Source organism: Macrotis lagotis, chromosome 1 (genome assembly GCF_037893015.1).
Source record: "Macrotis lagotis isolate mMagLag1 chromosome 1, bilby.v1.9.chrom.fasta, whole genome shotgun sequence".
Lineage (NCBI taxonomy): Eukaryota > Metazoa > Chordata > Mammalia > Peramelemorphia > Peramelidae > Macrotis > Macrotis lagotis.
Genome location: NC_133658.1, coordinates 834,993,031 through 835,137,209, shown reverse-complemented (window position 1 = coordinate 835,137,209; position 144,179 = coordinate 834,993,031). Strand labels below are relative to the sequence as shown.

Genomic DNA, 144,179 nt, shown 5'->3' with positions numbered 1-144,179 from the left:
TTTTGAGGTATGTCAAGAGACTGGGAGGATGGTATTTTAACATAGAATGAGGAAGGTTCTAGGGGGAAAGATAATGAATTCTTGTTTTGAACACATTGAGTTAAGATAGTGTGGGAGAGAACCTAGCCTGGCCTCCTCTAGAAGGAAGAATGGAGTGAGTCTGGAATGAAGTCTGGAATTCCAGGAAGAAGGTAGAACCATTGCAAAGTCACAGAGGGAGGGGAGATATAGTGGAGGATCATGGTGAGGAGGAGTGAGGTCAGTTTGACTGACCTGTGAAGGAAAGCAATATGATCAGCCTGGAATGGGAAATTGGGACCAGGTTTTGAAAGGTGTCAAAAGATGGAAGCATTGGCATTGGATCCTATAAGTATCAGGAGCCATTGAAGGTTCTTGAGCAGGAATGTCATAGTCAGACCCATTTTTCAGGAAAAACACTTTGGCAGTCAAGAGGAAGAAGGATTAGAGGGACAGACACTTGAAATATGGTGACCAGTGAGAGGCTATGGCAGATATTCCAGCTGAGAGATGATGAGGGTGAGAGTGGGGCCTACCTGAATGGGGGCAGAGGTAGGAAGTGAGAAATGTTGTGGAGGCAGAAACTTCTAGCATTGACAACTGCCTATGTATATGGGATGAGAGACAAGGGAGGAGGTGAAAATTACACTGAGTTTGTGACCTCAATGGATGAGAAGAATGTTGGGTCTTTAACAGTAGGTGGATGTTTGGAAGAAGAGTGGATTTGGAGGGAAAGACAGGAGTTTTTTTAGGTGCAATCAATGAGATTTCCAATGTCTAAGAGACCTGGGTGAGGATCCAATGATGGGAGCCTCTGATCCTAGGCAGAATGATTGGTATAATAATGCCAGCTATTATAATACTCCTTTAGATTTATCAAGATGACAATGATTACAACTTCTCATATCAGAGGTAAAAGAGACAACTAGGTTGTATAGCATATGGAGCTCTGTATCTGGAGTGAAGTCAGACCTGAGTTTTCATATCACCTCAGATATCTACTAGCTTTGTGAACCTGGGCATTCCATTTATTCTCTGCCTGTCTCAGTTTCCCTAACTGTGAAAAGGTAATAATAATAGTAATAATAATAATAATAATGATAATAATAATAGTATCTGCATTCCAGGTGGTTGTTAGGCTCTAAGGTGCTAATATTGATAAAATCCAGAGCAGAGGGCCTAGGACACAGTAGGCATTTCAGAAATGTATATTTCCTTCTTATTGCTATGTTATATAAGTATGATAGTATTTTAATCCTTATTTTACAGACAGACAATTTAATACTCAGATAGATTTGATGGTGGAAGTGTAAAAATATTTGAGCAAAGGGCACAAAGGGAAGAAAATCCCATTAATTGAGGCTCCTCCCCCTTTCCAGAACTTGATTCAGATCTCCCATCACTTTCTCAGTTCATCCTTTGGTTCAGAGGAACACAAGTTGACCTGCCAATCAACAGGATGTTATCTAGAGCTTCAGGTGTGGTGGAGACATGCCAGGGTGCTGGTCATGTAGACATCTAAAAGCAATAGAGAGGAGTCAAAATGATGGAGTAAAGGAAGGTATTCACCTGAACCTTTTCCAATAATAACCAGGGGAAATCCAGAGGTCACCAGAGAGATCTTTGCATCCATCTAGTTGACTAGACACCTCAACTAGTTAGTGAGCTGAACTTCTCCTCAAAGAGACTTCCCCTGGCTCTCTGGCCCACCTTCTATCTCAGCTGCTCAGTCAATAGAGAATAAGGACCAGACAAACACTAGTCCAGGAGCCTGGGCTCCCTCTACACTTGTAAGTTGCCTATGGGCAGTGGGAAAGTAGAGGCTAATGCCATGACTTCCTTTACGTTTTCTCCCTTTACAATCATACAAAGTAGTCAAGAGGGAGAATATCAAGTCTACAAGGGGATCACAGGAAGAAAAGTGATTTCCTCAGAAGATGGCCCACAGCAGAGCAGCAGCTGATCCAGAAGTCAGGTTTCATCTCCTGGATCCCCACAACAGACAAACAACTACTCTTGATCCTTGGTGTACATTGTCCTCTGATTTTCTTCTGTTTTATCCCTAGAATGACCATTCTCAGTGATTGGTCCTGTTCAGCCCTTTCAGGCCAAGCAAGGGGAAGATGCTATACTCTCCTGTGAACTCTTACTCAAGGTGGATGCTCAGAACATGACTGTCAAGTGGTTCAGAAACCAGACCCTTGTGCACAGGTACCCCAATGGGGAGAAGCTGGAGGAATTCCAGGGAGATGAGTTCCAGGGGAAGATGGAGCTGCTGAAACATGATCTGACTGAGGGGGAAGGTGACCTTGAGGATCCAGCAGGTCCAGGTCTCTAACTCTGGTCCATATATTTGCCATGTCCAGTCAGCTGACTATTATGATGAAGCTTACATTGAACTGCAAGTATCAGGTAGGTCCTAAGTAATTTATGGGTTTCTTTTGAATCTTAGATTGTTAGAACTGGAAGAGATTTTAAAGAGTATTGAGCTAAACCCCATCATTCAACAAATGAGGAAAATGGGACACAGAGAGGGGAGAGACTTTGCACAAGATCATTCACTTTGGAGATGTCTGGGCTGGGAATCAGACTTGACTCCTCACTTCTGCTCTGGCCTTTTTCTTCTCCTTGACACATCCCTTGGATCCTGCATGTGTAAAATCATAGACTTTAAGAAAGAACAAACTCACTTTGGAATGGAAACTTTGATTCATGACTTCAATTCTCTTCTTTCCCTTTGATCCTTCAGACTTGATGTCTCCCACTAAAAGATGATGGATGCTCCTCTCTACCCTGGAGCCCAGAATCGGGATGATTTAATTGTCTCTTTCAGATTCTCCAAGCCTCACCTGGCCCTCAAAAGCCAAACACTGAGTGGGGTTCCTCTTGATTATCATCTGTGTGACACTGGCCTGCCCTCATCAGAGAGGGTGCTATGCTTTATGAGCAAGGAAAAATTGAAGCAGCTCAAAGGAAATGTGGGATGTATAAGTTGCATTCCAGGTGCTCACTTGGTCTATTTGTGCCTGACCTCTGGAAGAGCATTCTGAGATTATATTGGTCTGATGAGGCACAGTTGGACACAGTGTAACTTGTCTCTAACATTGTGATATCATTTTGGCCTTCAATAATGCAGGACAAGAATCAGTGGATGGAGACATCCTGAGGGAAGGTACAGTTGAGGTCTTGAGCACAGATGAAAAATCAAGGCTTGAGATGGAGATCTGAGAATCATGTACCTTGAAGTTGTAATTAAAGTAATGAGCAATAAATTAATATAAAGTACAGTTGTTGATAGAAAAGAGGATCAAAGGCAATATTCACCAACTTCCATCTTATCTTAATATGGTGGGGATAAAGACCCAAGAAAAGAGACTTTGAAGGAACTTTCGGAGGGCAATCTGTTAAATCAAGGGAAGAGAGTAGAGAGACAATAACTGAGAAGTGGTTGGAGGGTGATCAATAATGTGGGATACTCCTGTGAGATCAAGGACAATGAGGACTCAGAGAAGTCCACAGGATCCATTTGTTAATGGCTGATGATGACTTTAGAGAGAGCATTTCAACTGAATGGTGTGTGTGTGTGTGAGAAAGCCAGACTGAAGTGCATAGAAAAGAAGGTGTGATGAGGCACTGGAGACATTTTGGGGACATGCACATTTTTACTCCTCTTTTAACAGTGATGAGATAATTATTGGAGATGGATAAAATAGAGAAGTCCTTTGAGCTTGAAACCATTAACCATGCTTTTAGGACAATGGGAAGGAGCCACTGGAGAAGGAGACACTGAAGAAGTATGAGATGGGGATGACGATGGAGCAGGATTTCTAGGGAAAGCAGGAGGAAAGGAAACAGGATCAAGGGCACAGGGAACATTAAAGCTCATCCTTAATGAGCAAGGAGACCCCTTCTGTGGCCAGAGGACGACAAGATTGTTAACTATAAAGCAGAGCTTTGAGGATGAAGAAAGAGAATGGAGAGGCTTCCCTGTCAAGTTCACATTGGGCTGTCTCACTAGGACTCCTTTCCTCAAAGAAACCCAGACTACAAGGGGAGGTCAGAGACCACCTAGGACAATGAGAACCTGAAAGGAAACCCTTGAAGTGTCTAAAACGTCTGTGACATATGGTCATCCAACCAGAGAGAGTGTCTCAATGGAGACATGAGAACCAAATCCAGAATGGACTTAAGGAGAGGAACATCCTATGTAATCAGGAGCCTGGGATCTGGCCCTGTCTTTGTCATTTAGCTCAGTGTACCCCCTTAGATGAGATTCTTTCCCTCTCTTCTCTCTCTGACCTTCTTTGGTTTTTGGATTAAATGCAATCTAAGGGGCGGCTAGGTGGCGTAATGGATAGAGCACTGGCCTTGGAGTCAGGAGTACCTGAGTTCAAATCCGGCCTCAGGCACTTAATAATTATGTAGCCGTGTGGCCTTGGGCAAGCCACTTAACCCCATTGCCTTGAAAAAACTAAAAAAAAAAAAATGCAATCTAAGGTCCCATGATCCTCTGAAAGGCTTTGAATCTATAAGGACACAACTGTGAGGTCATGGGAAGAGACCTAAATTGGGAGACAGAGGATCCAGGCTTTAGTCTTGGTTGTGTGACTTATAAACTGAAGAATGGAAGATTCCTCTCTTCTGTATTCCTCTCCTTAAACTAAGGCAGTTGGGCTAGATTCTCTGTAAGCTCTCTTCCAATTCTTACATTTTATTTTCTGAAGTACTGGTAAAGTTTGGTTTTGGGGGATATTGAGAGTCTAGGGGAGAGGGGAGAAGGCAGTAGCACTGGCACTCAAGCTACCTAGCTTTTCTAGAATTTCCTGATTCCTGAGGACCTCTAAGCTCTTATCTCTAACCTGGGTCAGAGGCATCAGGGACTGGGGTTTCCCCTTTTATGATTTCAATAGTAATGGGATTTGGGAATCTATTTTCAGATACTCTCTCCATATTTCAGTAGATACTTACTATTGTTGGTGGATTTTCAGTGTTCTTCACTAGTTTAGTCTTGTGGATTCTACATAGAGCCTGTCTACACAGAGTCAGAGGTAAGAGAAGGGCCTTAGGTCTTTAGCCCTTCTATTTCTCCCTAGACCATTTGATTATTACATGAGAAGGGTCTGAGGATCCCCTGATTACTGGGCTCCTTTGGATCTGAACATTTGGTCTGGCTCTGAGCTTAGGGACCTGAGCTTTACTGGGATGATAGAGAATCTCCTGGGTGGTTGCTGTGTTGGGTGGGCTGTGTCAAAAGATGATTATACACTGGGAGTCAGGAGGATGGACTCTTGGGGAGTACATGTTTTCACCTTAACATATTTTCACTTTGGCTTAATCCTTGCCAGACCCTCATCCAAGAACTGGTTTCTGGGGTTCTCTCTAGGTCTAGGTGGAGGGATGGCAGTTTTCTAGGCTCCTTGCCAGACAGTCTGGCCAGAGCTATTCTCTTCAATCCTTGAATGTGGAACTGGTCCCAAGAACCAGTTCCCAGTCTGTTCTCTCTTATTCCTTGACTCAGCCATCCTGGCCCCATTCCTTGTCTCCACTCTAGTCCAACTCACTCCCAGACTGACTCAAGGAATTAAGTCATTTTGACTTGAATCAAAAATTTTACTTAATTATTTCACACTGTGAATTGAACTTTCCCTTACCTGAGTCTCCCTTATCTATTTATTGAAGCAACCTCTCCTCAGCCTCCTGCCAGCCCTGCTCACTATCACTATCCTCCTGCCTTCAGCTTCTTTGTCCTGAATGAAGCAGCCTCCTCCCCAACATCCTGCCCCTGAACTGAGAGGGGTCCCAGCTGGGGCTTCCCCAAGAGTCATATCCTAAAAGCAATAAGAACCTACTTGGAACCCAGGCAAGGACCCCATCTCCCCCTTATTAGTCACCTTTTACCTGACAGGTGTGTCCCTTCAGTTGCCAGGATTTCTACCTTCCCCTCTTTCAGGAAGATTTTGATTTGTCCAATTGAATTGATCTTTTTGATTCAAATTTACTTTATAAAACTTTGTTTTTAAAATATTTTCCTTAATTATTTTAATAGTTTATATTACTTCTTTTTATCTTCTAATTTGGTAATTGTGGAACCTTTTCTATTTTTATTTTCACACTTCCTGGCTATGTGACCCTGGGCTGATCACCTGTCTTTCAGTGTTCAGTTACAGACCAGCATTGCCTTTGGAAGTTCTTCCTCTAGAATTCCCTATACCCATGAAATTCCAACTAATTCTATTATCCTTTAAATAGTTATACTTATTTTCAAAATATTTTATTATTTTGAAAATATTTATCTCAAATATATTGTTTTGAATAATTTTTATTGTTTTATTTAAAAGTTATTGATTCCAGAGAAACGTTGCAAGGTGGTCTAGTCTAGGGTTTGAGAATGAATGGATTCACTTAAAAGATCTCCTCTTGCCCCAGAGGAATTTAGGGACCAAAAAGAAATTTTATTTATGCATTATTGTGGATATTAAAGTAATAAGAAAACTGAGCAGTAATAGGGACTAGATTTCTTTTCTTTTTTTTTTAGGTTTTTTTTGCAAGGCAAATGGGGTTAAGTGGCTTGCCTAAGGCCACACAGCTAGGTAATTATTAAGTGTCTGAGACCAGATTTGAACCCACATACTCTTGACTCCAAGGCCGGTGCTTTATCCACTATGCCACCTAGCTACCCGGGGACTAGATTTCTTAAGTAAATGTTAGATTGAGAAAGTTGGGATAGTTGAAAGAGTATTGCAATTGGGATGATCAGCAGCTGCCAGCAGTGAAAAAGATTGGGGCTTATATAGGGGAGTAAGGCATGATGTATATCCTGGGAAAGGGATGAAGGAGGAGTTAGGGTAGTACTAGGGAGGGACCAAGGAGTGGCTTACATTTAGACCAAGACTAAGACCGCAACTCATGTCCTGAGAGGTCAACCTAGGGCTCAGGGTCTCATCTCCTCTAAGTGTCTGTTATCTCAGTGGTCAGGCAGCAGAGATACAAGATGGGAGTCTTCCAGCCACCCTCACTTCTCACCCACACAAATCTTTGATGTGTCAGATGGGAGTCCAGTATTCCCCTTTAGTAAGGTAACTTTCATGTGAGGCTCCAGGTTAGCTTCTGTCTAAGTAACAATGAGAGTTATTGCTAAGACAGCACAGGAGGAATAGGTTACAATTGTAATTGGAATTACAAATTGTAATTACAATTGTAATAGTAATTACAAATTGTAAGTACAATTGTAATAGTTTACAATTGATTTTCTATTATTTTTGACAGGGTCATTTCAAAGGGGCCAATTCCAGGAAGAGGACAGAGAAGCACAAGCGACCAACAAGGACCCATCAGACTCTGCGGAGCATCTTCAGCTTCCCCAAGGGCTGTGAGCCAGAGTATCTAATCCATCTTTCATTGACACAGGAAAGGGAAGGCAAGGCAAAACTGCAGAGCAGTGATGATGAAAAGTCCCTTCTGCTGTGTCCCCTATCCCTACCTAGGACTTCCTATAAAGGTTGTAGGAGGCTTTCTCTCCCCCTCTCAATCTCCAGTGTCACAGACAGTGGGCTGGAGCTCATGGAATTCCAGACAAGGCAGCTTAGTGTCTTTGTTCCTTCTTACTTTGCATTTCATTCCTTGACCTCAAGTTACTATCTAGAGAAATGAGTTTTTTCTCTTGGTGACATCCTGGAGACTGAAGACTTCCTGATTTTTAGATTTGGTTAAGAGTTTTCAAAGGAAACATGTGGCACAATGGATAGAGACTAGCCTTGGTGTTAGGAGGACCTGAGTTCAAATGCAGCTTCAGACATCTGATACTTAGTAACTGTGTGACCTTGGGCAAGTCACTTAACACCATTGCCTCTCCAAAAAGATAAAAAAAAGAAAAAGAAAAAAAGCTTCCTATAGGGAGATATCTGCAGAAGCCCCCTGCTTTCGAGAGAGAGTGGTTGGCATTTTAAAAAAAATTTGTTTATTTAAGGCAATGGATTTACCAAAGGTTACATAGCTAGGCATTTATTAAGCATCCGAGGCCAGATTTGAACTCAGGTCTGCCTGACTCCAGGGACATTGCTTTATCCACTGCACCACCTAGCTGCCCCGATGATTGGCATTTAAAAAGCACTTATTAAGTACCTGTGTTACACCCTTGAGCTTTCAAGGAACTCCCCATGTAATGGGGGAGAAAACTAGCAAGCAACTGTGAGCAAACAGCATGTATATAGAATAGTTAGGAGATAATTACACAGAAATCATTAAGATTAAGGAGAACTGATAACTCTGGAGGTGAGTGAAGCCCTGCCTCACTTAAGTCCAATTTATGAATAAGTCAAGAAAATACTGATGCAGAGGAAATGATGTAGAAAACTGTGAACTAGCAGAAACAAAATCTTTCAAATGTGTGTGGAGGCACCTGCTCTTAAGATTCTGCCTCCCTTGGACACTGTTGATTGTATCTTGTCTCCCCTTGACCCTGTTGTATCTTATCCTCTATTTCCACCTTGACTTAACTTTGGCCTGGACACTGGCAGATGGGAAATGATCTGTTAGAATTGGACCTCAGTGACTTGAGACAGGAACGACCAGCAAATAGATTGTCATTGGAAGTTACCTGACTCCAAGGTGAAAGACCACACCCTAAGCACCACCTCTGTCTAGCCTACAATGGAGGGGTATTTAACAGGAAAAGATGCCCCTTCCAGCCTCCCATCCAGAAGGAAGGGCCTTCCTTTGGCTCTTCATTAAGACCATGTGGAGCTCCAGGGGCTTCACCATGTGGACTGGTTAACCCAAGCCTCATGGCTGCCTGCCTCTCTCTCTCTCTCTCTCTCTCTCTCTCCAAACTTCAGTTGAGCCTGCCAACTGACCTGCCCAATCCATGTGGCTTTTCCTTAACCTCTTCTTAACTTTTTTCTACCATTTTCTTATGTGTTGTAACTTCTTTTAATAAATTTTTATTTTATTTCCACCCTTGTTTTCCCAAGTCTGAATAATGATTCCTCATAAGCAGAACTGAACTCAAGTAACCAGCAGCTATTTAAACACCAAAGGAGCCACTAGACAGAGAGATGGTCTTCCAGAGCTGGTGGTGTGAGTTTAGCCTTTGTCACACATGATTCTTACACATGTGCTTCACTGCTATTATGGTCTATATATATATATAAGCTTATTCCTCCCATGATACTGAGTATATCTGTGAGAGGGAATAAACCATGTTTTTTTTTTGTCTTTTGTTTTTTTGTTTTTTTAGGTTTTGCAAGGCAATGGGGTTAAGTGGCTTGCCCAAGGCCACACAGCTAGGTAATTATTAAGTGTCTGAGGTCGGTTGTGAACTCAGGTACTCCTGAATCCAGGGCCGGTGCTCTATCCACTGTGCCACCTAGCTGCCCCATAAACCACGTTTTTAGGAAAATATTTTATGTGTTGTTATCATGTTATATGTGATTAGTATTCGGGAAATAACTTGTCAATTTGACCTGGGTGATGCTGATGTTTCTCTTCCTGCTGCTCCTCTTCCTCTTCCTCATCTAATCTAATGCATCCATTTCACAGAAAAGAAAGGCTCAGAGAGGTTAAGTGATGTCACTGCTGATTTTTAAGACTTTGAGACTAAGATAGATAACAGACAAAAAATACACACACACATACACACACAAGGTGGCATAGGAACATATTAGTAAAATGAAGAGTAAGAGGGGATTGTAACTCTGTAAATGGTCAATAAATTTTTAAAAAAAACCAAATCCAACTGTAAACTTTCTTTGATTTCTATAAAATAATTCATTTTGGGGGTCCAAGTTTCTTTTTGTCTAACTTTTTCCTCTAGCACTAATTAATTTGGGAAAAATGACTTTCCATTTCTTGAATGCAAGTTGAGTTGTTATAATGACTTTATCAATTCATTAATAACCATTTATTAAGCATCTACTACATGCAATCCTGGTGATTAAAAAAATGTAGACACTTCCGACCAAAATGGCAGAAAGAATACAGGAACTGTGTTAAGTGCTCCTGGTTCCTCTCAAAACTAACATGAAAGAAACCTCTTAATAGAAATTCCATTGATAAAACCCAGAAAGAGAAGCTAGGAGAACACCAACCATCAAGGTCTATCTTGGCGAACTGGGAGCAGAGACCAGAGAGATAGCACAGGGACAGCAGTGGGGGGAAGCCAGAACACCAGCCTTGGCTGCAGAGGCTTTGGTGAGTGGCAAGTCTGAGGACCAACTTTAGCTGAGGAATTTTTGACTGGGGGTAAAGGAGGTCTGGTGAGCCCCAGTCAGTGGAAGGGTGAATTCTAACACAGAGAATTACAGAACACACCTGGAAAATATTCAGCTGGGCTGGGACCTGAGCTCCATACTTTCAGTGGAGCCCTCTTCCCAGAATGAATGGTAATGCCCCCCCCCCCCAGGTTCAGGTGTGGGCAACAGTGTTCACTCAGCTTAAATGGAGATCAACTTCCTCCCACAGGGCCCAGCCCATTGTTCAAGGTCAACTCAGACCCTGCTGCTGAGGGCCTCAAACACTCCAGAGAAAGCAACCAGCTCCCCCTCCTACTGGCTGGCTCTGGGAGTTGCTAAGCCAAGTGAATGAGGACTCTAAGGTTTTCATAAGCAAACCTCTGAGAGCCAGTGGCCCCCCCAGACAAGATCCTAGGAAGATGAGGAAAGGTCAGTGGAAGGGGCACCCATGGAGAAATACTTAGAAGAAATAGATTCTAACCCAGAGAGATCTAGCTTTTCTGAGGAGAATATGAAATGGTCTTCAGCTCAGAAAGACTTCCTTGAAGAAATTGGGAAGGAGTTTAAAAATCAATTGGAGGGGCGGCTAGGTGGTGCAGTGGATAGAGCACTGACCCTGGAGTCAGGAGTGCCTGAGTTCAAATCCAACCTCAGACACTTAATAATTATTTAGCTGTGTGGCCTTGGGCAAGCTACTTAACCCCATTGCATTGCAAAAAAAAAACCCCTAAAAAAATCAGTTGGAAAAATTGGGAAAAGAAACTCAAGAGAAAATTAACACATTGCAAGAGAAAATTGACATCTCATAACAAGAAAACAAATCCTTGGAAAATACAATTGTACAAACACAAAATGAGACTAATTCTCTCAGTTCTTCAATTGGGCAAATGCAAATAGAAAATAATTCTCTCAAAACTACACTTGGACAAGTGGAAAACTTCAAAAATAAAATGTATCAATTGTTAAAGAAGTTGCAAAAGGTCAATGAAGAAAATTCTTCTCTAAAAAAATGGAATTGGTAGAAACTAATGACTTCATGAGACTACAAGATTCTGTTAAAGTCAAAAGATTGAAAAAATAGAAGAAAATGTAAAACACCTCATCAGCAAAACCACTGACCTCAAGAACAGATCAAGAAGGGACAACCTGAGAATTATAAGTTTTCCTGAAAACATTGAAGTGAAAAAAAAGTGTGGACTTAACATTACAGGATTTAGTGATGAAACACTGCCCTGATATGGAACCAGATGGCAAAATAGTTATTGAAAGACTACATCAATCCCCTCCTGAAAGAGATCCAAAAATAAAAATACCAAGGATTGTTGTGGCCAAATTCCAGAACTATCAGATAAAAGATAAAATCCTGCAAGGAGCCACAGTAAGGATTATGCAGGTCAAGGCTGCATCAACATTAAGGGATTGAAGGGCCTGGAATGAGATATTCTGAAAAGCAAGAGAGTTTGGAATGGAGCCAAGAATCCACTATCTGGCAAAGCTGAGCCTTCTCTTCCAGGGGAAAAGATGGACATTTAATGAAATGGGAGACTTCCAACATTTCCTGATGAAAAGACCAGAGCTAAATAGAAAATTTATACATCAAACAGGAGGTTCAAGATTCACATGAAAAGGTTAAAAAAAAGGGTAAAGAAAAAAACTACTATCCTAAAAGATGAACTTGGCTATATCCCTACTTGGGAGAAAGACTCTAATAACTCTTGAGAATTGTAACTCTATTAGAGAGAATATACTTAGCCAGAAGTGATGGTCACTCATGACTTTTCTGTGACTTAGATATAATGATTTAAACAATAACTAGTTAAAAAGGGGGACAGTAAAGAGACAGGAGGATAGAGATTGAATGGGGGTAAATCTCATTACATTAAGAGAAGCAAAAGATCTACTGTAATAGAGGGGAATAAGGGAGGAGGTGAGAACCACCTGAATCTTCATCTCATCAGATGTGACTTAAAGTTAACTTACACACAACTCAGTTAAGAAACTTATCTTACCTTTCATGTATTAAAAGGGGAAAAGGGGAGGGGAGATGGGGAGGGGGAAAAGTGGAACTAACAGAAGGAAGGGAGGGAAGAAGGGGGAAATGGAAAAGGGAAAGAAAGGGGTGGGAGTTTCATATAGGAGGGCTAAGACAATGAAGGGGGCAGTATTCAGAAACAAAATACTGGGGAATGTGGATAAAGAGAAAAAAGGGGAAAATACAAACAGGGAAAATAGCATGGAGAACAATAAAGAGTTAGTAATTTCAGATGTGAATGGAATGAACTCTCCCTTAAAATGTAAGCAAAGAGTAGAGTGGATTAAAAACCAGAATCCTACAATATGCTGCTTACAAGAAACTCATTTGAGAGGGAGGGAGGGAGGGAGAGAGAGAGAGAGAGAGAGAGAGAGAGAGAGAGAGAGAGAGAGAGAGAGAGTAAAGGTAAAAGATTGGAGCAAAATATATTTCGCTTCAGCTGAAGTGAAAAAATCAGGGGTAGCAATCCTCATCTCAGACAAAGCAACTGCAAAAATAGATAATGTTAAAAGAGATAAGGAAGGAAACTATATCCTTCTTAAAGGTACCACAGACAATAAAACAATTTTAATACTAAATATGTATGCACCCACTGGTACAGCTCCCAGATTCTTAGAGGAGAAGTTGAAGGAGCTATAGGAAGACATAGACAGCAAAATTTTTTCTAATGGGAGACCTCAACCTCCCGCTCTCAGATTTATATAATTCTAATCATAAAATAAACAAGAAGGAAGTTAAGGAGGTAAATAGATTGTTAGAGAACCTAGCTATGATAGACTTACAGAGGAAATTGAATGGGGATAGAAAGGAATATACTTTTTTCCCTGCACTACATGGCACTTACACAAAAATTGACCATGTACTAGGCATAAAAACCTAATGATTAATTGCAGAAAGGCAGAAATAGTGAATACATCTTTCTCAGATCATAATGCAATAAAAATCATATGCAATATTGGGCCAGGGAGATAGATATAGACCCCAAACTAATTGGAAACTAAATAACATCATTTTAAAAAAATTAGTGGATCAAGCAACAAATAATGGAAAGAATTAATTATTTCATCCTAGATAATGACAATAATGAAACAACATACCAAGAGCTATGGGATTCACTCAAGGCAGTTGTCACGGGATCTTTAAATGCTTACATGAATTTTATTAAATGTCCATCTTTTCCCCTGGAAGTGAAGGTTCAGCTTTGCCAGATAGTGGATTCTTGGCTGCATTCCAACCTCCCTTACTCTTAGGAATATCCCATGAAAGGAGTGACAGTCCCTGCTTTATCTTCTTTTCTCCATTTCAAGGGTTGACAAGAAATTTTTGTTTCTTGTCAGCCTCCAATGCCTCCTAGGTTAGTATAGGCAGCTTGCTTAGGCCAAGTTTGTGGCCAGTTCTGCATGGGGAGCACAGCCCAATCTGCGCCTGTGTCAATCAAGCCTAGGAAAGCAATTCTTTCTACTTGGATAACACAGAGAGGTTTTTCTGAAGAAATTGTAGTAGTAAAAATAGTTTCATTATTGTTTCTCAGTATTGGCCCCTTGATGAGCTCCTTTTCCTTCCAATTTATACAAGATTCTCTCTGAAGTCTTCTGCTCTGGGGTATTGCCTGGAAGCTTTTTCCTCACTTGCATGACAGCTTAAAGTCTCAGTCCTTTGATGTGTGGTTCTGCTTGGTCCTTCTTCTGGATTCTGATCAGATGGCCCTAAATATGCCTTCGTGCCCCACTCTTGAGTGCCATTTATTGCATGCCTGCTGGAACCTAACACTTGTCTCAAATAAATGTTGAAGAGGTGGGGACAAAGAAGACAAGTTCTCCATTTATTTTACAGAATACAAGAGCTTAAATATCTTCCTAGTCCTTGGTTTACTCCCAATTCATGTGGCATTCTCTAATGAGCAAACAATGCTCCAGCACTAGTGGACAGCAGGTGATAAGTTTACTTCCTCAGGTTAGTACTTCTCACATAATGTTGATATCACCAGCTTAGTGTTTACACACAATGCTCCAGGAAGTGCCAAAACATAAGGAACAGATGAGAAGATCCGGAAAGCCCAGCCATGTAGGTAGACCACTGATGCATATGGACAAGAGGGCCTTTAAGTTATTCCCAGTTACGTGACCTTCCTGTGACTCTCAACAGTCTCTTACAGTTGACAATGTTAATAATTCAGATTAATCTTTAAAGGGATGGAGGAGATATTTGTAACAATGTTAATGCAAATGAAACATTAAACTTTATAGTCAAGGGCTTGGAATGAATCAGAGGCAGGTGAGCTGCTCAGCTTCAAACCCTGGTTCTCAGTTGGGTTGGACTAGTTCAGGGCTTGGACTCCTTTGGAGATCAGTCTGGTGAAACCTATGACCCCCTTTCAGAATAATGATTTTCTGTTCATAAAATAAAATAGAAAGATTACAGAGGAAATCAGTTCTATTGGAATCATTATAAAAATATTGAAAGTGAAGTTCATGGAACCCAGACTGTCTTAACCCTTGCTCTAGAGTGCATTTAGTCCAGTAATCTTGTTACTCTGTACAAACCCTTATGCTGGACCATGAGGGTTGTTCAAAGTTTAAATAAATTAAGTTTACATAATGAAGTCCCTGGCCTCGTGGGGTTTACAGTCTCACACCAGGGATTATATTACAAGCATTTCAACACATCCGTGGCTCTATCTAATGATCTTATACATGTGTGTGTGCAGACTGTGCAAAAGAAATCCTTCCATGCCTGTCCCCCCAGGGGACTCTTAGTGGATGTTCCCCCAAAGCTTTCATGGAAAATATATCTGTATTTTATAAAAATCCAGTATTTATAGAGCATTTTAAAGTTTGCAAAGTGTTTTACAAATATCTCATTTGAGCCTCATGTAATTATTATTATACCGACCCGAACAGCTCCTCTTTTTCCTGTGGCATAGTGTGGGACACCTGTAAAGCTTAGGAGTTTTCAATCAGTAGCACTTATTTTTTTACTGGCTGATCCACAGGCCCACCAGTTCTCCTTTACCATTTATATACCTGATAAAAGCCTTAAAAATCTCCTATGGAAATTTTTATTATTTTTTTTAATCCCTTCCTCCCTTCTATCTCTTCCCTCTCATGAAATATAATTTTTGATTGCTGAAACCTGGCAATTGGGATTTGCTGACTAGATTTCTTCAGGACCATGCCTTAAACCCAAATCATTCTGACTCCCATTGATTGGCCAACAAGGGTTCTCCCAAGCCCACTTAGTCATTGTTTGGGCCCCAATAGCTCAGAGTGAGTGTACCCAGCAATTGTTTCTGTTTTGTCCAGAAATTTTGAGGATCTTCCCCTTCCAGATTGATTTTATTTTTTGACCAAGTAAGAGTTCATTCTTTGCTTCATTTCTTTCTTACCAGCCTCAATCAATGGGTATTATCTTAGCCAAACTGAAACACGGGAAAGAGCTTAAAAATCTATCCATGGCAGTCAGGGTTATTTCTGTCATTTTGATCTATATCTGGCCACTGGACCCAGATGACTCCAGAGGAGAAAGTGAGTCTGGTGACTTTGCACAGCCCTCCCTCCTTAAATCCAATTTACCGGCAAGTCATGGAATCACCTTCCTGATGTCATGGTCCTCTTTGAGAATGAAGGACAAGCAGAAAGAACATTTTTTTTAAGATCACCCACTGCTTTCTAAAAAAAAAATTCTAAACTTAAAAATAAAAAAAAATTACAATACACACAGCAGAACACAAAAGGAGTGCTTCCTGAGATTTTCATCCTGCTTGCATATATATATATATATATGAATTTTATGTTACTTTCAAAATGGTGCTTCCTTCTAAACTTTTCTTCTGTAAATAATTTTTAAAAAAACCTCTTTTTTTGACATCATTATTGCTACCCTCAGGCCTCCCCTCCACCTTCCTTCCCCATCCCTCACTCAAATAAAAATGAAAAGGAAATCATTGAAATAAATCTGTATAAGTGAGCAAAATGAAGTGTCACACAGTGGACAGCTCTCTCTCTCTCTATCTGTCACACACACACACACACACACACACACACACACACCTATGTTTCTTTCTGTACCTCCATAACTTTTTAGAGGTATCTATGGCTTAATTAGATCTTGAATATTCTTGTATATTCAACTACTTCACAAATTTTTATTGGCTACCAGGAGCAAAATCATATTATATTGATAGAAAAGGTCAGAAAGAATCCAGAAAACAAGAATGACAATGTAGATATTACTGTGTTAAAGTCAATATGCATATCTCCTATGTTGAGTTAGCTAAGTAGAGCAGTGGATAGAAACCTGAACAGGACCAGGAAGATCAGCATTCAAATTCTGCCTTAAATGTATTAGCTGTGTGACCTTGGACAAGTCATTTAACCTATTTGCTCACTTTCCTCATCTCAGTTTTCTCATCTGTAAAATGGTGATAATAATAACATTTACCTCACAGGATTGTTGTGAGAATCAAATAGAAACAATCTAATACACATTTATTAACGATTTATGTGCATTATGCTAAGTACTGGGGATTCAATTTATGCAAAGAAAATCTGTGCCTTCAAGGAGTTTGCATTCTAATGGGAGAGACAATAACACCCGAAGAATCGGGACATGTAGAGGAGAACTAGTGGATACCTGGCATGGGGGCATCTTGTTCTGTGGAGTTAAAACCAATTAGAATAGAGTAAGGGAAAAAAATTCCAGTTCTGTGAAAAATAAAGGAACAGATTGGGAGGAGTTTGATACTCCACCCATCAGTTCTCCAGGCAGATAAAAGTGTGAGATATGTTATCAGTCAAGACTTGTATTAGCTACATGATAGTGAGATTAGAGGTGATGAGTTTAACCTTGGAAGGACAACTTGTTTCCTGGAATTGAAGTCAGGCAGGGCTGGAGTGGGAAAATATCTATAAAGTACTTAGCTTGGTACCTGGCAATGGGGTGCAGTGGATAAGACTATAGGGTCTGGAGTCAGGAAAACCTGAGTTCCAATCCAACCTCAGATGCTTCTTCACTGTCTAACTCTGGCAATGTTATTTCACGCTGTTTACCTCATTTGTGAAATGAACTGGAGAAGAGTTGGACCTGACTGAACAACAAAGAATGGATCCAGACACATAATAGGCATCATATAAATGCTTGTTTTCTTCCCCTTCCCCTTTCCTAATGATTGAAAAGTAATGGAAGTATATATATATATATGCAATAACTTACAATCTATGTTTTATTTTATTTATTCATTTCCCTTATTTTCTTCTATTCTTATTTCTCAAATGAGCTTTTTGTAAAGTACTCTCACAGTGTCCAGCATTAAAATATATTTTCCCTTTCCCCTGACAGCCTTCTTATCACTGTTGAATATACTGTTGACTTTTAGAGCAAAGAGCAAAATTAGCATCAAGCAAGAACAGATAAAAATAAGAAAAAAAATAGGGTCACCAATGAAAACAGTCCAATCCTGCTATATTCTGACAAATTGATTGTGAAAAATGGCATGTGGATAACAGAAAAGACACAGAAATAGATTACAGCAAAATCTTCCAGAACTTTAATTGATATTAATCAATTGCCATAACCCAAATAGCCTGAACATGTTAGCATCTTAGTAAACTCTTGACTTGCTAAGTAGAAAAAACTAGCAATCAAGGATTTTGATTATAAAATGTTGAAATGTAATTTGTAAATTTGTAAAATCACATGAACAAAGATGATGCAGAGGTTTATGAGAACATCATCTCATAAAAAGTGAAATAATTTTTCCTGAGGTTGGGTAAGGTGAGTTACAAGACAGACAAGCCTAAGAAAGTAAAATTATTCCAAGGAAACTTAAGGCTGCAAGGAATGAAAGACAAACAAACAGAAGAAGATCAACAGAGACTTTTTATTACCAACTTTTTTCAAGGTCATAGTCCTGGATGTGTTTATGGAAGACGGAGGACCATCGTTAAACACAGGGGCAATCAACCTCAGGACTAGGAATTTGTTTTTTAAAAAAAAATTTTGGGGGCATCTAGGTGGCACAGTAGATAGAGCACCCGCCCTGGAGTCAGGAGTACCTGAGTTTAAATCTGGCCTCAGACACTTAATAGTTAACTAGCTGTGTGGCCTTGGGCAAGCCACTTAACCCCATTGCCTTGCAAAAAAATTTTGATAGCATTATTTCAATGTATCTGTTTTCTTTTGTAATCTTCTTTATTTTATTGTATACATTTAAAAACCTTATTCCACAGAGTTCATAGGTTTTGCCAGAATGCCAAAACAGTCCTTGGGACAAAACTGCTTAAGAATTTTTGCACTAAAGAGAACACATATGGGAAAAGCAACTGGATTAGACTAAATGTACTTAGAGGATATCTATGTTAAAGGTGATACCAAAGGTTTTAAAACAGTCCAATCCTGCTATATTCTGACAAACTGTTGATCATGAAAAATGGCATGTGACACACAGAAAAGATATAGACATAGATTACAGCAATATCTTCCAGAGCTTTAATTGATGTTAGTTAATTGTCATAACCAAAAGAGCCTAAACATTTTAGCATCTTGGTAAACTTTTGACTTGGTAAGTTGAAAAAAATGGGCAATCACAGGTTTTGATTACAAACTATTTGTAAAATGGAGATAATGTAATTTGAAATTTGTAAAATCACATGTACAAAGATGATGCAGTTTTATGAGCAATATCATCTCATAAAAATTGAAGTAATTTTTCCTGAGGGTGGGTAAAGATTAGTTTCATGACAGACAAGGTTAAGAAAGTAAAATTATTCTAAGAAAGTTAAGGCTGAAAGGATAGAAAGACAGACAAACAGAACTACAGAGCTTTTTTTATCACCAACTTTTTTTCAAGGTCCTAGTCCTGTATATGCTTATGGAGGATGGAGGACCAGCAATAAACACAGGGGCTACTGAGCTCAGGACCAGGAGTTTGTTTTTTAATTTTTATTCATTTATTTTTATTTTGAGTTTTTTACAATTTTCCTCCTAATCTTGTAATTCCCCCCCCCCAAGAAGGCGGTCTACTAGTCTTTACATTGTTTCCATGATATACATTGATCTAAGTTGAATGTGATGAGAGCAAAATCATAACCCTAAGTAAGAAAAATAAAGTATTGTGCCTGATTGTTGCACTAATGGAATGGACAAGTCCATCAAGTTTGGTCATCACCCCCATGTTGCTGCCACGGTGCACATCTCACTCAGCATCAGTTCATGCAAATCTTTTTTTTTTAATTTATTTTTATTAAAGATATTATTTGAGTTTTACAATCCCCCCCAATTTTGCTCCCCCCCCCACTACGGAAAACACTCTGTCAGTCTTTACTTTGTTTCCATGTTGTACCTTGATCCAAATTGGGTGTGATGAGAGAGAAATCATATCCTTAAAGAAGAGAAGAGAAGTCTATGAGGTAACAAGACCAGACAATAAGATATTTGTTTTTTTCTAAAATAAAGGTAATAGTCCTTGCACTTTGTTCAAACTCCACAGCTCCTTATCTGGATACAGATGGCACTCTCCTTTGCAGACAGCCCCAAATTGTTCCCGATTGTTGCACTGATGGAATGAGCAAGTCCTTCAACGTTGAACATCACTCCCATGTTGCTGTTAGGGTGTACAATGTTTTTCTGGTTCTGCTCATCTGGCTCATCTCATCTCACTCAGCATCAGTTCAAGCCTTCCCTGAAATCCCATCCCTCCTGGTTTCTAATAGAACAATAGTGTTCCATGACATACATATACCACAGTTTGCTAAGCCATTCCCCCAATTGAAAGACATTTACTTGATTTCCAATTCTTTGCCACCACAAACAGGGCTGCTATAAATATTTTTGTATAAGTAATGTTTTTACCCTTTTTCCTCATCTCTTCAGGGTATAGACCCAGTAGTGGTATTGCTGGGTCAAAGGGTATGCACATTTTTGTTGCCCTTTGGGCATAGTTCCAAATAGCTCTCCAGAAGGGTTGGATGAGTTCACAGCTCCACCAACAATGTAATAGTGTCCCAGATTTCCCACAACCCTTCCAACAATGATCATTATTGTTCCTGGTCATATTGGCCAATCTGAGAGGTGAGGTGGTACCTCAGAGAAGCTTTAATTTGCATTTCTCTAATAATTAATGATTTAGAGATTTTTTTCACATGGCTATGGATTACTTTGATCTCCTCATCTGTAAATTGCCTTTGCATATCCTTTGCCCATTTGTCAATTGGGGAATGGCTTTTTGTTTTAAAAATATGACTCAGTTCTCTGTATATTTTAGAAATGAGTCCTTTGTCAGAATCATTAGTTGTAAAGGTTGTTTCCCAATTTACTACATTTCTTTTGATCTTGGTTACATTGATTTTATCTGTGCAAAAGCTTTTTAATTTAATGTAAACAAAATCATCTAATTGGTTTTTGGTGATGTTCTCCTACTGTTCCTTAGTCATAAACTGCTCCCCTTTCCATAGATCTGACAGGTAGACTAGTCCTTGATCTTCTAATTTGCTTATAGTATTGTTTTTTTTTATGTCTATGTCCTGTAACCCTTTGGAGCTTATCTTGGTAAAGGGTGTGAGGTGTTGGTCTAATCTAAATTTCTTCCATACTAACTTCCAATTATCCCAGCAATTTTTATCAAAGAGGGAGTTTTTATCCCAATGGCCAGACTCTTTGGGTTTATCAAACAGCAGATTACTATAATCATCTCCTGCTTTTACACCTAGTGTATTCCACTAGTCCACCACTCTATTTCTTAGCCAATACCAAACAGTTTTGATGACTGATGCTTTATAATATAATTTTAGATCAGGTAGGGCTAAGCTACCTTCTTTTGCACTTTTTTTTCATTAAGCTCCTGGCAATTCTTGACTTTTTATTTCTCCATATGAATTTACTTACAATTTTTTCTAACTCCTTAAAGTAATTTTTTGGAATTTTGATTGGTAGGGCACTAAACAGATAGTTTAGTTTTGGTAGAATTGTCATTTTTATTATATTAGCTCTACCTATCCATGAGCAGTTGATATTTGCCAAGTTATTTAAATCTGATTTAATTTGTGTGGGAAGTGTTTTATAATTGTTTTCAAAAAAGATTCGGAGTTTATCTTGGCAAATAGACTCCCAAATATTTTATATTGTCTGAGGTTACTTTGAATGGGATTTCTCTTTCTAGCTCTTCCTGATGTTTCTTGCTAGACATATATAGAAAAGTTGAGGATTTATGAGGGTTTATTTTATAACCTGCAACTTTTCTAAAATTGTTAATTGTTTCCAGTAATTTTTTGGATGATTTCTTGGGATTCTCTAGGTAGACCATCATGTCATCTGCAAAGAGTAAGAGTTGTCTCTTCCTTCCCAATTCTAATTCCTTCAATTTCTTTTTCTTCTCTAATTGCTGATGCTAACATTTCTAATACAATATTGAATAGTAGTGGTGATAATGGGCACCCTTGTTTCACCCCTGATCTTATTGGGAATGCCTCTAGCCTCTCCCCATTGAATATAATGCTTGTTGATGGTTGATAGATACTGCTAATTATTTTAAGAATTCAATTTATCTAGATATGATAGGGGGAGGTTGAGGTCTCCCACTAGTAGAGTTTTGCTGTCTATGTCTTCCTGTAGTTCTTTCAGCTTCTCCTCTAAGAATTTGGGTGCTGTCCCACTGGGTGCATATATATTTAATACTGAAATGACTTTATTATCTATGCTACCTTTTAGGAGGATAAAGTTTCTTTCCTTATCTCTTTTAACACTATCTATTTTTGCTGCTGCTTTGTCTGAGATAAGGGTTGCTACCCCTGCTTTTTTCACTTCAGCTGAAGCAAAATATATTTTGCTCCAACTTTTTACCTTTACTTTATATATTTCTCTGCTTCAAATGAGTTTCTTGTAAGCAGCATATTGTAGGATTCTGATTTTTAATCCCCTCTGCTATTTGCTTATGTTTTAAGGGAGAGTTTATCCCATTCACATTCAAAGTTATAATTACTAATTCTTTATTGCCCTCCATGCTATCTTCCCTGTTTGTATTTTTCCCCTTCCCCCCTTATCCGTTTTCCCCAATATTTTGTTTCCCCTTTTAATACTTGAAAGGTTAGATGTTTATAAGTTAATTGAGTATGTGTAGGCTGACTTCAAGCCAAGTCTGACGAGAAGATTCAGGTGTTTCTCCTCTGATCCCTTCTTCCCCTCTATTATCAAAAGTTTTTTTTGTACCTCTTAGTCTAATGAGATTTACCCCATTCAATCCCCTCCCTCCTCCCATCTCTTTCCTGTCCCCCTTTTTAAGGAGGTAGTGTTTTTTTAGATCATTCTATCTAAGTCATAGAAAATTTTGAGTGTCTGTCACTTCTAGTTCAGTGTATTCTATTGAATAGAGTCAAAATTCCTGAGAGTTATTAGAGTCTTTCTCCCAAGTGGGGTTAAAGCCAGTTACATCCCATTATATAGCAGTCTCATGGATAGGTCATGAATGTCCATCCTTTCTGGCTAGGTGTATTCTCTCTGTTAGAGTTACAATTCTCAAGATTTATGAGAATCTAACCCCCCCCCCCCATGCTGGGATATAGCCAGTTTCAACTTACTGGATTGCATATTTTTTCCTTTTACTGCCCCGCCCCCTTTTTAACCTTTTCATGTGTCTCTTGAACCTCCTGTTTGATGTTCAAATTTTCTGTTTAGCTCTGGTCTTTTCATCGCAAAATTTTGGAATTCTTCCATTTTGTTAAATGTCCATCTTTTTCCCTGGAAGAGAAGGCTCAGCTTTGCAGGAAAGTAGATTCTTGGCTGCATTCCAAGCTCCCCTGCTCTTTGAAATATCTCGTTTCAGGCCCTTCGGTCCCTTAATGTTGATGCAGCCAGGTCCTTACTGTGGCTTCTTGATATTTAAATTGTTTCTTTCTGGCTGCTTGCAGGATTTTCTCTTTTATCTGATAGCTCTGGAATTTGGCCACAACATTCCTTGTTGTTTTCATTTTAGGATCTTTTTCTGGTGGGGATCGATGTATTCTTTCAATAACCACTTTTCCCTCATATTCCATGATTTCAGGGCAGTTTTCCATCACTAGATCCCGTAATATTAAGTCCAGGCTTTTTTTTCTCTTCAATGTTTTCAGGAAGTCCTATAATTTTCCAGTTGCCCCTCCTCGATCTATTCTCAAGGTCAATGGTTTTGTTGATGAGGTATTTTACATTTGCTTCTATTTTTTCTATTTTTTGATTTGTTTAACTGACTCTTGCTGTCTCATGGAGTCATTAGTTTCTGTAGACTCCATTCTTTTTTGGGGGGAGAAGTTTTCTTCATTAACCTTTTGCAACTCCTTTTCCAATTGGTCAATTCTACTTTTGAAAGAGCTTTCCATTTGACTAATTGAGGTTTTGAGAGAATTAATTTCTTTTTGCATTTGCTCATTTGAGGATCTGAGAGAATTATTCTCATTTTGTATTGGTCCAATTGATGATCTGAGAGATTTATTCTCATTTTGTAATTTTCCAATTGATGATCTGAGAGATTTATTCTCCTTTTGTGTTTGTCCAATTGTACTTTCTAAGGTTTTGTTTTCTTGTTGCAAGGCATTAATTGTCTCTCCCAAATTTTTAAGCTCCTTCCTTATTTCTTCAAGGAAGTCTTTCTGTGCTGGAGACCAGATTGTATTCTCCTCAGAGGTTCCAGGTCTCTCTGAGTTAGGGTCTTTCCCTTCCAGGAATTTTTCTATCGATCCACCTTTCTCCTGACCCTTCTTCATTTTGCTAAGACCTTGAGTTGGGGGGGGGGGCTGGTTCACCGGGGCTTGGGATCACTAAAGGCTTTATTCACTGAGTGCAATTTCTCTGGCTGGCCAGTAGGAAGTTTTGGTTGCTTTCTCTGGAGTGTCTGTGACCTTGGTTGAGGTCTTCTCCCTTTGCTTGAAGGGAGGGGTTGGACCTATTGAATTCTTTGCCTTCAATCAATGGTGGGCTTTACCCTGGCCTAAGGTCATTCCTCAGCTGGGCGGGTTCTGCTGCTCACGCACCTGGGACTGAGGCAGAAGTAGTTTGCCTTTGTTTGTTTGGGAAGAGGCCTCAGCAGCAATGGAGGCATGGATTCAGAGTTCCTCAGACCAGAGGAGCCCAGGGATGGTGTCCGCAGCTCTCCTGCACCAGAACTCTCCCCCCAGCCCTGTCCCCAAGCTCTGGGGGGACAGCACCAACACCAGCGCCTCTGCTTCCCCGCAGACTCAAGCCCCTGTCATCCAGCCCCACCATTGATCCAACAGGTTCGGCTCTCAGGCCCTCAGACTCCTGGTTCCCATTCAGCTGTTAATCTGGCTGATTTGGGGCTGATCCTCCCTCTGAGCCCAGAGTCACCTGCCTGAATTTGGCCAAAGCTGCTGCCGGAGACAAATCCTGAGGTAGACAAATCCTGGGGTAGATGTTCTTTCTCTTGGCTTTTCTTTCTGGGTATTGTGGGTCAGATTTCTTTTAAGAGGTTTGCTTCATGTGATAGATAGGGAAGAGATAAGGAGACTTTAGAACTGTGCCTGTCTTCTCTCCGCCATCTTGGCCAGAAGAACCATGCAAATCTTGATGGGCTTCCCTGAATTTCCATCCTTCCTGGCTTCTAATAGAACAATACTGTTCCATTCCATACATATATCACAGTTTGCTAAGCCATTCCTCAATTCAAGGACATTTATGTTCATTTCCAGTTCTTTGCCATCACAAACTGAGATGCTTGTGAATATTTTTGTACAAGTGATATTTTTTATACATTACTAAAATATTCTTGTTTAAGAGTAAACATAATATCCCCCCCCCTCAAAAAATATAGACCCTCATGAGAATTAAATAAAGAAAAGGGAAAAAATGTGTTTCAGTCTGTGTTCTGATACCATCATCTCTGTTCTTTATGATAAGTCTGTCATAAAAGTTACTTTAGTTTTACATGTTACTGTTGCTGATTGTAATTCCCTCCATTCCTCCCCACAACCATATATTATATTTTCTCTCTATTTTCACTCTGCCCCTCTTCTAAAATGTGCTGTAGGGTGAGTGAGTAGTACAGTGGACTGATCACCAGCCCTGGGGCCAAGAGGCCCCAAGCCCACATACCACTCTTGAGACCCAGCATCCACCCAGCCCCATGGTCATGGACAGGCCACCCAATCCTGGTCCCTTGCAAGAAGTAAAAATGAAAATGTATTATATATGACTGTTCTCTCCTATGATCTGCCTTCTCCTCTATCACCCATATTCCCCCACTTCCCCCTTTCCCCCTTTCCCCCTTCTCTCCTTTTTACTTTAGATGTCTATACACTATTGAGTGTGCATGCTGTTTCCTCTCTGAGCCATTTCTGATGAATGTGAAGGTTCCCTCATTCCCTCTAGCCTTCCACCTTTTCATATATTGCAAAAGCTCATTGTAATAAAATTATCTTTTATACAAGTTATCTTAGCCTGTTCTACCTCTCCTTTCTCTTACTCCCAGTGCATTTCCTTTTAGCTATTAACTCCATTTTTACAATTTATTATATTTTCAGATTCAGCCCTCTCCTGTGCTGCATCTATAAAAGCTCTTTCTACTTGCTCTATTAAATGAGAAGGTTCATATAATTATTATCAGTATCATTTTTTTATGCAGGAATACATGAAGTTCATCAGCATTAAGTCCATCATATTTTACTCTCTCCTCCACTTTCTATGCTTCACCTGAGTCCTGTATATGAAGGTCAAACTCTGGTCATATTTGAAACATTTGAAATTCCCTGAAAGTCCATCTTTTCCCCTGGAAGAGGATGTTCAGTTTTGCTGAGTAGTTGATTCTTGGTTGTATTCCAAGCTCTTTTGCCTTCTGGAATATTATATTCCAAGCCCTATGAGCTCTTAATGTAGTTGTTGCTAAGTCCTGCATGATACTGACTGCAGCTCCACAATATTTGAATTGTGTCCTTCTGGCTGCTTGTAGTATTTTCTCTTTGTCTTGGGAGTTCTGGAACTTGGCTTTAATATTCCTGGGGGTTGTTTCTTTTTGGATCTCTTTCCAGGGGAGATTGGCTGATTCTCTCAATTTCTATTTTGCCCTCTGCTTCTAGGATATCAGGGCAATTTTCCTGTAGGATTTCTTTAATCATGACTTTCAGGTGTCCCAATAATTTTTAAATTATCTTTCCTGATCCTGTTTTCCAGATCACTTGTTTTTTCAATGAGATGTTTCACATTTTCTTCTAATTTTTCATTCTTTTGGTGTTGGAAGTATTATGTCTTGACTTCTCATAAAGTCATCAGCTTCCTTTAGCTCCATTCTACATCTGAAGGATGGGTTTCTTCAGAGAGCTTTCTTATCTTCTTTTCCATCTGGCCAGTTCTGCTTTTTAAAGCATTCTTCTCCTCAATAGCTTTTTGAACGGTTTTATCCATTCTGCCTATGCTGGTTTTTAACATGCTCTTTTCTTCAGCTTTTTTTTGGATTTCCTTGACTAAGCTGCTGACTTCTTTTTTGTGTTTTTCCTGCATCTCTCTCATTTCTTTTCCCAATTTTTCTTCTATCTCCCTTACTTAATTTTCAAAATATTTTTTGAGCTCTATCACTGCCTGAGCTCAACTTCTGTTTTTTATGGAGTCTTTAGATGCAGGATCTTGTACTTTCTCATCTTCAGATTGAGTATTTTGATCCTTCTTGGGATCAGAGACAATGTATTTCCTCAATGGTGTTCCTCTTTTTTTCTCTGTTTACTCATTTCGCCAGTCTGTGCCTGGTTTTAGGGTGCTTCCTGAGCTTTTGAGTATTATTGGACACCTACTTTGGGGGTTTTTTGGTACACCTCACTGGGACCTTTATTCCTCCAAGGGCATATGCTCTCTTGCCTGTGCTTTGATATGTAGATGATCACAGGCATTCTCCTCTGCCCTGGAGCTGTGAGGAGGGGCCCTGCAATTTTAGTATGGAAGGCCAAACTGCAACCTGGATCTGAGTGTGGGTAAAGAATAGAGTTCTGCCCCAAGGAGAGCAGAGAATTTTCTGCCATCTCCCCTGACCCCCTTACAATCTGTGGGCTGTGTTCTGGAGGTGCAGGCTGGTTTCCCCTGATTCTCAGTGCAGGTTTTGCGGCTGGTGCTCCTCACTCCACACTCATTCTGGTGTAGTAGAGTTCTCTCATGGCCCCTTCAAGCTGTTGCTGGTGATCCCTGGGCTGGGCTGCGCTGGGCTGAGTGTCCGCAGCTTTTTTCCACTCCCCCATCTCAGTGAAACACATCTTTCCTGCAGAACTTCTAAGTCATCTTGGATTTGGAAAATGTATCACTCAGCCTTTCTTTGGGTTTTGCCCCTCTAATTTTTGTCTAGAGTCATAATTTGTTGGCTTTTTGGAGTTTTGAGGGGAAGGAGTTTCTGGGAAATGTTGCCTTCCCACTACCATCTTGGTGCTGCCCCCCCCTCCCCCAGGACTTCGGTTTTTTCAAAAAATATTTTGATAGCATTATTTCAGTGTACCTGTTTTCCTTTATAATCTTCTCTATTTTGTTGTATGCATTTAAAAACATTATTCCAAAGAGTTCATATGTTTTGCCAGAATGCCAAAACAATCCTCCAGATAACTTAAGAACTTTTGCACTGAAGAGAACACGTATGGGTAAAGTAAATGGATTGAACTAAATGTACTTAGAGGATATCTATGCTGAAGGTGAGAATAAAGGTTTTAAAGAGAAGATATCAAAAATATGAAAAAATTCTTGGACTTTATACCCCAAAAAGAGTACTGAGAGAACATCATCAGCTTCCAACACCCTTACTTTACCCATTGTTAATTAATTTTGACCAAGAATATGCTAAAACCAGCTGGACCAGCTTGAGAGAAAGTCAATTAATTGTTTTTCTTTTTTTTTCTTTTTTTTCCCTTTGCAAGGGGTTAAGTGACTTGCTCAAAGTCACAAACTAACTTAAGTATTAAGTATCTGAGGTCACAATTTAAAATTTTTTAATGTATTTTTATCTCAGGAATTGGTGAACATTACAAATCAGGGTTTGATTTGCTTATTGTTTTGTTTATTGTCTAGGCTTATGAAAGTGATGAAGAAAATGCCAATAATACATGTCAAATTTTGAGATGTTTCATGTATTAATCTCCAGAAAAATTGGACCTGTATTTAGAACTCCTGGACTTGGAATCTTCACAGGAAATGAGGCACTGTTGTGTTAATTAATTAGTTCTACAGTTAGCCTAGAGATGATTTTTCTGATGTGTCAATGAATTCCCCCAATTGAGATTCTTTTGGAAGAAGAAACATTGATCTAAATATTCCAGAAGTGTTTAAATAAAAAATTTGGGGGCAGACATTCTTCCTAAGATGATCTAGCAAGTCTAATAGATTTGTTTGCTGTGGGGATTATAATTGCTCAATCTGCAAGAAAAATCACTTAGGCAGACCTCAGAGCCAATGACACTTTATTAAAGGGTCAATAGTATCCTCTACTGAAGATCTGTGCTCTTCAAGATCTGAGAGGCCCCCTTCTTCCAGGGCCTTACTTTTTTAAGGTTTGATACTGGATTTGATACTTGAATACTCTAGAGGTCCATGAACACCACACAAATGTAAAAATGGAATAGAATCCAAGCTAACAGTCCCTTGGGGATAGGGAGCCTCAAGATAAAGAACTAGGTTGGGAGTTAAGATAAGACTATTATTCTTCTGGCTATGAACAGAAGTGTTTTGTGTCGAGTCTTTTAAGGTTATGCCACTACCCAAGGGATAATTCCTTTGGAAAAGAGGGTGGTCATGGGCAAATGATAATACATCACTCCTAGCAGGACATGAAAGTGCAAAGAGAATGCGATAAAAATTTTATCCTGATTGCCTCTCTTCCAGGGCCATCTCCAGTCATCTTGATTCATATCTGGCCACTGGACCCAGATGGCTCTGGAGGAGAAAGTGAGGCTGGTGATTTAGCACAGTCTCCCTCCCTCAAATCTAATTCACATACATTTCATGGCATCACCTCCTTATATCATGCTCTTTTTCAAGAATAAGAACGGGGTAACTAGGTGGTATAGTGCATAGAGCACTGGCCCTGGAGTCAGGAGGCCCTGAATTCAAATCTGACATCAGATACTTAATAATTACCTAGTTATATGACCCTGGCTAAATCACTTAACCCCACTGCCTTGCAAAAACAAAGAATAAGGACAAAAAGCTAAATATTTTAACAACCAGCTAACCCCAAAACATTACACAGTCTTGTTTAATCTGCATTGTTAATCTTTTCTATAGCTTTCTTAAGTCTAGAAAATCAAAAAAACCCCAATAAATCAAATCCTGATTTGTTGCATTTGCAGATTTCCAAAGTGTAAATGCTTGCACTGAAAACTTAACAGTTGGCTCTCTGGGGCTAAGCTAGTATGAGCTGACTCCAGGACATCTCTAGAATTTCCTATTTACTTAGCTGTGTGTGTTGATAGCAATCAAGCAACAAACTTTTATTAAGTTTCAATTATGTACCCCTCATTGTGATACAGAGTGAATTGCCTTTCTCTCCCTACTGGCTGCCCTAATAAAAACTCCTTGATGTTAGACACTTTTATTTTTGCCTTTGTACACTTAAGATCTAATACAGTATTTAATAAATTGTTGAAATAGCAGAGGTTATTTTAATAACTTTTGATAACAACTACTTCTTCAAGAGAAGAGCAGAAAGGAATATCTGCTGAGAAAGCTGACCTTGGGTGAGGCAGGTTGGGAGATTAAGTACAAATTTGGTTTGTCTCCCCACCTTTTGTCATTGTGCAGGTAGGCTAATGAGTGATCCCAGTTTTCGGGCATAATCTGAGATTTCAGAAAGTTGATAGAGGATTACTACATGTAGAAAAGGATGATTGGGTGAGAACTGGCCTAGGTGCTGGAAGTGGTTGAGATGAGCTAGCTCTCAACTTGAGAGCCAGAGAGTGTAGGATGGTGTTGGGATGGGGTACCCGAGGTATTGTGGTGTTTCCTCTATAGTCATCATGATCCATGGGGAGGTGTCTATTGAGGTGTGTCTCAGGAAAGGCAGCCAAGATAATGGAACAAATAATGATAGAAGTTCTCCATTTCTCACCCAGATTCTATGCTGCTCTCCAGTCATTTTCATAGGATACCAGCACTTGGTACCCTTACCTCCCTCTATTCATCTCTCCCTCCCCCATACCCATTTCTACCTCTCTCTGAGGATAACACTCCAATTCCAGAAAAGAACATGTTGATCAATTACCCTATGGCTCCACTGACCATCCGTGACTTTTCAGTCCCAATCACCCCATTTAAACCAACAAACTCATATTCACATTGTCTTCCTCTAATGGGATATAGATCTTATTGGGATCTTAAGATCAAGAATTGTCTTGATTTTTCCATTTGCATTGTCAACACTGGGTACAGTTCTTGGAACCCAATATATACTTAGTAAATTTATATTCATTCATTCAATCATTCATGAAGAAAACTGTTGATCAGATTACATCTGCTTTTTCTGAGTCATAAACACATTTGAATGAATCCCTGAAATTTTTCTTCCCAAAGGGTGTGGAGTAGCAAGGCCAACAAGGAGTACTGAGCCATATAATGTAGACTTTTAGTCCAAAGATCTGAATTAGGGGAAATGACATTTTCTAATAGGCAACTGTTACAAATACTTTTCCTACCATACTGCTACCTAGCAGATAGGGAAGGTATCCACATGCTCATAGGTGATATCCAATGTTCTTCAAGTGCATGTAGTGAAGTTAGATCATACAACTTTCCTCCCAACAAGGAATGTGTGGATAAGGGTTTCAGAAGTAGGGAAGAGATAATGTTGATACAGTCAAGGAGGCAAGGCAAATGACCTTAGGGAGGAGTAAGTCAGAAGTTACTGTTATCAACTTAACAAAGACCCTGGTCTCTTCCTTACTCTCAAGTTGCCTTTTGCACATGTCTAAAAGCAGGGGGAACCCAAGTGGTTTTTTTCCTGAAGTGACCTTTACCTGGTAACTATAGAACTGAGGGTCAGCAGGAGAGATGACAAGAAAACCAGGTAAAGAATCTTGGTGGCCGAGTGGCATGGGTTCGATTATGTGGATGTCTTTCACATGTATTGTTTGTGTCCAACTGAGTCTTCTATGCTATACTGTAATCCTTCTTAGATGTTAAGCCCAGAATACACCAAAGGGCAGTAACAATATTTTCTGAGCCTTTGCTCCTTGAACCTATATCAATCTGAGACATGGGATCCTTGGATCCATTCAGCTATTGTTGAACTCAAGTTCCTTGGGACATAGAGTCATCCATGATCATCTTTTTGGTATTCTTTGCTCAAGACTGCAGTGCAATGCAATCACCTAGTACATGGAACTCTTCCAACTCTTTATACTTCCTCAATAAATCAAATGATTGTATCTGTATTTTACTTATAAGTATATTTATTTCCTACTAAAATATAAGGTCCTTGATGACAGGAAGTACTTACCTTTGTGTCTTTGTATTTTTACAATGCCTAGTAAATTATATACGTGGAGTTAATATTTCTTTAATTGATTTTTGTTGAATTGCATCATTTTTGCCTTGAGGGGACTAGTCCTCTCTAGTCTCAATTCTCATAAAACTATTCACTGGAAAGATCTTGATTTTTAATGTGCTTTCTAGATCTAGCATTCTATCTGGAAAGAAATATTTAACATAAGTGCCCATGATCTAGTGTCAATTTTGTGGCATTTGTGTTTGAGGTCTTGTTCTTCATTTTGGGGTGAAAGTTTTTTTGTACGGTGCACCAACTACTTGAATTCTCTGGCCAGTAGAAAACTGTTCTCAGCTTGTGGTGAATGAGACAGCAGTCAGAGATGGTAAAGCACTCCAAATTTTATTAGGGTCACACAGCTGCTTGTATCCTAGTCTACTTCCATACTCATGGACAACTCATGTTGCCAGCTTAAGCACCAATCATATTAAAGATTACATATTGGTTAGATCATTATACATTGGTTAAATAGTTACACATTTTTATGCATACTTCATTGCTCTTGTTATAATACAATTCTTGATCAATGTCAGGAGATACAAAGAAGTTGGGTTATACTGACCTTGTGGAAAAGCAAAGGGATTTGGGTCATGCTGGTCTCCTGAGAAACCAAACCAGTATGTTTGCAAAACAAGAGGCCAAGAGGGTCTTTAAACCATTACCTTTGTCATTTCACAACTGTGGTCCTCAAGGATCCCTAACAATTCCCCCCTTTTTATTTTTCCATAATTGGGCCTTCATTTGATCAAGATTATTCTGCAAAGCAGACCACGCAAATTGAGCAAGAAAATATAGTGTGATTAAAACCAGAAGGCTTGCTCCTATAGTGGTAGCAATGGTGTTAAGGTGTACTGTCCCCAAGAAGGAAAAGATAGATGACTAAAATAATCAATGATTTTTTGAGCTGTCTTATCTGGTAAAAGATCTTGTTTAGAAGCATCATTAACTTGTTGTACTAAATCATATAAATCTTCAATTTACATAGAAATATTAGCACTATCTATAATCCATTCAGATGATTCTTAATTCTTTCCCATGAATGATGAGACTCATTATATTGTAATTTTGTCAAGCAATGAGATGAATATCAATAATCACATGCCAAACTAGCCCTATTTTCTTTTCTTTTTTTTTTTTTTTAGGTTTTTGCAAGGCAAACGGGGTTAAGTGGCTTGCCCAAGGCCACACAGCTAGGTAATTATATACACTATGCCACCTAGCCGCCCCACTAGCCCTATTTTCTATCATATCTACTTTATCCCCAACATTCTCAATAGTATCCCTTAATGCTTTGATGGCTTTATAAAATTCCTCATCTATTATTCTCTGTTCCTTGAATCCCAAAGAGATGTTCTTAGCTAACTCTACTAGGAATTGAGCCTATACTATTTCATTCTTTACAGTGCATACAGACATTGCTAGGGAAAACTGATGAAGTAATAATAAATATTTTATTTTATTTTTTAGGTTTTTGCAAGGCAAATGGGGTTAAGTGGCTTGCCCAAAGCCACACAGCTAGGTAATTATTAAGTGTCTGAGGCTGGATCTGAACCCACGTACTCCTGACTCCAGGGCCGGTGCTTTATCCACTGCGCCACCTCTTGCCCAAAGCCACGCAGCTAGGTAATTATTAAGTGTCTGAGGCTGGATCTGAACCCACGTACTCCTGACTCCAGGGCCGGTGCTTTATCCACTGCACCACCTAGCCACCCCTAGTAATAGTAGATATTAATGAAGACATTCCTAGAATAACACATGAATTACCATAGATATTGAGAAATTTTTTTTCTATTTCAGAAAAAACACATGATCAGCCCTACTTTGATACCAACCCTGGGCTTTTACACATACCTTAGCCTAGTAATGATAAATATTTTTCCTAGGGTTTTACTACAAACACATTCTGCTACAGTACAATTTAGACAGGATACATTGTAATAGCCATCCATTACTGGTATATTTACAGTAGATCCACACATAAAGGCATAATTGTTCCTCAGACAAGCCCTCCCCATCAATGTCTCATGTGAAGTGATCTTGTTGGAAATATCTCTTCATGTGATGTTGCTTACTCCCATAATCATAGCTATTTTCCAGCCTTATAAAATTTTTCCCCACCTATCCATATATAATGGAGCAGAGAATCCATGATAAAGTGTAAACAAACCTATTATAGCAGGGGCTTGTCTGCAAGAAAGGAAGAGTGTCATTGGGTATCTCTGTTATATGACAAGCTGTTGGAGCTACTGGAATGCACATATAGTTATTTTGGAGAAACAGAGAGAGGAGATATTGCTGATAATCCGGTAAAATTAAATTGAACAGGAGGATTAGTGTGATTGTAAAATGGATCAGGTTCAAATTGTGGTTGAACTGTTTGTGAAAGATTTAGGGGTCTTTTCTCCTTTTTCCACAACTCAGACTCAAGGTGGTTGAGGATAAAAAAAACCCGTCTCTTTTCTTCCTCTGGACATTCCACCATGCTAGTCTGAATTTGAGATAACAGCATCACAATAGTCTATAGTTTTTTATACTCTGCTAGTTTTTTCTTTTATCCCTTGTATGCAATCTTCTTCAGTGACAAGATCTTGCATTTCTTTGAGCAATCCAGCATTCACCTCCATCTGTAGAGAAACAAAGAAAACCTGGTCCTTTTGTTTATACCTTGTTAGGTCCTTTCCACATTCCATCCCGATCTTTCCACATAACTTGTTCATTATGTACCTTTTGTACAAGTTGTTTAATTTAGAATTGCTATTGCCATTTACTGGAGGATGGCAGTAGTTATTTCATGACTGGAGATATACTTTGTTATTAATTGTATGTATAACATGCCATGTCTATCCTAACTTTAGGTTTATTTCCCAAATTCCCCTTCTTTTGTTTTTGGAGACAGATTTTCAGTGTCCTGTTTGCACATTCCACTTTAGCCTGGCCACAGGGGGTATAGGGTATTCCTGTTATATATATATCTATATCTATATCTATATCTATATCTATATATATCTATATCTATATAAAATGCTAAATTTCTTACAAAAGGTTGTCAAAAGATTTACAAATATATGCCAGACTATTATCTGTTTTAATGGAAACTGGGTGAAACAGGAGATCAAATGACAGCGATTTCCATTTTATTTTAGGGGGCATTAATTTTTCTTTTCTTTTAGTGGCTCCTATGAAAAATCCATAGAGATGGTGGGTCTTGCTTGCATGAACAAGTCTCTTTCCCACAAGATCATGGGAAGTCCTTGTACCATGGTCTAATATGGCCTAATTTTCCCCTGTTTATTTTCAAATTCTCAGTCTTTTATACAGCCTTCTTCTAAGTTTGCCATTTTTGCTTCTTTAAAATTAAACATTAAATTCTTAAGCTACATGAAACATAATATTTCCATGCTGACATCTCATTCTCTTAAAGTTAACCTTATACCTAAATATGTTTATGAATTTAGTTATAATATATATGTATATACATAATAATTTCAAAAAATCCAATGTAAAACTTCTACCAGTGCCAGGGTTACAGGATACATATATAATTTCTTCTTCTAAAATAATAGATATTAAGTAAGAAATAGTGCCTTTAAGAAACACTAGGTGGGGGCAGTTAGGTGGCGCAGTGGATAGAGCACTGGCCCTGGAGTCAGGAGTACCTGAGTTCAAATCCGGCCTCAGACACTTAATAATTACCTAGCTGTGTGGCCTTGGGCAAGCCACTTAACCCCATTGCCTTGCAAAAAAACCCCCAACCCCCCCCCCCCCAAAATAAAACAAGAAACACTGAGTGGAAAAGCACAGCTTTTCACAATCTCTCTGAGCCAAAAAACCTTGAGAGATATAACCTTGTTGGCAAGGTATTCTCCAGTTTTCTAAAATCTTTACAAAGGTGAAAGATGATACTTCAATTCATTCATTGTTTGTTATTGTAACACAATCTTAAAATTTCAAAAAATTGTCTGAATCTGTTCTTATACAAAGTTTACTAATTATACACAACACATTTTAATTTATTGTATATTCATTCCCTTTACTCCATAAAACTTCTGTATTACACAAAAATTTCTTGAGACCAGATGTTTCTGAAATCCCTTTTTATGATTACAAGATTTTCTTTATAGTTGTCTTAATAATCTTATAAATTCCAAACACATTCAAAGTTATCTTATTTTCCTTTTCAAAATATAAAAGTTTGCAAACCTTTCTTATCCATATCAGTGCTATTCTAATTTTTCAATGCTCTAACTGAAAAGAGCTTTCTATCCTCACTGACAAACGATGCTCTGGGAATTGGAGATTCCTCACATTTTGAGATATCAAGGTAGTATGCACTAATTATTTAAACATACTAATTAAGACCAGTCCAAAAAAAATTTTTAGGGACAATTTCAATTTCCTCTAGGTCCCTTATAAATACAATTTGCCAAACAGGACACTGAAAACCTGTCTCCAAAAACAAAAGAAGAGGAATTTGGGGAATAAACCTAAAGTTAGGATAGACATGGTATGTTATACATACAATTAATAGCAACGTATAACTCCAGTCATGAAATACTACTGCCATCTTCCAGTAAATGTTTCACCCAGTTTCCATTAAAACAGATAATAGTCTGGCATATATTTCTAAATCTTTTGGCAACCTTTTTTAAGGAATTTGGAATTATATATATATATATATGTATATATAAAACAAAAATATGTATATATAAAACATAATATATATATATATATATATATATATATATATATATATATGTAAAACAGAAATACCTTATACCCCCTGTGGCCAGGCTATTGTGGAATGTGCAAACAGGACACTGAAAACCTGTCTCCAAAAACAAAAGAAGGGGAATTTGGGGAATAAAGCTATCAGACTAGAAAAGAGACAATAGAAAATAAGAGAACCCATTATTACTACTCCAAAAACCACATGATTCTCAGGAAAATCTCCTTATTTGGCACAAATCATGAGTTTTGGAAAAAAGATCTAATTTTGATTGGAAATAAGATTGCCCAGTTAGATCACAGAGAACAGCAAGCCTGAGAGACAGCTGAGAGTTTTTCTCTGCCTGTATTTTAAATCAAAGATATATAGATACATAGACAAAGTCAGAGCATTTAGAAGCAGAGAGGCCCCCCAAATCTGGGAAAACCCACTCTGCTCTCATGCTAGAGTCCCTTTAAACATTACACAAAGACAAAAACCAACAAGATACCAGATAAATACACACAGTCCTTTGAACAACCTTTATGGTTATCATAGGTCTAGAGGACTGTATTTTTACTGTAAACATTCCCATTACTGGTGCAGAACCTGAATTTTCTAATAATATTCCTTGTGCTACTACTTGGTTGATTCCAATCTCTATATGATTTTGTAGGGAATTAAAATCTGAGATTTCATTCCCTTCTAATATAGCAACCTGGATATGTAAGTCAGTATAGTCCATACTTGGTGATTTACCACTATTCATTACTATTTATTTTTGGTTCTTGTATAGGAAGAGTGACTGTGGTACCAGCTCTAATTAAATAATTTCCTCAGGAAACAAAGATTAAGAATGCTCCCTGTTAGAGGTTAACTCCTGATATTTCTTTCTTAATTCCTTTGTTCCTGAGCTGACCTCTTCTTCCATTCTTAGCATTCCCCATTTGTTTTTCTGGGCTGGTGGGGCTCACCCTGACATCGGGTTTAAAGGGCATTCACTTGCCCAATGTCCTGGTTTTTTGCACTTTGGACAGGGAGTTATAGGCCGAGGATCTCTCCCTTTATTTCTACAGTCCTTTTTTCATAATTACGATTTTTCCATATTTAAAACACTTTATACTATTTTTTTTTGAAAACCCCGAGCCATGGTTTGTGCCATGATTTGTGCAGAATAGGTGGCAGAAGGCCAGTGAAGGCTCCCGCCTACTCCCTATTAAGGCTTTTTCACAATCAGTTTTACAATTAGTTCTTATCAATTGCTTTATGTCTCTAATTTGTATTGTACATCCCGGCTTCTTCAAGGCCTTATATAATAACCTTGTATGAGTTACTTTATCTGAAATTCCTAGTATTTGTCCCATGATAAGATTTATCTTACCTCACCAGTCCGTATATACTGGGTTGCAGCTGGAGACCTCTTGCTTCTAAAGGCTGATCCACCCTGTGGTTGAAGTAATCTTCCCACACTCCGCTAGGGGGCTATACGTTTTGGGCACCACTTGTTCTGTGCACTGACTACTGGAGTTCTCTGTCCAGCAGAGAACTGTTCTCAGCTTGCAGTGAATGAGACCGCAGGCAGAGATGATAAAGCACTCCAAATTTTATTAGGGTCACATAGCAGCTTATATCCTAGTCTACTTCCATACTCGTGGAGGACTCATGCTACCAGCTTAAGCACCAATCATATTAAAGATTACATATTGGTTAGATCATGACATATTGGTTAAACAGTTACACATTCTTAGCATGCTTCATTGCTCTTGCTATAATGCGAGTCTTGATCAATGTCAGGAGATACAAAGAAGATGGGTCATGCTGATCTTATGGAAAAGCAAAGGGATTTGGGTCATGCTGGTGTCCTGAGAAACTAAACCAGTATGTTTGCAAAACAGTAAGAGGGGGTGGTTAGGCATAGTGGATAGAGCAACAGTCCTGGAGTCAGGAGTACCTGAGTTCAAATCTGGCCTTAGACACTTAATAAATTACCTAGCTGTGTGGCCTTGGGCAAGCCACTCAACCCCATTTGCCTTGAAAAAAAAAAACAAGATGCCAAGAGGGTCTTTAAACCATTACCTTTGTCATTTCACAACTATGGTCCTCAAGGATCCCTAACAGTTTTTCATCCTCCTCTTTCCCCATCTCCCTATTCCCATCACTCCCATTTCCATGTTCTTGTTTCCCTCTCTACATCTCTTCTTTCCCCACTTCATTTTTTCTTCCTTTCTATATCCATCTTCCCCAGCCTCTATGAAACTCTTTCATTGGGGAAATACATCATAAGTTATCATCTAATGACTGTATGACGGGATTGCACCCTGGATAATGGAGCATTATGTATGCTGTCACCAAGGGTGCGATTGTTCATCCTGACCTCATGAAAGAAGTAGGGAGAGATGGGCTTCTTAGTCTTTATCTTAGAGGAAAGAAGCAAGCAGCCCTTTGTCCTTCATTCTCAAAGAGATCCATGACACCAGAAGGTGATTGGATTTACTTGAGTCAGGGCTGTGCCAAGTCACCAGACTCAGTCTCTTTTCTGGAGCCATCTGGGTTTAGTTGCAAGATATAGATTAGGATAAGTGGAGTTAACCCTGGATTCAGTGGGAGACCTCGACTTTTTAAAGCTAATGTCCTTCCCAGGCCTCAGTTTGATTGTAACAATGCCCATTCAGTGATTAAGACAAGGTAAGAAGTGAGGCAAAGAATGGTATCTTTAGTTTAGTCAAAAAACCAACCCCCCAAACCCCAAAACCAAAATCAATCTGAGAAAGGAAGACACTCTGGGTTTTTAGCCAAAGCAAAAGCAATGTTTATTTATATTTACTCTGAGTCATCAGGCCCAAGCAATGACTTAATACTTGTTTATTTAATTCAGGCTAGGACCTCTTTTTGCCAATCAAGGAGAACCACAGAGTTTTGGGTATAAGACATAATCCTTAGTAAAGAAACTTAGGTTGGCATTATGCTAGGCACTTTACAAATATTATGATAATTCTAGGAGGAAACTGAGGCATATAGTATCTAAGTGATTTACCCAAAGTTAAACAGGAGGTGTCTGAGGTCAGTTTTGTATTAGGTCTTTTACTATATCTTTACTCATTCTTGTAAAAGATCCTTGATGCTCAGAGATTGACTGTCACGTGAAAAGAGTTGTCATTGCTCTATTTTACTTCAGAGATAACTTATATGATGGATAAAGGGAATTTGCCAAGAGAAAAATTTAGGTTTGACTTCAGGAAAAAACTTCCTTAAGTGGAATGGGACAGATGGGTGGCAAAATGGATTTAGTGCTTAGCCTGGAGTCAGGATAACTCCTTTTTCCTAAATTAAATTCTGACCTCAGACACTTACTAGTGTGGTGACTCTGGGCAAGTCCCTTAACCCTGTTTGCCTCAGTTTCCTCATCTGTCAAATGACTTGGAGAAGGAAATGGTAAAACCATTCTAGTAGCTCTGCCAAGAAAACCCTAAATGAGATCATAAAGAGTTGGAGAAGGCTGAAAAAATGACTGAATAAATCATTAAGACTAAGTGGAATAAGTTTTCTTGGAAGACACTGAGTTCCCCTTCTTTGGAGGACTTTGTACAGAGGTTGATAATAAGGTATGTTATGGTGGGGATCCCTTTAGGGTATAGATTGATTAGATGCTCTGATGAGGTCCTTCCTATTCTTCCTATTCTGTGATTTTATGTCTAGAGAGTGTGTGATCACCACCACTAGAAGCCCTCACTGTTGTCTTTGTTAAAAGGTTGTGCCAGCAGATTGTTGGGAGCAGGCATCCACTCATAGCTATTGGATATGGCTAAACAGCTCCTAGTGATTTAAAAACCCTTCAAAGGGCAAATAAAGGATAAAGGAGGAATTATGGAATTAGTAAAAACTAAATATATTAGTGACATAGCCTAGCACAAAACACAAACGTATTACAAAACTAAAAATCCAAAACCTGGATTTTTCTCTTAGATTGAACAGGTTTCAGAGAGAGTATTAATCCCCAACACCCTATCACCATGGGACAGAAAATAGACTATGGGTATAGTGGGAATTCTTACCACTTAGGAGTCAACAGAGAGCTGCCATCCTTCATTCAGTCATTTTTCTGTCCTGCCAGGTTCTTTGTGACTCCTTTTGGAATTTTCTTAGCAAAGATGCTGGAATTTCCTGCTCTGAATTGCACTCTTTCTTGAATTACTATTGAGGGGCTTTAACAAGATCTCCAATGAATAAGATCAGGGTGGAGGTATGGGGGAAGGGGACAGAAAGAAGGGTGGAAATAGGGTGGGTATAAAGTAATCTTTCCAGGAAGGACTCAAAGGCAGAAGCTAGGCTTCCTGGCAGCCAAAGATAGAATCTTCTTCCCAAGACCTGCTTTTTGTGCCTAGTAAGGGCAGAAGAAGTTGGGTATGAGTGAAGAGAGTGGGAAGTAATTAAAATAGAAAAGGGACATGCTAATGAGAGAATGAAAGGTCATGAATCAGATTCTATAAAGTGATGATATGAGAAGGGTAAAACCATTTGTGGGTCTCCACAGGAAGGGGAGAGCATGAACAAGTGGATTGTGAGGTTGCCAGAAGCTGGCACACCTCTCTGATTATCTGAGCTTTGAGATTGTAAGTGGCTTTGGATTTCAGTGACTTCCCACAAAGATAACAGTATTTCAGAAGCACTGAGGAGTGAACCCTATCAGATAGAGAGATCTAGTTGGTATAATCTATTGTTTTTACAGGGGAAAAAAAGAGAGTTGTGTGTGTGTGTGTGTGTGTGTGTGTGTGTGTGTGTGTGTGTGTGTGTGTGAAATTTATGGTCCTGGGATCTACATGTGAGTGTAGGTCTGTGGTATTCATTTACAAAAGCCCTATGCTTCTAGGCTCTGCTTCAGTGAATGAAAGAAAAAGCATTATTGAATACTTCTTATGTTCCAGTGAGGTGGCACAGGATATATGGTGTTGGATCTGAAGTCTTCTTGGGGGCTAAAATCCATGCTGTGAGTGAAGAAAAACAGAAGTCTTCCAGAGACTCCAGACATATTGGAGACAATACAAAGAAAAAGTTTCATAAAATAAAATCACAGAGACAATATGGTATAGTGGGTAGAGACTTAACCAGGAAGACTTGTACGTATAAATATATTGTCTGTGTGACCCAGGACAAATCAGTTTCTCAGACAACTCTCCAAGGCACTAAGTTGCACAGTGAAATGATAGAGATAGTTTTCTTACCCAGAATTCCTTACACTAATGAAATCATACATCTGGATTAAAAGAAAAGGAAATATTAAACATCCCCATTACAAGATATACATAAGGTCATCCATGGTTAGCTGCTCATGAGTAGGGTAGGCAAAGAGGGCTTGTTGAAGCTCCCTGAAGAGGAGATTTTTTTGGAGCAGTACTAGTTAGCCCTAGTAAAGTAGAAGGGATTTGGAAACTTGACCAGATAAAGGATGACATTCTAGGTAGTCTAGAGGCAACAAAGTCCATGTCCCAAAGCTTAATTCTGAGTCTTTTCTATCCTTTACTTCCTTTTCACAGGTAATTATAGGTTATATAATTGGAATATGAAGCCATACAGATGTTGGAGTCTCCAGAAAAGTCAGCCCTATCTGACAAGCCACCCTGGAGTTGGGGATTTTGTGTAGGAATCACCAGGTGGTGAATGGATGTAATGAGAATATTCACCACCAGGGGACAAAGGAGGGTGATCATTTTTGTAGTACTTTGTCAAAATTGTGGATGACTTTGATGGGAGCTTCTGCTATGATTGGAGATGAGGGAGGTCATTGGGAGTAGGGCAGGAAAAAGTTAAAAACCTCTCTATGAAGAATTTAAGCAGCGGATTCTGAGGAGCAGAAGTTGACTTCCCACAAAAAGCATGATGTCACCTTTCCAAGGACCATGCTGTTAATATTTCCTGTGAGGAGAAGAGATGGGGAGAAAATGAAAGGAATGGGAGGATCAGGGAGAGGAAAGAGAAGCAGAAGAAGGAGAAAGAGAAAAAATGAAAAAGAGTATAGAAAGCTGGGAAAGGTGAAGGAGAATAGGAGAGGGAGAAAAGGTAGTATAACAAGATGGAAAAAAGAAACAAGGAGAGGGAAAAGGAGAGGAAGAGATGGCCAGGAAAGGGGAGGAAGCAAGTAAGAGAACAGGAAAGGAATCATTGAGATGAAAAATGAGGAAGAAAGAAGTGGAGAGAGGAGAAAGAAGTAAGGAGAGGCAAATGGAGAATCTGGGAGAAGGGAAGTCAAGTTGATAAGCATTAATTAAATATCTACTGTGCACCAGGAAGAGAGGGATGCAAAGAGAGGGACAGGCTGAGTTGAGAAAGGGAGGGAACATGGAAGAGAGGAATACAAGAATGGGAAGAAAATAGAATTATGGATGGAAGCATTAGATATCTTACCTGATTTAACCATACACTTTTTACTCTTTTCTTCTGAAATGTAAAGAAAAAGAACGTCAGCCCCACTCTGGGTCCATACTATCTCCACCTCTTACCCACATCCTTGCAGCTATGGCATATCATTTCTGGAGAACAGAATGATTGGGATTAAATGCCACTTTCCCTCAGGAAAGTTTCCTAGAATCCACAGCTATGTCCTATATAGCAATAATTGTATATATGTGATACCCATCTGAGAGGGTGAGCTTTAAGAGGAGGGATCTAGCCTTATCTATCCATTCCTCTGAAGCACAGCTAAACATATAACTAATGGTCCATTGTGGGACTGGAATAAGGAGAAGATATTAAGATTACCCTGTTCTTGCCTCAGGCTTTCCCTTTGGAAAATGGGAACATGACTACTTTTTCTTTCACCTGTCCCCATCCCAACCTCAAGTCACAGGATAAAAGAGTTTGGTTGGAACTTTGATACTAAGCCAGACAGAGTTACATAATAGCTGCATATGGTAAAATGATAATCTTCACTTGGGTACCTTGATTTCTAACTCACAAGGAGTTTGTACATTCATGATCTGATTAGACCTTGACAGGTCTATGCAGGGGATACCATTCCTATTTTCAAAATGGTAAACCTGAGACTCTGAGGGGAAAATTGTTGAAAGTCACATAGGGACTCTAGAAAATTTGGGAATTTCAACATCTAGGTCTCCTACAATCCATTTTTTTTATATCTTATAAACATGGTCAACTGAAAGTCAGCAACCAAGCACAAATCATAATAGAATTTCAGAATTGGAAGGGACCATAAAGACCAATGAGTACAACCCTCTTATTTTGTGAAGGAAACTGAAGCCTAGAGAGGAAAAATGGGCTTGTTTTGTTCAACTTCAAATTAGTGTCAGGGTTGGAACTAGAAGCCAAGTTTTTTTCACATCCAAGGCCTAGAGCTCCACCATGATGCCTAAAGTAATTTCCCCTTCCCTTCTCTTTTTCTTTCTATACCATGATCCTCCCCTTCTTACTCTCCAGTCTTCCACCTTCCAGTCCATTGTGCTTAATACTCCTCAAATAGGCACAATTGAAGTTACTGCATGTCTGTTTGAGGCTTCTGAGAGTCACCAGGTTTCGGCTTCCATCCTGGCAGAAGTTAGACACCTGGAAGACCTCATTGGGGGGGATGAGCACCTCTTGCTCATTGGGGAAGATTGAGAGGTCCTTGATGGAGGCCCCAAAGCATGTGCTCAGGGTAAAAAGGGTGGCATTGCTGAACTTCTGGGCCACTTTATGCTCTACAGAAGTGGAGGTAAATTGGCTGAGGCGGACACTATCTCCAGGTTTTCTGGGTTCGAAGTGGATGCTTCTTATGCCCCGGTATACCACCTGTCCAGAGTCTTCCTTACAACTCTCAGGAGCTCTCAGCAGCTGTAAGGCCCTCATTAGGTAGAAGTGCAAGGCCTTGAAGGGAAATTGCTCCATGTAGACCTTAATAGACTTGCCCATTTCCCTCACAGCAGAGTTAAACTCCTGATAAAGTGGGTTGGATGAGTTGGTATAGACCATTACAGCCAGTGCATGCTCGGTATGGAAGCCTGGGGGAAGGGAGAGGTTCTGATAATTTTTCAAAGAAGCTGTTGCAGCCTCCCATGATTGTCTGAGCAGCTTGTGCTGCGCCATCTCAGTCTGAAGCAGGAAGGGGGCAATCTGCTCCATGTCCTTCTCACAGTTGGTGTAGTCATCATCAAAAGTGTTTGGAGCCATGTCAAGGGTAATTGTCTTGCTTCTTGTCTATGGTGGGAATGGAGACAAAAGAAATGATATAGTTCTGGGCTTTTTGGCCCATTGACAAGGCTTTATTGGTTTAGAAAACATTACATTTTCTCCCCAGCTTTCTGCATGAGGTATTTGAAAGCAGGGACTATCCCTGCTTATCTTTATATCCCTGGCTCTTAGTACAGTGCTTTGCACAGAGTAGTCAATAAATAAATGTTTGTTGACTGACTGACTATGGCAGGCAGTATAATAGACTAGGAGGAACACTGGCTCTGAAGTCAAAAGATGTGGGTTCAAATCCTCCCTCTGATAGCTATTACCTCTGAGATGCTTTATCTTCCTGGGGTTCAGTTCCTTCAATTATACAATGAGAGTTATTAAGTGCTTAGAGCACCAGACCCAGAGCCAGGAAGACATGAGTTCAAATGTGATTCCATGCTCTTATTTGTTTCATGACCCTGGGCAAGTGACTTAATCCTGTTTGCTTCAGTTTCATCATCTGTGAAATAAGCAGGAGAAGAAATGACAAACTACTCTAGAATCTTTTGCTAGAAAACTCCAAATGAGGTCATAATGGGTGAACTTGATTGAAAAACAACTGAATAACAACAACATAAGGATATTGAGCTATAGGGACTGTGGATTATTATTGCTCTCATTTTGTAGAGGAGGAAACTGAGGTTCAGAGGTAGGAGGTAACTCACTCAGAGTTACATAGCTAGTGTTAGAATTTGAATTTGAATCTAGGTATCTCCTTATTCCAAGTCCAGTGGTCATTTTACTGTTCAAAGATTCTCTTTGTATTTGGTTATTCTTTTGGACAGAAGAGAATATGTCCTTCCCTTGAGGTGCAAATATCTCCCTTCTAGGCTTTGAGTTCTATTAGGAGATGGGTCTAGATTTACCTAAACTTTTCCTTCTCTTCCTGTGATGAGCCAAGACACAGGAGGCTGTGTCATATTTTAAAGTGTTTGATCTTACTTTTAGTTTCCTCTCTGTATTCTCTTCTCCAGAAAATCTAAACTGCTCATCAGAGTAGTTTAAGGCCAGATAAGTCAGTTTTTGCATTAGGGGTTCACAGTCAGTGGGGTCCCACTTCATGTATCAATAGGAGGTCATGAATACTTCAACACTGGTAGCAGAGGGCCATTGTCCTGCTTCTCAAATTCCTTCTCAAGTGTTGCAAATGAGAAAATTGAGATCCAGGCTGAAGGACATATTGGAACTTGATGAATTCTGACTACAGACTTTTTCTTTTCATTGATTCCTGATAAATAAAACTCTTGTTGACCTGGGCATGGGAGGTGTCTAAGCTATGAAGTCCATTATTACTATTGGTAGGTATCGATAGAGTGTCAGACTTGGAGTTAGGAAGACTCTCCCAAGTTCAAATCCAGCCTCAGACACTTAAAACTGTTTGAACCTGGGCAAATCCTTATCTACAAAATGAACTGGAGAAGGAAATGACAAATTGTCCTGAAAATCTCAAATGGGGTCACAAATAATTAGATATGACTGAAATGACTGAACAACAACAATAAGTAAAAAGTACTCTTTGCTTTGTCTCCATAGATATAGTCTATTTTTCAATAGCGAAAACCATTCCTTGCAACTGCCCAACTCACAGCATGGAAGGTAATTGGAGAGGGGAGATTTCTAGAATGGTTTTTAAAAAACCAAGTGTCAGGGTCCTAATATAGGACCCTGATCACTGGAGATATTAGGATGGATGCCTTAGGCCCTATTCCCAAGGAACTGACAACTTAATAAGTGTAAGGAGATAGAGACATATATACAAAGAAGTGTGATTTCAGATAAATGGGGCAATGGGAAGTTGGTTGAGCAGGCAGACACATACCTACTTATAAATCATTTTATCCAAGTATGCTCAAATTCCCAGTAGAACATAAGCTCTATGAGGACAGGTCCTATTTTACTTCCATCTTTGCAACAGTAAGTTGGAATTTAAGGTTTAAAATGCACTCAATAAATATTGTCTCCTGGCATTATATCAATCAGAGCAGCAGATGGAACTCTATACTTGGAGTCACAAAGGTTTGAGTTCAAATTTAGTCTGAAACACTAACCATGTGACCCTGGACAAGTCACTCAACTTCTGTTTGCTTCAATTTCATTAATTGCAAAAATGGAAACAATAATAATAGCACTGACTTCTCGGTGTTGTTTATGAGGATCATCAAATGAGATGTTTGTAAAGTTCTATATAAATTTTAAAGATGTATTAGATATTCAAAGTAACTTAGTCTCAGAAAATTGTCCAGGACACTAGAGGTTAAAAGACATGCCTAGAATCATCCAGTCACTATGAACCCAAAATGGAATTTGAATTCATGTCTTTCCAGCTCTGAAACCAGCTCTGAACCCATGACATCATCTCCTAGATAGGACTTTCTAGAAGGGAAGTAGAATGAAAAAAAAATAATTTTATTAATTGGAAAGGCAGTATCTGATAGTGGAGGAAGGCTGCAGTGTTTACATTTTATCTTATTGGCATAGTTTTCTGTTTTTGTTCTGTTTAGAGGAGGATAATACCAAAGTTGTCCACTTGGACAGATACCTCAGTGCTGAGTTTATTTCTGAAATTGTATTGAGTTGGAGAACAGGTAAGGGGTTATCCCTTACTTCTAGGACAGAAGCCAGAATGGCCTGGCACACTTTGGGAAGATGTCTAAGGAGAGGAAGAATTTGCTGAGGAAAAGAGGTGAGTGCAGATGGACCTAAACAGTATTTTGCCCCCAGTCCAGTAGAGGTTGGGTAGGAAGGGCAAAGACAGTGGAGAAGACATCTCAAAATGCTAAAAATCTATTTGGAAATGATTTTTAAGGAAAGTTGTTACTGCTATACCTGGAATTAGGAGCTGACTTGTAGACTCCAAGACATTTTCAGGGCTGAGAAGGAAAAGGTGGCAAGCAGTCTATGTGTGTATGTGTGTGTGTGTGTGTGTGTGTGTGTGTGTGTGTGTGTGTGTGTATGTGTGTAACAATACCTGGGGAATTTGCAGTGAAATGAGAATCACACAGGAAATCACAGAAACGGTGAGAAAGCACTTCATCTCCAGTTTCTCTGGGTGCTGCAGGGGACAGATAACAAGGTTTTAAATATACATAGGGAATTATAATTTTCTAAGGTAGAGAAATTATTCATCTATTTATTATGTAAGATATTCTATTATAGATCTCTTTATTATAATTATTATTATCCAAGTTCACCTTAAGAAATAAGGGAGTTTGACCTCATCCCTACCCCAGCCCATCTAGATTTCTCTCTGCGCTTTATTATTTTAGCACTTAAGTTCTTCTCCACTCCTTGAGTCATCAGTCAGTCAATTAATAAACATTTCTTAAACACTTCCACTAGGTCAAACACTGTTCTACGTAAGCATTGAGGATCCAGAAAAAAGCTAAAATAACTAGAACCTTCTGAGAGCTTCCATTCTAATGAGAAAGATAACATGTAAATACTAAGTTCTAGACAGTATAAATGGAAGGTAATCTCAGAAGAAAGTCACTAACAGTTTAAGGACTAGAAAAGACCAGTTGTGGAAGATGGGATTCGAATTGAGTTTCAAAGGAAGCCAGGGAATCTGAAACAGAGGTGAGGGTGGAGAGCATTCCAGATTTGGGAGACAGTGATTGCAGAGATGGAATGATGTTTTTGAGAAACTAGCTGCAAGAATGTCTGGGAAGTGTAGGAAAGAGAGTGGTGTAAAATGAGTAGAATGGTAGGAAGATGCCAGATTGTGAAGAACTTTAAATCCCAAATGGTGAACTTTATGTTGAGTAGGGCATGGAACATGATTAGACTTTTGATTAGTAGGATGGATTAGACAGGGGAGAAACTTGAAGCAGGGAGATCAGCCAAACTGTTTTGATAGTCCAGGAATGAGATGATGATGGTCTGAACTAACCCCAAAGCAGGATACAAAGATGGTGACTGAGTGAATAGAGGGAAAGGGTACACACACACACACACACACACACACACATACACATATACACCCAAAATATAATATATGTATTTATAGATATAATATAATATATATATATACACATATCCCCATGTAGAAGGGATATATGTGTATATACATGTAGTTATATATTTATGTATTGCTAAATTTTTTCAAAGAATTTTTAAGTTTAATTTTTCCTCAATTACATGTAAAAGTAATTTATTTTTAACATTTTAAAAACAATTCTTGAATTCCATCTCCCCTTCTTTCCCTTCTCTCCTTGAGAAATCAAACACTTTGATTTAGATTATATGTGTTCAGTCATTAAAAGCACATTTCCATATAAGCCATGTTGCAAAAGAGAACACAAAGGGAAAAAGAAAGAAAAAAGTATACTTTGATCTGTATTGAGACTTGGCTCTTTCTTTGGAGGTGCGTAATGTTTTTCATAAATCTATAAGGAGACATATGTGAGGGCAACTAGGTGACATAGTAGATAGAGCACCAGCCCTGGAGTTAGGAGGATCTGAATTCAAATTTGAACTCAGACACTTAATAACTTAGCTGTGTGACCTTGGGTAAGTCACTTAATCCCATTGTCTTGTAAAAAAAAAGGAGTCATAAATGAGAGAATTCTAAAAATAACAAGATTTGAAGAGATTTGTTATATGGAGGTAAGTTTAAGTGAAGAGTTGAAAATTGCATTTAATATAGTGCCTGGCATTGTTTTTATGTGACCAAGTTGTATTATGCATAGAAAAAGCATTGCAATATTGAAAGCATCATATAAATATGATCTATTATAATTCTGAATATAGACTGATTGATATATAGTCATGATTGCTGTCTTCAAGGATTGGGCAATGGGATGTTCAGAATGTCTTAAACATTTTTGTATGATCCTTAGCACCAGGGTGCAAGTTGTAAAAAAATTAGATTTCAACTTATTTTCAGGAAGCAATTCTTAATAAGAAGTTATCACAACAAAACAGGTTTCCCCAAGATATGGTAGGATCCTCATTCCTTCAAATGACCCAAGAATCTGTGACTTTGTAATTTTTGTCTAATGATAAAAGATACAAGTAGAACATATTTTATGATCTTTATTTAATACTTATACTTTAATATCTGTCTAAAGATGCCAATATATCTTACAGATAAATATCAATATTTATTCATAGATAGATGAAAGATACATACAAAATAATTATAATAAATTTTAATATTTCTTATTATATTTTAATACTAATACTTATAAATATATACTTTAATGCTCCTTATTCAAAGAAATGACAAATGCATGTTAGATATAGTATCTATACATAGATAAAAAGATAGAAGATACATGCAAAATAAATACAAGATTTTTTTAGATAGATACTAGCATTTATACATATATACTTAAATACATACCTAGACACAAGATACATAAAAGATCCATTTCTACTTATTCTACTTTATTACTTATTAATACTTATAAACTGATGCCTTAATACTCCTTATTCAAGGAGATGACAAATATAACTGATACCAGTATCTATACATAGGTAAGAGATACTTACAGAATAAATACAGGATACTTTTTTTAATACTAATTTTTGTGTTTTATTACTTATTAATATTTATAAGCTTATACTTTAATAATCCTTATTCAAGGATATGACAACTTATCAGGTAGATATGTAAACATCAATATCTATACACAGACAGATAAATAGATATAAGAAACGAAATAGATACAAGTTATTTTAAGGAAGGCATTATCATCTGCAGAAGATCAGGAAAGACATTGCAGAAGGAGAGAGAGAGGGGGATGGAATATAAAATGAACTTTGAGGAGTACCAGGCATTCCAAGATGCAGGCAGAGGTGAAAAGTGAGTATTTTCAAGGTATGGAGGGATGTATAAAGGTAAGAAGTAAAATGTAGTGTCAGCTGTGACATCATCATCACAGTCATCATTGCTAATTCATTAATAACTCCTCCCAGTTACGTAGCTAGGTAGTTACATCAGAGAGACCAAGGGTTCGACCTTAAGAAAAGATCTTATTTGAGACCTACTCTTTTACCCTTTTTTCCTCATGCACAGGAGAAATCCTGAATGCTCTCTAGTCTCATTCTCAATAAGTCTATTCCCCTTGGGGAGGTAGTTTTAATGGTTGGAAAGGGACCATTCTGCTTCAACATTAGCCTCAAAATGATCATCCAAGAATGAAGTTCTAGACTAGTATTGACTTGTTCTCTTTTACTGATACTAGTAAGTACTGAGTTATGCAGAAGGATCGAGATGCCTAGAATGGGCTGTCCAGAACAGGACACAATACTCGTCATATGAGGTTGACCAAATCAGAAACCATTTCTATTTTCTTTTGGATACAATTTTCCTACAAGGCTACACCTAGCTTCATTATTCAATTTCAATAATAACCAACCTCATCCCTAAACTTATTCATTCAAATTCTCATCCAGTTTTTATTTTCACATACCCTTTCCCTCCCATAATTTTATATGCAGTGTCCCAAACTCATGCTCACTTATATGTTCTTGGATTTAAAGTAGAAGGAACCTTAGAGGTCATCTTATTCACCACCACCACCATTTTCCCCACCTTTTTTTTCAGATTAGAACATAGAGACCCAGAAGGATTAAATTCTTTGTTTAAGGTCATAGAGATTTGAATCTAGGTCCTTCTGACTCTAGGATGAGTGTTCTTTCCATTGGGTCACAGTACATCTTAAACATATTGAATAGCATACTTTAACATGTCCCAAATTCATTTGTTTAATCTTCATTCCCCTAATTATTTATCTTTATCTTTATTTTCATAGACACCCATACCTCCCAAACTCACAAAAGCTTCACTTATCCATCCAAGTCACATGAAGATCATAAATTATAGATTTTTATATGGTTTCTTATTTTATATTTTATTTTATAGTTGGAGAACTTGAGGCCTAGTCAAGTTAAATTATTTTCTAGGCTACTCAGATATGAGGGCAGCTAGGTGGTGCAGTGAGTCAAGCACAAGGCCTCCAGTCAGAAGGGCTCATCTTCTTAAGTTTGTAACAGACACATTGAGAATGAGACTAGAGAGCATTGAGGATTTCTCTTGTCCGTGAGGAGAAAAGGGTAAAATAGTAGGTCTCAGATAAGATCTTTTCTTCAGACATTTACTAGGTTGACAATGGACAAGTCATGTAACCCTGTTTGCCTCGGTTTCCTATCTGTACAGTGAGCTGGAGATGGAAAGAGCAAACCACTCAGTTTCTTTGCCAAGAAAACTCCAAATAGGATCACAAAAAGTCAGAGACAAATAAAAATGACTGAACAGCAACTCAGGTATTAAAAGCAAAGCTTGGATTCAAACCCAAATCCTCTGTCCAACTCTTTAATTTTACCCCATTTAAGACCTTTTCAAACTCTCTGACCCAGCCCTCCTCCCAAAGAAAAACTTTCTGTTCGAAAATGTTTGTCTCTACCACTTATTGTTCATGTGACTGGGAAAAGTATTGTATTCTTTCTGGGTCTCATTTTCCTCATCTGTAAAATAATGAAGTTGGGCTAGATGTTCCCTTCTAGCTCTAATTCTGTGATCTGTGATCCCTATGAAGGGGTTATCTATAATCCCATGGTTTTCTCACTCACACACCCAAGCAAGCCTACCTTTGTGTACATTCACAACTCAAATACATATCAAATACTTTCTGTTTCCTCTACCTTTTATTCTGTATTTTCTTCTGCTGTTGAGATGGTATGGGCCCTCTCTCTGCCAGCTATTATTTTGGCTTTGGAAAAGCCTCTGACTTTAATATGCAGGAAATAAAAACCACTTCCTCACCCTATTGCTAAATTGTAATTGTTGAGTAGGAAAAGCAAAAAATTGTGGGCATTGGGAAAGAGGGTGATGAAATTAGTTGGATTAGAGAGAAGGATCATTTGTGCCAAAGGCTTTTTCTCAAACTTCTATTCTGCAAGCTATTTGCATTTCTATCTCCCCTTCATCTCCCTGAGCTCTTCCCACTCCTTCCTCCCCTTCATCTCTCTGAGCTCTCCCACTTACCAGATCCTTGTTGTTTGGCTTTTTGCTTCCTTTGGTATCCTCACTGAATGGGATAAAGTCTGATATTTCTTCAGGAGAATATTATACATTAGAATAAGCTGAGCTATGGGTCATGTCTCTTCTGCCCCTCCTCCCCTGACAAACAACTTCTGGGATGTTGGTGAATGTTATCATGACCAGAATGTAAAGAGCAAACTGATCTAGCTCCTTATCTACTAAGTCCAGACGTTCACACATTCCTCAGGGATGGAGGAGATACATGTCTCTTTGGATTATATGCTTTTCTTTAAATTAGCTTTCATGGGGTGGCTAGTTGGCACAATGGATAGAGCACTGGCCCTGGAATCAGGAGTACCTGAGTTCAAATCCGACCTCAGACACTTAATATACCTAGCTGTATGGCCTTGGGAAAGCCACTTAAACCCATTTGCCTTGCACTAACCTAAATAAATAAATAAATAAACAAATAAACAAATAAATAAATAAACAAACAAACAAATAAATAAATAAATAAGCTTACCTGCATTCTTTACTAATGAGGATGGGTCAGTGGTGGGAAGTGGGTCAGGATTTATATATATATATGTGTGTGTGTGTGTGCATATGTGTATATATATATGTTTATATATATACATACATATATATATATATATATATATATATTGTTCCTATTGTTCATGTATTGATTTCTCACTCTCCCATCTATATGGCTGAGTAGAAGCCTGTGTCTCAAGAATTGAATAAAGACTTTTTCTCTTCATACATTGAAAAATCCCCAAAATATATTTAAGGGGGTTACATACCACACATCATCTTTTAAACAATGTCTGGCATATAGTAGGTGCTTAATAAATGTTTATGGTTTGATTAAGTGACTTGTGAGAACATATATACAGGGATTTTGAGTTGCAGAGTAGGATTAGCAAATCCTTTGATTCAGCTATATGTATATTGATATACAAATATATATATATATACGTATATATATATATATATATATGTATATCAGGTTTAGACACTAACAAGCAATCAAAAGCAGAAAAGAATCTTTAGGTACATAAAATAATGTTTGCATCTTTTTCATGGTAGCTTCCAATTGCAAAGATGCTTTCCCATTGGGAAATGACTAAGCAAATTGTAGCATATGAAAATAATTCAATATCATTGTACCATAAAATATGATGAAGTAGATAATTTCAGAGAAACTTGGAAGACCTTTAAGAAATTATGAAGAGAGAAGCAAGCAGAAAAGGAGAACAGTTTAGGCAACGAGAAGATTACAGAGAAAAATAACTTAGAAAGATTTAGAACTCTGATCAGTGCAATGATGGACCATGAATCCAAAAGCTTGAACATGAAACATACATTTTTTTTGCCAGAAATGTAATGAACTTAAAATGAAAAAATAAATATCATTTTTGGGCATAACTTCTTTGAGATTTTACTTCCTGAACCATGTGGACCTGCACTGAGGGGTATGTCTCAAAATACTAAAAAATGGAATGAATATTCTGAATTCAGCTCATGAATTCTATGGGATCCCTATTGGTGAAAGTTATAATAATAACAATATAGGCATAGTGATCTTGATTGCCTAGGTCTTCAACCCTAAATAGTGCTGATATGATACCCAGAGATCTGGGATTCAGACCCTGATCTAAACAGAGGAAGACTCCAAAATATCAGCTAATCCATGCTAACATACTCCATAACTAATTCTCTCTTGTCTGATTTCTATATTAAAAAAAAGCCCAAAGAGAGAACCTTTGAAAAGATACACTTTTGTTGTTTGGCCTCCACTCCAGGCTGCCCCTATGTAAATGATTCATTTTGAATATTAAACTACTTTTGTGATCAGTCTGGAACTCCCCACCTCTTTCTTCTGTATCAAATTAGACCCCTGGTTGGGGGGGGGGAGCTTTGAATATCCAATTGCAGGGAAAATTCTAGGAATAACAAATGGCATGGTCAGCTGGATATCAAAGAAATGAAAAGGGGAGTAAGGGTGATACTGGGAGAAATCTTATAACCTCTAAGTGGGGCAGGAAGGCCCCTAAGCTGGATACATATGGGCTACCATGTGAGTATGAAGTCACCTCAAAAACACCTATAGGCCTGGAGACCCTCCTAAGGGTTAACTGATGTAGAGTGGCTGCTCTTCAGGGCTTTCAGGGAAGTTACAAGAGTGTTGGAGGAGGAAAAGAACAGCAGATAGCAGAAGAAATAAAGCAAGATTAGTATATGCAAAAAGTTACAGAACAAAAGGTTGGGGATTTGGCAGACAAGGTAGATAGGAGGGAGAAGCATGTAAGCTTGCTGGTTAGCTTGACTGAAGGGAGTTAAGCAGGTGGACAGGAAGATAAGGTGGATAATTGTGAGGGAGGAATGAGATCCCAAAATTTAGGCTCCTGAGGAAGAGGAGCATAGTAAAACCTGAAAAGAAGATAAGATAGGCAGACATATGTTTACGAATTGGAAATACCAAAGTTTAGGTTTACTTTTGTTGTTGTTGTAGTTTTTGTTTCTGTCATATGTATGTTTCTCATGAGTACTAATGTGTCCAAAGATGACTGTTCCCCTTATGGGGATTGCTGTGGGCCAAATTTCATAGCTATATGACCCTGAAACCTGTAAGTATTTTATGTAATTGGTGAAAATGTGCATTTTAACTTAATTTGTAGATCTAAAGTATAGGTTAGAAAAGAATTTTCAGTGCAGCTAAATTGTTGGTCTGTTTGTATTTCTTGTATGGGTGTTTCTATGTCTCTTTGTCTTTTGTTAGCTAATTTACAGTTTTAAGAAAGATTTTATTCTTTTTCCTCACATTTCTGAACTGTGGTCAAGTTTTTCTTATCTCTCCCTCCCATCTTCCCCACCATGACTAATTTATTGTTTTATGGCTAGAGAAGAAGGACCTTTCACTAATTAGGGAGAGACATGTTTGGTTGCTGATTGGTCTGACCCTGCCTCATGAAAAGTCTTTTGTGAAATGGGACACAATCAAAAGGTAACTGAGTTTGATTGAACTATCTAGTTTGGTATCAGGGTTCATACAAGTTTAAATTCAACACTAATCAATGTAAATATAGTTTTTGTGACTTGGGATATGAACCATGAAATTGGTAATCTTGCTACAAATTATATAAATTTCCTATTCGTTTTATCATAGATTTCTGTGTTTAAATCTCAAGAAATGTCTTTTTTCTTACCATACAAGAGGAACTTATTTAAGGAAGCAACTTGGAAACACCTTATGTTACTGATGTGAATGATATATCAGGATTTATTGTTGTAAGTTTAGATCAATCTGTTAAAATTTTTGTAATTGCTAAGAAACTTTTATTTTTTTTTGCTGCCTCCATCTTTTAAGCAATAACTAAATTGTAACAAATAATGAGAAAAAATTATGGTTTTGATAAGTAAATTTGTGAAAAAAGTCATGACTTTAAATTAACCATATAGTTGGAAACAAAGTTCCAATAAGTGATTGAGTCTAGTTAACAGCAAAATGTGCTAAAATTATAAATGATATATTCAATTGAATGAAAAGTCTGAAATATGGTTGAATAAGAAAAGGAAAATTGTGTAGTCTGTGTAATTGGTTTGGAGGACTTAAAAGAGAAAAAAATAAAGGCTTGAGGGGGAAATTAAAGCTAAAAGAAGGTTTGGGTTTTTGAACCATAAAAATGAACAGATGTTTTAAGCATGTTGAGAGGATATGAACAAATTTGACTTTGTTTAAGTAGAAAGATTAAGTATAAAAATTGTAGCTTGATTTGAAAGTCACTAGAGAAAAATTAGAGAGCTATGAGTTAATTGATAAGCTATGGATTTCTTCTGAGATTGTGGAACTCAGATTTGAATTAAATTAAAACCTGCTCTTAAGTATGATAATTGGAGTAAATTAAATTCCAACATCAGATTCCCACTTTTACAATCTTTGGCAGTGGATTGGCTGGAAATTATATGAAATAACATTGTGTAAATATAATACTATAATATTAAAATCAAAACCCAAGATTTTGTGCAATACCATTTGAAACATCGATTCAGTTATAATTGTAATTTTCATTACATTTATTTTTGTAGGGTTTTTTTTTTGCAAGGCAAATGGGGTTAAATTGCTTGCCCAAGGCCACAGAGCTAGGTAATTATTGTGTCTGAGGTCCGATTTGAACTCAGGTACTCCTGACTCCAGTGCTCTATCCACTGCACCACCTAGCTGTCCCTTTTTCATTACATTTAAAGTATAGCACGTCTCTCCTAATTTGATGTTTAAGATAAGTTAGAATTTATTACACTATTTGGCTTTAAGACAAATTGGGAAAATGTATGGATCTACAGTTCGTTAACTGAGTGACCTTATGCAAGTTATACCACCTCTATTTACCTTAGTTTACTTTATATTATTGTAAAAGTGCCTAACAAAATGCCTGGCATAGGGCAAATACTATAAATGTTAACTATTATTATTATTTCCTTAATTAGGTATAATTGATTCATATGTGATAATTTTATATGGGGACTTCTAAGTACGGCAATCTTGAAATGCATTCAATTGGACGGGAGTCACTTTATCAGTAATGGGTTTGTTTCAAATACAAAATAAATTTTTTTAATATTGTGCAAATTGGTAAAATTTTGAAGCAGTTATATTGGGCAAATTTTAATAACTTGGATATCTTTAGAGTATGAACTGAAAGAACATAAAAAGATGGTGGAAAAATTATTTAAAACCAGGTATGTTATTTTATTTACCCTACTATCACTGTTCTATATAGTATTTTATAATTTTTATTTAGGAAATTATATATTTGCATCTTTGCCTGAAATTAAGAAGTTATATCTACAGTTATTTGAATATAATTTATGAAAATATAGGTTATTCAAAGTTATCAAAATGTTGAAACCTAAAACTGATAATTGATTACTGTGTGTGGAAAGGGAAAAGGGTGTCAAGGAACACATAGCTCAGAGTAGAGTAGATGGAATGGGCAGACAAAAATGAAAGGGTCAGTTCTTTTTCAGGGGTCCCTGTCAATTCCCCTTATTTCATAAACTTTCCGTGTTCCCTTGTGTGGGCAAGGCCATCAGCCCTGGGAAATGAACTAGTTTGGGTTATATAATTCCTACCTAAACAATGAACTTGGTTTACTGGGAATTTAGTTTGTTTATTCTTAATATGGAAATGCTGTCTAATGATTGCTCTTTACACCTGAAAAAATTTAAACTTGAGAAGGAAAAATGAAGAATGTTAAGTGAAATCTCATATACATGTATGAGTTCTGTTAAACTTTTATTGCTTATTGCAATTCTTTGAGAGGAAAAAACTAACTATATCTAACCCTTAGCTATGATTAGTGAAATCTGAGACATTTGGGGCAAAAACTCTTAGGACTGTAACTAATTTTATTTTGAGGTTTGAATTCAGGTATATTTGTCTTATGGATCATTAAGGCAACAATCCACCATTTGAGAGAAATACCACAAACTACTCAGAATGAATGTGGTCCTAACTGTTATAGGTATAATTCTATATCTGGGAAAAGACAAGATGATGACTTTTGACCTAGATTAAAATAGAATTTTTCTGGTTCAGATTCCTCTGTGTGTTCTTTGAACAGGAATGTTTTCTGCCTGACTGTTCCTGAGTCTGACTATGGTGTATAATTGTTACTGCATGGTTGGTTGTCACCTATGATGCTGTTTTATCTTGTTGCTATAATCATGTCCATTATTTTTTACCTTTATAGCAGATTTCTACAATCTGAGCAAGTAGTTAATAGGCCCAGAAGAATGGGTACATGCATAATATGTCCTTATGCCATGCAGTGCTACCCTATGAGTTGAAAAAAGGAGCACTATCCAGGTTGGAGAACTGCCATGAGATAAAAGTCAGAAACTGTTGTGTCATATGTATTCCAGGCTAAGAGCTATGAAGGGCTAACACAGAATTAGTTATATGCTTTAACGAGCAAGATGTACTTCAGAGCTTAGATAAGGGAGTAGCTGCATGTCTGAGCTAATGAGGTGTATGGCTCAGATAGATAGCGCATTCTGAGATAATTACCTTCTGCACTCTGTTTATCAAATCACTGTTTGGTTCTCAAAACAATCACCTAAGACTTACACAAGGATATGCATGTGAAAAAAATGCTTGCTAAAACGCTTATGTAATTGGTTACGTAAATGTAGAGTATAAAAGTATGTATCCTGTGATCAATAAACGAACCAGTTTATGCATCATATTGATGTCGGCCTGAGTTCCCTCCGCCGGACTCAACAAGAAACACTGATCAAATCACTGATTGGTTCTGATCTGAGCCATTGTCCTGGAGTACTATTGAACTATGTATCCTTCTTTGTTTGCTCCTATCCTCTTTTGCTTTTGCTGTTGTGAGGGCTTATGGAAAATTATGTCAAAATTCAGTTGCCCAGAGAAGTTCATCAATATTGTACATTAATTTCATGATGGTGGATGGTGCTCTTGAGATTTCCCAGTCACCAATGGAGTGAAACAAGGATGTGTTCTTGCTTCCATACTTTTTAGCATGATATTTTCAGCCATGTTATCAAATGCCTTCAGTGAGGATGAATATGGCCTCAAGATCAGCTGCCGTACTGATAGCAAATTCTTCAACTTGAAAAGGCTACAAGCCAAGACCAAAGTGGAGGGAGTGTTGGTGCATGATCTTCTGTTTGCAGTTGATAGTGTGCTCAATGTAGCCTCTGAAGCTGAGATGTAACAAAGTAGAAATTGATTCTTTGCTACTTGTGCTAATTTTGTCTAACAATCAACACCAAGAAAACACATGTACTCTATCGTTTAGCATCACATCATCCACATATGAAAACACTGAATACAGTAAATGGAGAAGTTTTGAGTACTGTGGACAATTTCATTTACCTTGGTAGTGTCCTTTTGAAGGAGGTACATATTAATAAAGAGGTTGACACTGGCATTGCCAGAACTAGTTCAGTATTTGGGGACTCTGAAAGAAAGTGTTGGAGAAAAGAGGTATTAGACTAACTACCAAACTGAAGGTCTACAGAGCCATTGTGCTGACCTAGTTGCTATATGCCTGTGAAACTTGGACAGTCTACCAGTGCCATGTCAGGAAACTGAATGGCTTCCATTTAATTATTTTATTTTTATTTTTATTATATTAACATTTTATTTGTTTTTCAATTATATGCAATAGTAGTCTTTACCTTGGTTGGTAAGGTTTTTGAATTTTACACATTCCTTCCCCCCTTCCCTTGCTCCTACCCCCCCCCCCACCATTGAAGGCAGTCTGATAATCTTTACATTGTTTCCATGCTATACATTGATCAAAATTGAATGTATGGAGAGAAAAATCATATCCTTGAGGAAAAAAATAAAATATTAGAGATAGTAAAATTATGTAGTACATAAGCCAACTCTTTTTTTAACTGAAGGGCTTTGGTCTTTGTTTAAATTTGTTTAAATTCCACAGTTCTTTCTCTGGATACAGATAATATTCACCATTGAAGATACCCTGAAATTTTCTCTGATTATTGCACTGATGGAATGAGCAAGTCTATTAAGGTTGATCATCATCCCCATGTTGCTGTTAGAATGTACAATGTTCTTCTGGTTCTACTCATTTCACTCAACATCAGTTCATGCAAGTCTTTCCAGGCTTCTCTGAAATTCCATCCCTCTGATTTCTAATAGAACAGTAGTGTTCTATAACATACACATGCCACAATTTGTTCAGCCATTCCCCAAATGATGGACTGAATTGCTTCCATTTAAATTATCTTAGGATGATTTTGAGGATCACCTAGTGGGGGCAAATACCAGACACTGGTCCTTTCTCGAACTTAACTACTTAGCATTCCAACATTCCTACAGATTGCAACTATGATGAGTTGGATACACTGTTATAATGCCAAACGTACACTTGCCAAAAAAAACTGTTTTATGGCAAACTCACACAGGGCAGGCACTCACAAGGAGGGATCAGAAGTGATACTGAGACAACCTGAAGGTGTCATTGAAGAACTTTAGAAATGATTGAACAGCATGGGAGATACTGGCACAGGAATGTTCAGCATAGCATACTTTCAACAGTGAGGGTGCTGCACTCTATGAGGAAGACAGAATTGAAGGAATTGAAGGAAACATGAAACCCTTAAGTTTAAAGTACCCACCTGTATTGTGATTTTAAGTGTTCGTGGATCTGCTCCCACAAAATGACACTCTCATACAACAAATTTTAATAGGGATTTATTAAACCAAACAAGGAATAGGACAATAAGACAAACGACACTGACACAAACAATACAAAATTGGCATAGTCAGCAGGATCTGCTACACAAAATGCCTTTTTTTCAAGAAAAACAGTAATGCTCAAAGCTTTCCTGTTGAAGTCCCGGGATGGGAAGATTTTCCTTATTGTTCTTTAGCTGCTGCGTGGGCTCAGTCAACCGGTCCTTGCGTAGATTGGGGAAGCAGAGTAAAAGATGGAAAACCTCCCCAATTAACTGCATGTTTTGATAAAATCCCTATTGAAAAAGGAAAGGAAATGACAGGAGTTTGCAGAAGAGGGTGGGCTATGTTAACCACATATCGAAAGTTGTGTCAGTTGTTGGACAAAAAAGATGAAGAGAAAGTACAGTTAGAAAAAGAGTTAGTAGAATTGCAAGGAAAACTTTCTATGTTAAAGTGTCAAAATTTTATTTTAGGGGATCAAGCAAGAAATTATCAGAATGTAGCTGAGAAGGCTGCTGTAAGAGTAGCACAATATAAATATAAAAACAGGAGAGGAAAAGTTAATAAAAAGAAAGTACATGCAGTAATAGCCTCAGCTAATATGGAATGGGACCCTGATAAATGGGATGGAGACATATGGGATGAGGATGATGAAAGATGGGAGGACATAATAGCTGAAGATATATCTGATGTCAATAAAAATGAGGAAGTAAGACCTATAAGTAGGCGTAGAATAGGGAAGGATCATAATGGGGCAGTGCAAGAATCTATAAATGTACAAGAGGATTATTCCCAAAGAGAAATTTCAGATCTGCTGGAGCGGTTTTCCCAAAGACAAGGAGAGTGCCGTCCCCTGGATAGTAAGATTAAGTGATGCAGGGGCAGGAGGAGTTTGGGTGGATGCTTTAGACTGCCAGAAATTTTTGAGTATTACTTCCAACCCGTTTGTACAACAAACTGTCAGGAATCATGCTACTAAAGCTCCTCCTACAGATACCAATTTATTGGCTTTGGTGGCCACCGGGTTACGGGCTCAATACCCAGACTCTGCCACGTGGCCAAATGCTAACCGCCCCTGGTACACCCTATGGGACGGAATGTAGAAATTAAAGGAGGAAGTAATGAAAACTGCAGTAATGATTGGAGAATCGGACACTTACTTACAATGCCCGGTCCGAGCCATCCACCGTGCTCCCGTGGTAAAGACTGCCCCACCCGCTTATAAAAATTTGATTTTAACTTTGTTGGTGGCAGCTACTGGAGAAACTTTAGGAAATGTGCTAGATAAGTTATCACAATTAGGAGATTTAGGAGAATTTAGAGATACTATGGACCAACAACCACAGAAAGATTGGAAACCTCGTGGGAATACAACTAATTATAATAATTTTGGAAATGGTGCCCATATGTCCCTACGAGAAATGTTTACTGCCTTATTGAAACCAGGAGTAAAAAGGGAAAAGATAGATGGGATCAGTACACCTGAAATGTATAAGTTATATAAGGATAGGATAAAGAAAGGAGAACGAGTTTCCGCAGAGAGTGCAGAACCAAATGCCCCTCCTGCTAATCTTTATCCTAGTTTAGACCATCTAAAAGGAGACTAGGAAGGTGGCCAAGCCCTGGAGGTACGTCCTTTAGTCACGGACAAAAGACCTCATGTACCTCTTACCATTTATTGGAAAAATGGATCAATGACACAAGCTAATGCTCTTGTAGATACGGGGGTGGAGGTCACCCTCATATATAGAAATCCTCATAAATTTAAAAATGGAATACCTATAACCATTTCAGGGCTAGGGGGATCTGAAATTCATGCTAAACAAGTACGGCTTACAATGAAAATTGGGAGTTTTATGAAAAAAGATTATAAGGTAGTTATTGTTCCAATACCTGAATATATAATTGATATTGATATACTTAAAGGAATGACATTATATCTCCCTGATGGAAGATATCAATTTGCAGTTAGATCTTTGAAAATATGTACTGTTCTAGTAGGAAAATTGAAAATGTCCCCAGTCCAAGTCCCTATTCCCAGAGAAAAGTTTAGTCAAAAGCAATATAGAATACCAGGAGGAACAGAAGAAATATCTAAGACTATTCAAGAATATGTAGAAGCAAGAGTACTAGTACCTATAACTACTGAGTGGAATAATCCTGTTTGGCCAGTGTGAAAATCAGATGGAAGCTGGAGAATGACAGTAGATTACAGGCAATTAAATAAAGTAACACCTCCTCTGTATGCTGCAGTGCCTGATACTGTTTCTATTATTGAAAATATACAGACTTATAAAGGGGCCTGGTATGCTGTTATAGATCTAGCTAATGCTTTCTTTACTATTCCAATAGCATCATATCAATGGGAACAATTTGCTTTTACTTGTCAAGGAAGACAATATACTTTTACTAGGTTACCACAGGGGTATGTACATAGTCCCACCATTTGTCATAAAATTGTAGCTGAACATTTGGATGAATTTAAAGCCCCTCAAGTCAAGTTACATCATTATATAGATGACATCATGATACAGGGTTTTGATCAGGAATCTGTAGAACTGGCTTTGGGAAACTTGATTCAACATATGAAAAATAAAGGTTGGGAAATTAATCCCTCTAAAGTTCAGGGGCCATCTCAAACTGTGAAATTTTTAGGCATTATATGGAATCAAGGACACAGGGAGATACTTCCCAAAGCTAGACAGAAAATTTTGGATTTCTCCCAACCTAGAAGTAAGAAGGAAGCTCAAAAGTTTATTGGACTTTTCGGGTTCTGGAGAAACCATATTCCCCATCTAGGACAAATACTACAATCCCTATATAGGGTCACTAGGAAGAAATATGATTTTGAATGGGGGAAGAATTGAACAACAGGCATTTGAGGAAGCCAAGATGGCCATACAAACTGCTTTAGATTTATGGCCCATGATTGAGGGCCCTGTAGAAATACAAGTATCTGTACAAGATGGATATGCTAATTGGAGTTTGTGGTAAAAACAACAAGGAAAGAATGTTCCTTTAGGGTTTTGGTCTAGGAAACTGCCTATTGCTGGACATAATTATACTCCTTTCAAACAACAATTGGTAGCTGCATCCTGGGCCTTAGTAGAATCAGAACATCTTACATTAAATCATGAAGTTACCTTAAGGCCCATGATCCCCATAATGAGCTGGATAATGGGGACTCCTGCTTCACACAAGATAGGGCATGCACAAGAATCATCTATTATCAAATGGAAGTGGTATTTACAGAATAGAGTAAAACCAGGAAAAAATGGAGTGTCTATGTTACATGAAAAGGTATTAGAACTACCCAGTAATGTGGAACAAGAAGAACTTCCAAAAATATTTACTCAATCTCCTGTGTATTGGAATAAAGGATATGATACTCTTACTTTAGAAGAAAAAAGTCATGCTTGGTTTACTGATGGATCTGCTAAATATATAGGTAATAAAAGATATTGGAAGGCTGTGTCCATTAATACTAATACAAAAGAAACATCAGAGACTACTGGAGAAGGACAAAGCAGCCAGTGGGCTGAGTTGATGGCTGTTTATCAAACTTTGGAAAAAAGAGTAAGGAAAAGAATGTCATATTTTTACCGATTCATGGGCTGTTGCTAATGGATTAGTAATGTGGATGCCAAATTGGGAAAAACATAATTGGAAAATTCGGGATAAGGAAATATGGGACAAGAGTTTGTGGTAAAAAATATGGAATTGGTGCCATAATACTAAAGTCTCTGTGTTTCATGTAGATGCCCATACTAAAACAGATACTGTGGAACGTGAGTATAATAACCAAGTGGATGAATTGTCAAAAATCCAAGGGAAGGCTTTGAAAATCCATACTACAGAAGAAACTGACAATCTGACCCTAGGAAAATGGGTGCACAACGTAGCAGGACATCTTGGCGCACTTGCCTCATACAGTGTTTTTTAGGATATTGCTCCATAGGATGGGCCTGGACACCTGGCTTACCTTTATTCCAATCAGCTCACACAGTGAATCTTCAATGGAGTAATAGTACCCAAGACCATACTCAAGATAATTACACCTGTCTATCCAACCAAGATTGCAATGTGGCTAACTGGACTACCACAAATGCCAATTTTTGGAAGGCTCCTCCCCCAACGAGAGCTATAGTGAAAGGAACATCTCCCTTTAATGTAACTGTCAATACTGAAGTTTCCCTTACTTGTTGTATCACCCCCCTTCATTTCACTACATTGGAAACATGAAGACAAAAAATAATAGATCAAATGCCAAATTGTACTACCTGGAATATTATAGGTAACACTTCACAAGATATAATAATTAATATAACTGATAAGTATCAATTTTTATTTTGTTATAATAATTCTAAAATTTCTAACAGAACTACTTGGGTGCAATATGTTTTGCTTCTGCCTGATGATACTCCCCACCAGCATCTACCCTCAATTGTAAGAGTACCTAAATCCTGTAGAAATGTTTCATTATCTCAACTTAAAATCGTGGTTCATTACAACATTTCTTTTCCACCTTTAAAACAATGTTCTAGAATAAAAAGGGCCTGGTATGATACTTTGCTTGGTGGAGTAGGATCTGGTTTGGGTATAGTGAATTCTATAGACCTTGAGTCCTTGGCTAGCAGACTGTGCAGTGCTGGACAAGATGTGTCTCAAGCTTTGACAATTAATGCAAAATGGCTTCCCACCACGATCCTGCCACACCAAAATATTATTACATATCAAGAACAATTTTTGTATGTGTTTAATGAATCAGTATTAGCAAATATAAATGAGACAGAAAGCTTAAAAACATGGAGTAATTGGTCTGCTTGTTCATTACAAAACCTATATACACTAATCCAGAAGGAGAATGCTCAGAGATTAATACAAGAATCAGATCAGCAAATGTGGAATCATATATTTCCTCAGTACACAGATTACTGGAGAACATTATCTGTGACCAAAGCTGAATGTCAATCTTTATAATGTACTGGGACACTGGTCTATTATAAGATCTCTGTATGGAAATTAATGTGTCAATTCCATGTAACTCCTTTTGTATTGTATAATTATTTTGCTCTTCCACATATTTTTGGAAATTATGTAAGTTCTGATAATATAACTTACTCTTTGTCTGACTGTACTGAAACGTATAATGGCTTAATATGTGGGATGATGTCAAGGCAGATGGAACCCTGCCTTCTCTCACATTCTTCTAACCTGTGTGATCTTACTCTATATCCTGTGGATAATTTTACTATGATATATGAAGTAGCTGCACAACATATATATGCCTTGTATCTAATAGTTATACTGATTTAGCTTCTGTACATCTATCTCCTCCTTTTGCTGGATGTCTAACAAACATCTCTTTTTTACACTGGCAGGGTGATGATTTTTATTTTTCCCCTGACATAGAAGTGTATGAAGAATTGAAATGGGTACCCAAAGTTTTACAAACCCCAATCATTCACTTACCTTTAAATTCCCTCGTTAAGATACTTAATGAATCTCAGCAACTAAAAAGATTATTGGACTCAAATAAGCGCGCATTAAACCAACACAAAATTCAAACTCATATAGCTGCTGGGAAATTGTTATATGTATCTCATTTAGTTGTCTCTGACACTAATCATCATTGGTATGATTTTTTATTTAGTTCATCTACTGCTACTAAATACTTTAACATTATGGCCATATCTTTATTACTGATAGTTATAGTGTTAGTTTTACTATGTTTATGTAATTGTTACATGTTTCAACAAATGAAAACAATTTATTCTTCTTTTACTCCTTTAGCCTTATCTGCTTATTATTCTCATGATCTTAAGGCCAAATGAAAGGAAAAATCAGTTTACCCATTTTATAAGATCATTTCAAATACTAACCATCCAAGGCCCGATTGACTGATCCATGAACTCTACTGATTATTGGCAGCTGTAATTCCAGGAAGCAGCCATTCCAGGAGCTGTTTATCCTCGAAAGAAGTTGGCTACCTCCTTCAGGATAAACAATTTAATTAAGAATATGCCGTTTACAAGTACATGGCCTTCAGCCGGTCACACAATCTCCAGATGGTTTTTAAATTTATTACTGAATACTGGAACTTAGCCCAAGCCTTGGCTTTATGCCTTCTTTGTCCTCTAATGTATAAAAATCACTTTCAGGTTGAAAAACACTGAAGCCTCTCCCATGGAGGTGACGAGTTGCCTGGGATTCTCCCCTTCGGGTCTCACGCTGGACTGATATGGGGCTTCCCCAGCATTAACTTTGAGAGACGGTGTTCCCCCGAAGTGGTGATGTTTTCTTTTTCTTTTTCCTCTATCTTAATAATTATTGTCATGGTTTTAATACTCCGTGTAATTTTGTATTGTTTGTGTCAGTGTCGTTCGTCTTATTGTCCTATTCCTTGTTTGGTTTAATAAATCCCTATTAAAATTTGTTGTATGAGAGTGTCATTTTGTGGGAGCAGATCCACGAACACTTAAAATCACAATACACCACCCCAGGTGTTCACATGGACTATTTGTGCTCAGTGTGTGGTAGAACATTCCAAGTTCATATTGGTTTGATTAATCACACTGCAATATGATAACAAAGGACAAAAGTCAACCAATCCTTTGCAGTTTATGTTTATATAAAAAGATATCCCTTTAGTCTACACTAAAAATGTCCTAAAATCCCAATATTTTGTGGAAGATATCAGGAAATATTGTATGCGCAGTTTTCAGGAATAGAATGTGGGTTCCCTACTGGTGAAAACATTAATAATAACAATAAGGCACAGTGACCAGTACATGGTCTTCTACTGAAACAGAGCTGATATGACACCCAGTGCTAAGCAATCCACATTAATATACTCAAGTTTCTCCTTTTTGGGGTCTGATTCCTATAATTATTGTGGAGCTTCTGGGCTGAATTTGTAGGGAATCACTTTTGTTGTCTGGCCACTGCTCCAAACTGCTCTTATATAAATAGCACATTTTTTTGGGGGGTGGGGAGGGATGCACAGTTTTATTAAAGATTAGGTGTGATATAGCAATATATTCCTTATATAGTGCTACATTTAATTAGCTCAATTAAATTTACTTTCTGCAAATGTCCTTTGAATTTTGCCAACATGTATCTTTTAAAACATTTGCCAATAATTTTTTTAAAAAAGATTTTATTTTGAATGTTAGAATTCTTCCCCTAATCTTGCTTCCCTCCCCCCACCCCCCACAGAAGGCAGCCTGTTAGTCTTTACATTGTTTCCATAGTATACATTGATCTAAGTTGAATGTGATGAGAGAGAAATCATATCCTTAAGGAAGAAAAGTAAAGTATAAGAGATAGCAAAATTACATAATAAGATAACTTTTTTTTTCCCTTCTAAATTGAAGGTAGTAGTCTTTGTTCAAACTCCACAATTCTTTCTCTGGAGACAGATGATATTCTCCACTGCAGATAGCTCAAAATTGTCCCTGATTGTTGCACTGATGGAATGAGCAAGTCCATCAAGGTTTCATAATCTTTTCAGTGTATAGATCCAGCAGTGGTATTGCTGGATCAAAGAGTATGCACATTTTTGTTACCCTTTAGGTGTAATTCCAAATTGCTCTCCAGAAAGGTTGGATGAGTTCATAACTCCACCAACAATGCTTTAGTGTCCCAGATTTCCCACATTCCTTCCAACATTGATCATTGTCTTTTCTGGTCATATTGGTTAATCTGAGAGCTGTGAGGTGGTACCTCATTAATTTGCATTTTTCTAATAAGTAGTGAATAAATAGCCCATTTTGATTAGTAAAACTAATCAGTTTGGATCTCCTGGCCTCTTTATGTGGTATCAAGTTAGACTCTGGGTTTGGGGGAGCCTTGAATATCCCATCAACCCCATCTTTCTGGACTCTTCTCATTGCCATGGTCCCAACATCTACAGACTCAGACCTAGCATATTATTATCACATAGCTTACTGAACATAGATTTAAAGCTCAGTCATCTCAAGTCTCAAGACTCAAAACTCAGATTTGGGCCTCCAAATCTGGGTCCTCCCCCACCATCACAAGAAAAAGTCAAATGAATAGATATGTATGGGAAAATAACTGTAATTTAAGAATAAAAGTCAATTAATTTGTCTATTATTTTAACTTAATAATAATCTCATAATTTGTGATTTGGTGAAGCCTGCAAAACATTTCCATGATAACACCTTTTATGAATTATTGTGGGGAAAGAAGAGTCTAAATTCAAACTATCCCCCTCTATAACCTTCCCTAGCTGAGCTATTGATAATCAGACCCTGCTTTACCCCATGGTGCTGAAAGAGATCTTGATGCAGGTGCATTCTAGAATCAGCTCCAACTTGCTTGAGAAAGTTGATTGTTGCATTATCAGTGAGAGCATTTATACTTAGAAATTGGCAAATATTTTTTCAATTATTGTTTTATTGTCAGTCTAGACCTAAGAAAGTAATGGAAAATACCAATAATTCAGATTATATTTAAAAGTGGTTCATGGGAGGGGGTCAGATGGGCAAAAAACAGTTGGTGAACATTTACTAACAAACCATTTTCTATATGTCAGAACCCTAGAAATAAGCTTGGAAGATCAGGATGAAGAGAATAATTCCAGAGAATAAGATGGTTGTCAGATATCCAAGAACTGCTGCCTTATTAGCTAGAAAGGAAAGAATATAGGAGTAAAGGTGAGTTCAACTTGGAAGCCTGCCCCCATTCTCTCCTTCTTATAATAACTGGAAGATTAATCATATGCAGATTAGGAGACAGGGTTTATTTTTTTTCTTCTTCTCATTCCTGATCTCCTCTCATCAGAGGTTACCACAGATAGTTAGGGATGTAGTAGAGGTCATTCTGGACTGAGCACTGTTTTCACAGGGTCTAGAGCCTCAGTGAAACCTCCTCTATTCTAGTGTGGATTATGTATGATTTTAGCAGCTTCTTGAGCACATATTATGTCCCCAAGTATGCTCAAAAGAGGGAGAGTAAGGTGGGGAGGGGTAAGCAACTGGGCAAGCCCCATGGATGAAGTCCAGAGAGGGATGAAGAGGAGAAGAGAGATTTCTTACAAGGGCCTTGTAGCAAATTCATTGCAAATTCATTGCTTTCTCTCTTTGAAACAGAAATAAGTACTTCCCCCCCCCCCCCCACCCTTAGAGCTGGGCTTTAGACATCCTTTAAGCTCATCCTAGCTTAGTCCAGTCTCGGCAATCAGTTTCATTAAAGCTTTAGGAAGGACCTGATCCAACAGGGTAGGCCCATGTCCTTTATGCTATCATCTAAGTCCCAATCCTCCAGTTCTATCCCAGTCCATTCTGCATTTCTTATTTGACAGAACTGGGCATGTATTTTCTATTCCTGAAAACAGATAGTAGCCAATCACTATAAACCCCCCTACATGCCCACCATGAAAGGGTCTTCAGAGAAGATAAAGACAGATGTGAAGTCCATGAAAATACTAGAATCTAAGGTATAGATTCAGAAGAGGAAGGGATTTTACAAATGATCTAATCCAACTCTCTTATTTTGATGAGGAAATAGAGACCCATGGAAATGAGGCAGTAACTTGCTCTGTGTCACACACGTAAGTAGACAGGATTTGAACCTGAGTCCTTTGGCTCCTAAGTTTCCTTTAGACCACATGGCTTTTTGGCCATCCAGGTTATATATTTCACCATATGGCATCCATTTTATCTAAAGTCCACAAAAGATTAGAGTTGGAAAAGACCTCCATGACCATAGAGTCTAACCCCTACCTAAGAATTCTTCCAGCAGCATCCTGTATGAGTGATTGATTATCCATATTTAAGACCTAGAGTATGGGGAATCATTTGCCTCCTGAGGAAGTCTATTTGATTGGAGAATATGACTAAATGCTGCTTCAGATCTTTACCTTTTTAGGCTGGATTATATACATGCTTTCTAGACAGAGAGAGCCTGTGTTTTTTCCAAAGTGATCCCTAAGAATGGATATTGCTCAACCTCCTCCAGTTAGTCATATTCAAGTCTATAAAAGCATCTTCATGGAGCAGCATCAATGGAGCTTCAGGACTGGTTCTAACAAAAGGCTCAGAAACTAGCAGAGGCTCCCAATTTCTCAGTCCCTAAATACCATGTTTGTTGGGACTCTAGTCCAGGGTGCTGCAGTTCTAAGACCACTGATTTTGGAGCTCAGAAGTCCTGTATTTCAATCCTACTTTTTTCTACTTACCACTTTCTACTTTCTACTTGTGTCCTTGAACAAATACTTTTTTTCCCCTCCCAGGGCACTGGTGGAAATGGAAGGGTTAGAGAGGACCCCAGTGACTATCCAGTTTAAAGACTATATATGTTATATTATATTATATATATTCAACCACCGGATACATAGCTAGTGACTGTCAGGAGCAGAAATTTGAACACAATTTTCTTTGATTAAAGTTCAAAATTGTAGTAAATGCCAGTCCCACTATTATGCCTCCAGTCTGATTTCTCCAGAATCCAACCTGAACTTACCTGCTAGGTAGGCTCAGTTAAACCGACTCTTAGATTTTTTTTGCTTTTTAGTTCATCTGTGCTTGATCCTTCAGAATCTGAGAACACAGAGATATTGAACACCTCATATGGGGGGATAAGCACCTCCTTTTCTTTAGGAAAGGCTGATAAATGTTCAATTGCAGCCCCTTCACAGGTATGTATCTTGTAGAAGGTCCCTGAATTGTTTGTGAATTTTCTGGCCACAATTTGTTTCAGAGAGGTTGAAGCAAATTGACCAAAGTGCATCTCCCCTGTCCCATCAGGCTGCTGCTTCACAGAAATGCTCCTGTAAACATTTCTGCAGGATCCTTTCAGCATTTGAAGAGCTCTGGTCAGATAGAAGTGAAGAGCTTTGAAAAGGAAGTTGTTTATAATAAGCATTCAGGGACTCGCAGCATTCTCTCACTGCTCTATTAAAAGTTGGGTAAATCCTATTTTTTTCCATTGTGTAGATAATGTTGGCAACTTCAAATACCATCTCCATTCTTTTTTTGGTGGTAGATATACCATTCCATTTAATTTCTTCATTTTCCCAAACTTTGCTGAAATTTAATTTCATTTCCCTCTCACGAACTAAGAGCTCTTTTGCCTTCATCTCCATGGTTTCTTCATAGCCCACATATTGGTCATCAAAAGCATTATGTTCAAGGCTAATGACAAATTATTTTTCCTAGAAAGGAAAAAGAAATATCAATGGTTTTCAGAATATCATCACTCTACATATTTTTAACATTTCAGCAACACCAATGGTTGATGGAGAAAGTAATCAGAGATATGAACAACCTGGTGATGAACTGAAAGTGAAAATGGACCTTGAAGGTCTCATAAATATATATATATTATATAAATTATAACAAATATATCAATGATATCATATCATATCATTATATTATGTTATATTATACTATGTTATGTTATATTTATTATGTCATATTATATCATAGTATATTATATTATAGTATAGTATAATATATTTATTATATCCCATCCCATCCCATCATATCATATCATATCATATATCATATCATATATCACATCACATCACATCACATCATATCATATCATATCATATCATATCATATCATATCAATCATATCATATTATATTAGGTTTTCCTATCTTTTCCAGGCTGGAAATGAGATGGAAACTACTTCCACTGCTGATTGGCACTGAAGTCTTAGCAATCTGGTGCTTTGGGCACCCCCAGTACTTGACACCTTATTGGCTTCAGTTCTACTGTAGCTCGGAATTCCAGAGTTCAAATGGTCCATTAATCTCAGCTTCCTCAGTATCAAGGATTATAGGCATGCCCCACCATGTTTGGCTTCTCATAGTCTTTGGAAAAATATTGAAAGACTATGAAAAGAGCCTGATGAAAGGAAACTACTCTGAAGCTGTCAGTAGACATATGCCAAAAACTTTTGTTAATCTTTTACAGTTTTTGTTAATATTTGCATCATCTGTTAAGTATGAGGTCCACATATTCTTTGGTATTTTATAGAATTTATAGATTTTATAGAATGTCAAGGGCCAGCTCCTGAGAATGCTATACATGTATCTCTGGTGGCCAAGGTCACTAGAGATATGCATGTATTCTTGCTCATTAAATGGATTTATTGGCTCACCAGTGAACCCTGACCTAAACATCTGTGGAGCTAGAGGTGTGTGGGAAACTTTATGATAAGGAAATCTATGGACTTCAAAGGATAAAAATTGCAGATTCAATCCAGGGAGTGATGCAGCAGGGTCTCATCTAACCTGTCATGTCTGAGATAAGTTTTGTTATAAAAGTCTGAGTATGCAATAATAAGATAGTAGAGTTTGTATCACAACCTTGTGTATGTCTCTATTTGACCTGACTCTCATCAATGTTTAGACACACACCAGAATTATCACTGGTGATAACTAGTGCCTGAAACAGGATGGACCTGCAGGGGAATCAGTCTTGAAAGGAAATCATTATCTGTACATCCTGCTGGGTCAAAGAAGAGAGCTATACGAAGACAGCAGGCATAGGAGGTAAAAAAAAAAAATTTTTTTCCATCAGGTCTAAAACAGAGAGCATTAATATGGGACAGGGACAGTCTAAGGATAGCCTTTGCTAAAGCAGATAGTTAAAGAAAGAGGTTTATTAATAACAACAAAACAATAGGAAGAATTTAGTGAATGTGTACAAAAATGTTGTCCTTGGTTTCCAGAAGGAGTATTAAGTACTGAAAAAGAGGAAACTGTGGGGAAGCAGATGAGTGAACATTTTAAACAAAAAAGTCATGAGGCATTTCCTATAGGAGTCTTTTAATTGTGGAATATTTTAAAAATCTATATGATTCCACCTGAAGATGTTCCTTTGGCTTGGAGTATATTAAACAAGGTTGATGAAGACTTGATAAAATAAAATTGTTTAAAAAATGTTAAAAAGGGAATTTATTTAGTTTTAGAAACATGAAAGTGACAGTATTTGCAGATGAGAAAGGTATGTTAAATAAACAATCACAAAGGAAATGCCATTTGACATTAAGAAAGCTTTGAAGAAGTAAATTTCAGAAAGACAAGATAATCAGGATCATTTTAAAGTACATCATTTAGGGGTGGCTAGGTGGCGCAGTGGATAGAGCACTGGCCCTGGAGTCAGGAGTACCTGAGTTCAAATCCGGACTCAGACACTTAATAATTATCTAGTTGTGTGACTTTGGACAAGCCACTTAATATTGCCTTGCAAAAAACTAAAAAAAAAAAAAATAGTACATCATTTGATTTTACAGAAAATAATGGGACAATTGAGGATTTAAAAATAGAAGACTCCCCTCCCAGAAATGATAGAGGGCTGTTCCCTTAAAAAGAAGTTATTTGGTTTACTCTAAGCTGCAGGGGGACAGGGGATACTCCAATTAGGCTAAGCAATTTTGAGTGACTGCCTTCTCAAAAGTTATATTATTTATAGTTAAAATCAAGGAGTGTTAAATATTAAAACCTTTGAATGGAAAAATGTATTGTGAAAAATGGAATGTTTTCTGCATTTTTCCTCTGATTTCTTGGAGATTTGTCATCTTGGGTGGTGTTTGTTTTAGTTTTCTGGTTGGAGTGTGTGTTTATCTGGCATCTTGTTTTTGTCTTGATGTAATGTTTAAAGGGACCCTCTAGTGTGAGAGCAGAGTTGGGGTTTCCCTGGATTTTGGGGGCCTCTCTGGTTCTAAATGCTCCGACTCTGTTTATATGTCTATATGTGTTTGTTTTAAAATACGGGCAGAGAGAAGCTCTCAGCTGTCTCTCAGGCCTGCTGTTCTCTGTGTTCTGATTGGCCAATATTCTTTCCATTCTCTCTTTTCAAAATTAGATCTTTTTTTTCCCCAAAACTCATGACTGGTACCAAAAAAAAGGAGATTTTTCCTGAGAATCATGTTGTTTTTAGAGAAGGAGTTCTGTTATTTTCTCTTATTTTCTATTGCTTCTTTTCCTGATCTGATTGACCAACAGAATTTTATTTACTGATTTGGCAAATTATACTTACAAAGGTCCTAGAAGAAATTGAAATTGTCTCTAAAATTATTTTTGACTGGTCTTAATTAGCCTGTTAAATATGTATGCATATATATATGTATATATATATATACACACATGTATATATACAGATATATAAAATAAAAAAAAATTCTTTTGGGTGAGTGAGGAATGATAAACAGTCAAGGTAAACAATTAGTGCATACTACCTTGATATCTCAAAATGTGAGGAATCTCCAATTCCCAGAATATCTTTTTGTCAGTGGGGTTAAAATGCTCTTATAAATTAGAGTATTGAGAAGTTAGAATAGCATTGATACAAATAAGAATTGGCAAACCTTTATATTTTGAAAAGGAAAATAATTTAAAGTAATTTTGATTATGAGTTTTGGAATTTATAAGATTATTACAAGAGAAGTACAAAGAAAATCTTGTAATAAAAAATTTCTAGAAACATCTGGTCTTAAGAATTTTTTATTGAAAAGTTTTAGGGAGAAAAGGGAATATACATTAAATTGAAAATGTGTTATGTATAATTAGTAAATTTTGTATAAGAAGAGATTCAGAAATTTTTTTTGAAAATTTAAAATTGTGTTACAATAGCAGTGAATGAATTTAAGTGTGTCATCTATCATCTTTGTAAAGATTTGCTGTAAGAAAATTTGAGAATACCTTGCCAACAGGTTATATCTCTCAAGGTCTTTTAGCCCAGAGTTTTGAAAAAGCTATGCTTTTCCACCTAATGTTTCTTAAATGGAATATTTATATGTAAGATCAAAATAGCTTACTTAATATCTGTCATTTAAGAAGAAGAAATTATATATGTATCCTGTAACCCTGGCATTGGTAAAAATTTTACATTGGATTTTTGAAATTATTATATATATGTATATAAAACTAAATTCATAGAGCATCTTATTTTCTTTTTGAAAATAGGAGTATATTTGAACAAGAGGAAAATAAGCTCATAAACCAGAGATGTGAAAGAAATTTATGTGTAATAGATATTCAGTTATAAGGTTAATTTTAAGAGAATGAGATGTCAGCATGGAAACATTATGTTTCATGTAAGTTAAGAATTTAATGGTTACTTCTAAAGAAGCAAAATGGCAAACTTAGAAGAAGGTTGGATAAGAGATCGGGAAGTATAGCTTAACTGCAATTATTTCCAGTAATACTGAATAAATGTGACAGGCTTTGAAATGATTGGGAAATTGAAAATTATGTAACCCATATTTAGGTAACTTACTGATGAGCAAGATGTTGAAAAGTTATATGATCTAGTTTCATCAATATAAGCTATTTTACTGTAATGATGCCAAAGCCTGGAATTAATGATTGATTTCCCTGTAGAGGTAATGAGGGGAAAATATCTGAAGTTATAATACTCTGGGTTTCCTGAAATTTTTAAACAATTTGATGGACCTTATTCTAGATTTGTAGTAGGTCCAAGCATAAATGTAATAATAGAAAAGAAATTACAAACTCCTTTTAAATCAAAACAAAAGAGTGAATTATGTGCCCAACTAATGATATTAAAAGAACAGCAACAAACCCTTAACATTTTTAAAGATAATAAGTACAGTTATCATGTGGTCAGACACATAGAAACAGCTTTTATTACACATGGCACTGATGAAGAAGTATAACAACTCTAAACAGTTACAAGAAGTTATAAGAGATAGATACAATCCTTTTTGTATTGAACACATAAATTTCCACATTGCATTGCCTGGGTCTATATATGAAAGTAATCATAGGGCTGATCAGTTAATCCTTCCACTTCTTATAAGCTTAGTAGGAGAGTAAACTAGGCAGTCTCACAAAAAATTTCATCAGAATGACTCTTTATTAAGGGAAAAAATTTAAAATCACCAGAAAGCAAGCAATATAGTAAAATCCTGTTAACAACATATTCCATATTTACCTACTCCTCCAAATTATTCTAAGAATCAAAGAGGCCAGGTTTCCTAATGAATTGTGGCAGACGGATGTGACTCATTATGCACCTTTTGGAAAAATGAAATTCATTCATGTTACCGTAGATACATTTAGTTCATTATACAATGGCAACAGCATAAAATTCAGAGGCTACACAATATGTGAATGATCATTTATTCCATTGTTTTGCTGTTGTAGGGATACCAAAATCCACAAAAACATATAATGGCCCTCGATATACTTTTATGTCATTTAAACAAATCTGTCAACATTACAATATAAAACCTATTACAGGTATTCTCTATAAACCCGCTGGTCAAACTTTAGTGGAAAGGAAACATAAAGATCTTAAGAGATTTCTGGATGTGCAAAAGAAGGGGGAATCTATAGGAACAAAAGGGAAACAAAAGAGGAGTATAAATCTTGCCTTCTATACCATGAATTTTAAAATATTGAATGATAAACAATGCCTGCAGAAAGATTTTTTAATAAGGATATTGGAAAATGAAGAGAAGGGCATGGTCACGTGGAAGGACCCTAAGGCATCAACAATGAAAATGACTTGATCAATTATTAACCTGGGGTGGAGGGTATGCTTCTGTTTTGTCCACAGATGGAGAAACTGTCTAGATACCAGAAAGAAACATCAGACTGTGCAGACCAGATGAATCAAGTAATGCAGAAAATGAATACCTTACACTTAAGAACTCAAAAAAGAAAAGAGGCGAAGGAAGGACACACCATGCAAAAGGAGAGCATCTCATGGACTTATGGATAATTTATGATGTTTACATTACTCATGAACTATTTGGAGCCTGTAAAAGGAATTGAATATTGGACTTATGTTCAAAACCCTCCATGGGTAACTACTCTATAATGGGGAGAGAGTATGGCTGAAACTGTATAAATAGGAGAAGCTGCAGATTATTTGGGATATAACAAAGTCCCTACTGGAGATATCAAAGAAGAGATGCTGAGAATAGAAGTTAGGCACAATTTTTCTGGTTTAAATACTATGACATCTATATGTTTTTATAAAACATGTACTGTTGAATCATGTGTTAAATTAAGTAAAACTAATCATTCAACTCATCCCAATATTTATAAGATGGGAGCATTTTGGACCTTAGAAATGTCAGGAATTCCATGTAAAGTACTGAAGGTAGAAAGATATTTCCTACAGAACCTCCTTGTTTACATCTACATGATTGGGATTTCAAACATGAATGTTTTCCACCCTGGGTTGACTGTCACACCCCAAATAGAAGAATTTATGATCATTCTATTTTGCTACAAGTGTGGAATTCTCCTGACAGAATCATTTCATAGGGCATTCCAGGCTATATAAAACCAATTATATACCCAGAAATAGGGTTCAGAGATATGGAAGGCCATGGCAGCAACAGAAATAACGTATATAGAATGGAATGATGTTGAGCAAAATACCTTATGTAGAAAAGAAATTGTCTATGACTGCATGCATAGGACCAGATATTGCTTTCATGATAGGATCTTTCAAAAATGTCAATATTATCAGAGAAAAAGGAGGGTATAATGTTAACTGTTACAATTGCATTATTCAAGCATATGTAAAGAAGGAAGTGATGGATGATGTTGTTTTCATGGTAAGATAACCAAAATTTGCTATAATACCCACCAAGGTAGAAGGCTGGTATATGTCTCCTGCTGATGAGTTCTTAGAAAAGATATTAAAGAGAATTAGGCAAAAGAGATGTATGAGTTGCATTATGTTTGTAATAGTATCATAGCAGCCATTGTAGCAGCCACTTCAGTAACTATTTCTGTACAAGTGGTGAATAAGGAAAAAAATAGAAGCAAAATATAGTCAAGAATTATCACCCTGACTTGTGTTGTATGAAAGGTTAGCACTCCCCTTGATAAGGATGGAAGAGGTCCTAGTGGCCTTTACAACACATATACGGTTAAAGCATTGCCACCTACTCTGTGGCATCTAACCATGTTTGGGAGACTAGGTGGTGCAGTGGATAGAGCAAAAGCCTGGAGTCAGGAGTACCTGAGTTCAAATCCAGCCTCAGACACTTAATAATTACCTAGCTGTGTGGCCTTGGGCAAGCCACTTAACCTCATTGATTAGCAAAAACCTAAAAAAACCCAAAAGCACTATCAAAAAAAATGTTATGAGAGCATTAAGGGCTCAGGAAAGAATTAGTGAAGATCTTTATCATTTGATTAATGCATTACAAAACTCTGTAATGAACATAAAGGACAACTGCAGTACAATTATAGATTTTCTATTCGTGTTACTCCTTTAAAATATATTACTCCACATATTCCATGGGATAATATAAAAAGTTATTTGAATGGAATATGGTATAATGATTCTAAAACTATGGATATGAATCAAATGCATAAAATTATTGCTATTGCATTGGCGCTGAGAATGGAAATGGACTCTGATATTCATAATTTAATTTTGTTAATAGGTTTCATCCTTTTCATTTTATGAACCTAGTATTGATCATGCTTCCTGGTATCTTGGCATCATTATTGATAATATTGCATATTATTCCCATTTGTCTCAAATGTGTTTTTTCTCTGGGACAAAATATAGATGTCCTAACATGCCATCTAAAGCTTCAGCATGCCTAAGAAGGGGAAATCTGTCGAGGGCCAGCTCCTGAGTGATATACACATATCTCTGGTGGCCAAGGTCACCAGAGATAGGTATGTATTCTTGCTCAATAAATGGATTTGTTAGTTCACCAGTGAACCCTGACCTAAACATCTGTGGAGCTAGAGGTGTGTGGTAAACTTTCTGATAAGTTCAAAGGATAAAAATTGTAGATTAAAGCCAGGGAGCGATGCAGCAGGGTCTCATCTAACCTGTCTTGTCTAAGTTTTGTTATAAATATCTGAGTATGCAATGATAAAATAGCAGTTTTCATCATGACCTCTGTGTACATCTCTATGCGACCTCTCAAGTCAATGCCCAGACATACAGCAGAACTATCACAGGCAATAATAGAGGATTTGGTGGTTATTACTGAATATTTGCTATGAATTATCTTGCTTTTACTTAACTTCTGAAGGCCCTCACCCATACATATATTATTGAAGAGATTTAGAGATTAAAGGGTAAAGGAATGAAAAATTTTCTTAAAAAACCAACAAAGTTGGGAGCAGCTAGGTAATGCAGTGGATAGAGCACTGGCTCTGGAGTCAGGAGTACCTCAGACACTTAATAATCACCTAGCTGTGTGGCCTTGGGTAGGCCACTTAACCCCATTGCCTTGCAAAACAAACAAACAAACCCCACCAAAGTCCTTTGGACTGATGATCTATTTCGTGAAAAGAATCAAATATTTTCAACTTCCTTATATATGAACCATTGTTGGCCTATGCATGGCCAGGTAAAAAAAATCTTTGAGATTGTCCTAAGGCAGAGCAATTGCATGCCAATTTGGCTGAGAATGAGGCTCATTACTATCCATGAACTTCAAATTTTTTTCACTTAAAAGTCAGTTTTTTTAGTTTTTTTGCAAGGCAATGGGGTAGTGGCTCATCTAAGGTCACACACAGCTAGGTGATTATTAAGTATCTGAGGTACTCCTGGCTCCAGAGCCCTTGCTCTATCCACTGTACCACTTAGCTGCCTCTAAAAGTGACTTTTAATGCATACACTATCTAGGAGCTTCAATTCTTTTTTTTTTATTTTTAGAAGTGACTTTTAATGCATATATCACTATCTAGGAGCTTCTTTTTTTATTTTTACAAGTGGCTTTTAATGCATACATCACTATGGGCTTCAATTTTTTTTTTTACAAGTGACTTTTAATGCACACAACCTTGCAGATCCATAAATGACGACAGCTCCACGAGGGGGGTTTGGTGTAATTAAGTGAACTTCAGAAGGGAACTCTTAACAGTGATACTGAGGCATGGCTTGGGCACGGATATTGGTTGGAAACTAAAGCTCCTCCAAGGAGAGCCTAGGAGGGATGTGGTGCCTCAGACAAGCAAAACTTAAGGGGGACCTCCGGAGGCAGTATTGAGGGAAGGGCGCTATTGTTTAATTCCCATTTCGGGGGAGGTTCCCAGAGAAAAAGGAACCCCAAATATTAAGGGAAACTTCCAAGGCCCTTCTGAGGGTGATGGCTGCATCTTTTGCCCAGTCTCCGGCTGATGACTGATTCCAAGGAATGAAAACCCCACAGAGCAAAGTCCAAATCGGTGATGCGGCCCGGGCCCAGGTCCGCGGTGCCTCCAGGGAGGGCAGCGGCCGGTGGGGGCGCCGTCAGAGGCCCCGGCCCGAGGGCGCCAGCATCTCCTGGAGGACCAGGTGCAGCAGCTGGTTCTGCTCGGCGCTCAGCAGCGGCCACAGCTCGCCCTGCAGCGCCCGGGCGGCCTCGGGCTCCTCCTCGTGGGCGGCCGCGGCCAGGGACTGCAGCAGCAGGAAGAGCTCCTCGGGCAGCGCGCAGGCGCCGCCGCCCGGGCCCTCCGGGGCTTCCGGGCCGAACCGCGCCAGGGTCTGCGCATGCTCGGGCGGCAGCTTGGGCGGCGGCGGCCGCAGGAGCAGCAGCAGCAGCAGCCGGGACACCTCGCAGCGGCCCAGCACGTCCTGCAGGGCGCCCGGCGCGCCCCCGGCCGCGCGCTCCCGCGCCAGCAGCTGCGCGCGCGTGAAGAGCTCCAGGGCGCCTGCGTAGTCCCGCGCCAGCAGCCGGCAGGAGGCGGCCTCGCCCAGCGCCTGCAGCGCCTCCAGCGGCAGCAGCGGCAGCTGCAGCGCGGCGGCGCGCTCGAAGTGCGCGGCGGCCGGGCCCGGCTGCCGGAGCGCGCGCAGGGCGCCGGCCAGCTCCAGGCACAGCGCGGCGGCCGCGGCCGGCTGGCCCAGCTCCAGGTGCAGGCGCACGGCCGGCGCCAAGCAGCCCGCGGCCGCCTGCAGCGCCTCTCCGTAGGCCGCGGCGCAGGCCAGGCGCAGGCGGGCCCGGTGCTCCTGCCGCAGGAAGAGGCGCGCCGCCTCGGCCAGCGCCAGCGCCTCGCCGGGCCCGTGGAGGAGCGCCCGGTGGCAGCGGGCCGCGGCCAGCCGGCAGCAGGCGGCGTAGGGCAGGCAGCCCTGGGCCCGCAGCTCCCGGCCCAGCTGGCCCAGCTGCTCGCCGGCCTCCCACACGCTGAGCTTGCGCACGAAGCGCTTCCGCAGCTTGCTGGAGAGCAGCCGGTAGCGCGCCAGGAAGTCCCCGGCGTCGGGCCCGCCGCCGCCGCCCGGGGAGCTCGCCCCGGCCGCCGCCATGGCCGCCCCCAGCCTCCGCGGGCCCGAGCGGCGGGACGCCCAGGCGGAGGCCGCGGCGCTGCCTGCGCATGCGCGGTGGGGGGCCGCGCTCGCGCCCAGCCTCCAACCGGCGGCAGGAAGGGGCGCGGGCGCAGGCGCAGGCGCAGGCGCACTGCCTCAGCGGGCGGCGCAGTCTGGCCCAGACAAGGGCGGAAGTGGCCGGGCGGGAGCGGCAGCGGGCCCCGGGGGCGGCCGGGGCGCCATGCGGCCTCCTACCTGGCCGCCTGGGCCTGGGCAGGCCGCTGCACCCCACTGCCTGGGAGGAACCTAAAAAAGCCACCGCTCCGTGACCCTGAGAGCTCTGCGGAGACGGGCTCAAGAAGGCATCCTAGGACACTTCTGGCTGCACCAAGATAGCTTTAGACATCTCGTGCCCCCGCTCAAAACACTTGTAATTCCTGTGTCCTCTTTGGGGAATATTTAAAATTTGCACTGATTTTTTTTAACCTCCGAATCTACTAAGGCATATGTGTGGGGTAACTGATATTTCACCAGACACAAATAAGCATTAGCCAGCCAGGAATATGGAGAATGTTATAAATAACATATAGAATGGATAACTTGGGTTGGAAAAGAAGTATTTTTGAGTGTGTGTGTGGGGGGTTTAATGCAGTGAAATCCTTATCACTGTATTTCTTTGGAATACAGATCTAGTAGTAGTATTGCTTGATGAAATAGTATACATGTTTTTAATAGTCTTTTGGGCATAGTTCCAGATTACTCTCCAGAAGGGTTGAACCTATTATACAACTGAACTAGTAGTCTAACTTTCCCACATCCCTTCCAACATTTGACATTTTCCGTCATATTAGCCAGTCTTGCAGGTGTCTGTTTTAATTTGCATTCTCTGATCAATAGTGATTTAAAGTATTGTTTTTTGCAAGTTAATGGGGCTAAGTGGCTTAATTTAAAGTATTTTTGTGATTGTAGACAGTTCGAATTACTTTGTCTGAAAACTTTTCATATCCTTTGACCATTTATGAATTGAGGAATGACTCTTATTTCTATAGATTTGAAACTTTTCTTCATGTATGAGAAACAAATACTTTTTTTCTTTACTGTAAAACAGCTTATTCAACAACTGTTAAATTTAACTGGTAGGCATTTCAAATCTCTAATTATTCTGATAATCCTTTTTACTAGACACTATTGTCATCCTTAAGATACAAAGGATGGTAATCATTTAAAATTTGAATCATTTATTCATATAGTTAATTACATAATGATATTCGTGCTACTGGCCTTTGGCAACAAGATAAAATCTGAAGCCAACTATTCCAAGCCAATTCAAATTTTCATATTACTACATTTAATAGGGTTGACAAATACAAGGGATTCAAGATGCATAGTCAAGTAGAGAAAGGGTATTGCCATAGGTCTAACAGAAATGAGGGACAGCATTATTTAAAACAATTGCTAGTTTTGTTACCAACAAATGAAGGGGAAAAACATTTACTTTTAATTGATCTTTACCAAAGGATCACTTATATGAAAAAATGCAGGTTACAAAAAGGTTACTAAGTACAGATATTTTATGATTTAAATGAACATATTAACCTTAATTTATTAAAGTGGGTGAGGAGAAAAGAGACCCAAAGAGACCAAGAGATTAGTAATGGAGTAAGAATAGACAATCTAGAAAATTTCATTGTTAGTGTTTTAATTCTTGAATAAAATCTTACTTGTATTGTTACAAATTAAAAAATCAGTAACATACTATTGGCACCTTAAGTAAAGATACGATTGGATTAAAGATATTAGCAACTGATGACAATTTAAAAATAGCAGTTGGTGGTTTCTCAGTAATTCAACTATTAGTTTTGTATACTTTATATTCTTGTTAACCAAAACAAGTTCTAGCCAAAACACATAAATTTTGGCTTCATTGTTTCGTTTCTAGGTTGTACTTTTTAAAAATCATGTCTTCCTCAAGAAGTCCTTGCTGTCTTCTGATTTACAGGTTGTGAACTTTAATTCCTAGTGGATCAAATGTAATTCTACAACACTCCCTACCTAGATATTCCAATCTATTATTGAAGCTCAAGAGAGGCCATTAACTAATGCCATTGGTGTAATGAAAGTCATGAATCATTTAACATTTCATTATAAGTATTTACCTAAAGACTATAACTAACATACTAATTTCTGATAATTCTTTGTGTTCCATGCCCAGCTACTATATACATTTGATTATAAATCCTTTGGCCTCTTCATCTGAAATATTTCAACATTAAGAAACTGATTATTCTTCCCCCCATTCCCTTTCCAAAGTTGCTGCTTGCTTCTTTTTCCTTGACTGATACTAAGAGTGCACGAATTCATTCAATCCAATTTTTAAAATTAAAAAAAATAATGGAAGAGATAATTAAATTACTCTTAGACCCTTACAATCTACTAACTCTTAGGTATATACCAAATTTAGGGTATTAACTACCAACTACTCTGTATTAATTTATTAGTGATTTTTAAGTTACTGTGGTTTAATTTATATAGCATTTTAAACACCAAAAAGACTATTTTATGGCATGCATGAGGGAGAATTAATCCTCCCACTAAAGAAATTTTAGTCCCCTGATGAAATGTATCAGAAAATATTTTTCGGGGCAGCTAGATGGCGCAACCCCCCCAAAAAAAAACCAGAAAATGTTTTCCAAGTAACTAGTGGAAACTACAGCAGTTAAATCTGAAATTCATGTATTCAAGGGTCAGCCAATGAATTTTAAACTAAATTAATCAATTAATTACATTTTTGCAAGGCAAATGGGGTTAAGTGGCTTGCCCAAGACCACACAGCTAGGGAATTATTAAGTGTCTGAGGTCAGATTTGAACTCAGGTACTCCTGACTCCAGGGCCTGTGCTCTATCCACTGCACCACCTAGCCCCCTCAAACTAAATTTAAAAGGGTGTTTCTGTCAGTAATTTTTCTAACAGTCTTTTCACGGTGTTCTTTTTCTGTTCATTTGCTTCACTGTCTTGTTAAAAGCTAAATATTCATTGCTTCTCTGCCAATAGTATTTTCTTTAGATATGTATAGACCTGATTAATCTGTTCTTATCCTCCTGGTTTACCCTTGAGGTACCAGCTACCCACCTTTCAGATGAATGAGCTAGATATCTTTGCAATGAAGCAAAACCATCTCATGTATTTAATAATAAAGACCTAGTTCTTCCACTGTGATAAAGGTGCCATCTCCATCATATCTTCACTGCTTTCATCTTTCATTTATGCCTTCTTCATATTTCATACCAAGAAAAACCTAATGAAAATGTTTGAAGATGGTCAAGCTTATTTTAGGTTGTTTCTGTAGCAATGAAATTTAACAGGAAAAGGTAAAAACACCTGAAAGTTAAATCAATCCTACAAACTCCAATGGAAGACTGTTACACTCCTCTACTTTATCTCTCCCTCACTAGCATCATCTACTGAAACTACAAGGAACAATCTTCCCAGAAACCTTCCTCATATTCAAATTCTCTTTCAAAATGTCTTACTGTTTCTTTATATAAAGATAACTTTTCAGCCACCATTCTCACAGTTAATCAACTATTTGAACCAAATCTCTGACCTTTTCAATGTTTTCATTGGGTGATTGGGTGCCCACTTCATGCATCATCATGGACATCATCCCTACTTTCCTTAAACCTTTTGTGTCAGTCAAAAACTCTTGCTCTTGACATTACTTCATCTCTATAAGCTTCTTTTAACATTTCAAGTGTCTCACTGGCAGATTTGTTCAGCTTTACACAAAACTGGATATGAATTCTTTGTTCTAAGTAATGGCCACTCATTTTTACACCAACAGGAAGCATGCTTTTCTATACTCTAACTACAATACTGATTCAGGGACCTTGAAAAGTATTTTTCTGCAAAGTGAAGCATGTAGGGCTACTCCTCTCCTTCTAAGTCAGACAATAAAAACTAGTCTCATATAATGATCATACCTTGTGAATTATACAGCAGTAGATTAAAGATTTTGGATGAGTCTCAGAATCAGATCATCCCAGCTTGTATCTTTTCTACCTGATACTGCAAAATTGTATATTAACTTCCAGTTTTCCAGGACCGGCAAAGACTCAGCCTCAGGAGTTCTCTCAGGGCCTGCATAGTCCTAGGACAAATGGGTGCTCACAGTTCACATCTTCCAAGCAGCAACAGCACAGTCAGAGCGGGCCTTCCACGAAGCTCCTCTGGCCCAGGTGGAGGCCTGCATCCTCTGCCACAGCTACTGAGAGGAAATAAATTCTTTTTTTTCCAGTTATTTTGTTGTTTATTCAGTATTTGGGTTAGTATGACACTTGTTGAATTGGTTGCATCATTGTACATACATAGATCTTTATATAATATTGAAATTTACAACTATTGAAATAGTATATATAAGACAAAATCAGGTCCTCTGGAAAGGTGATTCATGGGGCCATAATGGAGGGAAGGATAAAATGTATCAATAAAGTATTGCTACTTTATTAGTATGTATGGTGTTGTGTCCAAGAATGTTACGGATCTTTGGGAAACTAGCACCTACAAAATAGGCAGTGACATAACCTGTGGTTCTGCTTGACAGTAACTATGTTTATGACTGTACAAGTCTGATCCAGCATCACTGTGCAAATAACAGGGTTTAACAAACAGTCACATTGTATTCCCCATTTCTAACTTTAGGAAGAGTCTAGAGTCTAGAGTGTGTTCTTAAGTTTTACATTTCTGGTGTTCAGTTACTAAATCAGGAAGGATTTGACCATAGCACGTCATACACAATCCCTTAATCACTGTCATGTTCTCAAGACAGTAAAATGGAAGCACATTTAAAGTTTTAAAATTGCAGCTCCTGGATTCCCCAAAGAGTTTCTGCACTCTTCTTTAAACGGGCCTCCTCCTCCGGAGTCAGATTTACCATCACCACATCAGAAATACCATTCTGCCCCAAGACACAAGGGACACTAAGGAAGACATCTTCATTAATGCCATATAGACCCTTAATCATGGTGGAAATTGGATGCACTCTCCTAAGATTTTTCATAATGCTGTCTGCCAGATCTTCCACAGACAAGCCAATGGCCCAAGAAGTGTAGCCCTTCAGCTTGATGACTTCATAAGCACTGTCAACCACCTGTTTGTGAACTTGCTTCCAATTTTCTGAATCACTATCAGTTCCCAAAGCAGGATAAAGATTCTTTAGAGATACACTGGCAACATTCACACCACTCCACACAGGAACACTGGAGTCTCCATGTTCCCCAAGAATCCATCCATGACAACTTGAAGAATGGATACCAAGTCTCTTCCCCCATTAGATAACGGAAATGGGCAGAATCCAGATTGCAGCCACTTCCAATAACACGATTTTTAGGAAAGCCACTCAGATTCCAGGCCACATATGTCAAAATATCCACTGGGTTGGAAACAAGCAGCTTGCAATTAGGGCTGTATTTAACAATATTGGGAATGATGAATTTTAAAATATTCACATTTCACTGGACCAAGTTAAGATGACTTTCTCCCTCCTGTTGACGTGCCCCAGCAGTAACAACAACCAGTTTTGAGTTTGCACTTACACTGTAGTCTTTGCCAGAAACAATCTTTGGTGTTTTGAGGAAAAGGCTGCCATGTTGGAGATCCATCATCTCTCCCTTTAGCTTACCTTCTATGACATCAACTAGGGCAAGTTCATCAGCCAAGCCCTTCATCAAGATACTGATGGCACATGCCATGCCAATGGCACCAACCCCCACAACAGTGATCTTGTTATGGGGGACCTGGTTTTCCTTTAGGACATTCAAAATCAGCTGATCCTTGACAGAAGTTCCCATTTTGGTGTGAATCCGGGCTGGAAGCGAGGTGGCTGGTGAGGATGCGGAGGGGTCCCTGGGACGCGAGGCCACTAGCTGCTCCCGGACTGGCACCAAATAAATTCTTTATGAGAGAAATTCATTGTAATTTTTTTCACAGTAAGGATTACAAACTATGTATTTCCCTATATTGTAGTTCTCCCCTGTTTGTTCTACTCTTTCCCTCCTTTTACCCTGTTCATTCTCAAAAGTGTTTTGCTTCTGACTTTTTCCTTACCCCAAATTGTCCTCTTCTCTATCAGTTCCCTCCCTTCTCATTCTCTTCCCATCTTACTTTCTTGAATAATAAGATAGATTTTTTTTAAATTGAAGGCAATGGGGTTAAGTGACTTGCCCAAGGTCACACAAGCAATTAGTAGGTGTCTGAGGCCGAATTTCAACTCGGGACCTCCTGACTCCAGAGGCAGTGTTCTAATCACTGTGCCACCGAGCTGCTGCTGGATTTCTGCATGCAACTGAGTGAATATATTATTTCCTCTTTGAGACAATTCTGATAAGAGGAAGGTTCTTCAGTTTTCCTTTTCCTCCATTTCCCTCTTAACTATAAATCTTTCAAGCCTGTTTTATGTCAGATAATTTAGCCCATTCTACCGCTCCCTTTCCCCTTCTCCCAGTGCAGTCTTCTTTCTCATGCCTTAATTTTATTTTTTTAGATTAGTATACCATCACATTTAACTCATACTTCTGCTTTCTGTCTATGTATACTCCTAACTGCCCTAATAATGAGAAAGTTTTTAAAAGTCATTATCATTTTCACATGCAAGACTATAAACAGTTTAACTATAATGAATCCCTTATGACATCTCCTTATTTATCTTTTTATGTTTCCTTTGTTTTATATTTTTAAGTCAAATTTTCTATTCACTTTAAGTCTCTTCAATATGAAAGCCTGAAAATCCTCTTTCCAGTTTTACTGGGTAAGCGATTCTTGGTTTTAATCCAACTCTTGTTCTTTTAACTTCTAAATCTTGTTTCATTCTGACTGTGGTTCTATAATATTTGAATTATTTCTTTTTGACTGCTTGAAGTATTTTTCTCCTTGACTTAGGTTGTCTGAAATTTCGCTATAATATTTTTGAGAGTTTTCGTTTTGGGATCTCGTTCTGGAGGTGATTTGTGGTTCTTTCATATTCTGTTTTACCTTCTGTTCTAGAATATCAGGACAGTTTTCTTGGATAATTTCTTAAAAGATGATGTCTAGACTCTTTTTCTTTTAAACTTTGACTTTCAAACAGTTCAATAATTCTTAAATTAATCTCTCCTGGACCTATTTTCCAGTAATTTTTCTAATGAGATATTTAATATTTTATTTTATTTTTCATTCTTTTGATTTTGATTGTTTCTTGATGTCTCATGAGGTCATTTGTTTTTGTTTGTTCAATTCTAACTTTTAAGGGATTATTTTCTTTAGGGAGCTTTTTTAACCTCCTGGACCAATTCTGCTTTTTAAGGAGGTCTTCTTTTCAGTGAGCTTTTGTACTTCCTTTTCAAATAGAAAAGTCTGATTCTTAAGATTCTTCAGTGAATTTTTCTATCTCCTTTTCCATTTGACCAATTCTGCTTTTCAAGGAATTACTCTCTTCATTAGGTTTTGTGCCTCTTTTACCATTTGACCTATTCTATTTTTTAGTGTTATTTTCTTCAGTATTTTTTATATCTCCTCTACCAAGGTGTTGACTCTTCTTTTTTCATGATTTTCTTGCATCACTTTAATTTCTCTTGCCAATTTTTCCTCTGTCTGTATTATTTGATTTTCAAAAATGCTCTCTGAGCTTTTTCATGGCCTGAAACAAATTCATATTTTTCTTTGAGGCTTTGGATGTAGGAGATTTTACTTTACTTTCTTCTGAGTTTGTTTTGATCTTCTTTGTCATCACAGTAACTTTCTATAGTTAGAATATATTTCTTTTGTTTGTTCATTTTCTAGTCCATTTCTTGACTTTTAACTCAATGCTAAAGTGAGACTTTGTTTTCTGAGTAGAAAAAGTACTGTTCCAAACTTCAAGTTTTTAATTTTTTTTGTGCAGTTGTTTTCAGAGCTAATTTTGGGAACCTGCAAGTTAGGGAAATGTGTACTTTCTACTCTTTTGTACTATGCACTGGTTTGTGAGTAACCCCAAACACTCTTTTTGACTTCAGAATTGTAAACAGGTCTCTGATTCTCTGTTACTATAAACTCTATCATGGTAATATTCCACTGCATACTGGGACTAAGACCCATGACTGTGCCCCATATCCAAGTGATAGAGTACTGCCACTGGTGCCAGCAATGATACCCTTATAAACTTCCTTCTGACTTGTTGTCTGATCCCCTTATTGCCTTTGGGCTGTTAAGTCTGGAATCTACCATTACTGCCATTGATTCAGTCACCCCTGAGGTCTTCTCCTAGTTTGCCTAGGGCCTGTTCTGTGCTGGCATGGCTGACATTGCACTTTATTTCATTCTTACCTGGGTACAATAGAATTTTTCTGCTGACCTAAGTTGCTTTGAGCTGGCAAATTGTTTTACTCCAATTTTTTTGTGAATTCTGCCACTCTAGAATTTGTTTGGAGTCATTATTTAAAGGTATTTAGAGACATATGGGGGAGAGCTCAGGTGAATCCCTTCTTTTTCTCGCCATTTTGGCTCAGCCTCTGTGTATCATTCTTTCTATTACATTCCTTTTTGTTTTCTTTTTAGTTTTTTTTTCTTGCAAGGCTGTGAGGTTAAGTGACCTGCTGATGGTCACACAGCTAGGTAATTATTGTCTGAGTCTGGATTTGAACTCAGGTCCTCCTGACTCCAGGGCTGGTGCTCTATCCACTTCGCCACCTAGCTACCCCTATCCTTTCTATTACTAATCACATTACCCTGGTGGACACCTTTGACAACACATTCTTGACATTGAAACCAACATTATTCCCAGGTTGAGGCTCACTCAAAGCTCCATGGTGCATTTCAATAGGCTTTACTTCAATTGAAACATTGATTAGGGCAACGGTGACTACCAATAAGTACAGAACCAATATCACCAATCTCGTAGACATTTTAGAGGGGGTAGATGCAAGGATGTGTTAGATGAGTTGGGGGCAAGATGTAATCCAAAATTTCAATTTAGGGTAGTTCTGTTAACATTGCCATCCTGACAAATGACATTCCATTCTTTGTATTAGAACTTGACTCCAGTATGTTGTCACCATTCAACCTGAAATTGGTACAAAAGCTACCATGTCAGAGTTATTGCCAGTTTTATTAATGTGGATACTGATTTCCATGAAAATTTCCTCATATCTCTTCTGGCCAAAGGGAGGCTCAGTGGAATCCATTTTGTTCACACCAACAATTAGTTATTTCATACCTAGTGTGTGAGAGGTTAGCTAGGTGATACAGTGGATAGAGCACTGGCCTTGGAGACAGGAGGATGAGAATTCAAATCCAGTCTCAAGACACTTGACCCTTGCTAGCTGTGTGACCTTGGGCAAGTCACTTAAGCTTGATTACCTCACACCCAGGGTCATCTCCATTTATTCTGATTCATATCTGGCCACTAGATCTAGATGACTCTGAAGGAGAAAGTGAGATCGATGACTTAACATAGCATCTCCTCACTCAAATCCAGTTCATGTGCTTGTTGTGGCATTACTTCTCCAATGTGTCTTCTTTGAGAACAAAGGACAAACATCAGAAAGGCATGCTCAGAAGTTAGCCTATTTGTTCTTTTTCTTTTCTTTTTTTTTTTAGTTTTTGCAAAGCAAATGGGGTTAAGTGGCTTGCCCAAGGCCACACAACTAGGTAATTATTAAGTGCTCCTGACTCCAGGGCCGGTGCTCTATCCTCTGTGCCACCTAGCCTCCCCAGCCTATTTGGTTTTAAATTCATCAAATTTACCACTACAAGCCGCAAAAATCATAACATCATAATCAGTCTGAGATGTGCTTGTAATCATGTTGAGGATCAATAATGGTCATATAATGCTTGCTGGTTTTAAATTTCCACAGGAAAATAAAGTGATACCATGCTCATTTTAATTCTTTAGCTTATCCAAGACCCAGGCATCTTAGAAGGATCCCTTTCCCATCTCAGCAACCTCCTTCTTGAACTTCCCAATGGTTTTCTTATCAATTCCATCACATTTGTGCATGAAGTAGTCACTAGTGGTGGATATTTCCAGTAAAAACAACAGCAATTAATCTTTTCCTTGTCTAATTTTGTGGAGGTTTAGTGATGATTTTCACAACATCTGTGCTCTGGTGGTAAATCCAATGCAAAAAAAAAAGCATTCATTTCCCTTTAAGATAGAGGACCTAGGTTCAAGTCCCTTGGGCAAAAGTTGGAGGCCAAATGGCACTAGTCATCCGTTGTGTTGTTAAAATCAAGAATAAATATTTTGTCCTTCATTCTTGAAGAAAACCATGACATCAGGGCAGTGATGCTATGACATACACATGAATTGGATTTGAGTGAAGGGGTGCTGTGCAATGTCACCAGCCTCACTTTCTCCTCCAGAGCTATCTGGAGTCAGTGGCCAGATATGAATCAGAATGAGTGGAGATTGCCTGGAATGTGAGGCAATCAGGGTTAAGTGACTTGCTCAAGGTCATACAGCTAATATGTGTCAAGTATCTGAGACTGGATTTGAACTCAGATTCTCTTGACTACAAGGCCAGTGCTCTATCCCCTGTACCACCTAGCTGGTCCCATGGTTTAATGGTGAGCACTCTGGAGTCTGAATCCAGTGATTCGAGTTCAAATCCTGGTGGAATCTAGATACCCAGTTAACAAATATTTTAAGTGTCTTTGGTCTAGTATATTTACTTTCCTCCTTCCTTCCTTCCTTCCTTCCTTCCTTCCTTCCTTCCTTCCTTCCTTCCTTCCTTCCTTCCTTCCTTCCTTCCTTCCAATGAATCAGAGAAGTAATCACCATGCAGTGTGTACTTCCCAAATGAGTCAGAACCAAGGATTAGATCAATAGTGAAAATGTCTTTTACATTGTCATCCACCAAATGAAGAAATTAGCTATCTCTTTTGCTTATCATAGACCTGAAAGAAGGAAGAAACACCTTTAGTTTTCTCAGGTGACATATTTTCCCTCAAGGGTGCTCTGACATGAATGTGTCTTTCATTTCATTTGGTAAGTCAAAACCTCTAAACCTCAATCATGGAGTATTATTTTTCATTGCTGGGGAATCTCATCTTTTGTTTCATAATAATAATGCAAATTTGGGGGTTAATAAGCTTTCTGACTAGTAGAATAAATAAATATTGGTCAGAAATCTTTCCAATAAGAATCCTGTATATTAATAAATTGTGCCTGAAATTTTAGCTAAAATGCAAGTTATTTTTCTCCCACAGAAATCTCTTACTCTCCCTGGCTCTCATTTTACAGTCAGGAAAAGGAGAATTCATTTTATTTTCAAAAACCCTATCCCTTCCTCTTTTCTGAAAAAGATTTTGTGGCTTCATTGATCTTCGTCAAAATGGCACCGAACAAATGTGACAGAGATATCTACTATGAAGTTCTATTTGTGGCCAAGGAGTTGATGACTGATGAAGCTCTTGACTAAATTCTTCTCCTTCTACTCCTATAAATCCATCCTGTTTGTAATCACATTACAGCAGCTGCAAACTGCATCCATAATTTACAATTTTGCAGCTTCTTTGATTCTTTTCAATTCAATTAAATGAACATTTTATCAAGCACTTCTATATGCTATTTGTTTGTAATCCTTTATACATGATCTCAGCATTTAAAGAGAGTGAGCTTCTTAAGAGCTGGGAGAATTTTTGCATTTCTTTGTATCTCCATTGTTTAGCGTCATGCCTGATACATAATAGTCATTTTATAAATGCTTGTTGATTGTATTAATGATCAGGATGCAAAGACAAAAAAATAATGAAATAGTTGCTTTTCTCAAGGGGCTTAATATTTACTAGGGAGAGGATTATAGGCTATCTGATCACTTGAAACAAGATGGATTTAGATTAGAGAGCAAAAAGAATTCAAGGCACTGAAAATGATTGAACACAAGTAACCAAAGGACTTGTTTAGTGAGACTCTGACAACATACTCAGACCCCCAGATATGTAGGCATCCATGTGGGGGATGCTAGGGACTCATTTCTGGGAGAGGACATCCTGTGATAGTCTGCTACATGGCAAGGAGCAACCTCTTTCTATTGACTTTGCAACCATAACTGTCTGTCTTTAACCCCCCCAAGAGACAGACAATGTCTCCCTTTCTTTCTTTGTGAAGTAAAGGTCTTCTCATCCACAGCATAGGCACCTTATAGTAATTGGGAAAGGGTCTGAGGGCACCTTCCATTCTCCTTTAAGTCATGTGACCCTATATTGGGATTGGCATTTTGACCTTTTGTTTGTCCTTTTCAGTTTGAAACAGAGGGAATAAAATCTTGGATTTGAGAGCTTGAGTTATGGGGACATTGGATTTCAGGAATCTAGTCTGGATGTTACCACCAGGTCAAAAGGGAAGTCCTGAAAAACCAGCATCCTAGGATAAATGTTTTGGATCTGGGGGGAGATGTAAAATTTGATGAGACTAATACTACTTAGGAACTGAGTTAAACTTTGTACACCTAATCCTCTCCCTTCCCAAGAGACCAAAGTGATGGTGGAGTTATGTTTATTCTTGTTCTACCTTTGAAGTAAATATACTTTTGTAAAAGTTAATCTGATGTTAAGTGCTGAATTGAAACTAGGGCTCTTAGACCCCTAAAATTGGGGGAATATAATCAGTGGGGCCTTGAGTTAATGGAAGGTTGAAAAACTTCTTTCCCCCATTCTTTTAAAAACACCAAAGAACCTTGAGGGAAGGAGGGGAGGAAAGGTCACATACTTGACCTTCAGTCAGAGAGAGTTAGAGTAGTCATTGTTACACTTGATTAGATGGGATCCATTGTAGAGCCTGGACCATTAGATGGTGCAATAGATAGAGTGCTGGCTCTGGAATCAGGAGGACCTGAGACACTCTACTATCTGTGTGACCCTGGGCAAGTCACTTAATCCTATTAGCCTCATCAATAACTGAACTGGAGAAGGAAGTGACAAATCACTTTAGTATCTTTGCCAAAAAAACCCTAAATGGGATCATGAAGAATTGGAGATGACTAAAGCAACAAAGCAACAACAAAATTGCAAGTCCAGACTGAGTCCTGGAGTACTTTCACTTGTTTGTTGTATTATTATCCAATGATTCTCAGTGCTTTGAACTCTTCCCGCTAACCTAAAGCCTTGTTTCAGTTAATCATATAACCTGTGAGCTTTTTTCTAGTAGAGATTAATCCCTTTGAAAGAATCGACTTCACCGGCCCTGGAGTCAGGAGCACCTGGGTTCAAATCTGGTCTCAGACACTTAATAATTACCCAGCCGTGTGGCCTTGGGCAAGCCACTTAACCCCATTGCCTTGCAAAAACCTAAAAAAAAAAAAAGAATCGACTTTCATTTTTTTTCCCTCTTCATTCTGATGCCAAACATTTAGTTTATATCAGTTACCATCCTTGGAATAGGAAGAGTAAATCAGATACTTGGAGAAAGCTACAAAATAGTAATTTGCTCTATTTTGTTCATTTCCCCTTCAGCCTTGGCCCTACCAGATGGATGAATCCTTGTTTTCTTGCCCTTCCCATCGCGGGTATTATCTTACATCTCTTACATTTACTTCTTGACTTCTTTGAAACTGAACCCTAGAATCATCCTATTTTGTTTCCCTGGGCTGGAAAGGAGTTATAATGTATATGAGTAACATGGACCACTTATTCCAGTGATAATTTGCTGAAACATCAAGACAGTTACAGTAGTGATGACCTTTGTGTCTTTCATTTGGGTGTTTAGTTCCTCTTCAAGATCTTGCTATCTGGTGTTTCCTCTTCTGTCCTGATCTGGCCTTTCAAATTGAAAAAGAGAAATTGAAATAATACTTTCTTGTTTGTCCTCCTAATGTATATTTTAAATTGATATTTTGTTTTTTTTTCCAATTGCATGTTATGAAATTACATGTTTTCAACATTCATTCTCATGCATATGCATAATTTTTAGTTATATAATTTCTTTCCTCCTTCCCTTTCCACCCCTCCTCCCCTCAGTGGTGAACAGTCTAGTGAATATGTACAACACATTTCTGTATAATTTGTTTAAAGATTAGTCATTTTCTGGATGAGGAATTATAATTAAGGGAAAATAATAATGTTTGTCTTTCATTTTTCTTTTTTTAGAAAGATTTTATTCATTTTAAGTTTTACAGTTTTCCCCCATCCTTGCTTTCCTCCCCAACCCCCCCCCCCCCCACAGAAGGCATTCTGTTAGTCTTACATTATTTCAATGGTATACATTGATCTCAGTTGAATGTGATTTGTCCTTCATTTTCAAAGAAGACCATGACATCAGGAAGGTGATGCCATGATAAGCACATGAATTGAATTTGAGTGTGGGGGGGGTGCTATGCTAAGTCACCAGCCTCACTTTTTCCTCCAGAACCATATGGGTCCAGTGGCCATAAATGCATCAGGATGACTGGAGACAGCCCTAGATGTGAGGCAGGCAGGGTTAAGTGACTTACCCAAGTCATACAGCTCATAAGTGGCAAGCGTCTGAGGCAAGATTCTAACTCCCATACTCTTGAATCTATGGACAGTGCTTTATCCACTGTGCCAAAGAAACCCATGAGATAAGAAAGAAAAACGTAAGAAAAATTTTAAGAAGTGAATATAATGTTATTTCAAATTCTGTGATTTTTTTTGTTGTTGTTTTGTTATTTTTTTTTTCTGGATGTGGCTAGCATTGTCCAAAGCAGGTCTCCTACGGTATGCTAGCTCTCTGAACTGCTGAGAGGAGCTGCATCCATCAAGGTTGATAAACTCACATTGTTGTTAATGTTCGCTGTCCTCTTGGTTCAGCTCCCTTCACTCAGCATTAGATCCTATAATTCCTCCCATACTTCTCCAGAATCTGGCCATTCATGGTTCCTTATAGAAAAACAGTACTCCATAATATTTATGTACCATAACTTCTTCAGCCATTCCCCAATTGCTGGGCATCTCCTCAATTTCCAGTTGTTTGCTGTTACAAAAAAAAAGTTGCTATGAAGATTCTGGAATATGTGGGACTTTTCCCATTTTTTAATGATTTCTTCTGGAAATAGGCCTAGTATTGGTATTGCTGGGTCAAAGGATATGATCAGTTTTATAGCTCTTTGGACATAGTTCCATATTACTCTTCAGAATGGTTGGATTAGTTCACAATTGTACCAAAAATACATGTATGTCCCAATCCCCCCTCCAACATTGATCATTTTATCTTTTTGTTGACTTAACCAATCTGATAGGGATGAGATGAAATCTCATAGTTGTTTCAATTTGAATTAAGGGCTTAGTAAAAAATAATATTGATTTTTTTTTGATTATAATGTTTTTTTCCTCCTCCAGAGTCATAGAAGGAAAAAAGAACCAATGGGAATGCTAAAATAGATAGGGTCAGAATGGCCTTGATAGAGGCTGGGACTCTGCCAAAACCTTTGTTAGCATAGACTTCTGAGCTATTTGCTCTTAATCAGACTTTAAAATTACTAAAAAAGGAAGTATAGTTCATTTATTCAAAAAACTTGGGGTGACCAAGGTAGGTAAAAAAATTAGTATTCAAAATGTGGTGAATCTCCAATTCCCAGAACATCATTTTGTCAGTGAGGATAGAAAGCTCTTATTAAGTTAGAGTATTGAAAAATTAGAATAGCCCTGATACAGATAAGAGGAATTTGAAAACTTTTATATTTTGAAAAGGAAAATGATTTAAGGTCATTTTGAATTTGAGTTTTGGAATTTATAAGATTATTAAGAGAACTATAAAGAAAATCTTGTAATCATAAAAATTTTTAGAAACATCTGGTCTTAAGAATTTTTTTATTGCAAAGTTTTACGGAGTAAAGGGAATATACTTTAAATTGAAAATGTGTTATGTATAATTAGTAAACTTTTTATCAAAACAGATTCAAACAATTTTTTTGAAAATTTAAAATTGTGTTACAATAACAAAATATGAATGAATTGAAGTGTCATCCATCATATTTGTAAAGATTTGTTATAAGAAAATTAGAGAATATATTGTTTTTCAGGGATACCAAAGTCCATATAAACAGATAATGGCCCTGGACATATTTCCATGGCATTTAAACAATTCTGTCTATATTACAATATAAAATATGTTACAGGCATTCCTTATAATCCCACAGGTCAAGTCTATAGCTGAGAGGAAGAATAGGTCGTTAAAAATGTTCCTACATAAACAGAAAAGGGGGACTGTGGGCAAGTAGATATAAGATGACTCCTAAATAAAGCTTTATATTCATTAATTATTTGACTTTGGATGATAAGAATAAAACCATGGCTGAAAAACACTTTGGTTACAAAATTACCATAGATAATGTAATAGTACTAATATAATCTAATAGTACTAACTAATATTACTTATCAAGTAATGTGGAAGAATACAAAAGATGGCATTGGAAAGGATTTGATTGATTACTAACCTGGGTTCGAGGGTATGCTTTTGTTTTGTCCACAGATGGAGAAATTGTCTGGATGTTAGAAAGGAATATCAGACTGTGCAGACCAGATGATCAAGTAATACAGAAAATGAATAACTTACACTTAAGAACTTGAAAAAGAAAGCATAAGAGGAGAAGGAAGGACAGACCACGCAAAAGGGCAGTAAAATATGGACTTATAAGAAAACTTGTGATGCTTATATTAATCATGAACAATTTGAGGATTGCAAAAGGAACTGAATATTGGACTTATATTCAAAACTATACTATGGAGAGAAAAGTATGACTGAAGTTTTGATGGGGGAAGCAGAAAATTATTTGGGATATAACAAAATTACTATTGGAAATATCAAAGAAGAGATGCTGAGATGTGAGGTATAATTTTTTCTGGTTTAAATAGTATTACACTCCATATAGAGGAATTTATGATCATTCCTGAGAAAAAGAGGGGAAATAATATTAACTGTTATGATTGCATTATTTCAGCATGTGTATGTAAAGAAGTTATGACTAAGGAAAAGATAGAAGCAAAATATACTCAAGATTTGTAAGAAAATGTTACTAGAGCATTAAAGGCTCAAAAGAAGACTATGAAAATATTTATCATTTGATTAATGCATTAGAAACTTTTATAATGAACAATTTATGTTAGGGAAAATATAGATTATGAAATTGTATGATTGGTTGTCTTCTCTACCTGTAATTGGTACATGGTTACATGGTATGTTTTCAGCTTTGTTGTAATTATGATATTGATTATTTGTTGTTTGTCTCTCATTTTAAAAACTATCTTTGCTCTAAGTAAGAGTATGGGTTTCACATTCAAAATGTTAAAAACCAAAGGTGGTACAAATCTAGTGCTAATCATGTTTTTGGTGAATCAGTGACTTTGGTGAATCAGTGAATCAATGACAGGAGAACCTCCCATTTGGAAGGTTTAAGAGATGTAGTAGTTGTTTTGTAGTTGGAGTTATCATGCTTGTATCTTTCATAGCTTCCTCTGTATAATTTGCTATGTCTGTATCTAATGTACAAATTGTAGGTTTGGGCTTCCAAAAACAACCAGATATTGATAAGCAGTTTTTGCAAATGTTAGAGGATTTGAAGAAGACAGCAGTTTCTTTAGGAGATGAATTGGATATGGTAGAGTTTAGACTGATACTTAGTTGTGAATATGGCTACATGCGAATTTGTGTGACCAACCTGGAGTATAATGATACTCAATGGGAATGGAATAAGGTTAGGAATCATCTTAATGAATTGTTTGAGAATTCTACTATATCTTTTTGTATTGATGATTTGAATAAGTTGACTAAAGATATTCAAGAAGCCTCTCAGGGAGACTTGATTCCTGAAAAGACAGCAGATAAGATAATTTAATGATTTCAACATCCCATCCTCTTTGGGCATTAGGCCCAGAATATTATACAATTGTGTCTTATATTGATTCTCTTGATGTTTCTTTCTATTTTGTTGTTTTCCAAGTTCAATCAAAGTATTTTTTTTTCTGTAACCAAAGGTACTATATATGCTATCTATAGAATCAAGAATCGTATAACCCAGGTTGAGCATCAGGCTGGGTAATTGTGAGCTTGTTGTGTAAACAGAAAAGGGGGGAGTGTTGAGAGTTTGGGTTAGAAAGTCAGTTATGACTAAAAGACCCAGGATCTGGTGACCCTTGAGTTGAAGGCTTTCCACAGAACTCTGATTTGATAACACAATTGCATCATTCATGACTTCACTTGTTGATAACCATGTTTCTTAACTTCTTGACCTGGGTTACATCTTGCCAGGTTACATCCTGCCTAAGTTAGAGAAATATCATTGTTTTATCCTGTATGCTAATTTTGTGGTTTTCTGCTATGAAGAACTGTTTTATACTGTCAATAAATGGCTCTGCTAGTTGTCCTGCTAGCATCCCCTCCTGAGTGTACGCATGTTTCTTTTCTCTCCTGAGCCGAATTAATCCCCTGTTGGACTGGGGAACTCAACAGAAGTTGACAATACAAAATAGTTGTATAACTAATAATGTTAGACATCTATGATATGGTAGGTTTAAGTTAACCCCCCTGCCTGTCTCAAAAAAAACCCAAACTCTTAATAAATTCTTGACCAGTATAAACCTGTAGTATTTGTCTAAATTTCAATACTTACTGTAATCATTGTTTTGATATCTAAAACCACATCTAAAGGATAAGGCATAGCCATACACTAATTGATATGTTTGTTTATTTCTCATTGAGTGAAGATATCCTCTTTTTATTGAAGTCACAAAACAAATTTTGACTCTGATTGCTATATAATAGGATGGAGTTAAGTACTTTGCAATAAACTTTACAACTTTAGATCCCACTCCCACCTCCAAAATGCATGCATATAACATGCTATATGAAAAAAGCTACTAACTGAACAGCAGATATTAAACATCAAAAAAGTTAACATTTATTATAATTTATTTTATTTAGCAATCCAGGAAGTTTGTAACTTTCAGCAATTCCATTCCAATTTCAGGTGCAATTGGGAATTCAGAAATCTCTGTAGAACTATTAGTGCAGAGGGGGGCGGAGGCGAGATGGTGGTGTGAAGGCAGCATTTCCCGAGAAATACAACCCCCCCAAACCCCCCAAAAGCAAAGGATGGCTCTAGCCAAAATTTGGAGGGGCAGAGCCCACAGAAAGACTTAGTGATACATTTTCCCAGTCCAAGATAACTTAGAAGTTCCATGGGAAAGGACCAGGGTTTGGAAAAAAAGCTGTGGGGCAGTCCAGCCCAGCCCAGCCCAACCCAGTACAGCCCAGCCCAGAAATCACCAGCAGCAGATAGAAGAGAGGGAAGATCAAGGGAGAGGGTACTCAGATTCAACACACTTTTTTTTTTTTTTTAGGTTTTTGCAAGGCAATGGGGTTAAGTGGCTTGCCCAAGGCCACACAGCTAGGTAATTATTAAGTGTCTGAGACCAGATTTGAACCCAGGTACTCCTGACTCCAGGATCAGTGCTTTATCCACTATGCCACCTAGCCGCCCCATTCAACACACTTTTGGACAGGGCCAGGATGAAAGGAGAGAAAGAATAGAATAAATGGGAGTGGGGAGAAATAGAGTGGAGGTACAGCTAGTATAATAGCAACTGAAGGAAAAATATTGAAGCAACTTCTCTGGTGGACTTATGATAGGGAAAGCAACTCAACCCAGAGACAGAGCCATTGAAATCTGAACACAGACTGAAGTACAATTTTTTTTTCCCCTCCCTATTCTTGTGATTTCTCATCTTCTTGGGGGGGGGGGTTATGTTTATTCTTTTTTAGGTTTTTTTTTTTTTGTAAGGCAAACGGGGTTAAGTGGCTTGCCCAAGGCCACACAGCTAGGTAATTTTTAAGTGTCTGGGACCGGATTTGAACCCAGGTACTCCTGACTCCAGGGCCAGTGCTCTATCCACTGTGCCACCTAGCTGCCCCACTGTGCCACCTAGCCGCCCCTATGTTTATTCTTATGTTTACTCTTATAATATTCAGTTTACATCAATGTATGGCATGGAAATAATGTAGAGAGTCAAACAGCCTTCTGGGGGGGGGGAAGGGAGGGGGGAAATTGTAGAATTTAGAGCCTTGAAAAAAATGATGGGTACATATTACTATTGTATATAATTGGAAAATAAATAAAATGATAAAAGGGAAGAAAAGACAGTGCAGAGAAGCTTATAGGTAAAATTCAAGCATACTTTTGATAACACGTGACAGAATTTCTCTAAAAAATTAACCTCATTGGTTTTATTTTCAGCACATGGGCCCCTTTACATAGCTTTTATTGTTTATAATAGTAATGCATGCTCCCTTTTTACAATAAATTCACGACCACCAGAAGATCCTGGCCTTCACACTTGCTGTATGTTTTCTTTTCTCCATCCATTATATCCTTATGAAATGATATTTTGTTTCCATAGGAAACACCAGTGGAATTTTAAGCAAAACACCTTCTTGTCAGTTCTGAAGAGGCTACAGCTTGGTTCTGGTTCACCACCACAAACCCCAAACTTCCACCCAAGACCCCACCCAACCATATTTTCCTGGGCAATGAAAGAAACCACTTCAATAAACATTTATTAAGCTGCTTACTCTGTGGCTGACACTGTACTAGATAATGGGGATACAAAGGAAGGCAAAAGATGTTCCCTTCTCTTGAGAAATTCACAGGGAATACAATGTACAAATAACCATATACAGAAAAGTTTTATACAGGTTAAATTGTTGATAATCAACAGAGAGAAGGCACTAGAATGAAGGGTGATCACAAAAAGTTTTCTGTAGAAGGTTGAATTTTAGCTAGGATTGAAGGAGGCTATTGGAAAACATGAGGCATATGTTGAAGTATAATATTAATGCCGTGTAAAGGGGGTCCTTGACACTTTTCTGGTTCTGAGAAACTCCTCAGAAATTCAGTTTGGCTGGCATAAAGTAAGAACTTAATATATGCTTGTTGCCTGCCTCCCTGAAGGAAGAAGAGCTTTCTAGAAACACTCATCATCAGAAGGAGTAAAACTGATGAACAAGTACATCTCCTTTAAATACATCACTTTATCTGAGCCTCATGAAAGACACAAGGAATGGTCATTCAAGGGAAGGCTGATGAATGTAGATAGATTAGTATTATTGTCCAGAAGAATTTCTTAATCGGGGACCTTGAATTTGTTTTATGCTTTTCTATAACTGTTAATTCAATAGAACTTGTTTCCATTGTAATCATATGTTTTATTTTATTTCATGCATTTAAAAACATTTTTCTGGGATCCATGACACATAAAAGATAGAATCCCTTTTTGTAGTAACTGAATGGAGTGGAGAGTGGGTAGATGATACCTTCATGGACAGATAGAAAAGGAACCTTGGATTTTGTAATGCTGTCTATCTTTTCTTTGATCTTAAATTCTTACTCATAGATCTGACATAACTAATCCATACTTTTCTAATTTGGTTATGTAACGGGCTCCAGAAGGGCAAGCTGAGCAATGGCAACTCACCCCGAGAGGATGCTGAGGCAACTGGCTCCTTCCCTATGCCTTTCCCCCTACCTCCAGGCCCTCCTTTCAGTCATCCCAGTTATGGGGTCCCTCATTTCAACACTCTTTATTCCCCAGCAACTTTCCCTCTCCTTGTTACCCCTCTGGGCTCTAACATACATTCAAGCTGAAGGGCTAGTCCATCCTTGGACAGAAAAGGAGAGATAATAAAGATGAAGAACCCAACAAAATGTTTTGAGGTCTGGGAGTTGGTCGATTGAGTTCTCTATATTCTGGGAATATTTAGGAACAGGGAAGAATAAGATCAATATTTCAGAGATTAATAAACAAATTTTTGAGGGGAATGGGTGGGCGGGAAGTTGGAAAGTTTGTTTACTAGTTCTACATCTCTTTTATCTCACAACTCTCAAATAAAACAAGCTTAAACAAATTAAATTGAATCAAAGTCTTTCAAATATTTAAAGACCTCTGTTGGGTCCTCCCCTCTGACTCCTCCAAATTAATAATTGCCTCAACTATTCATTATAAAATAACTAGTATTTTAATGTTTGCAAAGAACTTTTCAATTTACAATCCTGTAAAGTTGTTATCAAAGAGGAAACTGAGATGAGTGAAGTTAAATGATTCACTTTGAGACCTAAAAAACCCAAAGTCTTGAGGTACATTTTAACCTGGGTCATCCAGACTCCTGAGTCTTAACACTGTATATTATTGTCTTGTCATATAACATGATCTTCATGTACTTTATCCTCTTGGTCCTTATAGAATGGAATACCACAAACCGAACATTACATACTTGATTTGGTGTTTTTAGGACAAAGCAATCAGGTGGTTCATAGATAGAATGCTGGGCCTGGTACCAGAAAGACTGGAGTTCAAATTTCAATGCAGATCATTACCAGTTGTGTGACTCTAGGAAAGTCACTTAACCAACCCTATTTATATCAGTTTCCTTGATTGTAAAATGAACTGGAAAAAGAAATGACAAATCACTTTGGTATCTTTCCAAGAAAATCCCAAATGGAGTCTGAGCTGGACATGATTGACTAACAACAAGGACAAAGAATATCAAGACTTTATTTACCACCCCTCTTAAAATTATATGCTTATTAATGTAACATAAGGTTTGAATTCAAGAAAACCCACTTCAAATCTCATCTCAGACTTTATAGCTATGAAACCTTGGACAAGTCAACTTAACTTTGTTTGTCTCTGTTTCTTCATCTATATATGGGGCTAACAACAATATTTAACCTCCCAGGGTTGCCATGTGGTTCAAGGGAGATCAATGTTTTTAAACGCTTTGATTTAGTGCCTGATATTGTTAATGTTAGCTACTAACCCTGTAACTTTTTTTCTGCTGCTTGCATATAATTGGTTTGTATTTAATTTGTGGGTTGGTAAGATGCCTATATCTCCCTAAGAATTATCTTTCTCTCCTTTGATCCTGAATTTTGAAGTGCTACTTAGGTCTAGCACTTAACATTATATATAATTGAAATTCCTTAGGTTTGGTACCGGAGGATCAACCTCACTTTCCTATTACCAATGGTTACCAAGTTATCCCTATGTCTTTGCTACACTATTACAGGAGAATTATTGGATCATGGATCTAGATGGAAAGTTACTTTTAGGCATCCAGGATAATTTGCCTCCCTCATTTTTTTAACCAAGAACGACTAATTATAGATGAACTATTGAACCTACTCAAGAGATATGACTGAAGCACAAGTTTTAGTATGTCATTCCTTTTGTGCTCTCCCTATTAATTCTTGGGTCAAACACAAACTACTCTAGCTTTGAAAATCCATTACAAATCTGATTTTAGCCTTAAAACTTCCTACTATGATCTAGTCAGATTCACCTTGTTCTTTCACAGAATATGCCATCTTGCATTTCTAAACATTTTCACATACTTTTTACATATTTCTCCCCCTTGATTTTTAGAATCTTAAGTTTCAAAGCTTAGTAGAAATTTCCTTCATATAAGAACTTTCCAGGATTCCTACTAAGTGCTTTAGGAAGGAATCAATCATGAAATGTGCTGACTGTAGTCTAGACATTGTAAAATGCTTTTCAAACATTTTTGAATATATTATGGGAAATGAAAGTCCAAGTACAAAAATGCAAAAGAAATTTTAACTCAGTCCTAGGACAATGAAATCACCATACTGACTCTGAACATCCCAGTCCTAGTTTTGCTTATGAGCCTTGAGAAGGGAACAAGTGGGAAAGACAGCTGTTCACATGTTAAGGGCAAAGGATAACAGCTGAAACCAGTGCTCTTCTAACAGAAATTGAGAGCTACCAGCTTGTTGAATGGACATGGAAGAGTTATAGACAGTGCTGGAGAGAATTTCCAGATTTATGGAATTGCAGATATTTGATTTAAAAAAAATTATATATATTTTTTATGTTTGCATTTAGTCTCCCCTTATAGAACATAATCTGTAACCTCCAAGCCCAGCACAATATTGACATAGATGATAAATGGCACATTGGAAGGGGTAGATTAAAAGGGTTTAGATTCAAATGTTGGATGTGACCTTTAGCAATTTACTTGTTCTCTTTTAGTCTTCAGTTTTCCTATCTATAAAATGAGGTTTGGATTCAGTAATTTCTAAATTTTCCAACCATACTGTAAATATTTTAATACCTGATTCAATGACACTTAGATAATTAGCAAAACAATAACATATTCATTAAAATAAAAAAAAAACTGATAGAAAACTGGACAATAGTCTGGTAGAAATTAGGTTTACATCTGCATATTCCAAGATACGTTTTAAATGGATAAATTGCCTAGATATGAAGGTCAAATCAAAAATGAATTAGAGCAACAAGGAAGAAATTAGCTCTCAGGTTGATGACTGAACAATCAATACTGAAGTTCAGAAAAGATTGAATGGGCTTTTTTGATTTCAGAAAATTTTTTAAAAAATATTTTGCACAAACCAATCCAATGCAACTGTGATTAGAAGGGAAAATAGTTAAGTAGGGGGAAAAATCTACATAGCAAGTTTCTCTGATAAAAATCCAGGTTCTCAAAGGAATTGTTTCAAAACATTAAACAAGAGTGACTTCAATTTTTTCCCCCCTTTTCCCTCTTCTTCTCCACCCTACCTTCACCTTGCAAGTATGGCTTTCTCTCTTTCTCTTTCTTTCTAAGTTAGGCCACATGTTCCCACCCTAGGCCCACTGGAGAACCATGGGACTCTATGCCATGTGGCAAAGCTTAGTCAAACTTTATTGCTGTCTGTTTTTTTCCTATTAGCCAGGTCTCCTGGCTATTTTCCTTTTCACTTTCTTCTCCCTCTCACTCAAACCTCACCTAGGCTTTTGTTATTCTCCTGTCCTCTAGCACCTTACAAACTCCTTGCTCCAGGAGGAGAAAAGATTTTAATCTGTATACTTTGCAGACTTGTAATATAATAGACCTCCTTCCTTTCCTTTACTTTGATTTCCTTTTTCCTTTTTTAAAAATTTTTAAAATTCTGGACTGAATTCTGAACTTTTATTCTAGATAGAGAAAACACTGCAATGTATAGAAAGATCAAGAGTATTATATAAGAAATTATAAACTCCTTTTATGCACAACTTGCTTTTTGAAAATATATAAATATATGTTTTTGTAGGCTTGCAAAACCTGAATGGTTTTAAATTTTTAAAATGAGAGTGACTTCAAAAGATTAATGGTAAAATATATCCCTCATATCTTGGTTTAAATGTATTGTACTTGAGATGAATGATATCTACATTCTCAGGCATGGTCAATGTTTTAATTTGCTTTGCTGATCTATAGACATTTATTACAACAAATGATATCTATTTTGAGTATGATGGAATTGGGTTGGTGGATTAGTGCGTAGTAATAAATATCAAAAATAGCACAAATAAAACATTTTTTAAATGAGCCGAAAACAAAATAGTAAAGGGAACACAAAAAAATCGAGCATTCACATTACTACCTTGCTCTTTAATATATATATATTTCTATATGGATATAAGTTGTGGGGGGGGTAGCTAGGTGGCACAGTGGATAGCTATGTGGCCTCAGGCAAGCCACTTAAACCCCATTTGCCTTGCAAAAACCTAAAAAACCTAAAAAAAATCAAGTTGTGCATAAAAGGAGTTTATAATTTCTTATATAATATTCGTGGTCTTTTTTTTTTACATTGCAGTGTTTTCTCTGTCTAGAATAAAAGTTCAGAATTAAATCCAGAAATAAAAAAAGGATACCAAAATAAAGGAAATGAAGGGGGGTCTAATGTATTACAATCTAGTAATTATCAAAACTACCAGTTTTTTTAAAAATTGGAAAAGTTGATCAATAATATAGTTGAAGTGAGCATAACCTAGAAAAGAAATGTGTCCCCCCCCCTTTTTTTGTTTTTTGAGAAACTCAATAAAAGAGACTCTTCAGCAAGGTCCTCTTTTTTTTTTTTTAAATGGACAAAAGCTGCTCAGAAACAAGGAAGGCAGCTTGGTGGGCATCAAGTATGGACCACTGTCTTTTAAAATGTACCATAATAAGTTCTAAATTATTAGCAATCTAAATATGTAATGAATCGAAAGACTTTTGGAAAACCCTGTATAAAAGTTCATGTCAATAAGAAAAATTAAAGGAAAATGGAACAACATTTCTTTCACAATAGATTTCAGGTAAAAAGGAATGACTAGTGTTGCAACCAAACCATACTTCATCATTTCTATTAAGAAACAAAAAAATTATAAACTCATGAAAGCATTATTTTTATTCTGTGGTTTTACTTAACTGGTTTTTTTTTTTTTTTTTTTTTTTTTTTGGCAAGGTCCTCTGGAGCTCTTGTATATTGGGAAGAGATCAGGTACCACAAATAAATGAAACAGATTTTTAAAGGAAGCAAAGGGAAAAGAAGCACAAAGTTGTTATGTATCCCACTCTAAGTGAGAAAAGAGGCAGACTTTCCATCCTTTTAACTGAACCTAACAATCTACTTTCTGTTTCACAATGTATGTGGGCATGGTTAGGAGAGCATCAAGAAAAAAAGGAACTATTTGGGTTTCAGAATCAGTACAAAGAAGGTAAAATGTTCCCTTTTTATTTCAATCACTGTCCCCAGCTTAAGTTTTTCTTCTATACTTAAAGATTTTCACTGTCTACTTGTATAGAAAATTCTCTAATTCTGCCATGTTATCACTTGTTATCACTTGTTATGACTTCTTCAATGTACATTCCTTGGTTCCTTGAACATTCGACTGTTTTCTTACATGAGTTTTCCCCCAGACCACGGTATCTCCTCTGGTTCTCCCTTCCTCTTAATGACATTATTGTTATCCTTAGTTTCAGGTTCAGAGTTTCCTTGTAGAAATTCCTTCTAGGAATTCAAATGAAAATCTTTGACATTCTTTTGGATTCTTCATTCCCCTTTGTTAATGTCTGTTTAAGCAGTAATCAAGTCCTCTTGCCATGAAGACTAAATACAGAGAAAATGGAAAAAGTAGCTTTCTGGGGAAAGGTGAAGAGTTCTAAGGTTGATGGAAGATGATTTGATTGTTAGAAATTTGAGTCTAATGTGCCAATCATAATGAATGAATGAAAGAATAAGCACTTAAATGTTACATTTGCTAATTAAGTTACATTTCCTAATAAAGTACCAAGTTTTGAGTATATTCAACTTGTTGGAAAGGCTAGGAATTATCAATAAAAGGGTCTTTTGTCTTCTCAGTCAATCAAAAGACCACAAAATAGGGCTTATTGAGCTTTCTATTGTCTTGGGAAGTGCAAAAGAGCAAAGAAAAAAGAAAGCATAAAATAATATGATTGCTTAAGTCTGAAGTGTCCTGGATGATAGAAAAAAAATATTGGAAGGAAGTCTAGATTGCAGGACTAACAACAAATTCTCCTTTCTTCTTATCTCTATGGAAAGCATCTTGGTTGTATCCAACTGCTGAGTAGTTAAAAATCACAGAGATTTTCTTGAAGGACTTCCTGTTGCTCACATCATCTTGCAAGGTTTGTTAATAAGAATACAGATCATCTTTCATGGTACACAGGCAATAAAATGTGCAGAGATGGTATATTTCTTTGACTTAAGAGAATTTATGGGAAAACTTAGCTCAGAGAGGAAAGCTGAACTGATCACAATTCAATGACAAAGAAATAGAGAGTAGGCAATAAAATATAAAATGAAATCAGAATCAATTTGATTTTCTCAATACAAAACACTGTGTTAAGCTCCAGTGGTTCAAATGGAAAAGCAAGAGAATCCTTATTCTGAAAGATTTTATTCTAATAGTAATAGATCTAGTTGTTTGGAGGAGACATGAGTACAAGGATTAGTTGAGTTCAGTTTGGTTGTGAGTGGAATATTCCCTCTAAAGAGTTGATATTCTTAGTGAAGTCCTCTCAGGGTTAAAAATCATTAAAACAAAGACAAACTATTACTCTTTAGATTATTCTTAGGAGAGGGAGAGAGGCCTTGCATTCTCAGTCAGACACCCTCCCAATTCTGCTAGGGAGTGAAACAATGGACTATTTCCAGAAAGAGCTTGCATTCATTCTGTTAGGGAGGGAAATAGTGTAATACTTTCAGAGAAGGGACCTTACAGTCTTAGTCACCTATTGGATAATGGATTGTGAGAACAGTAGCCTGTCTTTTCTTATTTGATAAGTGCTAGTAGAGTCCCTTAGAAGGCCTTGCAGACTCAGACAGGGCATTAGAAATCTTCTTCTGATACCCTCGCATCTGGATGGCGAGGTAATATTTTATGAAAACTTTCTTCTCTTTGTTGCTGGGTAGATTTTTCACATAAAGATTGTAACTCTGGGGGCGGCTAGGTGGCATAGTGGATAAAGCACCAGCCTTGGAGTCAGGAGTACCTGGGTTCAAATCCAGTATCAAATACTTAATAATTATCTAGCTGTGTGGCCTTGGGCAAGCCACTTACCCCATTTGCCTTGCAAAAACCTAAGACAAAAAAAAAGATTGTAACTCTGAAAACCTTAACCAATCAGGTTGGAAGAGGGGGGGCTGGGGGGGGAATCATGATAGGCCATATAATCTTGTTTGACTGTCAACTCAGGGCAGCTCCTTGATCTTCACTACCTTTGTGAGACTTGGGGGTTCCCTTTTCTTGAGAAAAGCCAAAATAAACTTTCCTTTTTGCTCAGAGGATTCTCTATACTTTTTAAAGTGGATTTTTATCCTGCACAGTTGGAAGTTATATGATTGGGATTATGGGATCTTCAATTGTAGGGGACTTTAAAGCTCATGGAGGTCAATTTCTTTATTTTATAGATGAGGAACTGGATTTACCTAACCAAGATTAAGAGACTTCCCCATGGTTTGCAAAATGGTACAACTGATTTTATGTCAGGTCTATACCATTATAGACACTTTTTCCATTATACTATTCTTGGAGATAGAGACAGAATCTGATTTCACTGCCAAAGGGACTTCCTGAATGAAGAAGCAACCACCATCAATTCAGGTTAATGCCTTTTCTGCAACTTGGTTTTGGAGTTGCCTAGAGCACTGGGTGGTGAGTGAGTTTATTTACCCAAGTTCATGCAACCAGTAAATTTCAGATATTTGACCAAATACCAAGTCTTCCTGACTTCAAGGCTACTTCTCTATTTATCGTAGTAGGTTGCTTCTCAATATTAGTGTAGTATGAAAAGGAACTTGAAGGATAGACTAGACCCACAATGTGGAGGACTTTAGATGTCTTCCTGAAGAGTTGATGTTTTCATTTAGAAGTAATGGGGAACCAATGAAGATTTTTGAGAAGGAGAATAAGCCAGACAAGCCTCTGCCTTAGGAAGATTATTTTGGCAAATGTAGTGACAAATGGATTAGTGAAGAGAGAATGCTTTTAGATAAATTTTATGTTTTCTATGAACACAAATCTTTTTTCCCTCCCTCTCACCCCACCTCCACATCATGAGAAGCTCAATAAGAAAATGAGATTCTTATATGAATAAGTTCTCTCGAGCCTGTATGAGAGCATGTCATTCCCATGAACTCACCCCCCCTGGAACATGTCCTATATGATTTGGCCGCATTCTTAGAGTTCCAGGAACTAGCCGCTCCTTGGAACATAAACAGTACTGGAAAGAACTGGCTATTCTCACAGTACTGACCTTAATTATGTTGTGTCTTGCGGCCCCATATGGCATTTTCCTAACGTCATAACACTTACTGACTTCCTACGCTCGTGATAAAAACTCTGGGATCCCTTCCAATTGAATTGGCAACAAGCCCTCTTTGTTCTCCCCTAATAAATATCTTGTGGGGCTCTCCCGAATTGGTGATGTTTTCTTTAATTTTCCCTTCTTCTGTCCGGGGCTCTCCCATTCTAGACACGATGGTTGTTGAATCTGGATTCCCCAGCCAAGACGATTAGAGTTGGTGCTCCCCCGAATTGGTGATGTTTTCTTTATCTTTCTTTTCTACTTTTATTACAGTATTAATAATCCTTTGTCTTTTATGTATTATTTGCTGTATTGGATATTATTGTAAGCAATCTATTCCTTGTACTGTGTAATTAAAATACTTTCATTTTCACTGGTGTCAGCGAGTGCCATTTACAGGAACGAATCCAAACCTCATTAAAATCACAATACATTAATTGGCATCAGGAACAGGATTTGTTGTGTAAATGCCTCTATTTAAGAAAATTACCTAGACCCCTATCTCTGTCAAAGTACGGGGATGGGAGGACCCTCCCTTTTCTTCTTTAGCAAAGGTTTGGGCTCAAAACACAGGCTCTTGTGAAGATTGGGGAAGCCGCATTAGGGATGGAAAGCCTCCTCAACCTACTGAGTGCTTAAGTAAAATTTCCATAGAAAAGGGAAAGGAGATGAATGGTATTTGCAGAAGGGGATGGGCTCTTTTAACCGAATATCGGAAGGTATGTCAAGCTTTGGATAAGAAAGAGGAAGAGAAAGTTCAAATGGAGAAAGAGTTGATTGACCTACAGGGGCGAATGTCTATGTTGCAGTGCCAAAATTTTATTTTAGGGGATCAGGCTAGAAACTATCAACATGTTGCAGAAAAAGCTGTTGTTAGAGTAGCTCAATATAAGCATAAAAACAGACGAGGAAGAGTCAATAAAAAGAAGGTACATGCAGTAATAGCTTCTGCTGATGTGGACTGGGACCCTGATAAGTGGGATGGAGACATTTGGGATGAGGATGATGAGGACTGGGAGGAAATTATTAAGAAGGACATACCAGATGTAGGAGAAAGTGTGAGGCCTATATTGAGGAGTTGTGAAGAAGTGGAAGGGAATAACCAGCCTAAACTTCTGAAAACTACTGAAAACTATACCCAAAGAGAAATTTCTGATTTATTAGGACGCTTCACTCAAAAACCAGGGGAACCAGCTATAACCTGGCTAGTTCGGTTGAGTGATGGAGGAGCTGGAGGCATATGGCTAGATGGCCAAGATTGCATGAAGTTTTTGAGTCTCACTTCCAGTCTATTTGTACAAAATGCAATCAGGGACCACCATCATGCTGGAGGAAATACCAACCTATTGGCATTGGTGGCACGAGGACTCCGGGATCAGTATCCTGATTCCTCCATGTGGCCAAATCCTTCCAGACCCTGGTACACTTTGAGAGATGGGATACAAAAATTAAAAGAGGAGGTCATGAAGACAGCAGTACTAATGGGTAATGCAGACACATATACCGATACTCCAGTTATGGCTTTGCATAAAGCCCCTGTGGTTAAAACTGCTCCTCCCACATACAAGCATTTGATATTGACTTTACTTGTAGCTTCTGCAGGAGAATCTCTGGGACAAGTGATAGAGAAATTATCTCAGCTGGGAGATTTAGGAGAATTTAAAGATGTAGGAAAGTCTGCTCCCAGAGAATGGAATAAACCTAGGAATCGCAATTCAAATGCTCGTGTGTCCCGTAAAGAAATGTTCTCTGCCTTGCTCAAAGCAGGAGTACGAAGGGAGGAGATAGATGGCATTAGTACTTCTGAAATCTATCAATTATACTGTAAAAAGGTTGGCGATAAAGGAAAGGTTTCTACCTTAAATGTGGAGCCTACTGCCCTGCCCCCCTTCCCTCCCCCCTCCCCCCTCCTTGTATCCCTAATTAGAACATTTTAAAGGAGAATAGGATAATGGCCAAGCCCTACATGTTCACACCCTACACAATGATTATAGACCCCATGTGCCTTTGATTATTTATTGGAAAAATGGCTACAACCAAGACCAATGCCTTAGTAGACACTGGGGCGCAGGCCACTCTAATTTATGGAAATCCCTCCAAATTTTGCCATGGCACACCAATAACCATATTGAGCTTAGGAGGAGCTGAAGTCCGAGCTAAACAAGTATCTTTACATATGAAGATTGGTTCTTTCCCTACAAAAGAGTATATATAGAGTAGTAATTGTTCCAATGCCTGAATATATTATTGGCATTGATATATTGAAGGGGATGACTTTACATTTACCTGATGGCCAATACCAGTTTGCTATACGTACTTTGAGAATATCAGTGGTAGTAGGCAAGCTATTAATGCCTCCTGTCATTGTCCCCACACCTACTCAGATGGTCAGTCAGAAACAGTGTAGGATTCCCGGGGGAACAGAAGAAATAACTCAAACTATAAAAGAATATGTACAAGCAGGAGTGCTTGTTCCTACTACTACCATATGGAACAATCCAGTTTGGCCAGTAAAGAAATCTGATGGGTCCTGGAGAATGACAGTTGACTATAGACAATTAAATAAAGTCACCCCTCCCTTATACACGGCTGTCCCTGGTACTATAACTTTAATAGAGGCCGTGCAATCCTATCTTGGTTTATGGTATGCAGTAATAGATTTAGCAAATGCTTTCTTTACTATACCTATTGATTCCAAACAATGGGACCAGTTTGCTTTTACATGGCAAGGTAGACAATATACTTTTACCAGACTACCACAAGGGTATTTACACAGCCCAACAATTTGTCATAGAATTGTGGCTGAGCACTTAGATGAGTTGCAATGGCCAGAAGTTAAAATAACTCATTATATAGATGATATCATGATTCAGGCTCAAACTTTGTCACAAGTAGAGCAGCGCCCTACACAATTAATTGAACATATGAAAAGGAAGGGATGGGAAATAAATCCCACTAAAATTCAGGGACCTGCCCAAAGTGTAAAATTTTTAGGTATAATCTGGAATAAAGGACATAGAGAGATACTGCCTAAAGCCCAACAGAAAATATTAGATTTTTCCATTCCTCGAGACAAAAAGGAAGCCCAGAAATTTATAGGATTATTTGGTTTTTGGAGGAATCATATTCCTCATTTGGGACAAATCTTATAGCCTTTATATAAAGTTACAAGGAAAAAATATGAATTTGAATGGGGAGAAAAAGAAACTCAGGCATTTGAAGAAGCAAAGATAGCAATTCAGACTGCCTTAGATTTATTGTCAGTGAAAGAGGGTCCAATAGAATTGCAGGTTTCAACTATGAATGGATAAGCTGACTGGAGTCTCTGGCAGAAACAGCAAGGAAAGAATGTCCCATTAGGGTTTTGGTCTCGAAAGTTGCCCCCTGCAGGCCAAAATTAGCAACAACTTTTAGCTGCATATTGTGCTCTGGTTGAAACTGAGCATTTAACACTAAATCATGAGGTAATTCTAAGGCCTGCTATACCTATTATGAGTTGGATTCTAGGAACCCCTGCTTCCCACAAGATTGGACATGCCCAAGAATCATCTATAATCAAATGGAAATGGTATTTACAAAATAGAGTTACAACTGGGAGGCAAGGTGTGGTAGCATTACATGAAAAAATATTGGAACTACCCACTAATAGTGCTCCTGTAGAGGAGTCTCCTATGCAATATGAACAATCACCTGTTTCTTGGAATCAAGGTTTTGATTCTTTAACTGAGGAACAGAAAAAAACACACTTGGTTTACTGATGGCTCTGCTAAATATGTGGGGACCAAAAGACATTGGAAGGCTGTGGCCTATAATCCCACAAGTGGGACAGTCCTAGAAACAACAGGTGAAGGTCAGAGTAGCCAATGGGCAGAACTCATGGCATTTTCAAGCTTTGCAGCATGAACAAGGCAAACAATGCCATCTGTTTACCAATTCATGGGCAGTCACTAATGGATTAGCCATATGGATGCCCATGTGGAAAAAACATGGCTGGAAAATATGGGACAAAGAGGTTTGGGGCAAAAGCTTGAGGCAACAAATGTGGGAATGGTGTCAAAATACTAATGTGTCTGTGTTTCATGTAGATGCCCATGTGAAGACTGATTTGGTGGAATGTGAGTATAATGCTCAAGCCAATGAACTTTCAGAACTAGAAGGAAAATCCTTACAGATAGTGTCTCTGAAGAATAGGGATGATTTGATGCTAGGAAAATGGATTCACATCACTGCAAGCCATCTTGGCACTCTTGCATCTTACAGGTGGGTATTGGCTAGAGGAATTAATATTCCCTTAGATATTTTTAAACAGATAACTCAGGAGTGCCCCCAATGCCAGCTCTTCAGTCAGTGCTTCATACCTCGAACTGTAACTGGAGAATTGGCTAGAGACACTTTGCCTGCCCAAATTTGGCAGATTGATTATATAGGCCCACCTCTAAATCAAGGGTGCCAACATGCTTGTACTTGTGTAGACACTTATTCAGGAATATTAATTGCTTGCCCATATAGATGAGCAACTCAAAAGAATACTTGTAAGACTATTGATATTATTTCCTTATATTATGGCACCCCTATGCAAATCCAGAGTGACAACGGGGCTCATTTTAAAGGAAAAGAAATTGATATTTACTGTGGATATAATAATAACGAATGGATATATCACATTCCTTATTATCCACAGGCAGCTGGACTTATTGAAAGAATGAATGGCTTATTGAAGGAGAAGTTGAAAAAATTGGGGGATAATAACTTAAATAAATGGAAAGAGAATTTATTTGAGGCTCTCAAACAATTGAATAATAGACCGTTGGCTGATGGGGAAGGTACTCCATTGTCCAGAATGATGACTCCTAATTTACAAATAAGGAAAACATCTAACATTCCTACCATACAATAATGGAAATTTCATAACAATGCCAGGGAACCTTGGAGGGCCTCACTTGGGTCTGCAGGCTATGATTTATATGTAGTACATGATGTGGAAATAAAACCTCAAGGTCAATTATTATGTAATGCCGGTATTGGGGTCAAACTACCTACTGGATATTATGGTCAGCTATTCTCTAGATCCAGCTTGGCCAATAAGGCTCAGACATGTACTGGGAGGAGTAATAGATAATGATTATAGAGGAGAAATTAAAGTTTGTTTGCATAATTCCCATGTGTCTGAAACCTACTCCTGTAGGATATGTCAGATGGTTGTATTACCATACCTCATTGGACAATGGACAGAAGAAACCCAATCCCCTGAAAAGACTACTAGAGGGGATCAGGGATTTGGTAGCTCAAATGAAATGCAATGGATACCTGAGAAGATAATCCCAGGAACTAAAGTATGGATAAAAAGACACCCTACAGACCTCCTAGGCCAGCTGAATTAATAGCCCAAGGGAATAATAATAATACAGCTATTGTTTGCTATTCAGGAGATGACACTTGGCACTACATTCCATTAACCCAAATGTTTATTCACAATTAAGTGTTTTATAGGCTTCTGGTTTATTGCTGCAGTATGGACTTGGACTCTGGGAGCCCGGTTGAGATTCTCCGGGGATCCAATTGAATTGGTGGTCAGCTATTGTTACTTCACAACAGGGAAATTACACCGGCCCTGCATTCAACTTTTGTAACATTGCTAATTGGACTATCACTAATGCTACATTTTATCAGACTCCTTCGTCTTATATCCTGAAAGGGCCTTCTTCTGTGAACTTAAGTTTAAGTTTAAATTTTGTTAGTTAACATTTCATGTTGTGTTACTGCTCTTCCTTTTGCATCCCTGGCATTACGGTGTAACCAATTAGAGGGAAGTTGTCCAAATCTGATGGAGCAAGAATTAGTTAAAAATTGTACTACATGGAATATAAACAATTCTACCTGTAATGTGAATATTTCCCATAATAACCAATATTTAATTTGTTCTAATGCTTCTGAAATAGCCAATCGCAGTGCCTGGATACAATATCTATTATTATTACCCGAAACACCACCCACCGATCATCCTTCATCTATTGTTCGTGTCCCAAAATCATGTATTAATATTTCCATTTCTCATCACAAAATTGTACTTCATTATAATGTGTACTTTCCACCTTTATTCCCCTGTATTAGATCTAAAAGAGCCTGGTATGACACTCTACCTGGTGGAGCTGGAACTGGTTTGGGCTTAGTAAATTCAGTTGATCTCGAGACCTTGGCCAGCAGACTGTACAGTGCTGGACAAGATGTATCTCAAGCTTTAACAATTAATGCTAATTGGTTGCCCACAATGATCCTGCCACACCAATGTACTCTAAAATACCAAGGCCAATTCTTACAAGTTTTTAATGATAGCATTCTAGCTAATATACAGATGGATACCCAGATAAGTTTTCTGTTTAATTGGACCAAATGTTCTTTACAAAACATGTACACTTTAATACAAAAAGAGAATGCTCAAAGGTTGTTACAAGAAGGAGACACCGATATCTGGGATGTGCTGCTCCCAAATATGATGAAATATTGGAAGCAAAACAAACTTGAATGAGCTCAATGTACTTCCCTTTGGTGTAGTGGGACTGTAGTATATTATCAAGTCCTTATATGGAAAATTATGTGTCAATTCCATGTGATCCCTTTTGTGTTACATGATTATTTTGTTTTATCACTTATAAATATAACTATATAGATCAAGACAATGTAACTCATACTTTACAGGACTGTACTTTTACCAACAAAGGTATTGTGTGTGGGATGATGACCCGGCAGATGGAGCCCTGCCTTCTCTCACACTCCATGTGACTTAACCGTATATCCTCTTCTAACTTTTCAATGTTATATGAAGTATCTTCCCAATACATTTGTTTAACCTCTAATAATAGTACTGCTTTAGCCTCTGTCTCACAGAAACCTCCCTTTTCTGTATGTTTTACTAACATCTCTTTCCTACACTGGCAGGGTGATGATTTTTACTTTTCCCCCCTGATACAGATGTTGTTAAGAATTTGACTTGGGTACCCAAATTGTTACCTCTTCCCTATACTTCTTTATCTCTACAACCTTTAATTACTATTCTTAATCAGTCCCATGTCCTGGAGAAACTATTAGAGTCCAATCAGCAAGCTTTAAATAAACATCGAATACAGACTCACATAGTTGCAGGACATTTAATCGCGGCCTCTCATTTAGTAACTTCTGATACTAATCACCATTGGTATCATTTCTTGTTTAAATCAGAAACTGCTACTAAATATTTTAACAGTTTAGCTATTCCTATATTGTTGTTAATAATTTTCTTCCTATTAATATGTATTTGTAATTGTTATATATATATTAAAATGAAACAAATTTATAATCAGTTTACTCCCATAGTCCTGTCCTCATACATTTCTCGTGACCTTAAGGCCAAATGAATAAGAAAATGAGATTCTTATATGAATAAGTTCTCTCAAGCCTGTATGATGGCATGTCATTCCCATGAACTCACCCCCTGGAACATGTCCTATGTGATTTGGCCGTGTTCTTAGAGCTCCAGGAACTAGCCGCTCCTTGGAACATAAGCAGTACTGGAAAGAACTGGCTATTCTCACAGTACTGACCTTAATTATGTTGTGTCTTGCGGCCCCATATGGCATTTTCCTAACGTCATAACACTTACTGACTTCCTACGCTCGTGATAAAAACTCTGGGATCCCTTCCAACTGAATTGGCAACAAGCCCTCTTTGTTCTCCCCTAATAAATATCTTGTGGGGCTCTCCCGAATTGGTGATGTTTTCTTTAATTTTCTCTTCTTCTGTCCTGGGCTCTCCCATTCTAGACACGATGGTTGTTGAATCTGGATTCCCCAGCCAAGACGATTAGAGTTGGTGCTCCCCCGAATTGGTGATGTTTTCTTTATCTTTCTCTTCTACTTTTATTACAGTATTAATAATCCTTTGTCTTTTATGTATTATTTGCTGTATTGGATATTATTGTAAGCAATCTATTCCTTGTACTGTGTAATTAAAATACTTTCATTTTCATTGGTGTCAGTGAGAGTGTCATTTACAGGAATGAATCTGAACCTCATTAAAATCATAAAACAGAAGCAAACAAAAACAAACCTTGTAACAAATATGAGAAGTCAAGAAAAATAAATTCCCTTATTGACCATGCCCCCAATATAGATGGCTCATTCTACACCATGATTCTATCTTTTTTTTAGAGGTGATCAGAATTCTTCTTCACCAGTCCTTTGAATTCTCAGTCACTAAATAAGCATATATTTAGCACCTCTCAACACAACTAGTTGGCATTGTAGTGCAAAGAATGCCCAGCCTGGAAGTTAGGAAGACTTATTTTTCTGAGTTCAAATCTGACCTCAAACACTTGGTGACCCTGCCCTATTTGTCTCATTTTCCTCTTTACTTCCTCAATCTAATGGAGAGAATGAATCCTTAAGTCATCCAATGTTGTTTTTCTTTGTAATTTTATTATCATATTAAACTGTCTGGTTTTTTCCCACTTCTCTCTACATCAGTATATACAGGTGGGAAGGGAGAATTTTGGGGTGGGGAGAAGAATAAGGAGGTTATTAGAGTAGTCCAAGAAAGAAGCTCTTAAGACCTTAATGAGGATAGTGGCATTTCTAAGTTATAGGAATGTATTACAACATCACTAATCATGAACATTATAAAAATAGAAACTGAAAAATATGAGATGAAAATGAAATGACATTTGATTCTAGATCAGGGGTTCTTGACATTTTTTGTGTTATGATGACACATACCAATCAGTTAAATCCTCAAAATATGGGCTCAATTCAGATTCTACGAGGTAGTTGATTATTTAATGTGCTCCCTGGGCTTTGATTTCTGTTACCTTTTACTCTGGATTTCCTCTTAGTCCATTTTATTCACTTCAATACTGAGTGATAGAGTTTTTTTTAAGGTATTCTGAGAACCAGCAAACCTAATTTTTAAGGCATTTAGTTCATTTCTCTAGGTTTAAATTCCAATCCAAGGCAAGGGCACATTGGCACATATATGTTTTTTGGTTGACTGAATGATTTTCAATAACTGACATAGAATCATCAATCATTTTTCAAAAAGTCTACTGAGAGTTCAGATGGTATTGGCTAAACTATCACCCTAGAGAATACAAGTGGTAGGGCTAGTTTGCTGTTATTGGGGAGTCCAGCTCAGAAAATGGTATGACTGGTGTACCCAGAGGAGAGCTAGTTAGTGGGGAGAGATCCACTGTTTATTATTTCAATTTCAAAATTTCACATTTCCATGTTACAAGCATCTTTGCATTGTCATGGGGAGGGGGTTGATTTGTGGACTATGTGCCTAAAACCAGGGGTTCTTGACCTGAAGTCTATACATTTTAATTTAAATTTTTTTTCTCTCCCCTTTACTTTATCGCTCAAGCAAGTCTATATTTTTTTGGGAGAGGGGGTATTTTGTTTACTCTTAAACAATATTTTATTAGTGTATAAAAACATATTTGTACAAAATGAGAATAAATAAATATTAAATTTAAAAAAATTGAGGTGATCACAGAGAAAGGGAAAGAACTTATATGTTCTAAAATATATGTATGGCAGTTCAATTTACAATAGCAAAGAATTGGAAATAGAAGGGATGCCTATCAATTGGAGAATGACTGAATAAATTATGATATATGATTGTAAAATATTTCTGATTTAATTATATTTCAGTAAAATTGGTTTCTTTTGTATTCTTGGGTATTTTCTTTTAATTTAAATTTGAAATTTAATGATATTATTCTAAGGAGAGATTCGTAGATCTCACCAGATTGCCAAAGCAATCCAGAACTTGAAGCAGATTGAGAATGCCTGGGCTGGGGGCAGCTAGGTGGAACAGTGGATAGAGCACTGGCCCTGGAGTCAGGAGTACCTGGGTTCAAATCTGGCCTCAGACACTTAATAACTACCTAGCTGTGTGGTCTTGGGAGAGCCACTTAACTCCATTTGCCTTGTAAAAACCTAAAAAAAAGAATGCCTGAGCTAAAATTTAAGTCGGTGCCCCTTCCCCAGTCCTCATTGCTGAGGAAATCCTGAGGAATCATCAGACCCTGTCTAGAGGTAGAGTCATCCTTGCAAGAACAGGATGAGAAGCCCAAACGACAGCGAGTGAGTTAGGTGTTCTGGCTATGCCAGGATGTTACCAGGAGCTAGGAAGGAAAAAAGAGGGAAGAAGAGTGAATTCAATGAGGGGAATCTTTCCTTAATTCCCTTCCCAACATTATTAGAAGATCAGAAAATTTCCTTTTGGGAGACTGGGAATCTCTCTCTCTCTCTCTCTCTCTCTCTCTCTCTCTCTCTCTCTCTCTCTCTCTCCCTCTCTCTCTCCACATATTAAAGAATTTTGAGACTGAGTAATGGTTCATAGTATCTGTAGTCTCAACAGAACCTTCTTTTTTATGTGATCTCATCAAATACCTGAGGAAGGACCAGGTGTCCACCAGTGAAGATAATTATTGTAGATCCATTGATCTGTGGCCCTGATTGGGGATGAAGGGGTAGAGAGATTCTTTACCTGAGTTTGAAGGACAGTTGTTTTCTTTCTTTTCTGAAATAGAGACGAATACAATCAATTCTTGGTATTAGACTTTAATGCTGGCAGCGTAAGTTTAGCACAGTTCTCAAAGGAAATCTCACCACAGCTTTGGAAATGTTCTAATTAAATAGGAACAGCCAACTTGAGCTTCCTCTTCCTGTTTTTGACCTCTAACTTTGGAATGGACTATGTCCTCCAGTCTCAGACCTCAATTATTCCAGTTCCATCCTAGTCCAGAACTTTGTTCCCTCTAAACAGCACTGGACATGTAATTTTCATTTGTTTTTACGACTCATAACCTAACTACAAAAAAAGGGGTTTCCAGAAAGGACTAAGGATAGAAAAACCCTGAAAATCCTAGAATCAAAGCCTAGGATTTATATTTAGATCTGAATGGAATTTGAATCTAATGTCACCCTGGCTTTTTTTTTTTTATAAATGAGGAAACTGAGGCTCAGTATCTTGGAGAAATGATATACCTAAGGCCATAATGATAATAGCATAGTCAAGATTGGAATTCAGGTCAGCTGACTTCAAATCCAGTGTTTTCTATTTTATTTATAGATTTCAACAAGAGGCAGTGTTGGCATAGAGGTTAGAATGCTGAAATTGGATGCAGAAAGACCTTGCTTTAAAAGAATTTTATTCCCCTTTTACAGATGAGAAAACTGAGGCTTGGAGATGTTAGTTGGTTTGCCTGTGGCCACAGTTCATAGATATCAGGGGTTGAATGTGGACTTGTGAGTTCCCAGGCCAGCAGAGTCAGAGAGAGAAAAAGAGAGAGAGAGAGAGAGAGAGAGAGAGAGAGAGAGAGAGAGAGAAGGAGGGAGGGAGAGAAAAGACGAGAATGATTTTTTAACACAGCAGACATGTAAGGGAATCCAGCTCCTCAGTATGTCCCTGGTTTCAGTTTGGCTCCATAGAGAACAGAAACTTTTCCTTGATTTCTTGTCTTTTTAATTAATAGGAAGGGGTACTGGGAGGGAGAGGATTTTAAAGTGAAAATAAAAATAAAATTTAAGGAAAAGAAAGAAAGACACTTTCCCCAAGATGAGATTGAAATCTTTCTCTTAATTTAACTGAGATCTCTTCTCATTGTTATCTTAAGAGCTTATTTACTCTTGTGTTCATTTTGACATGTCCTCATCAGTCTACCTTCTCTAATTTCTGCTTACTATTTTGCTAGGAAAAGTAAATTTAGTTACCATTTGCTATTTGTAAAGCTCTTTTAGTTCCCTAGCATCTGATGGATAGAGTCAGAACTGGCAAGGAGAGGTAAAAAGGGAGAGCAATGCAACTTTTGCTTTGAATCTATTACCACACCCCACCCCTCCTACCCCAGGAATAGCAATATTTAGGAGAGAAAACAGGTTTAATTCTAATCCAGTATTGCTTTTGAAGACTCTTAGCACCTTCCTGACCCTTCCTGCCCTGTTTCCTTCTCCCCCATTGCTGGTTGATGCTGGCATTGTCTTGGTTCTACTCCTCTCCTAAAAGAATGCTCCAGACCTCATATCATATCTATCAATTTCTTGCTCCCACCAAAACAAGAACCAGAGTCAATATGTTTAGACAATCTTTGTGGATATCTTGGACATGGGTTTACACACATCCTACACAAACCAGTATTATTATCTATTATTTAATGATAACTTACTTACTATGACCACTAGATTGGATTCTGCAAAGTGCAGCCTGCTCATACCCTTTGTCAGAACCCCCTTCTTCCTCAACTCACCTCTCCTGAATGCACAATTAAAATGATTACAATTAGTTGTACGCTTTAGACTGACATTGTTGAGTCCAGTGAAAGGGGGATTTAAAATTGGAGACATTGAAGACTGCATACGGTGGGATCAACATTTATTCTTGTGATTCAAAGTATGATAGATGTTGGATGGAAGCTCCAAGGTAAGTGGTGATGTTATAGTCTCTGAGTCATTTGCCAACTCTGGCCAAATTTATGTTCATGAGGCAAATTGACCAAAGTGCATTTCTCTTGTCTTATCAGGATAAAATCTGAAAGATATGCCACTGAAAACAAGAATACATACTCCTCCATGATTCTGGAAGGCTTGTGTCAAATAAAAATGGACAGCTTTATAATGGAAATTTTTCTCATAGTCTTATGTGGAGCTACAACAGATTCTGACTTTATCGTTAAAATTTTTATAAAATGAACTGTTTCCAGTGCAGGCAATGACAGCAATATTTTTTAGGTTGTTTTTTTTTCAAGGCAAATGGGGTTAAGTGGCTTGCCCAAGGCTATACAGATAGGTAATTATTAAGTGTCTGAGACTGAATTTGAACCCAGGTACTCCTGACTCCAAGGCTGGTGCTTTATCCACTGCGCCATCTAGCCGCCCAATGACAGCAATTTCAAAAGGCTTTTGAATGCACTTTTCTTTGAGATTCAGAGTCAATATCTTCCATCTTGTCTCTGCTTTTTCCCATACTTTATTAAACTAAAATCTCATGTCCTTTCTTCAGCCAAGAACTCTTGCCATCATCATCATTTCTTCTTCATATCCCTTATATTGGTCATCAAAAGCATTGTGTTCAAAGCACATGCAAAGTTTCCTAAATCCAAGTGTTTGCTGAGGAGAAAAAGGAAGCTTCAGCTACAACCAGATAGCTTTTAACTATTAATATTTGTCTGTGCTTGTCAAACTTTTTTCTCTTCTCATCTAACTGAACGACATATATTTCTTGTGATAGTTCCTTAAATCTTTAGAATTCATAAGATTATTTCTCCATAACACCATGTTTCTAATTCCCTCTTCAAGGGCACTACAAACATTAAATGAAAAACAGTTAATGTCTTTAACACTCAGATCTGTGAAAAAAAAATTGAGTTTTTTGAAGGAAAATTCTTCAAGGAGTCTTCCTGGAGAGCTTAAAGTTTTAAAATAATTTTTGCTAATGGAGACTTGGGAATCTTCCTTATTATATTCAACCTTAAATCAACTTGGCTATTTTGTTGTACTCCTATGATTCAATTTATCTTCAGGCTTAATCAAAGTCACTATTCCCAAAACCTGCACTACAGAGACATGTCTTAAGGACAAAATTCAGCTATGGTAATGTCTTTCCATAGGTTTCTACTCATTTATCTAATGCTCACTATGTATTAAGCACTGTCTTTAACATTTTACAATTATTATCTCATTTGATTCTTACAACAACCCTAGTAGGTAGATATTATTATTATCCCTATTTTTATAGTTGAGGAAACTGAGGCCAAAAAACCCCACAGAGGATAAATGACTTGGCCATGCTCAAACAACTAATCAGTGTCTGAAGCATGATTTGAACACTGGTTTTCCTGACTCCAGGTCTGGCATTCTATATATTGTGCAATCTAGCTGCCTTGAAAAGAAACAATTGTGCAAATGGTCTTCTTTTATGATCTTTCAACTTTTTAATTGCCACTAAATGCTCATTTATTTACACTACTATCAATCAAGCAATTAACACTTATTAAGCACCTACTATTTCTCCTAGATTAGAATTAGAGTAGTTGTATAGATGCCAGTTCATCTCAGCTTTGGGCCATGATTTATAAGTCCCAAAATTTCCTGATGAAGTCTCAAAAAACCATAGAAGGGCACTTGGCTATATACCATCAAGAGTCAACCCTTGCTTCAGTTTGACTTCTTGAAGACATATAAAAGGAAAATGACCCTTGTCCTTTTTTTCTGTTGGGTGGAAGTAGTTAGTCACTTTTCTGGGAACCTCAATTATCCCACTGCTGCTACCAAATTGTTGCAGGACTTTTTGAGTATGGATTCCTTGACAGCCCAGGGAGAATTTCACTCACCATCAACTTTCCTCAGAGTGAGGGACACAGAGATATAAGCTGGAGAACCACCTTTGTGGAGTCTGAAAACCCTAGGCTAAACTGGCAAAGTTACTTTGAGGTAGGTTTGGATCAAATATTCTTTGGCCTTTATTTTCCAAATCCCCAGTTCATCAGACCACAAACTGAGATACATAAGAAGACTTTGAGTCACATAAAAAGACTTGGAAATCACCTTCATCCATCCAGATAAATCTTCAGGGTCTATATTCTGAAAGGAGTCATATTCAGAGAACCATACTCTAAAAGTATGAGCTCAACACCTTCTCAAGAGAAAAGGTAATTAAAAAGAACTAGGGAGACTTCCAGAAATATGATGAAATGAGAACTAGTGTCTAAGTTCAGCTCTCCCCCTCCCAAATAGCAAATAGAATAAGAGAAAATACAAATTACTGCAATAATATCAGCATGAATACCAGAAGATACAATGGAGCTCTTTTCAAGTGGCAAGGAAATTGAGGGGACCCCTCCATACATTGGAGAATGACCAAACAAATCATAGTAAATGACTATGATGGAATGCTAGAGTTTTCCCTTTATGAAACAATTAACAAGAGATTTTTAAAAAAGTGAAAACCTGAATTATCTAAGAGATGAAAAGTGATTTTGGAGGTGTATATCTCACTTAATACCTTGATCATCAGGAACAACTATTTCCCTTTTATTTTGGGTTACAGTGAAGATCTGTCAAAAGGAGAGATAAGGAGAGGAGAAGATTGGGAGAAAGGGATGTAAAGATCCGTGCTTGCTCAATCTGAGCTGAAGAAGAAGGACCTATTGCATTTAGATTTCTTGCCTGTTCTGATTGTCATTAGGAGAATAGGGAGAAAATATTTGGGGAATGGAATGTAGAGGAAAGAAATAAAATTCTATTTTTGCAGAGAGCAAATTTTGAGGAGTTCCAGAATGTTTTCCTCTGGTAAGAATAATTGCACCTGGAGCCTTGCAAGGTATTCCATCAAGAGAAAATGAGTATTTTAGGTATCTTTCTTGTCTGGGCATTTGATATACTTTTTTTGAACTGTGATTCACCCCAGGAAGATAGGACTTTGTATTCTCAGAGCCTCCTAGTGAAGTATAAAAGGGGTCCTTGACACTTTTCTGGACCCCAAGAAACTCCTCAGAAATACAAATTTGGCTAGACCCCTTTAGGTCTGGGTACATACTGACAGGACCCAAATGATTGAACCTGGGGAATCACAAGATATACCATAAATTAATCTGAGACTCACAAAATGCTTTTGCTAATCTAATCCTTTTTGCTGTATTTGCAAAATTCCTGCACCTTCCCCCTTCTCCAAATGCCATGGGGACCGTAAGATAGTAAGCTTCACTTGACTCCATATGTCACAGGAAACATGTTACAAGGAAATATATCTAACTGCTATCTCTGCTTTTGTACCCTACTTGCTCACAATACCCCCCCCCCCAGATATTATGAAAACCTTATCCTCTGAACACTGGGTGATATGCGCTTTGAAGAAATGTAACACTGCATAGCCATTGGTAATAAACTCTACCCCCAAAATTTCATAACTTGGTCTCCATCTTGCTTCTTGGGGGTACAACTTTTGGAGGCCCCAGTGAGATGGTGGTGTCAGGAGACCATGGGAGCTTCAAGTTTATGTTCAAATGGACTGTCTCTCCCTTTCCTAGGGAAGTTGGCCCCCGAAGATGTTCCAGGGTCCCAGGACATAGGTTGACACAGTCTTAGTATAAAGCTCTCCTCTGGGGAGGCTAGGTGGTGCAGTGGATAAAGCACTGGCCAGAGTCAGGAATACCTGGGTTCAAATCCGGTCTCAGACACTTAATAATTACCTAGCTGTGTGGCCTTGGGCAAGCCACTTAACCCCATTTGCCTTGCAAAAACCTTAAAAAAAAAGTGACATTGAAGTATAAACCTCTCCTTGACTGTCATCCCCCATTTGGTCAGTGTGGAGATCTTGTTACCCCTCTGAAGGTAAGCCTGTTCTGGTTCTAGGTCTAGACGTTTGGTTGAAGGGGAATTCCATATCAGACATGATATCTGGGTCCCCTCTTTTGGGTGCTGCTTGTGATAACAAGAACACATTTGGTCTGCCTTTGGGAGGGAGAGATTGTTGGACAGGACATTGAAATCTCTCCTCACAGCATTCCTGAGATGTCAGGAATCTGCCATTGGCCTGGGTTTGTTGATATATGTTGAAATTGTCAGTTTGGAAAATTCTGTTGCATTTGTGTGATCCATGTTTGTGCCTCATTTGTCTTTATGTGTTTAGATTGTCTATTTACTTGTGTTTGGTTCTGCTATTGATTTGTTAAACAGGAGAAAGGGGAGTCAGCAAGTTCCCCTAGAGACTTCCTTGGATTGCTTCTTTTAAATTGCTGTTCATTGTTTTGAAGAAGGCTGCATTTTATCACCTGAAGGAGATTCCAGGCTGGATATGTAGGCAGTAGATGTATATACATCTAATGCCCTCACTAACTCTCCCCTTGAGACTGCTTTCTGTCTGTGTTACAATGGGTAATATGATCCCTCCCTTTTCGCCCCTGGGTTGTCTCTTGAGCACTTCCAAAAGGGAATTTTTTATTTAAAAAAAAGAATGGATTATGGTGTTAAATTGACTGAGGCCAAACTACTCACCCCATTATTCTACCATTATGAGAAGCCTTCCCTACCCCACCCCCATTCCTTATTTATGTTCCCTTCTCTTCCCCATTCTCTGTGATTCTGTGCTGCCAGAATGTTTCTCCCCTCCTTCCCCATTTTAAAAAGAAGACTAACTAAAAGAGAGAAGTATTTCAGGAGGAATTAGTAAAATAAGTGTCAATAGGGACCTTATTTTGAAGTTAACAAACAGGAAAGAGACAGTGAATATTACCAAATATATTAAACAAAGAAATCATAGAAAGAAATGCTATTTTAATTTGAGAAAGTTGCAGGAAAATAAATTTTGGAAAGACAAGAGAGTCAGTTTAATCCTGAAGTATATAATGTGGTATCAAAATATGCCAGTATAGGGGGAACTGAATAGTTAATCTTTTTCCAGAGTGTTATATCATTAGAACTTCAGGAATTTATCAGTATAGATTCTTATGATGTTAGTTATTACAGAAAATCATGAGACATATAAGGATTTAAGAATCAAAGATCAACCCCCCAAAAGGATCTAGGACTGTTCCCTTATGAAAGTTATTCAGTTTACTCTATTTGAAGAAGGGGGATAGGGAATATTCTAATTAGGCTAAGGGATTTTTGAATGACTGTTTGCCTTCTTCAGGGTTTTAGCAGCTATAATCAAGAAGCGTTAAATATTAAAACCTTGGAATGGAAAAATATATTGTGAAAAGTAGAATAATATCTGTGGTTTATATAGCTGTATAAGCTATGCAACTATGAGTTAAAGTCAAGAAGATTCAATGAAAAGGAGTGGTGGAACAGTATATTCAGGGAAAAATGTGAGCTATATAATATGGATCAGAGGTTTGAAATGAACTGGAAAGAAAATCCAGACATAGAGACAATTGGGGTTTTTTGAATGGAAATTGGTTAAAGCATGTAGATAGAAGGTTTGAACAGGTTTGACTTTGAATACTAAAAATGGATTTTGGGAGCTTCGGAAAATGGTTTGCAAATGATTCTAAGAAGAGAAAAAATTATAGAACTCTAGGTCTATAGGGAGATATGTGTTTATATGAAGTTCGGGTGATTTAAAAATTGCATTAAACTGCCACTTTTTGCAGCATTTGGCAATGAATTGATTGGAGAAGTAATGAACCTCATAAAGTGAAAAGTTTGATGTGAAAGCAATTGCTAGGCAAATGTTAATTTTATAATGTTATTATTGACTATATATTGTGCTAATCTAAAGATACATGTAAACTGAATTAAGGGTTTTGTAAAGAAAAAAAATGTTTGAGTTTTTGATTCTTAGGTTTTATAGTCCCTCCAGAGTCATGGGAGTCTGCCAAAACTATTGTCAGGATAGACTTGTGAGTTATGTGCTCTTAATCAAGCTTTAGAATTACTAAAAACAAAGGGGAAGGTAAATATGCTTGGCTCAAGCATGGTTCAAAATATGCTTGGGATATAGTTCATGAATTTGGGAAAAATCTGGAGTGAATGAGTAATGATAAAAAATAAAAATAAAGAATTAGTACCCATTACTTGGATATCTCAAATTGTAGGGACTCTCCAATTCCCAGAACATAGAATGTTCTAATATTAAGAAATGTTGGTCAGGGAGGATAGGATATTCTTATAAGTTAGAGCATTGAGAAATTAGAATTGCACTGATAAAAATAAGAAGAAATTGCAAACTTTTTAGGCTTTTAAAAGAAAATGATTTAAGACTAATTTGAATATGACTTTTGGAATTTATGAGAAGCATAAAGAAAATTTTATAATTATAAGAAGGGATTTTTGGCAACAATTGGTCTTGAGAATTCTTTGAATTGTAAAGTTTTAGGGAATAAAGGGAACATACATGTAATTGAAATATACTATGTACAATCAGTAAACTTGGTATAAGAACTGTTTAAGCTATACTTTTGAGACTTTAAAATTGTTTTGTAACAACAAACTATGAATGAATTGAAGATTCATCTAACACATTTGTAAAGATTTGTTATGAGAAAAAAACTAGAGAATACCTTACCAACAGGTTATATCTCTCAAGGTCTTTTTGGTCCAGAGAGTTTGTGAAAGGTTCTGTTTTTCACCTCATGCTTATGAAAGGGAAAATAGACATGTGAGATCAATATAGCTTATTTATTATCTGTCAAAAGGAAGAAATTATACATGTAGATGTAACACTGGCATGGATAATAAATGTATATTGAGTTATTGAAATTATTGTGCAAAACTAAAATTCATAGAGGATCTTATTTTCTGTTTTTTTTAAGCTTGTTAAACATTTATTAGGTACATGGTGCTAAGTGCTGGAAATACAATTAATAAAAAAGACTATTTTTTAGTGTGAATCATACATTTATTAAGCATCTATATTTATTAAGTTTATCTATATTTATTAATCACCTACAAGACACTACTAGTTTCTGGAGACACAAAACAAAAAGTGAATCAATACCTGCTCTCCAGGAGCTTACATTCTATGAGGGGAGTCCATATAATAAATATATGAAGCATCAAGAATAAATATAAAATTCAGGGCAAGCTAAGACTGAAGGGCACTACAATTCTAGGGAGTCTGAAAAGATCTTATGTACAAGGGGATGCTTGAACTGAATCTTTTTTTTAAAACTTTTACAGCATCTTGTTTGTTTTAATTAAACTCACATAATAAACAAATAATTACTGAATGATTGAATTAATGAAGTCCTGAGTTAAGTTGACAGATTCAGATTCAAGGTTTTTCAACCTTGTCTTCTTGTGTTAGACAGAAAAAAGATAAAATGAAAATGACTGCAGCATTTTTATTTGGGAAGAAAAGAACAAGAGACTTTGTATCTGATCATTGCGACGTAAACAAATAGTGCAATATACAGGAAGAATACTTTTTCAGTGAAGCACAAGTGTGTTTTTTATAGACTAGTTAATCATACCAGAAAGATCTTTTGCATTTATAACAGTTGGACAATAGTATTCCATATATAAATTTCATCACAAAGTTGTCCATAAAACCATATTTCTGTTGAATATTAATTGGATTGTTTTATTTTGACTCAGGAGCCCTTGACCTGCTTTATTCCTCCTCCACTCTTTTTTTTTTTGTAAGGCAAATGGGGTTAAGTGGCTTGCCCAAGGCCACACAGCTACATAATTATTAAGTGTCTGAGACTGGATTTGAACCCAGGTACTCCTGACTCCAGGGCCGGTGCTTTATCCACTATGCCACCTAGCTGCCGTTCCTCCTCCACTCTTTATGAAGGTAGAAAGACAAATCTTTTCATGTGTCTCTTGAGCCTCCTGTTTGATGTCCAAATTTTCTATTAAGCTCTGGTCTTTTCATCAGGAAATGTTGGCAGTCTCTCATTTTGTTAAATATCCATCTTTTCACCTGGAAGGGAAGGCTCAGCTTTGTTAGTTAGAGGATTCTTGGCTGTATTCCAAGCTCCCTTGCTCTTTGGAATATCTCATTCCAGGTCCTTCAATCCCTTAATGTTGATGCAGCCAGGTCCTGTGCTACTGTGGCTCCTTGGTATCTAAATTCTGGCTGCTTGCAGGATTTTCTCTTTTATCTGATAGTTCTGGAATGTGGCCACAACATTCCTTGGTGTTTTATTTTTAGGATCTCTTTCAGGAGGGGATCAATGTATTCTTTCAATAATGATTTTGCTCTCAGTTCCATGATATCAGGGCAGTTTTCCATCACTAAATCCTGTAATATTAAGTTCAGGTTTTTTTCTCTTCAATATTTTCCGGAAGACCTATAATTCTCAGGTTGTCCCCCTCTTGATTGGTTCTCAAGTTAAGTGGTTTTGCTGATGAGATATTTTACATTTTTGTCTAGTCTTTTGGTTTATTTAACATGGTCTTTCTGTCTCATGAAGTCATTAGTTTCCACAGATTCCAATTTTTTAGAGAAGAATTTTATTCATTTACCTTTTGCAACTCCTTTTCCAAAAGGTCAGTTCTATTTTTGAAAGAGCTTTCCATTTGACCAGTTGAGGTTTTCAGAGAATTATTTTCTTTTTGCATTTGTCCAATTGTATTTTCCAATAATTCATTTTCTTGTTGCAAAGTGTTAATTGTCTCTCCCAATTCTTCCAATTGATTTTTAAACTCCTTCCTGATTTCTTCAAGGAAATCTTTCTGTGCTGGAGACCAGATCATATTTTCCTCAGAGGTTCTAGTTCTCTCTGAGTTAGAGCTTTTTCTTTCTAGGAATTTTTCTATGGACCCCCCTTTTTTCTGGCCTTTCTTCATTTTACTAAGACCTTATGTTGGCAAGGGTCTGGTTCACAGAGGTTTGGTGTTGAGATTCCCTAGAGGCTTTACTCACAGGATTTAGTAATTTCAAGTGGGCTGGCCAGAAGGCTGTGTTTCCTGGGGAGTGTCTGTGACCTTAAATTGATGCCCTATCCCTTAACTTGAAGGGAGTGGATGAAGCTGTTGAGTATTTTTATCTTTCATCAATGGTGGAGTTTCCCCTGGGTCAAGGTTCTCCCTATTTACAGCTGAGGGAGGTCTGCTGCTCACAGCCTGGGACAGAGGTGGGCTATAATTGTGTTTTTTCTGGGAAGAGGCTTCAACTGAAATGAAGCACTGGAACTCTTCTCCAGTTCTGCACTGGAACTCTCCCTCCAGCTCTGCCCACAGGCTCCAGACCTTCAATGCTACAACCAGTGCCTCTGTTCCCTAGTTGGCCAATTAGGCTTGCCCCACTTTTAGACTTTCAGGCTCTAGTCTGCCCTGCTGATCAGGCTAGTTGAGCTCTCAGGATCTCACCCACCCCACAGATCAGGCTAGTTGGGTTCTCAGGCTCTGTCACTGTCCTGTGCTCAGGCTCTGACCCTGTCTTGTGCTCCTGGCAGAGTCTGCCCTCTGTGCCCAGCTCACCCACCATCCCATAGAACAAACTATGAGATAGATCATCTCCTAGTTTCTCTTTCTGGGTTTTGTAGATCAGATTTCTGTTAAGAGGTTTGTTTCATATTTTTTTTATGAGGGAAGATCAGGAGATTAGCACTGTGCCTGTCTTCTTTCCATCATCTTGGCCAGAAGTAGAGGATCTTTTTTTTCCTTTGCAAATAGGTGTGTATTTGAACAAGAGGATAATAAGCTTATAAAACAGATATCAAAGAAATTTGGGTATAAAGGATATTCAGTTCTTAGGGTAACTTTCAGAGAACTTGTTTCACATAGATTAAGAGTTAAATGTTCAATTTTACAGAAGCAAAGTAGTTAACTCAGAAGAAGAATATATAAGATGTTGAAAAGTTATGTGATTCAGTTTTGTCAGTATAAGCTACTTTGTTGTCATGATGCCAAAGCCTGGATGTGGGGATTTAGGGGATATAAGTATTGTCGTACCAGAAGCACTGGGGAGGAATAGGTACAGAAGATAGAAGAGATCTTAGCCCCTGAATTCCCAAAACCCAACTCCCAGCTGTCACCAGGTCCTATCTGTTCCACCTCAGAAGATTCCTTCACTAGAACAAAAGGGGGGAATACAAGAGCAGGGAGGATAATGAACATTTCTAGAAGGAAAAGTCCTGTGGTCTCCCCTTCCCCTGATCTTGTCTACTCCCCCCTCAGGAGGGGGAAGGAAATATATCGAACTGCTATCTCTGCTTCTGTACCCTGCTTGCTCACAATAACCCCCCCCAATACCATAAAAACCTTACCCTCGGAACATTGGGTGCTATGTGCTTTGAGGAAATGTAACCCCACAGCCATTGGTAATAAACTCTACTCCTCCAAAATTTCATAGTTTGGTCTCTGCCTCACTTCTTGGGGTACATCACTAGAACTAGGGCAGACAAAGGGCAGGGTGTCTGAACCCCAGAAGGGTGATGTGTGATTCAAGAATGTGCCTGTAGTGAATGCCTCCCTGACTGTGAACTCAGAGGTTTCCTATCTATCCTCTTTATTTTATAACTGTATCATGCTTTCACAAATTAATGTTTTGTGGAATAGAGCTCCTCAAAAGAAAGTCCCTCAAACAAAGATATGGGGAGAGCTCTACACAAAGAAACCTAGACCTCCATTAGGGCAAGACTCTTCAAGGCACAAGCCAGGACCTTCATCTTTGAGGTTATAGTCAAGATTTTATTGCAGAGTTATTTTTCAGTAATCTCTGACTCTTCAGGACATGGGGTTTTCTTGGCAAAGATACTGGAGTGGTTTGCCATTTCCTTTTCCAGTTTTTTAAATAGATGATTACAAACAAGGCCAAGTAACTTGCCCAGGGTCACATGGCTAGTGTCTAAGGCTGAATTTGAACTCAGCAAGGTGAATTTTTCCTGACTCCTGGTCCAGCCTTCTATCCATTGTGCCTTAGATCCTCCTACAGTCAAGAAAACTTGTTCATCCTCAGTAAAATTGGAGATGATGTGTGGTACTGTGAGAGGTTCCCTCCCCACCCCCCCACCCCCCCCCCCCCCTCCACTGCAACCTATCACCCTGGGGACTTCTTCCCCTTTGCCCAACCTCATTGCATCAACACAATGGCTCAGTTCTCTCTTATCTTACTAATCCCTGGGTAAAGCCTTCCTTGTTGTACTAGACCCAGGCCAAGGCCAAAACAAGACTTATCACCTAATTTATTTCATTTCTTATCTCCAAGACTCAGTCTAGGATTTGACCCACAAATACCTCTAAGATTAAAACCTATTCACTGAGTTTCTTATCTCAAGACAAAGACTACAGATATTTCATTTCTCTTCAAGAACTAAGCCTGGGAAGAAAGATTCAGATAGCAATCCTCTTGCCACTAGGATGTCCCCTACAGAAAGAGATATTAACATGAGATATAATTTTCCTTCTTCACTAAGACTTAAAAGAGAATTGATTCTATCCACTTCCATTAGATTGACTCTTGAGAGTGAGAACTCCAGTCAAAAGGTAGTCTATCCCCTATGGCTAGCACACTTCCTTTTCTTACTCTTTTAAGACTGGTGTTGCACAACTCTTTGCTACCTAAGGGAAAACCACACCTATATCCTCCTACCCCATACCCTGGTTACCACATCTAATTTTCTCTTCTCCACCCACCTAAGCCCTTCTGTTCTTAAGTCACAATTTGGTTCTCCTCACTCTTTTCATTTTGCTTTTCAGAATACTTTCTTATCATTAATAAATTTTGCTTCATTTTGAATCTCTTCCTCTTCTGCTCCTTTCTTCTGGTGCTCTTGGAGAAATGGGTCACTCTCAGGAGACAATACATTCTGTAAGCCTTCTCTCCACTGTTTGAATATCCATTCTCTCTCACACTATCTAAGATACTCAACCAGGAGGAAGAATAGATACAGTCTTCTTCCTGCCAAATTTTCCTTCTGCTGTCATGACTCACTTAGCAGCCTCCTCTTCTTTGTAGATCATTCTATTAGAGGGATTTTGTTTAATCTAGATCTTCTTTTATGTCTTTTATGAAGGTTTTTCTCCCTCCTTTCTCAAAGATTTCAACATCCATCTCACTGTCTTTCTTTTTACCTCAACCTTTGTCTTTTTACTAGGGTATTTCAACATAAATATTTATGTTTCCTCAAGCACCCTAGCCTTCTACTTCCTTTATTCAACTCCTTTGACCTACCCCTTTATTCCTTCTCAGACATACATAGGGAGAGCTCACCATCACCCAATAATGTTCTACTTCTAAGATGAACCATTCAGAAATTCTATCTCTCTTCATTGACCTTAGACTTCACTTCACCTACTCCTCTATTTTATAGTAAGTTATCTCCCTACTACTTATTTCATACACATTCTAGTCCTCGATCACCATCTCCTTCTGACTTCACTTTTTGCACTTTCAAATCCTGCTCCTATAGTTAAATCAGTTCAACTCTACAATGTCTTCTACTCTCAAATTCCTTGTCTCCTTGTCCTTAGGAGAAGATCCACAATCTCTGTACCTGTTTTTGTGAGATGCTCAGTGTAGAGTCCCTCAGGCTTGGCCAAATATTATGTTTGGATTATACCTACCTTTTCTGCTCCTCTTCATGGACTGCTAGATGGAAAGAAGAAACAATGTTATTTTCTTTTTTTTTTATTTTAGGTTTTTTTCCAAGGCAAATGGGGTTAAATGGCTTGCTCAAGGCCACACAGCTGGGTAATTAGTAAGGGTCTGAGGCTGGATTTGAACTCAGGTACTCCTGACTCCAGGGCCGGTGCTCTATCCACTGTGCCACCTGGCCACCCCAACAATGTTATTTTCTCTGATGGAATGTAAACCCCTTAAGGGTAAGGACTTTTTGCCTTTGTATTCTCAGCCTCTATCACAGTGTCTGGCACACAGTACTTAATAATTTATTAGCTGGGCTGACTAGAAAAAGAGGTAAGAAGCTTTGACAATCTTCACCTTATAGGAGAGCCATTGATCAAGTAAAGAAAGATCAATTATTCCTTTATTCATTACTCAACAAGCATTCATAAAGAAGCTGTAATGTGCATGGCACATTATATTGCCTGTGATTGAGGAATGGATCCTGGTAACAGGATATAATGGAATATTAGAGCAGGGCTTCTTCAAATATTGTCCATGAACTTTTCCTCTCATTGAATTTGGATCAGGAAAAGAATTGCCTCTTTATTTTCACTAATGTCTACCTGAAATTTAGCAATTCATCTTTGTCACTCATTGAAAATATAGGTATATATTTCCATATCACATTCCAGTTATGTCAGATATCTCAAAATACTTTTGTTCATTACTACTTTGAAATTACTGAAGTTATTAGACCTGTTTCTAGGTCTCATATGATAGCATTTTTCCTGTCTACAGACTGAATATTTTAATATAATTAGGTTCCTTTGTGCCTTTATACATTTAAAAACCCATTTTGAGCTCAGAGACTGATAAGCTCTACCAAATGCATAAGGGATCCAGGACACACACAAAAATGACAGAGACATGAGAACCTAAAAGACAGGTCTGTGTTCTAATTCTGTCTCTGATTCCCACTGGTCATGCTAAAACAGGCAAGTCACTTAGCCTCTTGATGCCCATGGCAAGCCTCAAAGAATAGAAATTTCAGAAAATCAATGATCTGCTCTGATGGACTGCATTTTTCCAACAAATTTTCCCTACGTGGATAAAACTACAGGGTATGGACCATAAAAAAGCAACAACCAATAAAGGAAGGATTCAGAGAAATACAGGAAAGCTTGTATGAGCAAACCTCCAAGGACAGTCTACTAGTGGATACCATATATATCAATGAAAGTAAATAACGTGGGGCAGCTAGGTGGCGCAGTGGATAAAACACTGGTCCTGGAGTCAGGAGTACCTGGGTTCAAATCTGGTCTCAGACACTTAATAATTACCTAGCTGTGTGGCCTTGGGCAAGCCACTTAACCCCATTTGCCTTGCAAAAGCCTAAAAAAAAAGAAAGTAAATAACGTGCAATTTACAGTGATCAGGAGCTTGAGGAAGGGAATCATAGAAGAGGAAGGATCTCACCAGAGTTGAGCTTTAAATGAAGATAATGATTTTGAGAGATTCAGAGAAAACATTTTAGTGGTTGGTAATGGTTTGAGTAAATGAAAAGAGATAAGAGATAGGATGCCCAGTTGCGGGAACAACTATGGTTAATGATTGTAAAAATAAAACTATAAAGTAGAGTGAAATTGGGATAGAGAGGGCTTGAAATGAGTACCCAAGCTAGAGTGAAGGCTGCAAAAGAGTCAAGGAGGAAGCTGATGTGAGATGTTGAGGAGACTGGATTGCTTGAATCAGGCAACTGATTCAATATTGTGTGGAGAGAGAGGTGGGGGGGAGAGAGAGAGAGAGAGAGAGAGAGAGAGAGAGAGAGAGAGAGAGAGAGAGAGAGAGAGAGAAAGGAAGGAAGAAAAATAGAAAAGAAAGCAGGAAAGTAGAAATGTTAGAGAAAGAGAAGTAAATTATAAGTGAATGAATGAAAAAATATTAAGAGCTTACTTTGTATGAGATATTGTGCTAAATACTGAGGGTGCAAATTAAAAAGCAAGAGAGTTCTTGCTCTTCAGGAACCTTCTGATAGAAGAAGACAACAAAACAGGGGGCTGGTGGTGAAGTAATGATATTTTTGTTTAGAGAGACATGGAAATGTTGAATAGAGCCTTTGGGCAATGGATTGCTAAATCTATTCTAGGAATTGTAGTGTTAAGGGGTGAACTGAAAGCGTAAAGGAGAGGTGGTGGGGTGTGAGAGTGAAAATGGAGTATACAGCAGACTAGATGGAGAATTCTCACCCATAAGGAGCTCTTTGGGTGGGAACTAGAGAACCAGATAGGAGGCATAAACTCCAATAAGTAAGTAGAATGATGACTGGAAAGTACTCTGAGTATTCACCCCAGGAAATGAAAGAAAAGGAATGTCAAGAAAAACAGGCAATTTGTGAAAGCCCCAGCCTCCTATCTTCCCAAACCACTTACCAGTTCTTAAGAGAAGATCCATAATCTCTGTACCTGTTTTTGTGAGATGCCCAGTGTAGACTCCCTCTTGGTTCTATCTTGAATGTGACAATACTGACATCTGACTTTCTTAGTAAAGCACATTTTTAGTTTCACTTGTGACCCAGGTGGTTGTGGATTTTGGTCTTTTATTTTTGTTGAGGTGCATGTTTATAGTCAATTTACCATTACTTATGCTAACTAGTGGATGAAAATCAAAATCAGTAAAAAAAGTAGTCTTACATTTCTTGTTGCCTAAATTTTTTTTTTGCAAGGTAATAGGGTTAAGTGATTTGCCCAAGTTCACACAGCTAGGTAATTATTACGTGTCTGAGATCAGATTTGAACTCAGGTCCTCCTGACTCCAGGGCCTGTACTCTATCCACCTAGCTGCCCTTCTTGTTGCCTAAATTGAACTTTATTAAGTATGCAAACAATGCCCCTAAGAACAATCCACTCAGCTAAGTCTTCTTGTTTATTTATTTGGATTTCTTGGCTGAGATATTGGAAAGTTTGCCTTTTCCTTCTCCAATTCATTTAACATTTGAGGAAATTGAGGGTGAAGCAATTTGTCCAGGATCACACACACTATTAAGTTTCCAAGTCTGGGTTTGAATTCAGGAACATGAGTCTTCCTGGTTCAAGGATGGGCATTCTATTGATTGTACTAATGTTTTAGAGGTTCTAATGAACTAATTTAATACCAAGTTCCCAACAAATATAGTTCCTTCTCTGCACAGCCAAAACCATGTGTCTTCCTCAGAGGCTGACATCTGTCAAGACTCCTACAATCAGTGCTATTTTCAATTCAACACAGGCTGTTTGAGTCTAAAGTATAGTGGACAGAGGAGTGAGGGTCCTGTCACATTCTAGGGAACATGCTGATGGCTAGGACTTCCCATGGATTTTTTTTTACACTTCTATGCATAGAAGTTTCCAAGATAATTACCTCATAATTTTAGTGGTAGTTTACTACATAAATAACTGGTGAAGTTATTTATGATATTTTTTATTAGTGGTGTGTCTCCTCAGAGGGTCCATATATGTTATCAGTTTTTAAGAAGATAGATACATGGGGCGGCTAGGTGGTGCAGTGGATAGAGCACTGACCCTGGAGTCAGGAGTACCTGAATTCAAATCCTTAGACACTTAATAATTACCTGTGTAGCCTTGGGCAAGCCACTTAACCCCATCTGCCTTGCAGAAATCTAAAAAAAAAAAAAACAGAAGATAGATACATCTAGTACATCTTGCCACACAACTGCTTTTCTTAATGGAAGAACAACTGACTCAAAACAGTTCCAGCACAAAATGGAGGCTTAAACCAAAATACAATTGTCATGCTAAGGTAACAAACTCTTAATGTAATAAAACTGATTTTTCTCTATGTTATCAGTTAGTTTAAGTTGAAAAATTCATTCCTAACATCTTATTAAGGGACTTAAACTTATTTTCATTGCAGTAAATGATATGGCCTTGGAGAAGCCAGTTTATTGCTTGATCACTTAATCTCTTTCTCTATGTTCTTTTAGAGGAAGTTTTAGGTGTGGTGGATGGAATACCAGACTTGGAGTCAGTAAGATCTAGGTTCTATCGTACTTCAGATATATCTTAGCTATGTGATGCTAGGAAAGTCACTTAAACTCCCTGTTTTTCAGTTTCTTTATCTGTAAAATAAAGTGACTGAACTGGTGGTTTCCAATGTCCCTTCAAATTCTTAATCTATGATTATGTTATCTTTCAGATATTTCTGGATTTGAGACCTCTGAACCTCTGACCCAAGGTAAAGCATGGCTCATAGTGATCCAAACCCCTGTGGATCAGGTATAAAGAAATGCTTCAGGGAAGGGGACTTTGCCAAATGAACTCTAAATATGAGAAGCCCAATGATTGGTAGAAAGACAGAGGCACAACTTCCCAGTAACTCTGGAGGCTGTCATGAATTCAGAAGAGAGCAGAGGACAGCTCAGAAAAAGCATTTGGTTGAAATGTGACTTTCAGAGCTGGGTACCTTCCCAGGTGGGGTTAATTATTTATTTATATATTAGATTGGTCAGTCACTCAAGCCTGCTCATCTTAAGGTGGGCTTTCTCTTACTTAGATGTGATTAGCAATATTTGGTCCTAAGGTAACGTTTTCCTAAAATTAACTTTTTTTTATTATCTTACACCTTTTCTCATAATTCTCCCTGTACCCTTCCATCTAAACACACATCAACACATTCCAGTATGAGCAAGTTTGTGTGTGTGTGTGTGTGTGTGTGTGAGTGTGTGCAGAGAGAGGAGGAGAGAGGAAAGAGAAGAGAGGAGAGAGGAGAGAGGAGAGAGGAGAGAGGAGAGAGGAGAGAGGAGAGAGAGAGGGGAGAGAGAGAGAGAGAGAGAGAGAGAGAGAATGTTTGTAAATGTGTTTGTGTGTGTGTGTGTGTGTGTGTGTGTGTGTGTGTGTGTGTGACATAGATACCCATATTCTGAGTCTTGAATGAAAAGGGAATCAGAACACTCTTTGCTCCCTATTGCCCTATATTCTCCTACTGTCATCATTTAGCAATTTCTCCTTTAAGGTTTACTCTATCCAAATTTATCATCCAATCCAGATTCCAGTGGCTGTCATATGTTGGTCTCCAAGATCCTGCTTTTGAGGGCCTCAAACACTCTAGAGAAAGCAACCAGCGCCACCTACTGACTGGCCCTTGGAATTTCTAAACCAAGTGAACAAAACCTCTAGGATCTTCAAAAGCAAATCTCTGAGAGCCAGCCCCGCCCCCAACACAAGATCCTAGAAATACAAAGAAAGGCCAGTGTAAAGGGGGCCCCATGGAGAAATATTTAGAAGAAACAGATTCTAACCCAGAGAGATATAGCACTTCTGAGGAGAATATGAATTGGTCTCCAGCCCAGAAATACTTCCTTGAAGAAATCAGGAAGGAGTTTAAAAATCAATTAGAAAAATTGGGAAAAGAAACTGAAAAGAAAATTAACACCATGCAACAAGGAAATAAATTCTTGGAAAATACAATTGGATAAATACAAAATGAGAACTACTCTCTCTCAGATCTTCAGTTGGACAGATGCAAAAAGAAAATAATTCTCTCAAAACTATACTTGGGCAAATGGAAAACTCCTTCAAAAACAGAACTGACTGGGAAAGTAGTTGCAAAAGATAAATGAAGAAAATTCTTCTCCTCTTAAAAAAGGAATGGAATCAGTAGAAACTAATGACTTCATGAGACAACAAGATTCTGTTAAACAAAACCAAAAGACCAAAAAATAGAAGAAAATGTAAGATACCTCATCAGCAAAACCACTGGCCTTGAGAACAGATCGAGAAAGGACAACCTAAGAGTTATAGGCCTTCCTAAAAACATTGAAGAGAAAAAAAGCCTGGCCTTAATATTACAGGATTTAGTGATGGAAAATTACCCTGATATCATGGAAGCAGAGGGCAAAATAGTTATTGAAAGAATACATTGATCCCCTCTGGAAAGAGATCTGAAAATGAAAACACCAAGGAATGTTGTGACCAAATTCCAGAATTATCTGATAAAAGAGAAAATCCTGCAAGCAGCCAGAAAGAAGCAATTTAGATACCAAGGAGCCACAGTAAGAGGAAATTGCCACAGCAACATTAAGGGATCGAAAGGCCTGGAATGAGATATTCCGAAGAGCAAGGGAGCTCGGAATGCAGCCAAGAATTCACTATCTGGCAAAGCTGAGCTTTCTCTTCCAGGGGAAAACATGGACATTTAATGAAATGGGAGATTCCAATATTTCCTCATGAAAAGACCAGAGAAAATTTGGACATTAAACAGGAGGCTCAAGAGACACATGAAAAGGTTAAAAAAAAGGTAAAGAAGAAAACTGCTATCCAATAAGATGAAACTGGCTATATACCCCTTTGGGAGAAAGTCTCATAATTCTTGAGAATTGCAACTCTATTAGAGAGAATATCCTTAGCCAGAAGTGATAGACACTCATAACTTTTCTGTGACTCAAATAGAATGACTTAAAAACAATATCTCCTTAAAAAGGGGGACAATAAGCAGATAGGAGGACAGAAGAGAATGAATGGAGTAAATCTCATTGTCTCAAGAGGTACAAAAGACTTATTGTAATCAAGGGGAAAAGGGGAGGAGATGAGAACCACCTGTATCTTCATCTCATCAGATTTGGCTCAAAGATAATTTAGACACACTCACTTAAGATAAGAAACTTACCTTACCTTTCAAGCATTAAAAGGGGAAAAGGGGAGGGGGCTTGTGGGGGGAGAAAAAGGGGAACTGACAGAAGAAAGGGAAGAAGGGGAAAAGGCAAAAGGGAAAGAAAGGGGAGAGGGTTGATATAGGAGGGCAAACACACTGAACGTGGTAGTATTCAGAAAGAAAACACTGGTGAATATGGATAAAGGGAAAAAAGGGGAAAAATTTCAAACAGAAGGAAGATAGCATAGAGGGCAATAAAGAGTTAGTAATTACAACTTTGAATGTGAATGGGATGAACTCTCCCTTACATTGTAAGCAAATAGCACAGTGGATTAAAAATCAGAATCCTACAATATGCTGCTTATAAGAAACTCATATGAAGCAGAAAGATACATATAGATTAAAGGTCAAAGATTGAAGCAAAATATATTTTGCTTCAGCTGACAAACAGAGCAACAATCCTTATCTCAGTCAAAGCAATTGCAAAAGTAGCATAAAAAGAGATAAGGAAGGAAACTATATCATCCTAAAAGGTACCATAGACAATAAAGTAATTTCAATGCTAAATATGTATGCACTCAATGGTATAGCATCTAAATTCTTAGAGGAGAAGTTGAAAGAACTAAAGGAATACATAGACAGCAAAATTCTACTAGTGGGAGAACTCAACCTCCCACTTTCAGATTTAGATAAATCTAAACATAAAATAAACTAGAAGGAAGTTAAGGTAAATAGATTGCTAGAAAACCTAGATATGATAGAGTTATGGAGGAAATTGAATGGAGATAGAAAGGAATATACTTTCTTTTCTGCAGTA

The 144,179-nt window shown here is 37.9% G+C and overlaps 3 protein-coding genes, 1 long non-coding RNA gene and 4 pseudogenes across 6 annotated transcripts in view; 3 read left to right on the top strand and 5 right to left on the bottom strand.

Moving 5' to 3' along the window:
* LOC141508558 (myelin-oligodendrocyte glycoprotein-like) overlaps positions 1-9,762 on the top strand; it is a 21,243-nt gene extending 11,481 nt beyond the window's left edge. Inside the window, exon 5 of the mRNA XM_074217291.1 lies at positions 7,285-9,762. Within this exon, the coding sequence (XP_074073392.1) occupies positions 7,285-7,391 (107 nt within the window). The 3' untranslated portion in view covers positions 7,392-9,762. The remainder of the gene's footprint in view (positions 1-7,284) is intronic.
* Positions 9,763-32,089: 22,327 nt separating this feature from the next.
* LOC141508561 (ecto-ADP-ribosyltransferase 5-like) lies at positions 32,090-52,820 on the bottom strand. Of its 3 annotated transcripts, none has more exons than XM_074217300.1 (5): positions 52,666-52,820; positions 47,644-47,727; positions 43,889-44,651; positions 42,867-42,899; positions 32,090-34,386 (listed from the first exon to the last, which is right to left on the bottom strand). In XM_074217300.1, the coding sequence occupies exons 2-5, from the start codon at positions 47,707-47,709 to the stop codon at positions 34,337-34,339; spliced, it is 912 nt and encodes a 303-aa protein (XP_074073401.1). In that variant the 5' UTR covers positions 47,710-47,727; positions 52,666-52,820; the 3' UTR covers positions 32,090-34,336. The 3 variants fall into 3 exon arrangements, with proteins under 3 accessions (XP_074073401.1, XP_074073400.1, XP_074073399.1); XM_074217299.1 differs by lacking the exon at positions 32,090-34,386 and adding an exon at positions 41,232-42,377; XM_074217298.1 differs by lacking the exon at positions 32,090-34,386 and having other exon boundaries at positions 42,384-42,899.
* A 2,343-nt stretch (positions 52,821-55,163) lies between these two features.
* Positions 55,164-57,400, top strand: LOC141488975 (uncharacterized). Its single transcript, XR_012468874.1, has 3 exons — positions 55,164-55,295; positions 55,570-55,672; positions 55,835-57,400. It is a non-coding gene; the product is annotated as an uncharacterized LOC141488975 (long non-coding RNA).
* Positions 57,401-69,468: 12,068 nt separating this feature from the next.
* LOC141507403 (ecto-ADP-ribosyltransferase 5-like) lies at positions 69,469-72,074 on the bottom strand (annotated as a pseudogene).
* Positions 72,075-78,720: 6,646 nt separating this feature from the next.
* LOC141510752 (U6atac minor spliceosomal RNA) lies at positions 78,721-78,836 on the top strand (annotated as a pseudogene).
* Positions 78,837-80,490: 1,654 nt separating this feature from the next.
* LOC141508557 (40-kDa huntingtin-associated protein-like) lies at positions 80,491-82,161 on the bottom strand. Its single transcript, XM_074217290.1, has one exon. The coding sequence runs from the start codon at positions 82,116-82,118 to the stop codon at positions 81,129-81,131; it is 990 nt and encodes a 329-aa protein (XP_074073391.1). The 5' UTR covers positions 82,119-82,161; the 3' UTR covers positions 80,491-81,128.
* Positions 82,162-86,862: 4,701 nt separating this feature from the next.
* On the bottom strand, positions 86,863-88,026 carry LOC141508556 (L-lactate dehydrogenase A chain pseudogene; annotated as a pseudogene).
* A 12,972-nt stretch (positions 88,027-100,998) lies between these two features.
* Positions 100,999-105,440, bottom strand: LOC141507398 (elongin-C-like; annotated as a pseudogene).
* Between the last annotated feature and the right edge of the window lie 38,739 nt (positions 105,441-144,179).

What these genes read in the sequence shown, in the direction of transcription:
- LOC141508561 (XM_074217298.1), bottom strand. Translation starts at nt 47,709, where the DNA reads ATGAAGTGCTTTCTCACCGTTTCTGTGATTTCCTGTGTGATTCTCATT. An exon ending in TTTCACTGCAAATTCCCCAG is followed by an intron (nt 44,652 to 47,643) that starts GTATTGTTACAC and finishes TTCCCACCATAG; the next exon opens with ACAAGAAGCAAGACAATTAC. An exon ending in GGAAGGTGGAAGACTGGAGA is followed by an intron (nt 42,900 to 43,888) that starts GTAAGAAGGGGA and finishes TTTACATTTCAG; the next exon opens with AAGAAAAGAGTAAAAAGTGT.
- LOC141508557 (XM_074217290.1), bottom strand. Translation starts at nt 82,118, where the DNA reads ATGGCGGCGGCCGGGGCGAGCTCCCCGGGCGGCGGCGGCGGGCCCGAC.